The following is a 144179-nucleotide window of genomic DNA, read 5'->3' on the forward strand; positions in this document are numbered from 1 at the left end:
TTATCTGAAATGAAGACTGATTTCATTTTCTGATCAACACAGCCATATTTTTCTACAACTTGCCAGCTTTACCTGTGCATTTTGGTGAAATATTGCTCTAAACTTGAGTTAGTTATAAGTATATGCCGTGCTGTCCTTCTTTTATGGGACTATTGTAGTCACTCTTTCCTTTCACTGTGTCGGTTTGAAGGTGATTATTCCACCCCAGGTCTAGTACTTTGAATTTCTTCTTACTGAATTTCACTTTTTTTTTAAATTCCAAATTATTATTTCAGTTTGTCAAAACATTTTAAGTTCTAGTTTTGTCCTCACTCTTCTTGCATTGCCTCCACGTTTGGTATTGTCTGTAAATTTAATAACCCTGCTTATACCTTCTTCATCGGTGGCTTGACCTGGAACCAAGAGAAGCTGCTGCAGACACTTGGTTATTAATCTCTCCAGTCCAGCCCTGAGCCTCTAAATCTCAGTAGAGACACCGGCTGCAGCTTTTCAAGAACTTGCACAAAAGACACTGCACTTTTTAGAGGAAAGAAAATATTTCAGAAACCATAATGGCTGTCAAAAAATCCATTGGTGATATCGTAATTTTGGTTTACGAGGCAGGTTAAGTACAGTGCACTGCAAGAAATACGGATCCAGTGATGCTTTCTGGTAATTAGCGTATGTACATCCAGTGCAGCGTCTTCCCAGAGCAATTCCATCTTATTCCTTAGTGAGTGTTCTGGCACCACTTCTACCCTGAACTATTTTGAGTTAAAAATGTGAAAAAAACAGCCATCTGTGTGAGACTCGCGTACGTCAGGGCAGGACACAGTGGTTCCCACCGCCGGGCACCCTGTGCTCTCGTGGGGTAAATATTCGTACGCAGGGAGGAGCAGGAGAAACGGGATTTGGTAACAATTCTCCCCAAGGCTGACAGAGCATCCAGCCATTGTACCTTGGGGCAATGACTGGAGACGGCATCTGTGTGCCCCCTCCTCCGGGATAGATCTTCACTGAACTTCCCCTGTTGCTTATTGAACCCAGGTATATTTTGTGACGAGTCCCACAGGGCAGAAAGGGTTGGCGTATGCAGCATGTGAAGAAAAACTTCATTTTTATCCCCCCCCCCCCCCCGCCTTTGGATGTTGGTCTATGTGTGACCTCATGAGAACAGAGCAGCAAATGGGCATCGATCATTAAAGCAGAGGTTCCTAAGTGCCAACGCAAATACACGCGCTGCAATCAAATCAATAGCTCTGACGATCTATTCAAGGCAACCTAATGCCTCCTCCAGCCAAATAACGCTGCCCTCTTAATGGAGGAAATCCGTCCTCAGCGAGGGGAGCATTGGCATGGCCAGCAGCTCATTTAAAACCTGCAAAAAGAGCATGAAAGCAGTATGGATGGGGAAAAAGCCTCCTCATTGGAAAAAGTACTCTTTTGGTCAAGACCATATTTTGACCAATATTTTTACCATATTGGTCAAGATAAGTTCTTAGGTTTTTTTCGTATTAAAAGTGAGATAGGAGAGAACATTGGGCTATGACATGTGTACATGGGCCACGCTGGGGGTCTGCTGTGAGCTGTGGGACACCTTCGGTCTTCTCCAGCAGCTGCAGCAAAGGCTGCCTCGGCTCCGCAACCCCGCTGCTGCTGCCGGGCTTCCTGCCTTGTCCGTTTGCCAGCCGTTAGCTTCTGCCTTCCAAAAGGAAAATTCAAGGAGTAAACCAGACCTGAGCGGGATGCAAAGAAAGCAGCGATCATTGTGTCAGGGTACCTGTGTTTCTCAGAAAAAATGTTTCATTTGGCTTCTCAGCCCAGCAGAAACTGGATAAAAATGTTCTAAATTTGGCAAGTGAACACAAGGCATTCCGAATTTGCCAGGTTTTACCAGTAATCATAAAGCTGATATTAGCTTCTGAATAGCAGGGAAAAAAAAAAAAGTTTGTGTCCATTTGCATTTGACAGCTCAAAGTCTTGAAGCCTGATGTTGCTACAAATTAGTTGGACATAAATCAGAAGTAGCTCCTCTGAAGTCAGCAGAATTGCAAGCACCTGAAAACCGGCCGGGCAGCTGGGGGGAGCGGGGGCTCTGTGTGCCGTCAGGGCAGCACGGTCCTGCTGGGCCCCTGAGAACAACTCCCTGCCTCTCCAAAATGAACCGTGTAAGCAAGTAAGTGAATTAATGTTAGTTGTGACCTATATTTTAGAAGATAAGAGGATGTCGGTTGAACTCGCCGTGCCGTGCCGGCGGTTCCTGGCTGTGCTGCTGTTACAGTGGTTTTCTGCTTCGTGGGGAAGAAGCGAGACGTAAAGTGCAGTGCCTATCCTGAGGAAAAGGCTCAGAAACGTGGCCCTGGGTGGCAGCTGGAGATGCCAACGGCGGAGGGAATATCCTGCTCCTTCCCAGAGCTCTTTAAGAACCAGCAGTATGCATCTCCTTCTGCACTTTCCTGCTTCGGGTGAAGTCAGTGGCCCAGGACTTCAAAAGGGTCAGAGCTTCACTTGCAGTTTTCCTTCTCAGCCTTTGGATATACCAAACATTCAAATAGATGAACATGACTGGGATGATCATGACTGTGTGGTTAAGTTGAACATCACAGTCCAGAAGGGTCTTCTCAGGTAGGCCACCGTAATATTTCATTACATTTGTGCTTATATTTGGCATCCTCTTTCACCACATGGGTTTTTCTTTGGATTTACCCAGTACTTCCTGCAAAAACGGAAAGAAATTCATTACTTCAGCGCACCGATGCAAAATGCCGTCCCTGCAGCAGGGCGTCTGGGACCATGCCCCGGGTATCTGTTGCAGGCGGCATCCCACTGTGGCTAGCAGGCTGTTGTGTTTGTGAATTTGATTTTCAGGTGCGAGGCAGAGCACCAGGCCGTTTACACTGGCAGAGAGCGTGCCGGGAGGCAAGAGGGCACTTGCGGCGGCTGTAGCGATTCACAGAAACGTAAAGGCTCTGACCTAACTGGTGTCGACCTCTAACAGAACTAATGCTGAACGCTGCCGTGACTAGTGCCACAGGACACGGAGGTCAGTCCCGGCCGGCCGCGGTCACCCTGAGGTGTAGCCAGGTAGCCACTCGGGACGCAGAAATTCAGCCAACTGCACAGGTCGTTAGCTGTCTTTCTGATTTTGGTGTGCATTTGCTTATGAACTAATTTGATGATTCATGGTGGAATTTTCTGTTCTGCAACCCAAGAACATTCAGAATCTCAATTTGAATTTGAATTGGAAATCCCCACATGGGTTTCCTGAGTGGCTTTGCATCCAAATGAGTGTTTCGTTCCACTGCCAGGCATCATTGCGTCCTCCCATCCCGGTGGCAGGACTGTTTGTATCAATGGCACACCTAATTGCTGAGAAAAAAAACAACCAGCTTGTGGTTTGGATGGGGAAAAGCGTGTTCTGGGTTTTTCCTTCCTAACTCCGTAGCTGCTGAGATCTGGGTTAAATGGAGAAGCGGGCATGAAGTGCATGGCATCACGGACATCAGAAGGAATAAGAGGTTAAGACACAGTTAGTTCCTGGGCGTTTTGTCTTTGTCCCGCAGCTACAGCGTAATGAAATTAGCAGGGACTTCCATCAGTTCTGGGCTCCTGGCTGGGAGAAAATAACTCTTTCCAGGGCTTTCTTGAGAGCAGGGTGCTCTTGTCACCAAGATCATTCGTATGATGGAGAACATTCTTTTAATGTCTATCATTTTCCTTTCCACTCGCATTATTTCCTTACCTCACCACAGATGACAGAACAAGCACATTGTCAATCTGCTTGTCTCCCCAAAAGCAGTAATAATTTTTATTTTAATTTCAGTAATTAGAAGGAAATAGCTCCCCTTAGACTGTTGTAGTTCTGTAACCATAACATTGTGATGAATAACATAAAATCTTTGCCAACTTCTAGCCTACAGATGGGAAGGAAGAGGCGAGAGAGGCCAGCCTGAGAAAGCAGGGAGGGCTATAGGAAGAAAAAAGAAATACCCGAGTACAGGAGAGGGGGAGCTGGAGAGGAGCAGCCAGCCTCTGACCCGGGAGGATTCTGGTAGGGTCGCGCTGCTTAGCGATAGCTTGGGATGAACTCCACCCAGGATTTGTATTAACTGCGGGGGAAAATTAACAGACACCGTACATTGCAGGAAGAAAAGTAAGGTAAGGGACCCGAGAGAAATAAACGTGAATAGAAAATAGCAAAGCAAGACTCATTTTGGTAAAAGAAAATTCATTGTGCAGCAAAAAAAAAAAAAAAAAATCTGAAACAAATGCTGTGGCAGGGAAGATCCTGGGAAACTAATGCTGAGGAAGGTGAAGCGATAGTGGTTAGAAAATTAGGTATGGTTGTGCTTTATAACGGCTAACAGCTGACAATGCAACTTTTCTCTGCATAGCCTCTTGGCGCACTGTCACGGAGCAGACAGCGTGTGCCGGTGGGCACCTGCCCCCAGAGCAGCAGGACAAGGAGGAGGAGGAGTGGGTGAGGAGCAAGGGACCCTGGCTACGGGTCTGACTCTGCGGAGAATCCCCAGGACACACGGAAAGGAGAAAACACCTACAGCTTCCCGGCAGGAAAATGGAAGGGTCATCAGGGAAACACAACGGCAGCACGGCTTGCTAAAGAAAAACAACAGGTGGGAAAACATGATTAGGTTTGCATAAGCTATTATAAAACTCTATTAAAGTTATTACAGAAAAGAAATGTGTGGAAGAGCCAGAATAAGTAGGGTATTACAAACAGCCTGACAGTAATGAGGATGATGGACGTTAAACCGCATCTGTTTGGGTGACTGAAATAAGGTTTATAATAAGGGACCGAGCACTTGATGGGTGCCCGGGTGCTGGCACTGTGCCTTCGCCTTTCCCGGGGTATGCCCTGCTGCTGCCGGGCAGGGTCACCTCACACCGCAGAGTTAGGGGCTTTTTTTCCACTTTGCCTCATTAGCTGATTTTTTAAATCCTTTTCCATGACTGCTCATTAACAGGGAGCTGCTAAGTCTGTGTCTCCTGGCTAGCTGGCAGCTCAGACAACCAGGCAAGCTAAACCACACCAAAACCTAGTTATTGCTTATACCATGCAAGTTCTCCTTCAGTATTTCTGCAAGGTAATGTTACAAACCCCTCTTGAAATCAAATGTGTAAACTACATTATTCCAAGCTTCCTCAGTGCATGGCCTTTTCAAACACACAAGATACACATTCCCAGTCGAAGGGAACTTCCCACACATTGCTGGTGAGGGCTCAGAGCCCGGCCGGTGCCATGGCCAGCGGGATCGCCGTGACCTGCTTCTGGCCCTGCTGCTCAACTCAGGTCTGCCCTGACCTCAATTGCTTCGTCTCTCAACTAGATTGTCCCCTTCTTTTTCTTTTTTTTAATAATTTAAAAATTCCCAGTGGCCAAACATCCACCATACCCTAGATAAACTGTCCGGGTTTGGGGTTTTTTCTCCCGCTCTCCATTTGAAAACGTGTACTTGTCTGAATTTTTGGGGGCCAACCGTTTCACCTCGCCCCCAGCCCCGGGCAGGGGCTGTGCTTTGCGGCTCTCTGTGACGGGAAAGGGTCTTCTGCTGTTTTCCCGTTCTCTCACCTTCCCGTGGCCGCTCTCCAGCACCCCTCTCAGCCGCATCTTTTTTGAACGATGGACACAAGGACGGGACGCAACATCCCCTTTGCACTCCTGTAACGGCCAAGCGCGGAGATAATGAGACATTCCCGGTCCCGCTTTTGCCTGCACGCGTCCATCGCGTGAGACTTTCTGATCACAACAGAATTTCCCCGTACTCCTGCCCAAGCCCTCCTTAGCCCCGGGCTCCCGAGCGGCGAGCACGGCGTGCCTTCATCCCACCCGCCCTCACAGCCGGCTCCGTTTCACCGGTCTGCTCCTCGAACCACAACGTATTTTCCATAAACGCATATTTTCTGTAAACCTGAGCTGGTGAGCCGCTACAATCCCCTCCTTCGATGCCTCACAAATAGTTGCTGATGGGCTATTCGGTTATTTTGCCTGCGCTCATCGCCTGTGGCAAAGTCTGTAATTATGCTGTTTACTCTTCTCAACAGCTTGGTTGTCTTCTGTGCTTTTGAAACACGCCCACTATTTTCAGGGTGACGAAAAATGGCTGTCGGCGACTGAGAAATACTCAAATCCACCGATTTTAACGGTCCCCCGTGCTAGTCACCTCGAACCCGCGCGACCTCTGCGTGGAAAACGTGCCCGGCGGTACGGCTGCATCGCCAAAGCTTTTCCACAAAGAAACGAGGGAAAATTTTTCAGCCTTCCGCGCGCTATTTCGGGCAGTTGAGTTTGCGGAATTTTTTTCGCTCTTCCTAACGGGTGTTTTGAATCCCCTTGACTATCCCAGCCGACGACAGGTCGGTCGTCCTTTTTGTCACTCTTACCAATCCCCCCCCCCCCGCTCCCCCCCCCCAGCAACTGAGGGCCGCAGGGCCGCCGCCGCCGCGTGCTCTTCGCGGCGCTCAAGGCTTCTGAAATAAATAAATAAAAAAAAAATAAATAAAACGAAGCACGAAGGCGACGTCCCCCGGCCCCGCTCCCCTCACACCCAGGCTGGGCGGGAGCCGCAGCACGGCGCGGAGGGAGAAGCGCGGAGGCACACGGGGGTGAGGCGCGGCCCTGAGGGGAGCGGGGCGGAGCGCGGAGGGAAGGGCGGGCGGGCGGGCGGTGCCCTGCCCGGGGCCGCGCCGCCCCTGCCGCCGGCTCCGCGTGGGTGGCGGCCGCGCAGAGCGGTGCCTCCGCGCCCGCAGAGCGGCGGCGCCGGGCCGGGGCCGGGGCCGGGGCCGGGGCCGGGGCCGGGCTGTGCCGTACCGGGGCGGAGCGGAGCATGTCGGCGCTGCGGCGGAAGCTGGGGGACGAGTACCAGGTGGTGAGCACCTCGGCCAGCGGCGGGGGGCTGCCGCCCCCCCGGGCGGCCCCGCGGGGGAAGCGGCAGCGGTTCGTGGACAAGAACGGGCGGTGCAACGTGCAGCACGGGAACCTGGGCGGCGAGACCAGCCGGTACCTGTCGGACCTCTTCACCACCCTGGTGGACCTCAAGTGGCGCTGGAACCTCTTCATCTTCATCCTCACCTACACCGTGGCCTGGCTCTTCATGGCCTCCATGTGGTGGGTGATCGCCTACATGCGGGGCGACCTGAACAAGGCACACGACGACAGCTACACCCCCTGCGTGGCCAACGTCTACAACTTCCCCTCCGCCTTCCTCTTCTTCATCGAGACCGAGGCCACCATCGGCTACGGGTACCGCTACATCACGGACAAATGCCCCGAGGGCATCATCCTCTTCCTCTTCCAGTCCATCCTGGGCTCCATCGTGGACGCCTTCCTCATCGGCTGCATGTTCATCAAGATGTCCCAGCCCAAGAAGAGGGCCGAGACCCTGATGTTCAGCGAGCATGCCGCCATCTCCATGCGGGACGGCAAGCTCACCCTCATGTTCAGGGTGGGCAACCTCCGCAACAGCCACATGGTCTCCGCGCAGATCCGCTGCAAGCTCCTCAAAGTAAGTGCCGTCCCGCCACGCGTGCCCCGCTGCCGCCGGCCCCGCCGGGGTCGTCCCGCCGGCCCCCTCCGAGCACCCCTTCGGCAGGAGAGCTTCGCCAGCCCTCGCTCCTGCCGGGGGCTGCCCCCGTCTCCCTGCCACGCTCTTCGGGCTCAGCCGTCGGGCACCAGATTTACTCTCAGCCCTCTGAACTGCCAGCAGCCTTGTAGGATAATATTTATATTCAGCACTGGCTTTACGCGCGTAGTTATAGATTTCTACGAAACGCTAGGTTTCTCTGGCAAGTAAATACTTTGTAGCTTGAATTCCTTGGTGTGCATTTTAAAAGAAAGCTGCTTGCCCTTCTGGCATATTTCTGTGCTTTCGGGCAACAGTGAGTCCAGTCAGGCAGAACTTTATTTATACAGTGCGTGAACTTCATGGGAAGCGGAATGCCAGGGTTCGACATTTAAAAATTGTGCTAATGGCCCCGTGCGTCCAGGGAAAAATTGAGTGTTTATTTGAGACTTGCTACAGCGGCCGCATATACATCGGGGAGATGAAATAAATGTGGAGTGGGTGGAAGGGGACGGCTCGGGTGACGTTTGACGCATGCAGAGCATCCCGCATGTTTCTGCAGCTGGCAGGGGATGTGGGTGCTCTGCAGGGGCAGGCAGGGTCCTCCTGCCAGGGGGGGGACCCCCCCTTGGAGGGCTGCCCTGCTTTCTTCCCCGCTCCTCTGGCTGCCCCCCGTGGAGGGATGCTCATCCCTCGCCTGCCGCGCCCGGATCCGGCGAAGCAGAAACGCTTTTTGCTCGGAGGCTTCTGAAGTTGTCATGTTTTGGCCCAAATACGTGTTGCCGACGGGGATTTTGCAGGCAGGATCGTCGCTGCGTTTGGTGAGGGTTGCAGAACCCCCACTGCACCCTGAGCCGCGGGGGAGTGTGTGGCCAAAAGGAGGGGTGGTGCTCACACCCCACAAGCCGGGGGGGGGAAGAGGAATGTAAAGAATCTCCATAATTTCACTTGTCTCCTTCCTGCTGTGCCTGGATGATTTCTGTAGCTGGGTCCGACATCGGTGAAAACGCACTCGCTGCAGCTGACCTGGAGGCATCTATTCCTGTTCTTCTCTTTTTCAATAATCAGCTGGAATCTCAGTTACGCTTCTCCCTGACATGAGCTGTCGCTGATTGTTTCCTCCTGTCACAAGTTTAGATGGGTAAATTGAGTGACGTGCAATTAGCCTGGTAAGTAATCGTCCGGTCTTTAGAGGGCACCACGGTGACCCCTCCAACTGCCTTGTGTGACGAGGCCGTCCTGACTAGGGAGAGGTCGGACTGTCACGTTTAGCGTAGCTCTTTAATAGCTTTAAAGAATCAAAATGAGTCATTTCCATTAAAAATTTTGAAAATAGCCCTTTTTGTATCCAGAGGTGCCGCAGAGGGAATCTTAAAAGTTGGAGCTTAAAACTTAGTGTGGCTCCCAAAAATTTCCTGAACTTTAAATATGTGAAAGAGCAGCTTCATAGCCATCATTTCTTCTGGTTTTGTGACGGCAGAGCTGGAGTCAGAAGGGTGAAGGTTTTGCAGCTGTTTTAAAAATAGCAAGAAAGTGAGAGGAGCCCAGGGAACTCTGCCGTAGCAGCAGCTCAAACAAAGCAAGCTGTCCTTCCATCCTGGGGCATCGTTCATCTTCGGAAAAGGAAAAGGCCATCCGTGCGGCACGCCAGCAATGCGGGCACTGTCAGTGCCGGCCAGCGGCTGCGTCGTGGCCGTGGTGGCACGCTGTGCTGCGGGCATCCCGCCGGGCCCCAGCCCGCAGGACCTCTATACACGGGCAGCTATAAATGTGGATGGAGAGGGAGAAGAGTAATAAAGGGGTAAAATGTGGCTGTTCTGTGGTACAGTTATAGCTGGGTCTGCACATCACCCACCAAGTGGCTCTGCATGGTGCATCCTTTTGCTGCTGTGGGGCAGCAGTGCTTGGCCCGGCCTCCTGGACCAAAAAAAAAGAGGGGGGAAAAAAAAAAAAAAAAAGGATTGCAGCAGGGAGAGCAATCTCTCGTCTTGGGGGTGCTGCCATGCATGGACAGCCTTCCCGGCTTGCAGGAGTGCGAGTGTGTGGCGGGCGGGAACTGCTGCTTCAGTGTTTCTGCTTTGGTTTGCATATAACCTTTATTGCAGGTTTATTGCAAAATGGGGAGGGAAGAGTTAATTGTAGGGCTGCTCGCAGGTTTTCTGCTGAAATGCTTCTTTTTTGGTAAAAAGGTTATTCTGCTTGCAAAATCTATGTAAAATTGGAAACCCCAATACACTGTTTTTCATTTTTTAATTTTTTTTTTCCCCAGTAAGCTTAGACCATACTGGAGAAAAAAGCAAATACAAAACCTGAAAAGTGGCAAGTTAGTGCAAAGACTCATTCTTTGTAATATTCACTTTTTTAATGAATCTCTAGGATTGCAAAGAACTTGCATGAAACTTGGAAGCCCTGTACTTTCCTCCCTATGTTACATTGAGTCAAAAAGAGTCACTCAAGGTCATTTCTTCCTGCAAATGTATTGGCTCAGATAGCAAAATAGTCAATGGTACGAGTTCTCGCACCCTGCCTTGGGTTGAACACTGCCTGTAACTCAGGGGTAGTTGTAAAATAATATTTGGATTGCCTGTAACGTTTTAGCTCTCAATCTTTATCTCCATTCCCTCAGAGCAGAAGCAATCATACTTTGTGTATATGACTTCACAGCTGGATAATGTAACACCTGATTTTTACCGCAGCTGTAAAATAGGAGGTTTTTGTGATGGACGTGATAGATTCGCTGGGCATCCCGTGTGCTCCCGTGCGAGCGGTGGTAGGGTGACGGTGCCGTGGGAGTGGGAGTGGAAGCAGGGTCCTCCCTGGCCCTGCAGCAGCGGTACAGCTCATGGAACCCAGGCAGCAGCCCACCCATTTTTAACCTTTCTTCCCCATCGTTTTCCTTCCCCCATCTGTAGTTCATGCCTCTTTCTCTGGAGTTCTTGTCCTTTGCCGTGTCCCTCAAGTACCCCATTGTCTTTAACTCCCTTTTTTCCATCACTACTCCATCTGTTAAGATGTCCGTTATAGAGGAATTTTTTGCAAAATAATAGCTCACCCTGCTTCTTCATCCTCTCCTGTGCATTGGTAGGGGGGTTGGCTGGTTGGGTCAGACTAAGATTTTGAGGCAGGTACCACTGGGTGTTCCTTGGAAAGCATCCGTGGAGAAGTGCCACGTAAAGCCAAAACATTTCCGACAGTCGTGGTGGTAGCTGAAGACCTAAATAGAGCAGCCAGAGAGCAGACCTCGCAACGATTTTACAGCCAGACCTTGAGAGGACTTCCCCAAACCATTAGCGTTCATAATGAACCCTGGTGTGTGCCAACTCCTGATTGCATTTCATTGGCTCTGACCCGGGGCCACCCTTTTCCTCTGTCCCAAAGCCGAGCTGGGAGGATGGGTCTCAGTGTCCCCAGCGTGACAGTGTCACCCAGAAATGAGCCAGCCTTTGCCTCCCCTGTGGCTATAACAATATTGTAGGGGCGAGGGATGGCTGATGGATGCGGTTCCCTCCCTAGAGCTGCTCCTTGCCCTGCTTACGGGTCTTATTTGGTGTTTTGCTGGTGTTTTTTGCCTTTTTATTGAAAAGTAGACTTCTCTCTGAAGAAAGAACAAACAAAACCCCGCAGGCAGGATATTTATGCAGATGTGCTCTAGATGTTTCTTGGCTCTGATGGCTTTATCTGAAACTGCGTGGCGTATGCTGGGATGGAGTAGCAAAGGCAGGTGTGATAAATCTGAATTTTCACACACAAAAATTAAAGCACATCTCTTAGCCGGAACTTCAGGGCAGTGAAACACACAATTGTTTGTTTGGGATTAGATCTCCTTCAAATCCAGCCACCATTCAGGGAAAATTTTAAAAATAGAAACCAAATCCTAAGCGAGGCGCATAATCCGGTTTTGCTCTGTCTGCTGCCTTTTGCTTTTAGGCTCCCAACCGCTTCCGACCCCGGGGGGCTTGGCCGTAGCTGTACCCCTCGTGCCCTTGCTGGGGGCTGCACTGCACCCCGGGAGCACCCAGCATCCTCCCACCCACTCCCCTGTAGCTGCCAGTGCAGGGCTTTTTTATGGAAGGCACGGGACTGGGTTTCTCTGGGACCCACTGGTGTCACTCGTAGGGACCCTGATAGTCCAGAGGTGATGTCTGCTCTGGTCCCTGTCCAACGGGGCATCTTCCCCCCCCCACCGCTCTCAGTTACACATGTAGTGCAGCAGATCCAAATAACGAGGAGAATGGAAAGAAAGGATAAGTTAGAGGAAAGATTATGCTTCTTCCTGCAAGCATAATCGCGCTCCTGTTAAAAAAAAAAATCCCATTTCAAGTCAGTGGTATTGCTCAGTGTGGGAAGTTTTACATCAGCTCAAAATGTAGGGAATGATGGAAATGCATCTCAAGTAGTGATTTAACGTTGGCTTTTGGCTCTGTAGGCTGACTACAACAGTTTGTAAAACTTCTTTTTAAAATCTGAGTAGCAAATAATGGAAAATTCTGTAATAAGAAGTAATGACCAGGAAGGGCTATAATGTTCTGTTCCTGCCTATTCATAACACAGGGAGAAGAAATAGAAGCCAGAGAGGGAGCGTTTGGGCAGGGCTGTGCTGATTACAGTGCTCCTCACGGACTAGGGATGCAAAGCGTAGCTTCCAGCCGGGCACACGAGCCAGAGCGCTGAATTTGAGGTTTCAGCTCTAGGTGTGATTTTATGGACTTGTTCTGTAGCTGTTAAATTGTGGTTTATAGTGTCTTAGCAGGCAGCTCTAACTAAAGCGGTAACAGCATCCCCTTCGCCGGGCTTCTTTTGTCAAAAGGGCGGTGATGCAAAAACTTCCCTGGAGAACTGTGTGCTCAGCTGATGTGAGGCTGACATTAGCTGTTGTTAGTCAGCGTTGAGGCCTCCACTCTTATGGGAAAAGCTGGTAATTAATCTTATTGCTGCCACTTTCCGCAAGGAGTTCATGGACAGTCCCTTGTGGGAGGGACCCTGGAGCTGGCTGTGAGCCCTCACCTGTGGTCACTGTGTTGCCGCATGGATTTGGTGAGGTTCGGGGTATCTCAAGGGGAGATGTCCCCTTGTCTGAGCCCCCGGGCAGGGGACCCTGTCTGGGCACACTGATTGTACAAGGGCTGGCGTGCAAAGCTGGGTGGAGGGCGGGCTGGATGTGTGCCGGCTTCATCTTCTCCTCCTGGTGGGTGATGCTGCAGGTCGGTGGCAGAGCCATCGTTCGTGTCAGTGGCCGGCAGTTTTCCAGGGCTCCTATGTCAGTGAGCTGCAATTGCAGTAAGATGTGTGTTAGAAATAATTCATCCTTGCTCTGCACGGCCAGCGCTGGACTCCCACGCGTTTCATGGCCGTGTGGTTGGACCGGGGTTTGCCTCGTGTGATGGGTGCTGCAGAGTGCTGGCAGGGATGCAGGATGCTGTCGGGGTGCCTTGGTGATGGCTGCTCCAGCGGTGATCTCTCTCTCTCTCTGTCTCTCCCCTCACTGCCTGTCCAGTCCCGCCAGACCCCGGAGGGCGAGTTCCTCCCGCTCGATCAGCTGGAGCTGGACGTGGGCTTCAGCACGGGGGCCGACCAGCTTTTCCTCGTGTCCCCGCTCACCATCTGCCACGTGATAGATGCCAAGAGCCCCTTCTACGACCTCTCCCAGCGCAGCATGCAGACGGAGCAGTTTGAGATTGTCGTCATCCTGGAGGGCATCGTGGAAACAACGGGTGAGTAGAGAAAGCAAATGCTCCGTGAAAGCAGATGTCGCCCTGCAGGTCTTACCGTCCGCCTTCGAAAAACTGGTTGCTTCAGATTGCCCTTTAGTCCAACCACATGGTCACATTTTGCAAATGCTTCGAGATGGCCAAAGTCATATTTTCCCCCAAAGTGAAAATGTTTGAGGGATTTTTGGCAATGTGTCTGTTACCAAGGCGATGCACTTTGGTGCTCCCAGCAAGCGGCAGGAACCTCCCTCGCTGCGCGGGGATGCCGCGGCGGGGTCCGGCACGCTGTGATCCCCACGGCATTGCCCATCCGGCAGCGATGCTGCAGCTCCAGCCAGGGCTGGGGGGGGCAAATGCTCCCGCAGGCAGCGAGCGCCTCACTTCGCTTCCCAGTGGGGGAACGCTTATTGGGGATATTCAGAATTTCTTTCATCATTTTTTCGGTCCGTATGCTGGTGCCCGAGAGCCTCGGGCTGCAGTATTTTAGTTACTCAGCTGGGTACCCAGCGAGGCTCGGGGCAGCAGAGGTGAATCATCCGTGCTGTTCAAGAAACACTCCCTGATATTTCAAAAAAAGCTCCCTGGTATTTCAAGAAAAGCTCCCTGCTGTTAGCATAGTTGGCTCGTGTAAGGATTTCGGGGCTGACATGCAGACCAGAGAACTCCAGGTTGTTTTTTTTTACCCCTAGCAAAACTGTTTTCAAACAGAAATGATTGAAGAAAAGGAATTTTGTAAATAGCTCATTAGAATTTTAAAACAAAGTGGTGTGTTTGTATACTTCTGAGTTTATTTTTGTAAATATTTCAGACTTAGAAATTATGAACAGAACAAGAAAAAAGAAGAGGTATTTTCTCGCTCTATAAAGCCTAACTCATATAAGCTTGCAGATTTTGTGACCTAGTTTCGTAAGATGAGATGAATATTGGGTAAAATAGAGCTGAATGTGCTCTATCTTGATAAAACATGGAGGGATGAAAGGGTTTTAAAGTTAAAAAAATCTTTAAAAATGTGAGTAAATGGAGAGGAGAGTATAGAGCTGGAGGGCAGCTGGACTGGAGGAGAACCAATATCCGCGATGGCAAGAGCATGTAAATACAAAGATATATCAGTGATGGCGAGAGCATGTAAATACAAAAAGGCAGGTGCTGCAGGTGGGAGCGAGGAGGCAAAAAGCCTTGCTTCGTGGCACTGCCTTTGGCGCAAGCACTGGGGCTTTATTATAAGCTGCAGCACTCTCACTGATGGTTTCCAGCAGGTAGCTTTTGCTAAGCCTGGCTCAGGTAAGGAAGACAAGAACAGACGCGAGGGAAGGGGCAATCTCATCTAAAGGATGCCGTTTTTTTTCAGGAGAGGTGGACACTTAGTAGGTTTAAAACTTGCAGAAAGCCAGGACCCATCTCTCTATCCTGGTGCTCTCCCAGCAGATTCTTTATTGGAGTTTCCACCTCCCCTGTCATTCACCTTAAAGCCAAAACACTTTTGGCAAGCCAGAGGTCTTGCTCTGGGAACAGGCAGTAACCTATGTACAGAAACATGTGCAATTTGTGTTTATGAATGTACATTATATATCAAGAAAAATGGGGAACGTTTCATATGGGTTACGTACCTGAATACCTCTGCTAAGGTTAAAAATGGGTTTAATTCAGTGGTAGTTTTCTGAGAAGTTGAGTCTGATACTATGTAGTGTGACCGCTGGAGCTGGGCTGGCTGAAGGTCAGGAGACATCAACCTCAGCACTGATAGTACGCGTTACGCAAAACAGGTTTCTTCTCTTTGTGGAAAGAATATGTTGTAGAAATCTTTCATCTAAGCTATCTTGACTTATGGTTTGCATCTAACAGCCCACAGCCATCCCAGAACAGAAGCAATAATTTAAAGGGGATTATTAGAAATATTATAACGTAATTTGCAGTGTGCTTTGTTGGCTGTTTTGTAGATAAAGCTGATAAGAGACTCGGTCTCTGCTTTCTTCCTCCTCAGTGTAGGACAGTTACCTGCCCTCGCTGTAGTGTGTACATGATGTCAGAAGTGCAATACAAGTCTGAAATGTCTGCTGGCGTGGAAAGAACAGAAATAACTTCCAGTTGTTTGGAAACCAGGGTGCTATTTTTGGTTAGGTGTAAAAACGATGCTTGTTTTTTGGTTTTTTTTTTTTTTTTTGTCTCGGAAGATCAGCGAGTAGGTCATACATTTGAAGAGGTATTTCCAATTAATTTCGATTACGTGTGGCCAGAGGGAGAGCGGTGGTGGTGCCGGTGGGTCTCACAGGGGCTGAGCGAGCCCGATTGATCTGCGTGTGGTTCAGGAGAGTCCTGTGGATGATGAATATGTTGCCTGCGGGAAGTAGGTTGGAGGAAGATTAAATAAACTGTGGTTGATTTGCAAATGAGCCGAAGTTACAGCTGCGAGTGTTTGAAGTGGGGACTGATCTGAACCGAATGGGAGAGGTGTTTAGGGTTTCTTTTTGTGTCTGGTCCGGTCGAGCCCAGAAGGACCAGGCAGAGGTCAGAGCCAAGGCTGAGCGGAGGGGAAGGTTGAGTTATATATGGGATGACTGGTGCTGCCGGCATCAGCCCAGCTGATACTTCAGGCGTGCTCCTGCCTGCCTTTCAGCCCTTCCAGCTTCCCACTCGGTATGGAAGTCCCTTCTGATGGCTGCTGTCTTAAACCTCGGCTGTGTTGCCTTATATTTTGAGTTTCAAAGTAAAATCACAATGTTCTGGTAGTCCTACTGGGCGTGGTATTTAATTTAATTATGAGTGAAACCTGCGCAGGTAGGACAGAAGCCTCCAGAGAGCAAGTCTCTTCTTCAACCCTGTTCTTAGGATGGGTTTCTCTTGCATCCCAGGGGTAAAATAGATGTTTACTGCAGAGTGAAGAACTTTCTACCTTTCAGCCTAGAAAGCTGCCTTTGTAGTGGTTATCCGTTACCCTCCTATCAATTACTGCATGAAAAAAAAATCATCATCATAGTTTTATATCACTAATTAAAAAAAATTCTGAAATTGAATTGGATTTCAAAACTCAGAAGACTGTATTTCAATGCTAGAACGCAATGAAAATGGATTAATTTGATGCACTCTTGGCATTTGGTTTCTTTCCAAAGGCAAGAGGTCCAAAAGCCAAACCGAAGTCGGGTAGCGATGCGTGCCCCTTCCCGTGCTGATGTCGTGACGACTGTATCTCTGTGCTGCTGCAGATCAAGGCAGCGTTCTCCATTAGGGCATCTTCTGGGAAACCCCACCTGGGAACTCTTTTTTGAGTTTAAAATTGGCTCTGATGTTTTCCTATGAAAACAGTTAATTTCACTCAGATGTCTTCATTCCCAAGTGGGGAAATGTGTACTGAGCAGAGCAGCAGTTTCAGGAGAAACTTTCCCGCAGCGCGATATGCGCTGCTTGGCTTCTGTGCCGCGTCTCCTGACTTGACAACCAGTTCAGAGGATCTGGTAAAATAACGTGGCTTCTGCACGTAGTTATTAAGCAACCTTATAACAGAGCCTATTTTCTAAAGCTGCTGTCTTTTTTTCTTTTTTTGTAAAATTGACTTGAAGAGCATCAATACCACGGAGATAAATTGTTTTCTTACCCGCCCCAGAAATGGAGCGCAGAGGAATTGCATGGTTTGCTCCCCACTGCCAGGTCCGTACAGCGTACCGCAGCGGAGCAGCCCCTGCGTGAGTGTCCTACCTTGCCTCTTTGCTAATGGTATTTTGTAGCATATTTAACGGAGAAGGCTTTGATATTCATCAAAGTTCTTCAACTTGCAGAGTTTAAAGGGGGAGCTAGTGCTTTCAGCCTACACTCCTAGTTTGTTTTCCAAGTAAATTATTTTCTGTGTCTGCGTGAAAAGCGCTGTGAAACTGTGCTGAGATCTACAACATCCCTTGTAAAGAACCGAGTTACTCACGCGCATCTCCTGCGTCCTGTGGAGATCTGCTGGCCGCAACATCAAGAATTAGACAGCAGGTGAATAATAATAACTAACAAAAATATTTATTTCAGGGAATACTCTTAGCCCTTTTTTTCTTCTGTTTGTACTGACATGACAGAAGTGGCCTTTAGTCCGGAACTGAAGGAGGCAGAAATACCTGTGAAAAATAAATGCAGGCTTCTGGCTCAACATATAAATATAAGAGAGAATTAAAGTCACTGGAAGGATCAGTGGGGTGAATTCAGCGCTCTTTGACGTGTTTTGAAATGCTTCAACCTTGAACTATTCTATAAATCATGATTTCAAAATATATTTAGCAATGTTGTCGCATTTCTGCATTGACGTGTGATCGTATGGTGCCATAGGGAGGCATATCATGTCAGTTAGGTTACGCCAGGACAGTACAATTTAAGGGTAAGTCATCTGAAGGATCCCGTTTACTTTGCCATTTCCCATGTTACTCCTGTTCTAGCCCTCTGGTATTGCCGTCTGGTGCAGGCCAGGGTGCAAGAGTCTTACAAATTATAAAAAGTATTAGAAGGTATTGAGTATTTCTAATATAGCCCTTGTATTTATAATAAATAGGGATTTAGGAGTCCTAATAGCATTTGATTTGAGTCAGCTCTGTCTTTTCATAGGGACTTAGAGCCTCTTGGTTTTCTTTAGCAGATGCTTATGAAGACTTTTTTTTTCTTTGACTTTGTTTTCTCCTTTAATCAGTTGACTTGTGATATGCAATGTTACCAAGGGATTTAGAGAATTAGTAAATATATACAATAAATCTTGTTTTGACTGTCTGCAGGGAGAGTACAGATTTTTTGGAGAAGTCTAATGAGTTGTTGAAGCAGGATCTTCTTGCTTATAAATCCCACTTGGCTGATTAAAATCACCGTTTCCAATGCCTTATCTCATTAAATCATATAAAAATGATTTCTCATAGATGCCTCCCAACTTGATTAAGTTAATTTACTGCCTCGTCACTGAAATTTTAATTTCTGGAAATATAAACATTTCTTTATGCTTTCCTTGCCTTCCTTAATTACAGCTTTTAGGTTTTTTAGATAATACCACGTGGAAAGCGGGAGGCGGATCCAGCGCATCTCTAGATGGAAGGAAGCCGGGGTCTTCTGACCCTTCCTGGGAGGAGCAGCAGGGCTGAGCTCAGCAGAGCCTGGCTCCCCTTCCCAGAGCTGGGGTGTCCCTTTCCAGCCCTTTCTTTTAGGAAGCGGAAGCAAAATACCTCACCAGACAGATTTTTTTTTCTTAGATGGTCACGGGAGGGGCCATGGCCAGGGATGCTTTAGGTGAGCACAGGTAGCTCCTGACTCTCCTCTCTACCTCCTGCACGACCCACAGACTAAAACTCACGCGTGGGGAGTGCTCGGTCATCCCAAGCCAGACCCCAGGAGCTTTCCCTGGGAATGCTGGAGGATGCTCAGCGCTGGCTCTGGGGCTTGGTTTATTTCCATTTTTTGGAGAGTTAGTCAGCGACAGGAGAGTTCCACAGCTGAGATGTTCAAATGGCTTTTCAGAATCCGAAGATGGTTATGATTCATAAGGGTAATTGCTAATCATTTAGGATTATTTTTGATATATATATTCAACCCCTCCATTATTATGATAACATATAATTTTGAAGGACACTCAAAGTGTTTATTTTCAAAACCTATTGTCCTGATTTCACATTATTGTGATGGAGAATTTTAAGCTCTGTTGTCAGCAAACCTTCCCGGTGGTGTTCACGGGGAGAACAAGTTTTGACTCTTACGCTGGGGCTTAGCCTCTGCATGCATTTAGGAGTACATAGCCTCTTACAATTGCTGTAGTATCCTGCGACTTACTGATAAGCTGCTGAAATTGCTAAAAAAATGAGCAGTTAATAAGAACCTGAAACATACAGAAACCTGGCAGGAATGGTATATGCATCCCCTTTCAAAACTCATTAAATGTTATTTTGGAAACCTTTTAACATAATTTTCTGATTAAAGAAATCAAACAGCCTGCCAGGCCTTTTAATTAAATAAGTAGAGATGGAATCAAAGGCATATTCCACTAGTTTTACTTTTAAAAATATGAATAGCTTGAATTATGAAACTGCATCTCCACAGGAAGGTTTTTCTCAGAAACAGATACAGGGCAATGATTTCAAAACCAAAACAACTTGAGCAAACGAAGAACTGTAGTACAGATCTGAAAGCTAATGTGACTCAGATAATTTCTAGGGACATTTAAAAATATTTTTCCTATGCGTTATTCTCAAAGTGGCTTAGCTTTAAAGAAAACCCAATACAAATTTAGCAACTTTAAAGGTGGAGCATAAAAAATTATTCTGTTTTTATCTTACCATTCAGATTTGGGTTTTTTTGTGCAGATGTGGGCAAAGTGTTGTGGGCAGAGGGCAGAGGAGAGGGAAAATACTCTGGAGTTAATGGAAGAGCTAACCATAATCAAAACAATTGCATCACTTGATGCGGTCATATGCTATCATAAATTATACGCTGTTTATCCTCTCGCTCTTCTTCTCCACTGTCTTACACAAATTTTTGTGACCAGGTCTTGGTGTCCATAAGGTATCATCAATCTCATTGTATTGACAGGGCAGAAATTTGGATGGAGAGGTAGAGCGAGGAGCTCAAGGTCCAGAGCAGACTCTTGCACAGCATCCTGCATGCCGGCGTTGCTCCAGCATGGACGGGTCCTTGTTCCCTCTGGGTTTGCCTGTCTGGGTGAGGATGGCACGAACCCGTCAGTAGCTTGGGTTCGGTGGAGTATGGATCTGCACGTGTGTCGTGGACCTGTTCATCATGGTTTTTGGCAAGGGATGAGGGGAGTCCTCACCTTCTGCATTGGTGGGAGGGGACCGGGGTCTTGGGGAGCCCCAGCCAGCTTTCACCAGGGATAACTCGATGGCTAAATTTGCTTAGAAATCATCTCTTTGAACCACTTGTCTGCAGAATTTCATAGAATCACAAATGGTTGAGGTTGGAAGGGACCTCTGGAGGTCATCTGGTCCAACCCCATGGCTCAGGCAGGGCCACCTAGACCTGGTTGCCCAGGGCCATGTCCAGTCAGCTTTTGAATACCTCGAAGGAGGGAAACTCCACCACTGTTTTAGTACCGCGACATCAGTAAGGCGTGTTAGATGGGAAGGTGACAGGAAAAGAACAATTCAGCAGTTCTACATAACAAAAGTGCCTTTTTTTCTTTTTTTTCTGAGCATAACCTAAACATGATAAAATAGCCATTTAAAATGTTGTGGTCTTAGCAGCTCAGCAAATCTTTTTCCAGTGCTACCATTACACAAAATCTGTTAGTGAAAAAAACAATATTTGTTGGTCATGCAGGCAAACACGTTTGTCACTGTCAAAGCAAGGATGTGCTGAAGTTGGGACCTGCATCGCCCAGCTTCCCTCTGCCCCCCCTGCAGCTGCTGCTCAGGTGCAGCACAGCCAAAGGGCTCAGCTGGACCAAAAAAGGGAAAAAAACATTTTTTTAATGCTAATGAAAAGATGTAAGGTTCTGGGAAAATGCAGCAAAAGTGTATGGGTTTGTGTGCTAGTTCTAAGGAGGCACAACTGGGAGAGAACAGTTTTGGTAACTGCATCCCTTACATAACTTGCAGCCGTTGTATTTTGGATAATGCATCCCCCCTCCTGCGTAAGGCAGCAATTCCCCGAAGTACTGAATTTCACTGCATAAAGCCTGTGTGGCTCTTTCTCCTTTTTTTTTTTTTTTTTTCCTTAGATCTCTTTGGAGATATAGAAGAGAAAAACGGTAGTGGTTTTAATCTGGAGCTCTGCAGGAGCTTTCCTTTTACCATATATAATCTGAATAACTGGTGATTCATCAGAAGTCATGTCTTTGCAAAAAATACTTGTTCATGCTTAATCAAACAGAATACATTCTCCTTGAACGAGCCTTCTTGTGCTGATCTTGTGCTGTGTGTGCTAGCACAGGCGGACCTTGTACCATCAGTCTATACATCTAGTTCAATTTTTTCCATGAATAAGTATTGGAGGGCTAAGCACGAGCTAGTCATCTCTGGGGGAGTGACATGTGCAATCATCCAGAAAACTCGGGAGCACTAAAACTTGATCTCTGATATAAATCTGCTCCGTGCCTCCAGGAAAGTCAACGTATCTAAGAAGAAAAACTACGAATAGCTGGTTCCCCGCGAGCGTGCGAGCTACGTCCCTTCTGCCGCTGGAGCCATGGGGGTTTGGTTATGGGGGTGCCGGAGGGGCAGGATCTCCCCGGTGGGGCTGGAGGACAGTGTTAGCACACGTCGAGCCCTGGAAGATCGGAGCTGTTGCCCGAGCGCTGGTTGGAAACATGTGGGAGGTGAAGGGCTTGAATTTTTCAGGGAGCAAATGCAATGTGGCTGCACGGGGTGTTTGCTTTCTCATGCTGCAGTGCTGGGCAGGGAATACTTCACTCCTGTAAACCCACCAGCAGGCAGGGATGTGGAGATGCTGCTTGCTAAATATAGACCCGAATTGCTCCTCTCTGAGAAATTCATGAACGAATAAGAAAACTCTACAGTGCTCAAATTGTGCTGTTTCTAGCCTGGTTTTTTTCAGTTAAGCATAAAATGGAGGTCTTCATTTTATTCTTGTCCTCTTACCATCACTGCCTCTCCTACTGTGTTGTATAAATGATTTAGTGATTTTTGGTATTCCTGGATAGAAGAAAGCTTTGGCTACAATAGCCCTGGTATTGGAGTTGCAAGGATGCTGTTGTGGATCTGCGCTTAAAGACCTGTTTAACTCAGGTGCACGTATGGGTTATGCCAGGATCTGAATTTGAGCCCCCATCAATCTGAGGGACATTTTATTTGCCCAGATCTGGAAGTGGGGCACAGCATATCCTAAATAAGAAGGTTCCTCCAAAATAGTTTGAGCAAAGAATGAAAAAACTCATCTGAGGATGGCTAATTTGATCTTAATTCAGGAAACATTTTAATTGCTGATGCAATTGGAAGGACTGGTTTTGCCGTGTCCGTATTTTCTATAATGGCTCTTTCCATGGTAGCTCTGCTTGGGGTCGTCCCCAAATCTCCGTTCAGTACCAAGCAGTTTTGCCCTGAGACGAGCAGCTCCTTGTGGGCCGAGTGCGGGTGGTGGTCCCCAAGGAGGAGACAGCTGTCTCAGAAGTTTCTGTCATTTGCGTTAAATGACTTTATTATCCTTTAACCCTGCCCAAATGAAGCCTGCAAAAGTGACACTTGCTAATACTGATCTAATTTAAATCCAGTTGGGCCAAGTTGCCAGTTCCTGTTGCTGCATTTGCGCAGAACAAGCACATCTGAGCAGCGTCAGGAGCAGCAGCGGGAAATCCCTGTGCCCGAGGGTCCGTGCTGTTAACCCCCGAATGGGGCTGCCTGAGGGGTTGGGAGGACTGGGCCTCTTTGGTCCTGGACCCCCCCTGACATCCCAGGGGTGGTCAGTATAAAGGACGGAGGGGTTCATTTCTGAGTGGCAGTGCTGCAGCAGGGACCAGGCTGGGGCTTCCAGCAAGGCTGTCGCCTTCAGTGGGATTTAATGGGAAATAAATGGAAAATCTTCCATTTTCTATTGGTGGAGGAAATGTATTCCTACTTCCAAGAGCTGCACTTTTCAGCCATTTCCTCATATATTGCATCTTTCTCATTTTTTCCCTCTAGTTTGTTGATATTATTGTAAAATAAATTTTAAAAACTGTATTGTTGCAGGCAGTCCAGTGTTCTACTCAGCAGCCCCGTTCCTCTGGCTTAGAAGGAAACTAAGTCCATTTGACCTGATTTGCTCTGACAAACCCATTTTCGCCCTTGCTTGCAACCTTGCTATCTTCTAGCTGATGAAAATTGTTTGATTACTTTGTGCGGTGTTTTCCCGTGATTTGAAGTTAGCCTGGTAGGGTGTAATTACCTGTCCCTTGCCTGGCCTCTGGATCTGCGTGCTGCTGTGCTGCTCTGTGCAAATGAAGGGCGGTGGGTGTGTCGCGCACCGTCTGCTTCTGCGGCAGCAGAGGAGCGATGGGGTGGCAAATCAGCAAACAGATTTTATCATATCAAGGGGTGAAAAGCAAAGCTGGAAATACTGATAGTTCCTGGGAAAGGCTTGCAGCTGGTAGCCAGCTCAGTGAAGCCCTTCTAGCTTGACTTCAGTTTGTAAACCGGGATTAATTAGTATTGCATTGATGCAAAACAAGGGGTTAGAGCAGTTTGTACTTTGTCATGTTCCTTTCTTTCACATAATCAGAAGTGTTCTTATTTTCAGAGTTAAAAAAATCCCTTGCACCTTTTCATTACTTGGAAATTCTGGAGAGTCATTGCTGAGCATCAGCACCCTTCAGTCTTCAGATGGCTTTTCTTGCTATTAAATCTTGTTTGTTACAAACCCAAAGGTTTTTACTCTTTTGCCTGAGAATTCAGCTATGAAGACACGGCATGCTTGTTACCGAGCTCTCCCTAGCTAGACCTAGTAATGAAATCCTAAGCCATTCACATAAATAAGCACAAAACTGTTGTTATCCTACTGTACAGTGAGCTCTTAGAACTATCCTTAGGAGCAAGGGGCTGCCTCAGGAGTGGTCTGTAAAGTGACAGCAATCAGATGAACCATTTCTTACCTTTTCTGTTCAGATGCATTTTTTCCCTGTAGATCAAGGCTCGTGATTTGCTGTAATCTTTGCAAGTATAGCTACTGCAGCTTACAATTTAGATCCTTCTGTTTGTCATAGTATATACACACAAATTTTAAGTAAACTGTCCTAATTCAGAAGGGCATGGAGCAGGGGAGGCCATACCGTGTGTCAGTCCCCCAGCCCCTTGGCATACAGCTATACTATCGTATTATTAGTAGGATTTTCCTAAATTCTGCACTTGTACAATGATGAGGAATGATCTGCCCAGGGATATCATGGGAGGGTTTGTGTGTCTGCATTGCACGGAGTTTCCTTGGGGTTTTCTCAGCCAACGAGCACTTTTATCAATCAGGTAGCAGTTTTCTTCTAAGGGTGTTAGGGGTACATGATGGTGGGAAGGAGGAAGGAGGGAGCCTGACCTTCCAACATTTCCTACATTTATGTGATTTCTTGTGAGGTTCACTATGGATTGATGCCAGGAAGAGTGATAGTGCCAATTTCACTTTAATACTAATGAAAAACTTCAAAAATACCCTTTAGGAGGTTCCAGGATGCATCTGAAGCGTCAAAGATTTCCATGTGTTCCCAAGAAGAAAATAAGTGCTCATTCTCTCTCTGCTTTGGTTATTAACAAAGACTTTCCATTCCCTTTAACTTTTGCATAATCACTTATGTGGGCTTTTTAAACTTGTTTTTTAAATTTGTTAAAAATTTTAAACTTGTTAAAAATTTTATAGGTATTTTATTCTATATTGAAATTACTATGGTGACAATATTTCACAACCCCTCCCAATGCTGTTGATGACATGGAGGCACTAGGATGAGTTTCAACTCTTTTAAGAGAGTCTCTTGCTGCTTCTTTATGCTTATCAGGTCAATTTTGTTGCTTGATACTGGGCCAGATCGTAGGGTGATAATGTAGTATAATAAATATACTATTTAAGTATATATAAGTAACATATGTATAAGTATATAAGCATGGTAAATTCAATCCTTTAGAGGTGTAGAGGAGGTGGACACCTCTGGCTGATGTACAAAGCTGTGGTCCCAAGCATATAGTGTATTTAGTGTATTTGATGTTGGCAGGGTGCAAAGGGATGCCATGTCCTCGTGGCAGGCTTTTAGCTGCTGGCGTGAGTGTGTGTGTGTGTGTGTGTGTGCATGCATGTGTGCCATGGGAGCAAAGAGTACGTGGAGGTGGAGGAGCAGACCTGTACGGCCTCTCACCAAAAAGATGCTGCTTTTATTTATGTCAAGGATGTGAGTTGAAATCTGGAGTGCAGAGGAAACCTGTACTGTTAAAGATCTCCTGGTTAACCACCATGGTAGAAGGCTCTTGTGAAGATCTGTTTCTTTCATTAGGTACAGAAATGCATTTTCTTTCTTATTTTCCATTGCTGTAGCCAAGTCCCTGAAAACGCATCCTGTTTTAAGTTTTTTCTCATAGTGAAACCTTGATATTGAAACTATACTAACTCACAAAAGTGTCAGGAAAGAGAAAAAAGGAGGTTTTTTCCCCCACTGTTTCAAATGTTGCACACATGCCGGTCCTGTCCGCACATGCACCGTGCCACGGGTGGGTGATGTTTCTGTTTGCTAGGACAGGGACTGCCATTTATCTGGGAGCCCTTTGCACCCAGGCAAACTGGGCATTTCTCGTAACGGCACCGACAGTCAAAATCAGGCCATGCCTTTGAGGCAGGGAAGGAGTGCCGTGAAATACCTGAAGTTATTACTTTTTTCTGAAGGACCACCCAGCTATTCATATTTTCACTGTAGGTGGCATGTCTTAGTATGGTTGGGAAGGCATCAAATAAAGTCTTAAGACATCAGCAAAGGCTTTAAAATAACTCATTTGCACACCAGTGAGAATTTAGCTTCCAGGACTAAGTAGGAAAAAGATTTGTGGTACCAACAGAAGACAATTGTGTAGCAGATTGTTAAAAAAGACATGTCTCCAAGCGTATTGATAATGTACCTTGCATAAAGCATTCAATGATATATTCTGTATATGTATCTTAATTTCTGCTTTAGGTAGAGAGAGGTTATTTGATGGGAAAATACATGGTCAGTATCTAGAATTTGTTTCATTCTGGGGAAAAAAAAAGAAATAAGTAGCTGCATTTCACCCTTTTTAAACTCAGCCTAAGCTTCTCCCAACTTGGGCTCCTAAATGAAGTGCAGCAAAAAGGGGACGTGGGTTTTGCCCTGCAGGGCTGTGACCTTCCCAGTGGGAAGGATGGAGGGAAGAGTCCTCTGAGATGAGGGAGGAGGGGAGGGAGGGCCGGCAGGACCGTTTGAGAAGGCAAACAATTAAATTAAACCCATTAAACTTAGTTTAGATAAAGAATTGTCTGCTGACTCTGTTTCTTGTTGGGCTGCATTTTATTAATCATGGACTTGCTTGTCTTCATTGCTCCTGAGAACTCAGTCTGTATAGCCTGGCGTTTCCCTGGATTTGTAGCTGCTGGGGAGCTGCCCGGGAGGACAGTGGGGTTCGGGTCATCCTGAATCCTACGATGCCTTTGCTGGGACAGTCCTAGCGAGGAGGCTGGGGCATCCCCTGGGTGTGACCACAGACCAGATGGATGTCCCATTGCCCATTTGTCTCTGTCATCAGAGCTGAAATGAGTCCCTACAGCTGCCCTGTTAGAAAAAGAATGTGCTTCTCTTTGGGAAGGAAGACAGGACCTGCAAGCGAGAGATGAAATCTGCATCCTACACGTCCTGTATGGATGTTGGAATTCAATTTGGAAACTATTTCAGTGTTGGAAATCAAGGGCACAGGTCATGGGACTCACAGAATTAAAAATATGTCTTTGAGATACTTAGCTGGAAAAGAAAAAAATAATGAGCCAGCAAGCATTTCCTGATCACTGCGCCATTTCAGAAAACAAGTACTTTGTGTTTGTCACAAAATTTCTGTCTTCTAGGTTGAGATTGAGATTGCAATTATTTTTTTATATTTAACAGTCTTACTGAGTCAGTTGTAAAATTTCCAAAGCCCGGTTGGACAAGGAGGGAGGTTTCCTTCTAGTCCCCAGGACCCGCAAAAGCCAAGCCTTGTGGGGAAGGTTCGGCGTGAGCAGCATGCTGCAGCATCTGCCTGATGGGGAGTGCCGTTGTCCTGAACACAGTGTGTGTTTTTTCTGCTTTAATGCACAATGTTGTTCTTCACCATTAAGTACCTTCTCCAAGAAGAGAGCTTGGTTGTGTTTGTGGTTGGTATTTATACATCTGCTGGTTTGGTACCCCTTTAGAAGTATCCCAGAGCATCCATCTTCTGCTACGCATGGTTTTCAAACACCAAATACTGTCTTTTTAACTTAATACTGAATGGGCAGTAGTGTGCTAACTTCTCCCCCAGTTCTGTGTTGTCTGAGATACCAGCTCACACAGCGAGTCAAGCAAAGGAAACATTTTACCTTGTCACACTAATGTCCTCATTTTAAGAATCTGATGTTAATAAATATTTTCTGCATCCTGTGAACGCGAGCACCCATACCCTCTTTGTTTACATGTAAACTAATGCGTCCCACAGGAGAGGAAGAACAGCAAACCCTTCCTATTCTGAAAATACGCTTATGGCATGGAAATAGAGTTGCAGAGAAACACTGGCATGAATTTTCCTCATGCTGTGTGCAGGGCAGAGCATATGCATCCTATACTTGCACCAGTGGATGGCTTCCTGGGATGGAGAGCAGCGTTCGAGCGCATTTCCCCAGACGTGCATCCACTGAGGCAGGGGATGTGCAGCCGGGTTGGTTCCTCGGGGCGCGTCCACGGCTCCTTCTGCAATTCTTGCCCCGTGTCTCTTGCAGTGCCGAGGCTCCTCGAGCAGAAAGGCAGCCGGACACTGCTCGGAGCAGCGGGGGGAGGTTTTCCATGCGTGTTTTGCTCTTTTTAAAATCATCTTAAATGTTCCTGGGGTGGCGGGCACAATCTGTATCGCAATTTGCTGAGGTTTTTTCATCCTGAAATCTGCAGAAGGCTGGGGAGCAAGGGCAAATTTAGGTTGGGCTCAAAAAATGAACTTAACGTAAATGCGGTGATTAAAAGACAAATACGTGTTAGTCAAATTGTAGAATATTCATTTTTCTGCCTTTACGTGAAATAGAAATAATAAAAAACCTAAATCTAAGAAGGAAGTTTTATAGCAAATGACTAAATCATTGTTCATTGAAATAGGAAGTGCACTTTTCTGTTTTAATAGTGCACCTTTAGGCAACTGGTTTGAAACCATTTGCAATTTGTCCGCCCAGCTGGCACATTGGACTGGTCCTAACATTTTGCACTGTTTCCCAGTGCTTATTCTGTGCTTTTTGACTGCAAGCCAGTAAAAGCCTGTCAAAAAGCAGTCTGTTCTGGTTTGCTTTGCTTAGCCCAGATGTAGAGTAGGTGTGTAGTTGTCTTGTTCTTCACCCCATTGCAGAGCTGGGTCTGTCTGGGCAGGGTGATTGCTGCTGCTGGCACTTGGGGGAGTTTATTGCCGCTGATGCTCGGGGGCAGAGCAGGGACTCAGGGTGGTCCTGAATGCCCATCAAGGTTTAGGATGTGTGGTCAGATGGAGGCATATTACCATTTATAGTGGGGTCATATTTACAAGAGTGTGTTTATTAAAAAGAAGAGGAAAATGTAATTCAATGGGGTTAGGAGAACATAATAAAGTGGATGTTTGGGACGAGAAGCGAGGTCACTTTCTGCACGCTGCTGAATATTTTAATATAGCTGTGAATTATTTACTCATAGTTTTAGATACTCATTAAAAGTACTGTGTTTAGTGAACTTCATTATTAAACCTATTCTAATGTTTTGTGTCCCACATCACATACCTGTCATTTGATGCGTAACAGTTGCACTTACCTGGAGTTATGGTCTATTATTGCATTTTTTGTTTGTTTGCTTGCTTTGTGTGAAAAAAAAGACTCCAGAACAGATCTCCAAGTGTGTTTTCTGTTTGGAGAACAGCTCTCCAAAATCCCAAGCCCGCTTTTAGAGCCGCTATCCCACCTCTCCTGGGACGCAGGGTCTGTTACAGCCGTTAGCTTTAATGCCATAATTATCTCTGCCTGACCTGTGTGAGGATCAGGCTCAATCTCCCGTGCCCGTGTGTTTCCGATGGTTTGGTGTGGCTGTGGCAGCTGATGATGGGGCTCCTTGTCCCTGTGTAACCCCTCGTACTGGGCAGAGGCTGTTAGGTGCTGGTCCTCACATCCCGCCCATGGTTCTGCACCAGGACCCACGCAAAGTCTCCTTTCCTAAAGCAACGCCTTGTGGAAACGAGCCTGAACATTCCTTGTCCTCTTGGCTTTGGCATCTGAGTCCAAGTACATAAAAGAAGACGTATCCGCTTTCTTTTTTTAAAGCCATCAGCTTTGGCAGCAAGACAAAACCTGTCAGTGTCCTCATCGCAGCGAGTGGTGCACGTTTTTCTCTGTTTCTCTCCAAACCTTGGTGGGGAAAAAAAGGAAATATCTTCAGTTTCGGGGCATGCAGCTCACTCGATGTTTCGAAAAGGAAATCCCCAAGCCCAGTGCTTGTGAGATGGCTCACGGCAGCTGTGCGTCATGTCAGCCCTGGGGATGCTCAGGGTTTGGGTCAGAGCTCGAAGTGTCATTAAATGTGTTTTTTCCTTCAGACCTGGAAGAAGTGGTGAATTGGAGTAGGCGATGCAAGCTGCCACGTTCTGTGGCAAGGGTATTTGCAGTCCTACCTACGTGGAGGATTGTGCTTGACTGAAAGTAGAGCCCCTTGGTAATACTGAAAGCTTAGTAAGCATTACGTTCTTTACATTTATAAATACCCATGTGGCCTTTCCTTTTACAGTTTCATATGTGGTGTTCTTGATTTTTACATAGCTGGGTGTGGGGCAGAAATGCGTTTACTTTCGTTTTACAGCTTTTTCTTTTTTTTTTTCTTTTGTTTTACAGTTTAATATACGTTGTTCTTGATTTTTGCATAGCTGAGTGGGGGGCAGAAATGTTTTTTTCCTGCACTCCATCACACTTCTGTAATCAGGAGGGAGCAGGCTTTCCTTGGAAGGTCTGCTGAAAAAACACCTTTGTGTCAGTGGTTGATGTCTCTCTCCCAGGCTGAGATGGGGTCTCTGGTCCCCATGGTGCTGGGGGGGCTGGGGCTCCTCTGCTGTAAAAAGACTATTTTCTCTATTATATTGAAGTCTTAGCCATTAATTTTATGTAGCAACTTCTTTCCTCTCCTTAGTTAACATAGCGTAGCAACTGGCAATGCAGACTTTCCCTGGATGGTTACACTCATTAAATTATTAATGACATTGTCAGTATTTTTTGTCAGCAGCCAATTGATACCTCTTAAGTATTATTTATTTATCTATTGTTTAAATAATATTCAGCAGGGTACCTGCCTCGGGCAGATGTTCTGTGTGCTTAAAACCTGGAAGACATGCCCAGCTGTCTTCTCCATGGATACCTGTTACTTGTCCTGGATACATTTATGCTCACTATTCTTTATTTAGAGCACTGCACAATTGTGACTTTTTACTAAATATTTCAGCTCCCAGCCGCTCCCTCCCAGGTGGTTCCTCACACACTCCCTCACCTGAGGGATCATGAATTACAATCCAAGAAAAAAGCATGTTAAATACCCCAGAAACCTCTCCCATCAGCATTCTGCAAGCCAGAGACGAGGCCCCTTCTAATATCATTTCTGCATTCAGAGTGCTGAAGGACACTTGTTTTTTTCTAAAGAGCTTATCTAGGGTTTGCTTGCTCTGAATTAACGTGATTTACTGGGCTGTTGAGGTGGGCTGAGATGCGGCTGGGACATGTGCTGCTTGGGGAAGGCAGTGTTGGAGAGCCCACCTGGGCGGTCGTGTGCCAAGGGCTTTTTCTGCTTACAACTACAAATACTAGTTACGGCAAAGCTCTCCCCATCTGAAACCTGCGTGCTGGATTTGTCGTCGGTGTGGAGATTGCTTGTCAAGCCAAAACTCGTAATCGCCAAGCAAAAGGTGTGTTTAGATGAAATGTTAGAGCCACACTAAAAGAAGAAGCAGTGCCCCGGTTCTGTGGAAAATGGGAGTGTCCAGGCACGGGGGGATGCCGTGCCCCCAGCATCTCTCGCTGGTGCGCTAAATGGGGTTATTTTGAGTGACCGTAGTTTTCACGTTCTTCCCCAAAACTTCTCTGCGAAGGCTTGCTTGCATGGGGACCAGCACGGGGAGCCCTTGGAAGGCTGGCAGGTAGTGAAAGCAAACTGCAGCCATTCCCTGAGGTGGAAAACTGGTTGAACCCAAATATTGCATTTCCAAATGGCTGAAATGGCTTTCGCAGTGCAATTACGGTAATCCCTGAGCGGCAATGCTTGATGTACGTTTTTGAAAAAGACTTAATTGGCATGTAATCCCAACTTCTTCCTTGTGATTAACTTCTTTGTTTCTTTTGACTTTTGGAAGTTTTGAAACGTGAGGGACTCTTTGGTGAGCGTGCGGGGAACAGGCTGCACTGGCCTGAGCGAGGGGCTTTCTGTGCAGTGGCAAGCGGACCCTTATAGCTGAGCATCAGTTATATCCCAAAGCAAATCAAGCAAAGCAATCCTACCCGAGCAAATAACGCCAGCCTCCAACTCCTCCCAGCAATCCATAACTGGGTCACAAAACCTGGGGGTTCATCTACGAAGGAAGAACCTCAGCAAGGGTTCGTTCTTTCGCCCACAGATGGAGGGATAATTTGCAGCCTGCTGCTGCTGCTTTGTACTAGCTGTGGGGCTCGCACATAAAATAGTTGTACTTTCTGTTTAAAGACTTGTTATGTGTCTGCTTTTTTTTTGCTGAGCCAAGGTGAGATTTAAGCTAAAGAGGACAGCTGTTTTAGCTGCGTGTGTTAACAAAATCAAACCTTCACTAAGTGCTACTTTTAACTAACTAGATTATGATAAAATTGTTTGGCAGGAAGAAGGGGAAGAAGCCTGTCGTGGGTAAGATGCTGGGAAGTTTCAGGAGAGCACTGGGGAGAGTCATCCTAAATGTAATCAGGAGCTCCTGGATTTTACGGAGGGGAAAACCATGCTTGGGCTGAAAACAGCCCCGAAGCTTTTCCAGCACGGGGGGGACAGCATCCGCGGGCTGGGTTTGGGGGAGAGGAGAGCGGTTGGCAGGCACTGTGCTTGCGGGGCGCAGGCTGGGAGGCAGCTCAGGACAGGCTGTAACACCCTCCCTTGCGGGGGCTGTTCCTCCTGCCTCCCTTCCCTGCCCGTTTGTGGTGGCTTTGAGGTGGCTGGAGAGAGCAGCTAGAGAAGCAAGCGGTGAGGAGGACAGCCTGTGTGCCCCCCCCGGGATGGGGCATCCTGCCGGCTGGACCGCCAGCTGCATCCCTGCTTCCCTGTGGGCACAATGCTCCGGGGGCTGGTGGGACGGAGCCCAGCTCCAGCCTGCCTGCTGGCTCTCCAAATGCAGGGGCCATCCTACCTTATGGAGACATGGTTTGACTAAGTTATTTGAGACTGATCTGGTATTGGAAGCATCCAGTAAAGATTATTATCTTGGCTTGTTATACTGAATTAATCTTGAAGTCAAAAATAAACCCATTAGCGGCTTGCTTCAAACATTAATGCATTATTGTTAAATGGCAAACTATGGCTGCAGAAAAAGTTTATTAAAAAAAAAGTCAAAGAGAATCGTAGGATCATAGAATCCTAGAATGGTTTGGGTTGGAAGGGACCTTAAAGATCATCTAGTTCCAACCCCCCTGCCATGGGCAGGGACACCTTCCACTAGACCAGGTTGCTCAAAGTTGGCCTTGAAAGGAAGGTGAAAAACAGGCATCTGATATTGCGCCCACAATTCTCCATCCTTTTCTGTTCTGCTTGTACAAAATTTCCAGCTACACTAGAAATAAAGGAGGTACTGAGAAAACTTGCCTGTATAGGTATCTGCAGTGGCTGCAGAACTGAGCACTTTTGATCTGACCTGCTGCTGGCATCTCACCTGACAGTGAGTAAAAGAGTTCAGGTAGGCTGGATTCATGGAGGTGCAAAGAACTTTTTGATCCGTGCATGTCATCACAGCATCGGTAGAAGATGCTGGGGATCCTGGGAACAGCTGCCTCCTCCAGTTGCATTATTTATTACAGGTTCATTGTCTCTTTTTTCTTACTTATTAACTCTGTGTAGGTCTTCAACATATTACTTGTGCAGTAGATGAATAAATCATAAAACTCACTGCATAGCAAACTCAACCCTTCTGGTTTGAGTAAAGGTGTATAAACCCTGGCTATTTCAGACTGAACCTGGGTAAGTTGATGTGAAGGGTGGTAGGAGATGGTCACCAAGATCAAGGCGTTTGGTCAGGGTGTCCAGGTGCCTCCAGCAGCTGTGCTGGGGGGGCATGCTGCCACGGAGAGGGGGCAGCTGGGTGGGACCGAAAGCACCCACGGAGGAGGGCTGGCGGCGTGCCGGTCCCCACCGGTGTCAGACCTTCCCCCCGCCACGCGCCGTGGACCCGAGAGTGCCGGGGTACGGCATGGCCGTGGGGAAGGGAGTGCTGCACACCAGGCTGCCAGCCCTGACTTTCAGAGGATGGTCACGCCAAACGCCAAAAAGTACATTGTTTTTTTCCCCTTATTTCAGTAAATTCTCATTTTCTGAATCAAGGTTAGGAACTTCTATTCTTGTTGGGAGATCTGCGTCCTCACTGATTGCCTGCCTCCCTGATAGGGTCAGAAGTGTACTTTAGCTGTAATTCTCTGCTTCCAGTTATTTATAACTTTCCAGTCAATTAACTTCTAAGACTGGAATTTTTCATGCTTGGTCTTCGCTTGGAGGAAAATATATTTTGGCAAGTTGGTAGACAAAAAAATATTTGCATCTTGTGGATTATACATTCATGGTACACAGCTGCACGTTCCTGGCCGGTACAGACGGCTCTTTTGGTAGGCAAGGAGCAGAAATGCAGCAAAAGAGGTAGAATTAACATTGCTAAAAGAATTTTTTTTTCTTAATCTGACCTGATTTCAATCTCCTGTCATGTATGACTTGCTAAAGAGTTTCTAAATTGCCTGAGGATCCCTAAATACTGAAAGGCATTTCATATCATGAAGCACAATTTCCAATATATTTCTGTGGAAAGATGTTTAGGAGCTCACAGAATTCACCTCCGAAGTTCCAGAAAGTTTCAATTTTCTTGAAAAAAATTGTCTGATATCTAACAATTAATTTCTTAGTGAAAGTTAGGAAGAGCCTTGCTTGTTGTTTGATATTCAGTGTCCACAGTGTAGATGCTTTTTGATAGGATTTCTTGTTTTGGATTGCTTACGTAAAGAAAATATAACGTGGCACCTTTGTGTGCCCTGCTCAGGTGATGGTGCACATTGCTGCTGGCCAGTTATTTATTAAGGGGCTTTATGCAATATATTGATTTTTGAGAGATAAATATGCAATGTGCCAAGCCATTGCCAAGGTGATGCATGATTGTAGGGGCTTCGGAGGGGTCTTTGATCATCATACTGTAACTGCTGCTGCATTCAAAAATATCGATAAATACAGTAATCGGGTAACTGATGTGCTGTTAGATGCCTGATCTGATTTTTCCTGCTAAATACAGCCATTGGAAGAGTTATGACTTGCCTTTACTATTTCCTATCTGCTTGTTTGAGGTCCGTGGTGGTATCACAGGAGCAGCTTTCACTGGCAGTGCTATCCAGCAGCGGCTGCGGGGAGGAGGGAGCATCCCTGCTGCCTGCAACGCAGGCAGCCCCCATGTAGCTCCGGGATGGTTTATCACAAAGGTATTAAACTGCTCTTGTAGTTTATTAACAAAGGTCAGCATTTATTGGGGAGTTTGGGAATTCAGTTTGGATCTGATCATCATGGCTGAAATACTTCCTCACATGTATGGCTTATTTAATTGGCAGCTCCTGCACACTTTTTCCAGCGATGCTCTTTGTAGATGCCGTACCTTGGGGTGCCAATGGCATGTTCTTCTTCAGGCCCTGGCCTTCCTTGAGACCCAAAATGGGAATCATGGGAAGAACCGTGGGGATTATTTTCTACCTCGTGGCAGTGGGGAGGCAGTCTGGGTACAAACCCCAGCTGTCCACTGGAACGGACACTGCTCCAGCACAGTGATTTGGCACTAAAATATTGCAAAACAGAGAAAAAGTCAGCATTTGGGGTTTTCCCCCAACCAGTCCTTTACAGTATGTACTATTTTCATTTATTTCTTTTTATCAGCCCTCACAAATGTCATTGTCCAGAACTCCTCGGCCGGTCTGTACTGTGAAGCCTTGGGATTGATGTTACTGAGTTTTTCTTTGCAAGGAGTGCCTGGACTTAATGCTTAAACTGTCGCTAGCTGTGCTTGGACACATGATAACCAGACACGTCATTGGTATTTTGTGTGTCAGGTACTGCTACAGTCATGTAAGCACACAAAATTCATTGCCAAGGTCTTAGCATCCTCGTCACATAGCGGTTCCTTGAATCTTTGCCATTTGTGACAAAACCTGAGCACAAAGAATCCTTCTAGGAAAGAAATGAAATAAATCTCTAACAACAGAAAGAATTTTAACACAATGCGTTGGGCACATGCGTAAAGCAAATCCTGAAGCTGAATAAACAGCGGATGATTTCCAGCCAGGACTGCGTCCTGTCTGCCACAGCCTCACACAGATAACACGCTGAACCAGCTCTAATCCCACAATCAATAAATCTCCGGATAAATAGACTTCATAGACCATTTTACTGTCTGGTGGTGGAATTGCTTGTTTCTTTGGGGTTTTTTGTTCTGCCAGCACCGAATGTGCTTGCAAAATTTGTATATTGACAGAAAGTCAACTCCTTGACATAGGTAAAACAAAAAAAAAAAAAAAAAGAATTGAACATGATATGGACTAAATATCACTAGCAATTACAAGAATGCATGTGTTGGTGACAGGACATTAATCAGGAGGTGTGACGTGTGTACTAAAGATTTTTGCAGCCCTGTGTAAGCGCAGGGAACACCCACAGGGGTGCAGATCCGCAGGCCACTGCTGACCCCCCTGCGGCAGCACCCTCGGGGTCCCTGCATGCCCACTCTTGCAGAGCATGGCAATGTGGGGTCGTGCTCAATAAGGGAGGGGAAATACACCTCAAGGTACTGAGGGCTAACAGGGGATGCTGATTAACAGCTCTTTTTTTTTTTTTTTTTTTTTAATGTGCATCGTCTGCGGTCAGCTCTGCCCCTGCAGAGCCAGCAGGGCTTCTGCCGGCTTAAAATAAAAATAAAATTAATGACCTATGGTTGAGCTAAGCAAGCGATGTAAAAAGCCTACTTACCTATTAAAAAGGCAAAGGTTTAAAAAAGTAATCACCTCCTGAAGTCATTCACCCTAATGGGTTCCCCCAGCACAGGCACTGACTGAAACAGCTATTTTTGGCAACAGGGCGGTACTGTGAACTGCAGAAGGAGCGCTGGGTTGGAGGCGAGATACATACGCATGGGTAGCAGTCAGGGCTCTAAAGATACCTACAAAATGGTCAGAATGTCTGGGAGGGGCGAGCGCTGCCCTGCCCGGCTGCTCTCAGCCCCTGCCCAGAGCTGCGGCACGGCAGTGCTGGCGTGGGGGGAACTCATTTTTGGGGTAAGCCCGTGAGGAAGGGATGCTGTAGCTGCACTTGGCACTGCTGCTGTGGGAGGTAGTGTCTGCATCCTTTCCACAGGCAGAGAATGGATTTGACGGGATATTTGTGGGAGCGATGACTTTGAGATGCTGTGGGGTCCCGCGGCTGCTCAGCTGTGAGTCGGGCACCCCAGTCCCATCGGGAATCGCCACGTGTTTAGTTTGGGCAGGCCTAAGGAAAGAATACACAGAAATGCAGAAATAAATGTAGTAAAAATGAGGTGGCCTCTTGGAGCAACAATTTTTCTAGCAAGATTTCCTCTGCTCCTCGTTAGGATATTGATCTGTGTCTGCAGCAGGACAATTCAGGACAAAGCTGAGCACTCCCATCTCCTCCATAAATAACCGAGGACATGGCATGACTAATTGTTTGTGATTAAGGACATGTGTATGCCACCGTGTCCGACTAGGCTGTGTTGTGTTAAGGTCTTTCAATCTTTTTTCTGTCGATTGCTGCTAGCCATTTCACAGTTTTGCATTGCAGAGTGGCTTCTCCAGCAAACCCACGATGCTTTCCCTCCCTTCTGCGGTGTTTTTAATGTTGGGCGGATGCGGGTTTCTGGCTGACTTTGGCTTCTGGAGTGCTTTTGGGACCAAAGTAACTATGAGTTGGAACAACTTTAAAGTTAAAATTATGACCTCAGAGTATAGGAAGGTGCAAGGGTAATAAAGATGATGCCTGGATAGAGCTGTGAATCAATAATGTGCTTCTTTCGGCGCTGACTTTGGTTTCCTTTCCATGCGGAGAACTGCAAACCAGTGTTCCCAGCCCATCAACCGCATGGGCTCTTTCCGCTGGTCATCCCCTTTTCGCGTTCGCCCCTGGAGCTGTAATTTTAGTTCCCACATTAAAAGCTGTGTTTCCACCAAGTTCACAGCTGCGGTGATAAATGCTGTAACAGCACTGGAAGTGCAAGATCTCTAATTTAGGAATCATTACCCTAGATAAGAGGCAGTAAAGAGGCCAGAATTGGTCCAGAGGTAATCCAGCTGCACAGTGCATGTGCAGCCGTGGCGAGCCCGAGGGGCTCTGGCTCTGTACCCCCTTGTCACGCTTAACGTGCTTTGCAAATAAGTATTTGTGAGTTATTGAAGAAATACAGAACCACACCAAACTTGATAGAAATTTCAGTAATTACTGGAAAATAACAAGATTTGTTAGAAAAGGTTTGCGTAAAGTAAACTATTTTTTGTTATGTGTTTCATTATTCCTATGGCTAAAGGTATGACAGAGAAGGCTTTAGTTTCAAATACTCCAATTTTTTAGACGTGACTGACCAGCAGCAGAAGGGTGGACATCCCACCGAATTCTCCCCAGTTACTGCTGTGTTGTTAGGCAAAGAATATCCAAATAAGTGGTTGGCTTGAGGGTGCCCTGGGGCCATGGAGTAGTTAATCGTTAGTTAGCTGGTAGCTGGTGTCATCCTCTGAATTCCTGTCTCAGAGTTTTGCTGCCAGATTGGAGCTTGAACATGCCAATAAGTATTTTGCTGGTGAAGGAAGGAAATGCATAAGAAAAAGAGAGAAAAGAATTAGAAGAATATTTAAAACCAAAAGGAGTATGGAGGAATAATACATAACAAACTAAATAGCAAAAATATTTTTCTTAACATAAAAGAGCCCAATTTTGGTGCTTGAGGAGCACGCAGATTGCTGTGTTTCTAAAGTGTCTTGCTCTGGCGTTAAGATTTATTGTTCAAATCATATTATTACCATTATTCTTAATGGGAAATTGTGTTTCAAAGTGGTACTATTGATGTTTTCATTTGGATATGAATTCTCTTTTCTCTTGTGATAGGCTATTCCTCTATTTCACCTGTGAAAACACAACATTTTTCTTCACCTCCTGTCTGTCCAGGAGAACAACATAGAGAGACTTTGCTCAAGAAAAGCTGAAACCCCTCTGTTGCTTCATACAAACACCTTATCAGGGCAATATAGAAACAGCCTTTTGGCACCTGAGACACTAACGCTTTCTAAAAATTATTATCTGTGCCTTAAAATTTAAAGCCATAATATTCCAGGAGGATTTTCATGGCTGCTGATGTTTTCAGCTGGTGGGTCAGAGGATGGGCTGGTTCGGCAGAGCTCGGGGGTCCGGCCGGGACGGAGCGGGCAGCAGGTGACAGGGGTTGCTTTGCCGCCTCTATGTGTACTGGACCACTCCACACAGGTGAAGACCCTTTTTTTTTAATATTTTGGAAGCTGACAGGTGTGGGGATGTGAGATTTATTAGGATGTCCCGAAAGACGTGGGGCAGGGATAGGAAGGAGATTCTCTGCTGGCTTTTAATTTGCGGTGGTGTGCAAATTGCAGTCATTGCCCCCCAGGATTTCCCATTTAAATAGCTGTTGGCCACAGGGGTAAATACTTAAAATGAGCTTTTAATATCTAACTACAGCCAGAAGCTTGCATGTCCATCCCATGGCCTGCCTTATTGCCCTATCTTTTCCTTTTCCGATAAATTGTATAATGCATTGCATAGGAATTATGCTTGAGCAATCCATGTTCACCAACAAGTTGCTCTTTGAAATGTTTATGCTTTTCTGCCCTTAAAGAACTATTTGTGTTTACATGAGGTTCAGTAATGAAAAAACCCTTGTGGAAAGCTGAGCAGTGTTGGTTGGCTCCCTTATTTTATGTAACTGGCAAAGAGCCGGACCAGGATTGAGGCAGGGTCATGTCTTCTCAGTCATCTGTTAAGAGTTTCTGGAGACAGCTTAAGCACACTAACCTACGATATCAGTAAAACAGAAAAGCCGCTGTGAGCATCCTTTGAGGTTTTGGTTTTCCTGCCCTCGCTCCAATACTCACAGCGATACTGCAGCTGTAGCTCAGCAAGTTGTGATAAAGTGATGCTACACTGTGCCTGTGGGGTACCCAAGGGGTGGGAGTGGGCAGTTTTCTGAAACAGATTTCATCTGCCTTTCCCTTAATCTCCAAGTAGCTGAACCTTCTGTCTTGTTTAAATTATTAAATCCTTTCCGATATTTTCCATGTACACCTACTTTGCATGCTGTCATGACATGACCAAGCCAAGCGTATCTCACAGCTTTTGCTTCTCAGCCAGGTTCTGCAGCACAATTCAGGTTTTTTCTTCTTAGTTCCTTGTCTCCAGTTCGTCACCTTCCAGGTAATACAGAATTTGCTCCCAAGTATTTTGCATCTCAGAATAGTAATTTCAGCTCTTGGAGATGCTGATGTCTACAGGATACAAACTTCACTGGAAACGTATTGGGGTTATCTGTGTCCTCTGGGGCTACCTGGGTGTTCTCCTCTCGCGCTGGGGTGCCCGCGAGCCAGCTTACAGCCATCCGACCGGGTACCTGGTGCTTTGTGCCAAGGAGCAATGCTTCAGCATGGAGGAAAAGGGCATCGCTTCCAGCTCATACATGCCTCGGTGCCTGAAGAATATCTTTGGCACTATCTTATTACAAGTTGGTTGTATCCGAAGTTGTATGTACAAATGTACATACAATGTAAAACCTCAGGTGTTAATAGCAGTGGGGGGGCAATGCATTGCAGCACTGCGGTTTGCAGGGGGTCCGGGGCACTTGCTCCGTCTGCAGCAACCGAGGGTCTGCAGTCCAGGTACCGGATGGAAAGCAGACCCTAGAGCCTCTCTCTAAATATAGCTATCTTCCAAACTACCGTTCAGAGCCCTATTAATTATTCATTCTTTTTTGCCTTTTTATTTTGTAGCGCGACACTTCACATATATTAGCTGCAATCATCTAACGGGGCACAAACCGTAGTGCTAAGCATATTCACAGTGTTTCACTGGAGCTCCTTTCGTCTTCCTCATTATGCTACAGATGCTTTAAATTCACGCAGTACACAGTAATGGGGATGAAATTTCCCACAGTGGAACATTGCTGACTTAATGTTGCGTGATGAAATAGCACAGATTTATATTTAATATTTCTTTTCAAGCAGGCATCACAGTGCAAGCTTTCTCTGCTTGTGGCTGTTTCTCACAGTACTGCTCAGCAGCCAGACCTGGGCAGGTTTTGTAGGAAATTCATATAATGCTTTATACTAAGTACCTCATACATAACAAAAAATGGATTTTTTATTTTTTTTTTTTACCTGGAAGAGCTTAAGACTTTAACTCCTGCCCAACAAACATGCCTCAAGACGTTGCTTGATCCATGATGCCCGTGAAACCATCCTGTCTTTCCACTGTAAGTATGTTTGTGGGTATGTATTACCCATGCGAATGTGTCACTAACAGTAGTGTTAAGGTAAATAATATTCACTGGGTGCCATGGCTCAGGGGACCTCACTCCGAGGGGAGGAGAGGCTCCTGCAGAAGGCTGAGCTCACATTGTAATTAATTCATCAGCAAACCTCACTGGAATTAGAGCTCTGTTCTGAGAGAGGCTTCTAATTGAGAGTAAATGGCTCATTAGTGTTGAACAGATCAACCTGAGAACATCAGTAAACACAAACAAAATAATTAATGACTTTCAGGTAGTGTAATACCTTATTCCGGCTGCTGTGATTGCTCTTTGTGAACACGGAGGTGGGTCTGGCCCAGGTGCGCTATGGAAGAGCCGGTTTTGGGGGACTCTAGGTGTTCTACTGAAAAGATAACTTCCCTGGGGTTTGTGGAAGGTGCTGAGGTGATGCACACTCGGCGCTGCACAGCTCGGTTAGGATGGCCATCGCCGTCTGCTTGGGTGCCTGCAGTGCTGCATGGGCACCTTCCTCCCTGTTAGACTCAAACTAGGTAAATGGAAATAATAGGCACATGGGTTTTAGGGAAAAAATGTATAAAAGGAGCAGCAGTGGCTGCTATCCAGAAAGTTATAAAAAAATATAAATGTGAGATAGTTTGCTGGTGATAATGAAGGGAGAGGGGGTAGGAGACTGAGGTGGTGAAACCAGCCTAGTGGGATGACCCAGACCTTTGGGCTTTTCCAGTGCTACATGAAATGATGCTCATGCTTGTGTTCAGTGCTGTATGCTGTCCATGAAGGGCACGTACACGTCATGGTTTATGTGAGGGGCTGCAACAGAAAAGCAGCAGCAGCCCAGCAGCAGCAAACCCCATCTCTCTATTTGGTCTTAGGAATGTTGCATCTTCCAGAGAGAGAAGGATAATAGCTTGAAAATGCACAAAATGGTTTTTCATACCTCAGTGCACAGAGAAGTGAGTAACAGACACACACACAACCCCCCCCCCCCCCAAAAAAAAAAAAACCAGGAAGAAAAAGGACTATTAATTTTTTTGCAAATGGAAAGGAGAAGAAATATGCTCTGGAGAGTATCTGGTCACACCAGTGGACTGTTCCTGCTAGAAGCCAGGATTTTTGAGATGTAGCTGGACTTGCCTTAGAAATTGATTAAATTTAACAACTCTGCTTTGCATTTCTGCAAATTGTAACTGTTTTTTCAGATGCACATAGGAAGCCTGACATTGAGGATGAAAGTCCTTCAGGGGGAGAGAGAGAAAAAGAGCTGCAGATCCTAGCAACGGGCGCTGGCAGCCAGGAAAGGGCATCCTTGGATGCCTTCCAGAAGAAGGAGTCACCTTTGCTGACTATGAGTGGAAAAAGGAAGGTTTTTTTTCCCCAGGGGCAGCCCTGACCCCCCCAGCCTGCTGCCCTGCTGCAGCAGCCCTTGTGCCCTGCCTGGTGTGGGTCCCTGCTTCAGCTCAAACTGCTCAACCCCGGGCAGTGCCAACAGCCGTGCTCCAGCTTAGCTGTTAAACAAACCCCTTCGTCCTCAGCCAAGCAGTGGCTACACCTCTGCTTCAGCTTTCCTGCTAGACCACTCTGCAGTTTGGGCTCGGCTCTTTATTTTCCCTTAACTTTGACTTGCAGAGCAGGGTTTTCCCTCTCCAAGCTGCAGACAGGAGCTGTGTTGGCAGCGCTTGTGCCTACAGCCTGTTGTGGCATTGCTGGGCTTTTGGGCCATGAGGCTGGGCTTGCTTTAAAAAAAAAAAAAAGCAATAAATACACCATTTATCAGTGTAATTTAAAGCTAAATTATTATTGTTGTTGTTGTTATTATTATTAATTTGCAAGAAAATGAGCTGTTGTCCTGCCGGGAGGTGCAACGCCAGCTTTGCATGCCCAGAGACAACCGCACAAGAAAGGGGAAAGGACTGTTAAGCATCTGCAGCTGCACAGGGTCCTGTCTGCTTTGCCTGGTGCCAGCCCTGCACTAAACAACAGCGATTCAAATGGTACTTCAAGTTGTTCCCAGGCAAGCATCCAGATTATTACAAAGTTGAGTATATTAAGTGTAACATTACTACTTAAAACTATGGGAACTTTGAACAATGGCGTTTTTATTGAGCACTTTTCATATTTGAGAAGCTGGCATGTGGAGTTTGTGGGGAAAAACTCCAAATGACCGTGCCTTTATAATGGAAGGTGTGCATACAGGAGCTGGTAAACTCTCATTTTTTCTCCGCTTGATGTATTCCCCACCAAATAAAGTGGTCACTTCTCTGCGCCGTCTGCCGCACCGTGCTGCTTCATCCCGAGGGGGAATACCTAGGTCGGGGTGAGTGTTCGGGTGCAAGCCGCGCTGCCTGGCTGGGGACAGGCACCGACCATGGTGTCCCATGAGGTGGAACCTTGTCCTCTGCGGTGGAGACGCGTCCTCTGATGCACGGGACCTTGAAAAGCGGCAGCACTGGTGCCGTAACAGCCGGCACGCTGAGGGTGCTCGGAGGGGAGACGTTGCTGCGTGTCTGTACTGAGACAGCAGAGGGGAAACCCGAGGGGAGCACAGCTTTCGCAGTTTCCTTCTTTTGTATTCGATATTATACGTTCTACACGTTAACACAAGCGGGGAACCAAATCATGCCTGCAGTTAATGTGGCCACTGCATTTCACTGTGGATCATTTTCCCAGGGTTATTTTTAACACTACAACTATCTTTGGCTATATTCAGTCTGGATTAAGTCATGTATTTGACTCTTGGTGGGTTGAGGACCATGCCAGCCAGTGCCGGTGGGCTGAGGCAGAGGATACTCAGGGCGCCCAGGCAGCCCACGAGGCAGCAGGCGCTTTGGCTCTTGGCAAAATGCTTTTCGATTTTTTTTTTTTTTACAGTGCATTTGCAAGGAAAACCTGTGATGGAATATCTCAGTCATTGAGTCAGAATCCCCAGGGGAAAGATGCTATCTAATGCAAAACAGTCAGTCTGGGCCAAAGTCGAGGCTGCTGGAGCGGTTTTGGGTCTGGAGGGGGGACCGGCTACGCGCCCCTTTCTTGAGGCAGCGCAGGAGGGATGTGCTCGCTGCACCCAGTGACGACCAGCAGCCTGGGTAGTACTGCGGGCTGGCAAGAAGGATCCGGCCGTGCGCCGTCCTACTGCTGCCACTGGTGGTACTACAGCGAGGAGTGATGGTAAGAGGAATATGGATGCAGTCGTTGTCCTCAGGCTCTTCAAACTCCCCTCCTTCTTCCCCAAGCTTCCTTGTGTTCATTAAAGACCCCCTGAGATTGACTACAGGAAGGTTTGTCCTCAGGAATTACCAGGGACCGTGTCAGTCTGTGTATTTGTCCTGGGAAATAATACGCTTCTTTCCTCTGTTGGCTATAATTTGTGTTTTGAAAGTTGCTGTACATAACTCTCTTAATACAGGAAAAAAATACAGTAAGAAAGAGGAAGTGGTGAAAAATGGGAATAGGATCTGCAAATACTACTTGCTTCATTACCTGTCAGGACAGTGATTATTTGTTAAAATGTGTTTTTTCTATTAAACCTGGAAAGTTATGTATTCCTAACAATAATATAGCTGCAAAGTGGACTTTATAAACAAGTAAATTGATCTGCTAATGGCTATACCTCAGCCACTATAGCAGTCTACCTGCGTGGCAATGGATTGTTTGTCCTTGGAGGGATTCGGGGGGAATTGTGTCAAGGGCAAAATTATTCACAGTGTTTATTTGGAGAGAGGTTTTCTCCACTTCAGCCTCCGGCTTCCAAGCATAAACCCTAACATATAGGTAAACACGGATTTATCTTTTCCTGAAGTGAAATCTTGATTAGTCCTCCAAGTGCGGTGCCAGGTTGGAAGCAGCTGGCCTTGGGGATGTGTGTTGGGAAAGAAACGTCTTTCCTTCCCTCCTCCCGACACCTTTCGAACTAAGCATATCGCTAGAAAAATGTTCTTACTGTAACTCAGTCTGGGATTATAAAATCAACTTTTCTAGTCTGAGGCTAATGCCGCGTTTCCTGGCTTTGGCATTTAACCAAAAGGGCAGTTGCAGTTTTATATGTGCATGATGCCAGGCTAGCAAACAGCAATGTTTTTCTTGGTTCACTTTGCTTTAAGTTACTCTGATAAATGGTGTATTTATTGCATGTTTTTATTAATTTCTTTCTCATCTTGTTTTTTACGAAAATCACTGAATTTTGCCATAGAAGTGCTGTGTCCCTTTCCCTGGTACATAAAGGAGATAAGTGCTGGCCCCTGTGCCTTGCTCTTGTGCATGCAGGGAGCACAGGCACCGCTCAGCAGGCTGTGTAAGGGGGATGAGCTGTAAAGATCTCAGCAGCAGGTCCCTGACCTTCAGAAATGAAGTGGAGTGCCCATCTTCACTGGCTCCAGCACATGGAGGAAAAGAGAGGCTTCGGTTTTGTTGTAAGTCACCCTTTTTTGCCCAAGAATTCAGACCATTTACATCATCCTTTTTTTGTAATGTCTCTGTTGGAAATCTAACTCATTTCGGCGTAGTGTTTCTGCTGTTGCATTGAAAAGCAATGTCTGGGGGGCTAGTAAACGCCCCACAAAACTGCCCCTATCAAACGGGCTCTGATGAAAGGTTGCAGCAGCTAGAAATACTCAACAGTGCTGTGGAAACAGGAAAAAGACCAGGTGCCACAGTGCTGGCACGAGGGTGTGGGGCCCTGTTCGGACATGGAAGTAGCGTGTTTACAACTTGGCACAAAGAGTTGTGTCCATCAGTGGGTTAAAAATCTGCATTTCTCAACAGAAAAAACTACAACACCTTTAAATGACTTTTCTATAGCAAAGAACGGTAATTCACACAGTCCTGGTGGCGTTTGTGCCTCCTGCGTTGAATTTCTGCATGCAGCGGTGTCACGAAAGGGAGAAATTATGGTGGGGGGTGAAGGAGGAGTGTTTTGCTGTGGGGTGCTTCGCGGTGGTGGTGTTTTTTCAGAGTACTTGTTGGTGAGCTGAGTACTTTCTGGCAGCCTCTCCTCCTCTTCCTCCTTCTCCTCCTCCATCTCTCTTGCCCATCCATCTCCGTCTCTTGCCCTCCTCCTCCATCTCACCCTTGCCCACGCAGGTCTCTCCTGCAGCCATGGGCAAAGCCAACGCGTCGGCTTCCCGTGGCGGCGTGGCAGGTGCCCAGCCCCGAGGATTTGACCAGTTCCACAAGTATAGTTTGGGAAGTATTTAGCAAATCTTTGAACTGGGAAAACTATTTTGCTGTGAAATACTTGCTAGATGTTATCAAAGGCTTTCTCAATACTTTCTTGGATTTATTTTATTTTTCATATTTAACCTAAAGCTGAACAAGTGATGGAAACTGGTGAACGCTGCTCTTGAGTATGAACAGGTCTTTCGTGGTGAATGCGATCAAAAGAGCTCAAAGCACTTCTTGTTAACTCCTTCGGCCTCAGCCTATATGAAGGTGCGGAGGCACCTCTGCAGCCCAACAGGTCTTTTCCTGGAAGAAAAGCAGTACACTGACATTTAGGATTGGAAGTGAAAAAGAATGCCATACAAAATTCATGAGGAAATGTCAAAAATACTGACTCGCTTTTGAAATTTTCAGAAAGAAAAGTCACGATTTTCCCCAAATGTCAAAAAGGGCCCAGACTTACAGGATTTTAAACTAGCCTGGTGAGACTTAATATCAGTGCAATTCGCATGTAAGGAAGAGGGTTTGTATATAAAATTAGAAACTCCTCATAGCCATATGGTTATTTGTACAGTACAGCTTTGGGTTGTGGCTTATTTATTCTCCTGGGGTGCTCATGGAAATAACAAGTACGCTGCATGACATCACACTGCAATATATATAGTCACTAATTAACCTTCGCTGACTGCTGTAATAGTCTCACTCCTGTGCACGCCACAGGAAATTATTTTCTGCTGTATTATCTTCTTGATGCTTTGTATATCAACCATAATGGAAGATGGGGCTATATGAAGAAAACAGCATTCAATAACTCTGAGCCTTATCTGCCTTTCCTGCCTTTGCATCAGGAAATGTTGGTCCTATTTTATTTTGGGATTTTGATTTTTATTTTAATACGGGAGAGGTTTGATGACGCTGCAAATGAAGGAACAACTCTGAAGTGAGCTCTGAAGTGCACCTGGTGATATGAATGCACCTGTATAATCTGTAGAGATCAGTCAAATATATTACCAAGGGGAAAAAAACCAACAGAAAATTACTGAATGCATGAAGATGCTTTTTTAGAAGTTTGTCCAGAGGGAAGCCTAAGTTAGCAGAGTAAGAGCTTGGTAGGTTGGAGAGGTAATGCTAAGATGCTCTGCTCACTGCACAGGAAGGGGAGACCTTAGGTTGGGCAGGTTCATTTTTCACATCTCCAATTTGTGGGAAGACCCAACGTTTATTGGTTACAAGCGGTAAGGCTTCTTTCCATCTTCTTTACATGTACCATTGAGACGTGGACCCAGTACATTAATTCAGAGAGAAGAAAGCAGCTGCCAGGTGGTCCCTGTATCTTTTCAGCTCCTTCACCCCAAACACCAGCCAACTTCCACCACGGCTTCTCCAGGAGGACAGAGAAGTTGACAGGTCTCTGCTGAGGGAAAAGTCACCTTTCCGGAGGGTGGCACGAGGCCCGCGCACCTCCACAGTCCCACGGAAAGGGGTTATGGGTGGGTACTGCAGGGACCTCCACCCAGAGGGTGGGACGGCCGACGCAGGAGGGGATGGAGAAGGACAGACCAGGGCACCTCTGGGCAGGAATACTGAAGGCAAGCTGTCCCCTTTAGCTTCTTCTTTGTCTTAAAGCTGCTCATGTGTTGAGAGCTCTAGTCTGAGCCTGCCTCCAAACCACCCGGATAAGATACCTCTAACAAGAAATAACCTCTAGGACCAGTTGCATGTGGAAACGGGCTGCTCTTCGCTGGCTCCTGCAGGGACCTGGGCCAGCACCGTACCCTGTGGTGGCCTCCTGCTCGCTCGTTGGATTAATGCTCCCACCACTACGTCCTTAGGTAGAAGGGGTGGCGGGGTCCCCTCTTTGGAAGGAGGAGCCCAATGCTGAAGTCGCAGAGTATCTCTGCGTGGGTGAAGGGCAAATGGTGCCACCGCTCATCAGCTGGAGGGCTCAGACCACCATCGCCCACCCCAGCTCTTCACCTGGGGCTGCCGAAGCTGCACCGCAGGCATCAGAGACAAGAGAGCATGAATCTTTCTGTGCTCGGTCCGTTTTAAAATTGGTTTTGTTATTAAAGCATGGTGTGTGGCTTCATGTAGCCAGCATCCATGCGATGGTCGCTACGAAGCTTCGCACGCTTTCTTCTAAGGTGTAAGGGGGAAGTGAACTAGTCCCATGGTTTTTCCAAGAAAAGCATCTTTTGTTTTCCGTCTTCTCTGCCTTAAAGGTAACAATCAGTCAGTCACCAGGCCAGGGCTTAGAGGCTGTCCTTGGACAGGGACCAGCGTGGTGGTCTTCTGCTGAGCGAGCCCCATCTTCAAAGGCTGAAAACCCGAGGTAATGGGCAACTTATTTTACTGTTCTTTATGGCCAGGGACTGCTCAGACGGGAAGAACAAAACCCAGTTATGTCCCACCGGGTGCCTGGGGCTCAGTCATGGCTCTTAGGAAAATTAAAGCAATTGCATTCCTGTTAATTAATGCTAACAAACGTACTTAAAAAATATCGCCGTATCAACTTTATATTTTAGCAGCATTCCCAACTGGCCAGGCTGAGCAGCCTGCACAGCCGGTAACAGAGGCAAGCAGTGGTGTGCGCTGGTATTTGGGACTCACACCTAGGTAGAGCTTTTTGGACAGAAAGTACAAGTGAGAGCATTGTTTTGCCTCCTTGCTAATGGCTGAGACATGTAGCATCTGACTTAAACCAAAAAGTGAAATGTCCTGATCAAAGGGAGCACAGCAGATTTGTTTAAGCTTGTACCGAGCCTGTGGTGAAGCATGTACAACACGCCAGGGAGGGAGAGAAACCCGGAATGAATGTTCATTACCTCCCAAAATGTAAATAGATGTTGGGTTAGATGGATACGCTAATACATATTCCAGGAACTACCTGCAATACCATCAACAAATTACTGCATAAAGATGAGAAAATCGTGGTTTTAAAGGTGTTCTCCTTGCTAAAGTTCTTGATTATTTTGAAACCTCAGAGGCATTTCTGGACATATATACATGTACAATTTTCATGAAAACCTGAAACTGCTCTCAGGAAATGAAGCCTAATGAATGACTGTGTATTTGAAAAGATATACTGCCTGGTTTTCCACTCGTCTTCATGCAGCTGTGTTTATTTTCTGTGGGAGCTGCTGGGACTAAGAGCACTATTTAAAACTGCATATTTTGGGTGGGCACCTGGCTGGGTGTTGGCTTCTCCAGGCAAAGCATCCCATTTCTCCCAGCTTTTGCACGTATGCTCTTCTCGCATGTTGCTTCTGAAAAGCTGTCCAAATACTATTGCTCTCACGGCTTTGGTGTAATTTAAGTGTAATTCTTGACTTTAAAAAAAAGTACAGATAATTGATGCTGGCACTCGGGTCTCTTTAGCAACCTGTGAGGCCACTCTCCTCCCAAGGGGCATGCAGTGCTGTGCCAAAGGGCATAACTTGCTTTCTAAATATATATATATGGTAAATTTACATGTGGTGCAGCAAGGTGTGTCTGGTTTCCTGAAGAGACTTTTACAGCCCAGAGATTGTCAAGTCCAGCCTGATACTCATTTCCCCCAGCACTGACAAAATTGATGCATCTCTTCCCTAGGAAATTCTGTGCGCCTGACGTGTTTGCAAGAAATGTTTGTCAGCTAAAACCGAAGACTGTGCAGCAAATGCTATGTTTAGTTCAAGGGATCTTGAGTTAAGGACTGCGCATTAATTCTAAATACATGACAGAAGCTGTACCAGGCTGAGAGATGCTGGTGATGGAGCTGGGATCTATGAATGTTTCAAGTGCAAGACATGCACTCTTAGATGCAGGTGAAAGAGCTGTAGCTAGACTAGCTGGTTTAAACACAGCGTCAGAAGTTGTCTGTAGCAGAAAGGAACAGAAGAGTCCCTCAAAACAGAAGGCAGTGGTTTAGGGTTGTTAGGGTTGCTGGCATTAGGCAGTCCCCTTCTCCAGGTATTTGCTGTGGGTTTGCTGTAGGCAGCCCCTGTCCCAAAGCAGGAGGTCATTTGTCCCCCATCTCCCCTCTATTTGGGGGCCATCCCCTGGTTTCCAGCAGCTGAGGACCTCCGTCACACCTGGTTCTAGCCCTGAGATACCTCTGGGGTATGTCTGAGTGCTGGGGCAGTCGGTGATCGCCATAATTTTTAAATCCTAGTACACCAAGAGGAGACGGTAAATGAGATTTTCCATCTTTCACGGGAGGCTCGTGGTCTGTATAGGGTGTCTCACGTTGAATTTTCTGTGTGAAGCGGCCACAGGCCAGCTGGGGCTGCAGGTCAGGAGCAGAAGTCGCACCGGTACAGGAGCAGGTCTGTTTGAAGCAGATCTGGGGATGAATTGATTGCCTCTAAATGTTTAGTGTTGCAAAGATATTCAACAAATTAATACATATGTTAGACCAACAATGCTAAATAAGGAAAGTTTATTTCCAAACACAGCTCCGTGTTGTATTTCATCCTTCTATTGATATAGTTCATACCAAATGGCACATTATTTTCAGCTTGGAAATTGGCTGCCAGGTTTATGGTATATTTAAATAAGTCTCCCAGCCATCCCCTGAGAGCCTTTTCCCGTATCGTGGATGCAGGCAGGGAAGCTGGGAAGGAAGAGCCGGTGCTGCAGCGGGTCGCCTGCCGCTGCCGTGCTCCCTCCTCTTGCTGCAGGCAGCGGTCAGGAGACATCCATGTAAGTTGGAGCCCAAAAAAAAGCACTAACTATGTGGCCGTATTGTATAGCACCAGTGAACGGTACTTTTCAATATGAAGAGAAATAGTTTTTCCATCCCAGGAAGGCAGTCTCTAACGCGAAATACTTCTTCAGATATGTTTTAGGCCTGCCAAAGCCCTGAAGATTAAAGTGCTCTATTTTGGTGTTCAGCGGCATATGGCTGGGTGGGTGTTTGGAGAAGCATAGGGCTGCTGAAGAAATTGTGTATTCAAAGGCAAGGGTTGGGGTTTGGGTTTGTGTTTCTTGCCTTGTAATTAAAATGTTCTCATTCAAAGAGGATAATTTATTTTAACTGTCTTTTTTTTTTTTTTTCCTTTTCTAACTGACTGATTGGCAGACTTCTCTCAGGTTTCACTTTAGCCATATGTTCCTGAGACATCTTCTGACCACAAACAATTTTCTTCTGATTTAACAAAACAGTCCGTCCTTCCCATGTCTCTTCCCCAGCATCCCCAATGGACAGTTACATTGTGCTACGAATAAAAACACTGCATTTTTGGCTGCACTTTGGAGCCAAAACTCCATAAATTGCAGAACCCAGCTTTTTAATTCTGACTGAAGAACTGTAGTTGCAATTTGAAGGGAAATCCAGCAGAGAGACAGCTATACTGGGCTTTTCAGTAAGCTGTCGAGGAAAGGAGGTGATTCAGGCAGCTTCAAGGTTAAGGGAAATCACTTCTGATACTAAACAAGGGAAGAAAGTTATTCTGATATTAATTCAGGATAATTGAGAACTTAGTGCTTTTAAGATTAAAGCTTGCTATTGATGGAGCAGGCATGAAATAACAAAAGAAGAGTGGTAGTTTCATCCCTGTCCTCTGGCATGCCTGTGGTCGTGGCCGCAGCCGCAGCAGCCGGTGCTTGCCGCGAGTCTTCCCCCGCCACCCCATGGCACATCAGCCCTGAGCCTGGTGACGACGGGACTTTGCCATGTGGGACCCAGCGTGGTGCTGCTGCCACCACCGCCATGGGAGCTGGGGTCTGGGAGAAGTCCCAGAGAAGACTGCCTTTCCTTACGGCCAAAGAAAATGGTCATCACGGTGGGGAAGTTCCAGCATCGCATTATGTTGAAATGTGCGTTTTATGGTAAGTGTTAGTTTTTATTTTTAGAAATTATTTCTCCTATGACAGGAGTTATGCATAGACTAATTTAAGAAAAAAACGCTTTTACTTTACAATAATTTGGGGAGCCCAGAGCTGGAAAGAGTTACTGGATTATAGAAGATAGAGTCATATCATAGAGTATCATAGAATGGTTTGGGTTGGAAGGGACCTCAAAGATCCTCTAGTTCCAGCCCCCTTGCCATGGGCACGGACACCTTCCACTAGACCAGGTTGCTCAAAGCCCCATGCAACCTGGCCTTGAATACTGCCAGGGATGGGGCATCCACAACCTCTCTGGGAAACCTGTTCCAGTGCCTCACCACCCTCACAGTGAAGATTTTTTTTCTAATATCTAATCTAAATCTACCCTCTTTCAGTTTAAAACCGTTACCCCTTGTCCTTTCACTACACGCCCTTGTAAAAAGTCCCTCTCCAGCTTTCCTGTAGGCCCCCTTTAGGTACTGGAAGGCTGCTATAGGGTCTGCCCGGAGCCTTCTCTTCTCCAGGCTGAACAACCCCAACTCTGTCAGCCTGTCTTCATGGGAGAGGTGCTCCAGCCCTCTAATGATGTTTGTGTCCCTCCTCTGGACCCACTCCAGCAGGTCCATGTCTTTCCTGTGCTGAGGACCCCAGAGCTGAACGCCGTACTGCAGGTGGGGGTCTCATCAGAGTGAGTAGAGGGACAGAATCCCCTCCCTCGCCCTGCTGGTCATGCTGCTGGTGATGCAGCCCCAGATACGGTCGGCTTTCTGGGCTGCAAACACACATTGCCAGGTCATGTTGAGCACTCTCATCAACCAACACCCCCAAGTCCTTCTCCTCAAGGCTGCTCTCAATCCACTCATTGCCCAGCCTCTATTTGTGCTTGGGATTGTCCTGACCCATGTGCAGGACCTTGCACTTGGCCTTGTTGACCTTCATGAGGTTTGCACGGGCCCACCTCTCCAGCCTGTCAAGGTCCCTCTGGGTGGCATCCCTTCCCTCCAGCATGCCCAACACACCACACAGCTTGGTGTTGTCAGCAAACTTGCTGAGGTTGCACTCAATCTGACTGTCCATGTCACCGACAAAGATGTTAAACAGTGCCGGTCTCAATACCGACCCCTGAGGAACACCACTCGTCACTGGTCTCTACTGAGACATTGAGCCTTTGACTGCAACTCTGAGTGCGACCATCCAGCCAGTTCCTTATCCACTGAGTGGTCCACCCATCAAATCCATGTCTCTCCAATTTAGAGACAAGGATGTTGTGCAGGACAGCGTCAAATGCTCTGCAAAAGTCCAGGTAGATGACGTCTGTTGCTCTTCCCTTACCCACCAACACTGTAACTCCATCATAGAAGGCCACCAAATTTGTCAGGGATGATTTTCCCTTAGTGAAGCCATGTTGGCTGTCACCAGTCACCTCCTTATTTTCCAAGATGTCCCTTTGCCAGTTGCAACATGTCCGAAGCCATGCAGAATGTCAGTTGTTTATGCGGTGTGTGGTGCCTGGGCTGGGGCTGAGGAGGTGGACAAGGGCATCCCGACCTTCCCCAGCACTGCCACCGGCCGCTGTGTCCCCAAAGCGGGAGGGCTTTAGTGTACTTTGCTGCCAGCAGTGAACCTTCTGTCTGCTCCAAGGTTTTGAAAATATTATCAGCTATTAGCATGAGGAAAGTTATCATAGGACTGTGTTATCAGTAAAAATTACAGAATACTTGAGGCTGGAGGGGAGCTCTGGAGAGCATCTGCTGCACTTTGTCAGGGGATGGATGGGCATCTCTATTTTCTCTCAGAGTACCACTTTATGAGTATCGCCACCTCTGTGTATGTGCATCCTGTAAATACCCCCATCCAGTGAGAATGGGTGCGTTGCCTCTCCCCATTACCATCCTCCTTTCCTCCCTCTATCCCTTTCCTCCTGCCCCTTCCTCCCGCCTGTGCCCGATGCCGGCAGCGCTCCTGATGCATCCTAGCGGAGAGCGGCATGGAGCAGAGAATTAAATACTTCCATTTTGGCGGTGCGGCTGCTTATTCAATAACATCCCGGTAGGAGGGAAATGATGCAAAAATGGGAATGTGGCAGATGGCTCTGCAGAAAAAATCTGCTCAAAGAAAGGAGCTGAAGGGGCTGAAATCAGCCCTGACGCACTCCTGCACGTAGGTAGAAGGGAGCAGATCAGAGTCTTTCAGAATAATATGGGGGTTTGGGTGATAAGAAAAATACCAGGCCAGATTCTCAGATAGTATAAATTTCTGTCACTGCATTAAATGTGCATTAGACAGTTTTGTTCAGATAACTGAGATTCTGGCCCTGTTTTTTCAAAAGAATGGAAAATACTGCTGCAAATATCTATGGGCTGAGCGCAGAAGGGCAGCACTGAAGGCTGCAGTGCTTTTATTTTTTCCCCTTTTTTTGGGTAAGTGGCTAATACAAGAGAGGGGAGGTTAGCTCATCTGACAGTAGCCTGTTGCATTCCTTTACATGAGAACAGTATTAATATGTGCGGTGGTGCCTTGCTTTTACGTGCGGGTTTTATGACATTTTCGAAACCTGCTATAATACGTGCTAATGAAGGGTAGCTGTGGTCCTGGTAAGCATCAAGATGAGCTGTCTGCAAGATGTCAGAAAACTATGTGTGTATGAGTGATTAAAAATTGCCCTAAGAAGAGGACCGGCTGATAAGAAAAATACCTTGGCTGTCACCGCTATTTTTTAAGTGTCAAGATAGCTCCTGGGAGAACAGCACAGTCTGAATAAACCAGGAGGTATTTATAGTGCCGGAGCATAAACAACGTGTCTAAATTGAGTAGCAGAGCAGAAGCCTGGGTTTGCTATTCAGTGCGATGAGAAATTAAAATGTTTAGCATAAGACTGATGTCTGACTTGCATAAGTGCGTGCATTGCGTTCCCTGGCTTGCTCTGCTCCCTTGGTTCCCTTTTGCATACATGCTTAATTTGTTTAATCTCTGACCTCCTCTTGTTGGGGCAATTTCTAGATCTCAGGAATAAATGGTGATTAAGCATTAAGTGTTCTAGAAAGGCCTGCTGCAGGTTGAAATTACAAGAGAAACAATGCTCTCACTTGAGGAGTTGGCCACTGGACCCTGTCCCGTTGTATGTCAGACGCCCTGAATTACCCATCACCCGCAGTCTGTCACAGCTCTGTGTGTGTTGAGTGGGTGCCTGGGGACGCGTGTGGACCTCCACTCCGCCGTCTTCTGCACTGGTACCACAGGCTTGTGGGCAACGGCAGGCTCTCTGTGGTTTCTTCCCACTTTTTCTTTCTGCTATGAAAAAGGGATGCGGCTCTTGTGGAGCTGATCCATAGGGCCACTGCTTTGCTTTGTATCTCATCCCAGGACCTATTTGTGTCGTGATGTAAGAAACCAGAGATAAGCTTAAAGAACAACACGGGCAGTGTATCTGTTCACTCGTTACAGAAAGAACGAACTCAGATTATCCACAATTACCAAATCCGAACTATTTTCTTCTTCTCACCAGTGCCGTCATCTCCCTCTCACTTCTCTCCTCTGGCTCCGTGGCATTCCCACCGCTGGCTTCGGAGCGGGCTGTGGCCATGAAGGCGGCGGGCGATGTCCTTGCCTAGTGCTGGCAGGGTCAGGGTGGGCAGGTTGTGTTCCGTGCCTTTCCCTAATCCCGTGCGTCTGCTGAACTGCTCCTCAGTCACTGCCTGCATCCCGCAACATCCCCCAGCAGCCTCAGGCAGGGCTTGGAATTCACACACTTGTATTTTCATGAATTCACAGAGCACCTTTTTACAGTTGTTACCTTTAAGACTCTTTGTCTCTTGCATTTCAGGAAATGCCATATTTTTTTTCTCTTTAACAAAAAGGTTTTTTTATCAAAACATTACTTTAAAAGTAATCAGAAGCATTAAATGCATAGATGGCAAGGTGGCTGCCCATCTTCCTTCTACTAAAGAAAATCAGGCTCCAAAGATATCAGATTAAAGCAGACATTGACAGCAGACAGCGGCAGAGGCTGGCAACCACAAACTGACACAAAGTTTTATTGCACTTCAAACTATCATCAATTTAATAAAAAAATACCCCCTGAAATTATGATGGGAAAATGTTAATGCTAAAAATAGCTGTTCTTTCCAAATAGATGGGAAGTGTTAGAGTTTAGACACCACGCTTTCTGTCTGCTTAGAAACCCTTCCGTCAGGCTGTACATTTCTCAGCCGTGCACAGTACAGCTTGTCATTTTAACTTACATTAAAAAATAATCTGGCAATGAACGTTGAGAGGAAAAGCTTGAGAGCATCCTTCACTCCAAGTTTGGGTTCTGACCTCCCATTTCGGGCACCCATTTTCTGGCTTATCGCAGAACTCAGACAGCTAACGGCATTTCAGATACAGGCTGGTGCAGGGGCCAGATGTTAACATCAGGATATCACGCTGTTACTTAGCTAAATGTGACAAAACCAGCTTCTCTTCCCGTATTTTCTCTACAGTCCTGGAAGAGGAAAGATTGCTGTGGAAATCATGCAACTCCTTTTTTCTACAGCAGTGTATCTTCCCTTATTCCTGCAAGAGTGCAGGATAAGTGTGGTATATTTTTATATCAAGTCTCACATCAAGCTTTACTCTTGCCTTCATGGGCCTTAGATCACAGTTGTGAATGAGCTTAATTCTTAGTAATTGATTTAACATTGCTGGCTGATTAATTTTTAACACATATTTTTGAGGCTTTACAGATAAAGTGCAGGTTTAAGGGAGGTAAACACCCCCCAAAATGCACAGAGAAACATGTGAAGGGAAGAGCCACCTGGCTCCGCAGGTAGCATCTTGGACCCAGCTCAGGTCCAGGCATTTTAACATGCAGGGCCCTAGATCTTAATAAGAAAAAAGAAAAAAATCTGACAAAACCTCAGCATATTTGTGCATTTTTGCCAGTAACTTCTGCTGGAGGATTTCTCTTCGCTCCAGTCCTGGAGGGTGGGATGCCAAGATGCCCTTTTTGATGCCTTCGGGATGATGTGCTATTGAGTCGTAATGCCAAAATAATGAACTCTCTCCCCGACTGGTTAAGATTAACATTTCCATGTTAAGAAGGACACCTCCTGGCGACCCTGTGCCCAGCCCTTGGCCAGCAAATTGCAGCCCAGAAACACAAAAAGATTTAAGGTGAAATTTCTGGCATTACCTTGGAAGGAGAAAAGAGCCATATAACCTTTGTATGCCTAAATTGCTTCTAAAGGCTTGGGGCGGGGGGGGGGGGGGGCTGTTAAAAGCTTATTAGTGATCTATGATTTGTCAACTATCAGCCAACTTCTGTAATAAAATGTAAGAGGGCCCTATAAATAACAGCACGCCTGTGATTTTTTATCAAGGCAATATATTACGAGTTCTAGAAATTGCCTGAATGCAGCCAGCTCCATCTGGGTACTTTAGAAATTTAGAAATAATTTGAGGGTTATTATAGGATAGAATTAGTCAAAGCACTTATTTACAGATTTTTTTTGTCCTCCATCTGCCCCCTTATTAATTCAGGGAGGCAGCTCTCAGCTGTGCTGACAGTGAGTCACAGCAGTAGGATGCTTTGTATTTTCACCATTCTCTGGTCACTTCAGGAGGGACCGTGTACCTGGGTACTTTAGGACGCATCTAATTGTCTAAAGCCAGCATTAACCACAGTAATGACTGTAACTGAGCTCAGGCTTACAGAGCCCAGCATGGGGATGAAGGACAGGTTGTCCACATCCAGCTGTGTCTAGTAACTTCAGCGGGGTATGCAGTGCCCATCCCAACCCAAAGCCAGCGATGGGGATGTCATGGCCAACATACATGGGACAGGACTTTGGGCGATGCGAGATGATGCTGGATTTTGTGTGGGTTTGGTGGCAGCAGCCGTTGTCCTTCGGGATACCTTCATCTTCCTGGGGAACCGGCCTTGTACTGTAGGAGAGCTAGAAGCTATCAGGATCGTTAACTGAATTATTAGGATTTCAAATGCCGGGGGATTCTGACCCCAGCATCATCCCAGTGGCACCAAACCTCCTCTGTGTTATGTTCTTACCAAGCGAGCATGCTGGGAGCTCCAGTCCCGGTCAGCCGTGTCTAAGTGTTTGCACAACCCTGTTTCTTGTTGGTGTTTCCTGGAAATGGGGTACCGAGTCTAAACCTGCCCTAGCCAGAGACAGAGAAAAAAAAAAAAAAGCTTAAATAGTCTGCTGCTTGGCTGAGGCTGGGATAATTGGCATCCACTTTTTCAGCTCAGCTAGGGCTCTAAAACCAAGAGTTCTACCTCATTAGAAATAACAACTTGTAATTAATAACTCATGATGTGACAGATAGATGCATTTTTCTCCAGTGATAGCACTTGCTTCAGATAGAGCGAATGCTGAAAGGAGAAGGCATGATTATTAAAAAAAAAAAAAAAAAAAAAGGTACTTTCATATCAAACTTGAGGAGAGAAATATATCAGTTTAACCCATGCTCATCCTCCAGAGCTGCTCTGCTGTATATTATTCAAGGGAATTAATGGAAAATTTTCCTAGATAGGCATGGCTGGGATTTTCCTGTGTTACCAACTGTGGCATTATGTGCTGGCCTCTACAGAGGGATGGCAGATCACTGCGGTTGGGTGTAAATGACTGAATTTAATCAGTAGCAAAGTTTCTAATAATGTCTAATACTAAAGCTCTCTCTAACACCACTTCAGCCTCTGCCCATGAGGAGATGAGTCCCAAAACTTTGCCCTTGCATTCCTTTAGGCTCATTATTCATAATACTTTGAAAACAGAGTCAGCTCCTGGTTTCTGCAGAAGGAATGTAATTCCTGGAAACAGCGAGAGGTGATCTGGGTAGAGGTGATCCCAAATACGCAGGAGTGAGGTTTGTGAAATTACGGGGTATTCAGACAAGACAACATTGCTTGCCCCCTTAGGAGCAGTGCTTCTGGATGAAAATCTCTTCCCTTGGACCTAGTGAACAATGGTTTTGCAGCCTCTGTTTTTGAAATAATAGAGAGGGGTTTTATTGGACATTTGATTGGGGTTTTATGCTGGAATATGTGCGTAAGGGTACCTCTTTTTCAGGTGCGTTGTTGCGATTTGTATGCAGGCAGAGCTTTGCTAATGTGCATTGCAATCACCGGCCGTTAACAGCTCTGGAGAGTGCTTCGTGATGGAAGCGTGTGTTAGGAGTGATGAACAAAACGCATCGAAACCTTTTACTTTGACAAATGGATGGCTTTTTAATTATATGCACTGCATACAGCGTGTTTGCTTCCAAACGAGAGTTTAAAATTTATACTGCAAATGAATATTAATAATATAGACAACTTGGTAAAATTTTAACAGGCCCATTAACATGATGAAGGCATCAAAGGATCTGCTGGTGGCGTACCCTGCTGATGAATAACTTCTTAGGGGAAAAAAAAAAATCACAAAAACCCAAAAAGCCCTTCATACCAACAGGAGAGGAAAACTTATTAGCCTGATGTTAATGGCCTGATCCATTAGAGTCCGTTGGGCGCGAGCCCATGCCCACCGCAGCGTGCAGTCCCCTGGTAGGTGTCCATCAGCAGCCGGACCCTGTGCCTTGGCATGGCCCAGCACGGCTCCCAGCCTCCTGCTGCTTTATGCATCTTATTTTTTAAAGGTCCAGAAAGAAACTACATCTGCATTAAAATAAAAGACCTATATTTATCTGAGCATAAATTAATGGAAAATAATCCTGAGGTAGTTATCAAGAAGGGCTATCAGTGGCGGGTTGCACCCAGCTGCTCCTGCTTTTTCTAGGGGAAAACGTGGCAATACCTGCTGATTTTCTGTTTGGTGCTTTGCTGTCCAGGCAGCCTGTTGAAGATGCAGATCGTGGTGTAAGTAAGGGGAGAGCACCGTTGCCAGCTTTAACTCTCCCAAGGAGGGAGCATGGGCCATGTGTTAGGACACTTGCGAAGAGCTGATGCTTGTTCTGCGCAAGGACGTGGGTAATGGCTCCGGTCATCAAGTGCCTTATGCAACTCTGTTGTTATTGCTGGAATAATACAAAGGAGATGGTTACAGCCGGGGTGGTAGTGAGCTGGCTGCTCGAAGCGTGTAATAGCAGAAGGGCATTGCAGAGCTTATAGCTGCGAGTCTGAGGCTTTGCTGAGAAACAGAAAGGGAAGGAAGAGCCGGGAAATGCGGCAGAGCTGGAAGAAAACCTAAGAATTGATTTCTTGTCCAAGGGCTCATCAGAGCACGTTAGCACCTCTTAGCATCATGTGCTTAGCATGACAGGTATTCCCTATTATGACGAGTGTATTAGTTGCTGCTGTTCATCCTGAGAGACTATTAAACAATTTGCACCCTCGGGTTTGTTAGTGAATAAGACAAATTGATTTTAAAGAAAAATTATACACCTGCAAATATTTATCTCTCCAGTGAGCTTACAAAGGGTTGCATCAATGGAACAAAATGTGACGCTGATTTTCCTGAGATTCAGCTGATACATTTTTCGATAGGAAGCAAGTATAAAATTCCTCCTTTGAAAGCCTACAGGCAGCAGAAGGTTTGGGAGCTGGCAGCATGACAGATCAGGAGGTAGAAATAGCCCTGCAGCCCAGCGGCTGGCAGGGATGGGAGGTAGCTTAACCCGGCAGGTCCCATGCCCCGGCATTGCCCCGGGCGTGCAGCATCAGCTGTGGGAACTCTTGTGGATGCGGATGCAGATGGGGATGTGGATGCAGATGGGGATGCGGATGCAGGTGCCGGCTGGTCCTGTGCACTGGTCCCCTTCCCCGCGCCCTGGCAGCGTTGCTGACCCACGTATTCCCCCTGCGCCCCTTATTACACCCCCCACAGCATTTTGATAGCACACAATAAAGCTTAATTTTTTTTTTTTGTAGTGTTGCCAACACAAAGAAAAAGCCGTGCAAGGGATTTCCACCCAACAGTCAGCTCTTTGCAGAGCAGCGTTGCTGTGGCCGGGGTGGTCACCCCGGCAGTGTTCCCATGGGAGCCCTTTGGTGATGCCGGAGGTGCGGCTCACACCCCTCAGCAAAGCCTGCGGCGCAGCGAGGTCGACAGTTATCAACTTTTCTATACAGAGTGATTTGCATTTTAAGCAATTTGTTATCTAAAGCGTAGGTCACCGGAGTTAACCGGCCATCTGCTTCACAGGCACCATAGACCCAATTCCAAACACGGCTCTCACCATTTGCATGCGTTATTAGGCGCGTTCGTTTGCTAATGAGGTCTCCCTTGGAAGTCAGGTCTGAAGAAGCAGAGGGGGAAAGGTCTGGGCTTTCGCGGCGAAGGTACGGCTAATGAACGGCTGGAGACTAAAGGACACAGATGGAAGAAGTACTCATTCTAATTACCATTTTTCTAAAAATTGCATGGTTTTTTCTAAACCCATTAGGTATGTGATTACTTCCACTTCACTTTGTAAACAGAACTGAAACACATGGTGACTGGGTGGAAATACACCATAAAGTATAAACCAGTGTCCTGTCTGAGGCTGTGGGAAGAGGGTAGGATTGCTTGGTCTCCGGGTATGCTCCTGCAGGTGTCTGAGCTCAGGTGAGGTCCCATCACGGGCAGTGGGAGCAGCGTTATGTGCAAAAAAACCCGTGGGTTCATAATTTTCTCCTAAGAGATAAAACAGAAAACTGAGATTTATGTCTCGTGATATATTCAGACGTATTAGCAGTAGAAATCGCTATGCAAAACTAAAACTTTGATTCCATTAGCAGTAACAGAAAGAGTAATAAAATTTTATTTTTCTGGCTGTATGTCACCGGGCGCATATCCATCCCCCGCTCCCCCTCGCTACAGCCCTGCTGTTTTTCTTGTGCCTTCCAAAGTTTCCTTTAATTTTCTTCTGACTTAAAGGTGTTCTTGCCAGCTAAGCAGAGGATGTGTTTGCAGAGGTAGATTTAGCTTCCTGAAAACCAAATGTCATATTTCCAGTTTGCTATACTAGGATAAAATGGCAGGGTAATTCTATTTACAGATTGCTACAGATACCATTTTAAAAAAAATTATAAAAGAAGCAGCAGGATTTTTTTTCTAGAAGCCTGCAGCAATCCATGGTCATTGTTTCCCTCTGATTTCGAAGGTCAGATGGGTCACGAGGACGGCCAAGTCTGGGTGCTCGGGAGGAGGACTTTTACTCCGCGGTGGGAGGCGGTGAAGAAAGAGGAAGGGCAGTGTTGTGCTTCTTAGTCGTATTTCTTCTCCCCTGCTAATTTTTTGAAGCTTGGATCTCAGCCTGGCAGCAATGGATCTGTGAGCAGATTGCTGGTGAAGCCCTTGAAGAGGAGTAAATGTATTTCATAGGACATACCTACTGCTCGCTGGTGGGTTGGAATCCACTAACACGGGCTTGGTTTGTGCATACGATGCATAAAGCGTAGGGTCTGGGTTTGTATGCATTTGTCAGTATGATGAAAATACGGAATAACTTAGTAATACTTTAGCATCCTGACAAGTCCAACTTTACATTGCAATTAGCAGCTCTTGCTAATTTACTGCCAGGGGTATCAGTTAGCCCTGTGTTTCCCTATGTCACCAGCACCTTCAAAAGTGTCCATAATAATCGATGTGAATTATTCAGTTACACTCTTTCCTCTATTGTTGGCTCCTTTCACCTTGAGGATAACAATTTAATAGCTACTGTATGTAAATGGCAGGCATGCCAATGCCTTTTCTTTTATACATTTAAAAACATAAAATGTGTTTCATTGAAATGTGCAAAAACCCCCAAGCTTTATGCGCATCCGCAATTGTCCATAACTCGTGGAAGTTTTTCTCGTTGCAGGGATGACGTGCCAAGCCAGGACATCCTATACCGAGGACGAGGTGCTCTGGGGTCATCGGTTCTTCCCTGTTATCTCCTTGGAAGAGGGGTTCTTTAAAGTCGATTACTCCCAGTTCCACGCGACGTTTGAGGTCCCCACCCCACCGTACAGTGTGAAGGAGCAGGAGGAAATGCTGCTCATGTCCTCTCCCTTGATAGCACCCGCTGTGAGCAACAGCAAGGAAAGGAATAACTCGGTGGAGTGCCTGGATGGTCTTGACGAAGTTGGCACAAAACTACCTTCAAAACTGCAGAAAATAACTGGGAGGGAAGACTTCCCCAAAAAACTCCTCAGGATGAGTTCCACCACCTCGGAGAAGGCCTACAGCATGGGGGATTTACCCATGAAACTCCAGCGGATCAGCTCGGTCCCCGGGAACTCAGAGGAGAAACTGGTGTCTAAAACCACAAAGATGATGTCGGATCCCATCAGCCAGTCGGTGGCCGACCTGCCGCCCAAGCTGCAGAAGCTGTCAGGCGGCGGCAGGATGGAAGGGAACCTTCCACCCAAACTGCGAAAGATGAATTCGGACCGCTTTACATAACCCGACGGGACTTCTAGCTACCGTTTAGAGCTTGAACTGCTGCTGGCAAGGGCAGCGTGGGCAGGAGAGCATGCCCTCCACCAGCCGTATGTGTGCTAAACTCTGTGGTCCCCGGCGCGCCGGGAGGCAGGAGCATCCCCTTGGTAGCGGTGGCTGCGCTGTAAGTACGAACGACAGGACGATCGGCGAGCTGATGTTCATTGGCATGTAGTATCACAACACGCATGCAATAATAGTGTGCAATTTTTGCATATAGTTTTATGGCATGACTCCTACTATATTTATACTGTATATTCTGAAAAATAGGGAAAGGGGCGTTCCTTTCCCCTGTATTTCTTAAGAGTAAGTAGTAGGTAAAACATGCGAGTGGGTAACTTTCAGGGGTAAGTTATGATTTCATTTGAAAATGGGTTTGGGGTTCTTTTTTCTGATGTGGATCGTGATGTTTTGTTCAACAAAGTAGTTATGGTGCATGTCTGTTTTTCTTAAAAGAAGGTGTATTAGTTAATTCCTAACACCAAATCTGCTAGCCTTAAATTAACTGCTGGTTTCTATTTTGCTTTAACATTTTCTTGGGGTTTCTTTTCCTGCCTCTAGGCTACCAGAAAAAAAACTAAAATGTATTTCATAAGGCATTGTTTAGAGAAGAAACTTGTATGAATAAGCCTAGGCAAAACAATAAATGAATGAATAAAATTCACACTTTATATACGGTTAGTAAAAATTTTTAAAAATCTTGGTGATTTATAATATATGTGCAAGAAAACCATTTTAAATAAGCAGGACATGCTTGATTTCTCGTGTTGCTAGAGTAGCTAAACATGAAAATAGCTGAATGTCTCCATGAAGCCAAGCAGGCATTTATTCTGGACGAACTGCACTCCAAAGGCAGAATCGCAATTCCCCCTAACTCCACAGCGCCCGGATTTCGCTCCCTCTTGCTTTGACGGCCCAGTTGGGCCAGTTGCAATGCAGGTGATGGTTGCGGGAGCTGCGGTCTTGCAACCGGAGCTGTGCGGAGTCGCGGCAAGTCCCGAGCCCGGGCAGGCACACGGCTCCCCGGCTGCTGGCTGCTGGCGTCGCTCCTTACTGCTTTCTCTATGGTGAAAATAATGTTTAAACACGTTCTTTAACTGAAGTTGACCCTGTGGGTTTCAAAATGAGTAATACTTTGTATAAATGTTTGGTTTGATATCCTTCTGTGCTTGTCTTCGGGTTTCCTTTTCCATCTTGTTTTGCTCCGGCGGGGTCGAGCCGGGAGGGCTGGGTGTTGGGGGGTTGTCCCCTCTCCCATCATCATGGCTTGCGGTGCTGGAGCACCCCGAGCCACCCCAGACCCTCCCCAAAATGCTGAAGGTCGGCTGTCGCGTGCCCAGGGGCACCCGTGGTCTGTGGTCTGTGTTTGGGGGCCAGGTCACGATGGCTTCCCGGGGCTCCTTCTTGGAGGAGGGGGTCTGGGTGAGACGGAGCGATGTGTGGCACGAGCCGGGTACAAAAGCCACCGCCAAGAGCGGCCAGGAAAAGGGCTCTGCGTGACATCGTCTGTACGTAAAACCCTTGAGACCGCAGCCAGGTGGTCCCAGACACGGACATGCGTGTGACGTAGCTGCGGTCACGGACGGGCACTGCTGACTCGCGGGCTCGGGACCGTCCCGCATGAATGCTGACGCTCGCTACAGTAAGTCATAACAACAGGTCTGATGATCTTTGAGGAAAAAAAAATTGGTTTTGTTATAAATGTTGGCGTGGAGTAAGGACTCAGAAACTCAGCACTGCTGGAGGGTTGGCTCACACACCGCTGTGGCTCAGTGCTTTCCCTGGAAGTTGCAGCATAGGACCTGTCAGTTGTACACCCAAGGACTTTATACTAACTTCCAAAGTTTCTCTTCATGGTTTATCATGATTTTTGAGTGGCACTGCATGCTTTTTACACCTTTGTCTATACTTCAATTCTCTGCACGTTATTGTTGAAGGGAAGGGCGTGCATTGCTCCCTGTGTGCTGGTCCTGTGCTCTACATGCACAGTGAGCAGATTGCTGATGTGGCAAGGTAAAAACTGGACTCCTGTTCCCCTGTTTCCTAACACTTCCTCAGGTTGTCTTGTAAAATACCGCTGATTTTTGTACCACACATAACTCTTCTACCAGTCCTTGACTGACAGCAAAAATAGCCATGTACAATTGCCAGGTGTCAACAGTAAAAACCCCACCAAGTCCAAACCAGAGAGCCAAGAACGTTAATTGGCATGGTAAACACTCAGCTAGTGCCACAGCCGAGTGATGAGTCCTGCCAGCAAGCTTGAGCAGATTGGTCTGGTTTTGAAAGAAGGGTCTCCAGCAGCTTGACCTCTCCTCAAAAACTCCTTTCGTTATTTTGGGGTGGATGGGGGACCACTGCCTCCTTCCCGGGGTGCTGCTGGAGCATGACCCAGCCAACCCACTGCCCTGCTGTGACACTGCAGTTGGACTAAATGATCTTTGTAGGTCCCTTCCAAGTGAAAATATTCTATTCTATTCTATCCTATCCTATCCTATCCTATTCCCCTGTGCTGCCCCCAGTTTTGTGGCTCTGGTACAGAAGCGCCGGTGCAAGGTGGGGTCCCCTGGGGGTTGCCCATCTTTGCTGAGTTCTCCTGCCATCAGCTTGGGGGATGGCTTATAGTCCGGCTGACTTTTCTTTATGGAAAAGTAAATGTGACGTGTCCCCAGACCAAGAGCAATGGTGTTTCACCAGCCGTGCCCTGGGGCTACCAGCATCCTCCCTCCCGAAAACCGTGGGGAAGGTGCCTGGCTTCCCGTGCCTTGGCAAGGTGGCTGCTCAGCGGCTGCAAAGTCCTGCCTTCGGGAGAGCCAAGTGGTGTTTTTCTTTGGGAAACTGTGTACAAGATTGAATTAAGTAGGAGCAGTGTGGATGTGTTCTACAAATTGAACTTAAAATAGGTGACAGGGAGAAGTGCTGTAGCTGTAAAATATATTGGCAGTCTGAGTGGCTGCAGCTTACTCAGTGCCTGTGTAAAAATATCTGAAAGTATGTGAAACACTGGAGAAGTAGCCTCACTTTTATTAAATTAATGCCATAAAAAATATTAAGTTATGATTAACTGAAAAGTTTGATTTTTTAAATCAAAATATGCACCTGTCCTTGCTGGATGCAAGATTTCTGAGGCTTGTGGCTTGTCTTGCAATGCGTTATGTATGTTAAGGTGACAATGTATGTGTCTTTCATTAATAAGAGTGAAAGTACAAACATGGATGATAACTTTCTTTAGTTATTTATTTTAGGAAGTTACTTCTGATTAATATTTCATTTTTATTACTGTGGCCACTTTTTTTTTTTCCTAATTAACATTTAGCCCAGCCCTAATGCTTATGCTAAGAAAAAGTAACGGTTTGATTGCACAGCCGGTCTGTGTTCTCTACTGCTGAATTTATGCTTGAATTATATTGTAAATTGTACATATTCAAATTAGAATAAACTAAATGCATTTTCTGGCATGCAGTCTATAACTGTATAAATGTACAAGTTTATTTGAATTATACAAAATAACAAACTCTTGTATTCATTAATACTGCAAGCTCAGTTTTATCTAAAGCTATATTAAACTTTCAAAAATCGTTCGGTTTAAATGTGTTTGTCTTTTATCCCATCCACTTTTTATTACTTAAATAAATGACTATGGATTCAAGCTGTTGAAGGGCTCCTGATTTCACATTTAGTGTGTGCAAAAGGCCAATCTCTTGATTGCTATTACGAGCAGCAAAACTAAAACCTGAGTTTAGTTGAGCTGCATTTTCAGGGTCTTTGGAGGCGGTCTGGCTGAGGCCAGGCCCAGAAAATCCAAGTCAGGAGTCCGCAGGCTCCTTCCTGAAGGACAGCGAAGAGCAGAGCCTGAGGTACATGCTGAAAACCCGTAGACTCTGTAATTCAGGCAGTCCCGATATGCCAATGTCCTGCTGAATTTCTGAACTTTACATTAATTTATGAAATGCCATTTCCTCTGTAGCACAGAGACTGGGGAGGTCTCTTTCCCTTTGCGTAGAGAAGTAGGATTTTTTGTCATTATCTCCCCCATCCAGCCTCAGGAATTAAAGCTCCAGAAATCAATAGAGGCTATCAGGTCTCTCCCCATTAGTAGACCAGACCTTCCTCTTTGGTTTTTACTATAAATTGCCCCATTGGTGCCTGGGCATCACCACTCAGGGTGAGCAAAATACATTCTGTGCTAACAAAATAAAAATAATAAGAAAATTACAAAAGATATGTGATGATAGCTGACTTTTTAACTCCTTCCCCTGAAGAGGCTGCTGACTGAAGGTTACTGGAGCATAACTGTATTTTGTTTTTCCCCGTTAACCACTTGCCTTGCTCTGAGTCCTGACCTTATATTGCTGGTCCACCATACACTTTCCCTGTATGCTAATACAAATGTATTTTTTCCATACTTTTAGAAGGGATGAGATAGTAAAAGTTGGAGATTTCTTTGCTCCCGCACCTGGTTTCCATTCAGTTTTGTTCTCGGTGTTATTTCCACATCCCCCAGTCCAGCATAACTGGAGTCACCCAGGAATACCTGTATCAGCCAGTGGATATTCTGACTTGCAAGGAGCATCCCTGGGGAATGAGGAGCTGTCCTGCTGCTGCTGCCTATGTTAAAACCGCTGCAAACCGAGGTGTCGGTGCTGTGCTTGCTGTAATTGAATTACTGCGTGCGGCAGGACAGAGGCACGACAGCACGGGGCTGTATCAATCATCCCGCAGCATCAGGTGCAGAATACATTTGAATTTATTTCCTCAGCCGTGGTTGAAACAAAGTGAATTTGCAGGGCTTACTTGGAGGTATGAAAATGAAATTGCAGGTAGGTTTTAAATACCTACATAGGAAACATACCTGCCGGGGAAGAGGGGCAGCTCTGTGCCCTGGCAGCCCTGCAGCAGCCCTGGCCCCGCCGGCAGGTTGAGCTACAAACCCCAGCACGGGCAGGATTTATGGATCAGGTCACCTCTGAAGGCAGCTGCATCCATATATTTTTTTAAAAATATTAGATGGGGGTGACAGGCAGCTCCTGAGCGTGCTGCCACTTGTACCAGCCGCCCTGTGACCGAGCGGGAGCACATGGGGGGGGGCCGATAAGGGTGGTTCAGTATTCACGTGTGATACGTAGAATTACCGCTTCCATGGATTCGAGGTGATTTACAGTTATGCTTCTCACATTTCCACTTTACAAAAACAGAAAAAAAAAAAAAAGGGAAAGAGTGAGGAAGAGAAAGAGAAGGAGAGGGGCAGAAAGAAAGCAAAGTCATCCTTTTACAGCAGCCTAATTTTTGTATGGTTGTAAGTACTATTTAGCCTGAGTGCAATACTGGCTTTGTTAATCTGTTTACACCACTTCCAAGCGCTCTCTGATTGCTGCAGAAAGGCACTTGAATTATTATTCCCAAGATAAACATCTGTGCCTCATCCATCAGAGGCTGGAAGGCCCTCACTGCTGTGCTCAGCTGTGTGTGACCCCCCCAGTCCAGCCCAGCCCACCCCACCGCAGCTCGCTGGGCGATGCTGGTGCGCAGCACCGAGCTGCTCCTCGTAACCTCCGGAGCCCAGGTGAGCTGCTGCTTTCGAGCAGGTTTGGGGACAGAGTTGTCCCCAAAGCCACAGGGAGGGAAGGGGTGGTCTATCCCAACCGCCTCTGCCGTGGCAGCACCCGTGAGTTTTGCCGCTGGGGAATGCGGTCTGAGACCCGACGGGCGATGCGCTCGGTGAGCATCGCACCCGGTACGGCCCACCCGACCGACCGCGGCTCAGGGAGAGCGATGGGCTTCAGCTCGGGGACGGGCTGGGGACGGTCGGGCAGCTTGTCGCTCCCACCCGGCTGCCCTGCTTTGCGAGCAAGGCAGGGAAATGGGGTTCTCCCGTTTCACACCTATATATATTTGGACTACAGGCATTGGCTAGCTATACATCCACCGGCTGAGACTGTTTCATCCACCAGAGACCCACATCGGGAACAGACACATGCATCTCCCTTTTGGGGAAAGTCTGCCTTGACCCAAGCGTTGTCACCATGTAGAGTCCTCTCCCAAGCCCGCAGGTCTGTTCATAACACTCAGGGACGGTGGGCATCACCAAGGGATGAATGGAGATAACCCCAGTGCCATGGGCGTTTTCTCACTGTTAAGCCCAGCTTATGGTCATGACCGTTGGGCAGCTCGGTGAAACCACGGAGGCTGCCATCACTTTCCTCCCATCGGACGGGGGATGCTAATGAGACGCGACCAGAACACCACGCGTGACAACCAGTTAAGCAATTTGTCTTTGAAACTGCTTGCCGGCCCACGCAGGGAGGTCCGCTGGCACTCGGCGCAGCCCCACGCAGCAGCCCGCGCTTCGGTGCCTGTCTCTGTCCTCCCCAGTAACGGGCTTTGCCAAGCTGGTGGAGGTTTGACGAACGGCAGGAGCATGACGTGGATGAGCATGAGGATGAGATGCGCCGGCGACTGCAAACGCCGTGGGCTCAGCAGAGCTTCGTCTGTGTATCCAGGTACGGGAGGTAAGGCAATACACAGGTAAGCAAATATACAGTGTGCGCATAATAATTACATATACATTCCTAAGAAAATGTATAATCTGTGATGTCTCTGTACCCATAATACTAAAGGTAACAGCAGTCAAGATAGCTGTTTGCTAATTCAGATTTATTCCCCATTTCCACTCTCCAAACTTTTACATTTATTTCTGTCTAAAATGTTTGTAGGTTTAGATAAGCTTTTTGGGCACTGCCTTGGGAATCGGGTCTTTGGACTCATTCCACACCAACTGCGTGCGATGGAAAGCTCGTGACAGATGGACGAGCGTGCGAAAGAGAGAAAGCGAGGGAGAGCGCGGGCACGGCAGCATCGCTCGCTGTCGGAATAACCTGGGGAGACTTTTCTCTTGGCATCCTCCAGATATTCCCTGGGAAGGCTCCAGGCATCGTTTCCTTAAGCATTCTTGGAGCCTTCATCAGTAACAAAGAAAAGAAAAAAAAAAATCCAAATTAATGCGTGTCCCAACATAGGGACAAAATTAAGTTCTATGCTGGGATGATGCTCAGGATGAATATAAACATGACCTTACACCCCGCTCCAAGAAGGAACTATAGAAAATATTTTATACTAATTGACAAAATTGATAAGTCCACACGTTACAGCAAAATTAATTTAATTTTTTAAATAAATTAGCAAAGCTCCCCTTTGAGACGATAAAGTATTTTGTTCTTCTTTAATTAGTACATTGCAAATTTATGTTTTTCATTTCATGCAAGTTGGGGGAAACTCTCAACATACTTCCTCAAATATATTAATTGATAATTCCTTGTTCCTGTAGTCACAAAATTCTCCTTGCTAATTAAGAAAAAATGGCAACGCTTGTACATTGAGGCAGTTTGAAAGTAAATGTGGCATGCTAGAGAGTCAATGTAGGAATGTTTTTTCTGACTATCATTACAGTTTAACCATGCCTTTAGATGCCCGAACCACATTGCTTTAATAGAGCACTGTGTAAATGCCATGTTTGCTGCATGCGTGCTCTAAACTGGCTGCAGAAATCCCCTAGCCTGCCAATAGAGTCTCTCATCAGGGTGACTGCAAGTGAAGGCAATGCAATGCAATGCAATGCTTCTGCCATCTCCAGGGGACACAGAGGGTAAAAATGGCAGCAATGTGACGTAAAGCATCACAGCAGTGGTACCAGGTGCCAAAGGCATTGCAAGAGACGAGTTCAGACACCAAAAAATCTCATAAACACGTCTGTCTCTTCCATCTTTCTACGAAAGTTGTTCAGTCTTACAGTCCCAGTAATGAGATTATCAAATCCTAAAATACAAATGTGCATCTGAAGAGCGCATAAATATAATTTCCCATCGATGTTTATAAGAATATAGTCATTTATTCTGCTTCAGTCATTCCCTGTGCCATAAGTGAATGAAAAGCTTTAAGTGAAGATAACTGATTTCTCTTTAACTGACTTTTGATGGTATGCAAGGGGGGAGAGCCAGGCAGGCTGTGCACATGGAGCAGTGGTTAAACACTGCAAGTCAAGGTAGCCATGTTGTGCTGGCTCCCTGGAAAACCAAACTTATGTGGTTTTTCCCCCTTCGGAAAATCAAAAAGCAGCAGACTTCAGCTCACTCTCACTAAAGCTCAAGACAGTAACTTTTTTTTTAAATATTGGGCTGCAGCTGGACAGCACACCAACTGCCTTATGTGAGGAGCGAAAAACAGGCTGGTACTTTCAACTTGGAAGATTTGAAAATGGAGGTGAAAAAATGATGCACGATAGCTACAGGGTTAGCACCGGGTAAAGCTTTGGGAGCCCAGATGTTGGCCAGAACCCAAATGCCCTAAGCTTGCCAGGCTGTGGCCGGCTGGATCCCAGGATCCAGTGCCCGCGTGCTCAACGCTCCGCCCTGCGAGCGCATCTTCCCTGCGGATGCTTCCCGGGGCACCTTTACTCCATCAGCTGCACGCTTAGGCTTGGCCCGTGGGCATTCGAGGCTTTCCCACCAGCTCGGGGGAATTCGGGGCTCTCACGAGGGCCGCAGAAGCCCTTCGGGAATGACCCGCAGAGCGTACGTATACTCGGATCATACGGACTCCGAACGTGCACACAAGCGCGCGCGAAAAAAAACGCAGCGCGCAAAAATATCCGTTTCATACAATGACTAGTCTGAACGTGGTTTTTCTCATTTCTGAAGGAGCCGTTCAGTATATCCAGCGCTGCAATATCACAGATATAACTATCAATCACAAATACTTACGCCCTGGGAAGCAGTGCCACCTTTATCTCCGTGTACTGAATTTCCTCCTATTTTCGCTTACCCTGCTCAACACACAGCTCAAGCACCTTTTGCTTCTGGTTCAGCAGAAGTGCCCTAATACCAACACTTGTACTGCCTTAATCGCCAATGTTTAGTGATGCCGAGGGCTACAAACGCCAGCTGCGTTCTCCAAGGAAAGGTCCCTTCTTCTCCTCCTTCTCGGGGAGGGGACCCGTCCTCCTGCCCGCAGAGGAATGAGGATCTCACCTGACAGCTGGCAGCACTCAGCTTTGCTCTGCTGGGTTCATGGAAGGAATATCGCTTCGTAGGGGACACAAAATACAATTTAAAATACGTGCTAGGCTTTATTGATAAACGTTCAGAAAACTCAATGGCCCCTTTCTAATGCATTATTCAGAATTTAATATTAAAAAAGCAAGAAGCAACAGTTTCTTTGACAAGACCTATTCTTAATTGTTATATAATATTCCTAAACTATCTGTTATAAAATTAGGGTGTTGTGTGTCAGCTCCGCTGCAGGTCCTGCACGGTGCAAATATTTTATAAGCAGTCATTTACAATTCTGCACACACACAATATTCGAGTAGACCACGAGGCCTCTATACAGATACCTTAATACTGTTGCATAATTTATGTATTTTATATTATATTTTTCCTTGTGCATACATACTTAGTTTGCTTAGCCCCCAGGAAATCTATGCTAAGGAAATGGCACACTCTGTACGAAATGTCAGATATTGCTCCGATGCTTCAGTACCAAAGTTAATGGAGCAGAAAGACAACAGTGGAAGAATGTTTTTAAGTGCTTGTAGGTCTAGGTGTTGTGAAGGCAATTTATTGTCTTCTTAAATCTAGACATCAAAATCTTAACTTGTAAACAACTGGATGTGCAAAAAAAAATGCTGATTTAGCTGTCAGTCCCTGTCCTCTTTGCTCAGGCTGCCTCTTCGTTCCAGCCGTAAGTGAGTTGGAAGTGCTCGGACGCTTTCTGGTGCTCTCCAAGCATTGCACATCATTCTGCCTTGGGCTTAAAACCCCGGCATGGTAATAAGATTATGAGCCATTCGCTTCCTTCTGCAGAGGCGCTTCGGGAATGCCAGTGACTTGAGGCTCTACGATATTTGGGTACTGAGTGGTTAAAAAGAAAATTAGTTAAATGAGTCTGTAAATGAGCTTGTAGTCAAATAGATACATTTGAAATTTTTCTTAAAAAAGAAAAGAAGAAAGGAGAGTCCTGGGTAGATGGCAGGGAGCAGCCCCGGGGTGAAGGGGCTCCTGCCCTGCTCCTGCCTGCCGCTGCAGCTTTCTCCTCTGGCTTCAGCTCAAAATACTGCCCTGGTTCAGAAATGCCCTTTTTAAATACTGTGCAATCAGCTCGTTGATATCCCTTTGGGTTTTGGTTTTGGTTTTTGGATTTTTTTTTTTTTTTCCATAAAACTCCTTGCTGTAGGAATTAACAATTTCTTAAGAAGTGAAAAAAAGATATTTTTACATTTTCCTTGTTACCTCCCTTGACGGGCGGGCAGTCAGACATGCGGACAGGCTGGTGCGGCGGGTCAGTGTGTCCTGATGGTGGGGTTCAGTTTCCCGTCCTGTTTGTCATTGTGTTGCTGGTGAGCAATCCCAGGCAGGGCGCAGAGCACCAAATAGATTCTGTTTCATTAAGACGCTTTTTTACAGTGAAAGAAAAAATATTCGCACAGGGTCCCCAGGAGGGAAGGAGGCAAGCCGCGGTCGGGCGTTCTGCTCTGGCAGGACATGCCGGCATGGGCGTCTCCGGTGAAGCTCCTTACTTTTATATAAATAAGCAAATATTAACATAATTATTGCTGTGGTAAACAGTTCAGTTAGTCTGGGTAGGCCCACTGCTGTAGGAGTCAGGTTGCTGCTGCTTCCATAAATACCTAATCTTCATATTAAAATGGAAGGGATTTAAGAGATGAAAACTTGAATTACATTTCGAGCTCTCAGCTTCAGTGCCTTTTAAGTAGTTTGGAGCATACAGACTGCTTCTAAAGAGTCAAGAACTAGAAGTAACGTTGATAGGGTATTTTTAATGAGAGCTGAACTTCCTTTCCAAATTTTTAGGAGCTAGCATATTAAAAATAATTGGAAAAAATGCTTCAGGCTGGAGAAGGAGACAGCCGGCGTTTCCCCAGGCTCTGTCTCAAGGCAGGCTGCCCACCCCGTCCAGCCTAACGCCTCGTGACTAACACGCCAGGAGCTTTCCATTCGAGCCGTGAGGTTTCCACAGCTGGTCTGGGGTGGAACACGCACGTTACAAGCAGCATTCTGCAATGCCATTAGCCCACGCCGCCCTGCCGGGGGCTGCCGAGGTGTGGGGGGGTCCCGCAGCCTGGCCGCGGCCGTGCAAACCCCTGATGCTCCTGCAGAGCATCCTTTCTTTCATCTCATTCATTCTCCGCAAAATATTCCTCTAAAGCAGAGGAAAAGATTTTGTAACTTAATTTATCACCCTCCTTCCTGCTCTACACTTGCCTTTTTCTTTTTTCCCTCTTTTTAATAAGGTTGCAAGCGGCTGTATTACAGCTTAAACAAGCCAGTGCAGGCTGCAAAGGTCCCTTCTTCCCTATCCAATGAATTTTCCTCCTGAAGAATGCCTTGTATCAGGCTCTATGGTTTTGCAACATCTGGGTAAAATGTGAGTAAAGCTTTCAGTGACAGCCCCAGGCTCTGAGGAGGAGAAAAGCAGAATGTACCTGGACCGGGATCTGAACCGGCCCTGGGCTGCGACGGCCGCTCTCCTCCGTGAGTTTCTTGGGTCTCGTACAAAGAAATTCATACACGGGAACATCACGGGGATTTTCTTTGTCCCTGTTGTCACCAGTGGGTGACCAGTGCAAGTAAAATCCACCAGCTCTGTCACGCGGCTGGCCTCTCTGGGTGTGTGCCCTGCTTCACCCATGCATAGGTGAGTTATATATGTAAACACCTTTTTCCAGGTTGTTTTTTTTTTTCCCTCGGATGCATTCGCTACAGAGTGCAAAGTGCTGTTTAATAAGGCAGCCTGCTTACTGCTCCATCTTGTAAACTGGTTTTGTAGAAATGGACCATTTGTGGATTATCTGTTTCTATGGTGATAGATCGGAATAAATGTGTTGTGGTCCTGGCTGCCTTCAGCTGCCTGTTTTCTGCAAGGTCTATGTTATCAACAGTAAAAATACAGCATCTAATTCCCCGTAGAGTATCAGCTGAGACTTATGGACAAGATCACAGGCTTTAGCCCGTGAAAAATCACTGTAGCAAAACTGCATATGAAAGTTATAGGCTGTACCAGCGCAGTTAATAATAACCACCATCCTGATGCCAGGGACATAGGAATTACTATAAGGGAGGGAAAAAAAAAAAAAAAAAAAAAAAGATGTTTTTCAATTTTGGTCTTGTAGAGCCAGAAATATCCTATTGTCACAGGCAGATCAGAGACTGGAAAATCCACAGATGCCCTACATAGTAATAAAAAAGGAGGCCAATGCAGACATGAGTTGTAAAAGCTGTGACATTATTTTGGGGGGGAGTGAATAAAAAAAGGCATGTATTCTCTAAAATGTCCCCTTTCGTCCTCAGATCTGAAATCTGCCGTTTCCAAATTGGGCTCCCACATCAATATGCAAAGGCCAGCACTACCAGTGGGAGCTATTCATCCACCAGGAGCATTTCCGACACTGTCTGTGGAGTAGGTAGATTTTAAAATGGAAATACTATCAAATCCTTATACACCTGTAAACACCACTGGGAACTGAAGTTGCTCTTAATGTTATCTAAAATCCGGGAATGTGAGTTTTACTGGAGTAAAAACCGAATGATTATCCTCCTATCCTCTTATGATTCACATCACAACTGGCAGCCACAGTGGATATCATCATGCCTCTCCTAAATCTTTAGTATTTCAAATGCATATTTAGACACCTCTTTCTTGATAGGAGAAACCTCAGCATAGCACTCAGGAGGATTGCCCTTTGGATTGAGGTAGAATTGAAAGATTTAAATGTGCTACACTTCCAAATGCTGGCTTACCGCTCGCCTCACTTGTAGAAATAAGAAATAAATAATAGAAAAGTGAATTGCATGATTACTCAGTCCCTGAACTACTAAAGTCAGGGAGTGACTGGAAAACTACAGTTTTACGGAGCAGGAGAGTTCACCATTTTGGTGAGAAGTGTCCGTGCTTACCCGGAGTGAGGTACAAAGATGAACTCTATCAATTAAAGCCAAAAGCCAAAACAAAGCAGCAAACAAAGCCAGTGTGCTGAAGGAATATCTCCACTTCACATAGGGTATTTGTCATCAAAGTTACACTTGCCGAAGATCCCACAAACAGCAGATGTGAGGTGCCGATTCTTTGGGCTGTGTAACTTCTAGCCAGTCTTTAAAAGGTAAAATTTAATGTTTAACTGTTTCAGTGAAGCACTTTTTGCTTTGGAAAGTTTTGATGTTAATAACAATTGTAGATAAGCAACAAGCTGCTGTAATGAGAAATGTCCTATATCTATTTATATATATATATATAACAGCGTCATCATTTATGGAAGTACAATATAGACACAATTGCATGTATTTGCACACGCCTATATAACCTAGACTTGGGGTGGAAAAAATGTTTATTCTGACCAAGTAACAACCTTATTTCTTTTGATCAGACCTTTTTCTGCCTTACCCTTTCCTATGGCCTATTTGTGTCTCGATGTTTCGGTGGAAGAGCGTGAGTAACCCTCATCACCTGCAGGATGCTGGGATGAAGGCGCACCCGTGCCCGGGATGCTGCCGAGAACTGCCCGACGGCCGGAGCAGGGGACGTGCGTTAACACTGCTGCTTCCCTGCTTGCAACCGTCTTTGCAACAGCACACGGGGGATGCAAAGTCAAAAAAAACCCCGTCGGGGAGTGTTTGTCCCAGGTCCTGTCGCAGCTCCGGCTCTGCGGTGCCCAGGCAAAAAGCATTGCCAGGTATAGTATCAGCGGAGTAGAAAAATGCAAACCATTCCCGGTGGGGCGTAGGGGAAGCAGTTAGCCATTGGAACAACCTTCCTGAGAATTTGACCTCAGGTGTTTAAATTAAGGCTCATCTATTCTCAACAGCAGCAGGTCTAGGCTCAGCGCGGAGATGCTGGCAGCATTTTTGGCACGTGCTCAGCAGGAGGCACCTGATCACCGAGATCCTTTCCAGACTTCAAATCTATATGTCCACAGTTTTCAGTCCTATGTAGATATTTCCCACAAATATTTTGCTAAGATCTTTTAAAAGTTAACCTTATAACATATAAATGAAGGACTCAGGGCAGGAACGCAGGACATGTCTGGTAAAAGTGATCAATATGTAATAAACATTAATGAATCCTTATCTGACTTCTTAAAACCCTTGTCCAGTTTTCTTATATTCATCCTCACCTGTATGCCAGGGAAAGCAGTAGCAAGTATTTCACATTTGATGAAATATTACGTGTACTTCCCAGTTTTTTCTGCTCTCGATAAAAACTTCTGTCGGGTGCATTGCTATGCGCAGCCAGGCCAATTTGAAATGTTGTCGCTATTTGTAAAAGAGCTTTTCCCAGTATTTTGTGTTTTTATGTAGGTGGTTGTGATTAGAGCTGACATTAATTAGAAGAAATGCTAATATACCAGATGGATTTTTTAAAAGGCATAGTGGAGGAGCAATAAGCACAGTACATGTGCTTATGGAAAAGTAGGAGTACGATTTGTTAGCTATGTATGTAAGACCTACGCACTACAGCATTTAAGAGACTGGTATAATGTACTATATTAATAGTACAGAATTTTAGCACACAGCCCTTATTTATGGATGCGAATTTATCCTCGCGCAGCACTGGCACCCTGCCCTTGACATATCGCACGCTGCAGCGCGAAGCGCAGCAATTGGGCACAAGCCTTTGACTGGTGCAAAGCTGAAGGGAAAGGAGAGAAATTCAAATGTCAGACCTCGCGTCGGCTTCTAAGGCTTAATTTCAGCCTTTTTTTTTTTTTGTTGTTTGAGCTGCGTAACCGGGAAGGGGCTGCCGACTGCATCCCAACCCGCGCTAGCTGCAAGGCGCCGGCCGGCGCTGCATCGTCCCCCTCCCCAGCACCAACCCGGCCAACCGCGGGTACCCCACCGGGTCCGGGGACGTTGCCCAGCCGTGGGGTACGCAGCCCCCAGCCCAGCTTTCCGCGGCGCTCGGCGGGCACGCCGGGCTCCGGAGCTGGTCCTTCACCACCTGGAAGCCGGAGCTGCCTCCTGGCCTCGAGTCGCTGCCGAGCGGGGCAGCGTGCCTGGGGAAGGATGGAGCCAGCCCCTCCGGCGGTGCCATGGTAACCGCTCCCCTTTTTTATCCCCGGTGTTTTCCATTTTGCGTCTTGAAATTAATTATTCAGCGTAGAGCGGGAACAAAACGGAGATTACCCTCTCCGGTCCCGCAGGTATGCGGGAAGAAAGAGCTTCCCGGGGTTTCCAGGGGAGACCAGGGTGAGGGAATGGGTTTTCTGTAACCATTCTGCCAAAAGAGCGGTTGGGGCTGCACTCTGAGCATGCTAATCATCCCCATTTCCCTGTGAATCGAGAGATTTTTAGATCGACACCCGTTTAATTAAGGATTTGCTAGAGCTGTAAAAAAAATCATCATACTGTATTTGTTTTCTCGGCACGCCCAAGCATCTCTGAATCATGGCCAGGTTCATTTGGGGATTGGATTGCCGGGTCCCCGTAACGATGCTGCTGCAGCAAGAGCAGCATCGCTGCAGCGCGGCCGCTCTGACTCCCACCGCACCGTCTCGCTGGAGATTTTGTTCTTTTGCATCGTCGTCGTTAGAAATCCTCCCTCTCGCTGCCAGGCTGGCAGAGCACCAGCTTGACTTTTGGGATGCGCAAACGGCGTTAAGCATTGGTTTGGTGGGAGGCTTGGGGTGAGGAGGTTTGCTGGTTTTTCTTTATTCTTTCATTGTTGCATTCCTTAACCCATCCTTGAAAATGGCAGGTCAGCCTTTTTAAAAAGGCTTTAGGGGATGGCAACAGGAAAGCCACTTCAAATTTATTTACCCAAACAATTTGGGCCGTACAAAATACAGTATATATGATGTATATACTATATCTGTACTAAATGCTATATACTATATCTTTTGAAAAGTATCAAACGATGAAATTGTATAAAACATGGGCTTTATAAAAAGTATGTGCAGTCCTTAATAGACTTACTGGGGAGGACTGAAACAGAAATCATAATAACCATCCCCTGCAGCTCATCGACCAACCGAAGCTTCAACCAGCAGCTTCAACCGGCAGTGCCGAACCGCTGCCGGCAGCGAGGGGTCACACCGCGACAGAGATTGAAGAGGTGACAGCAGCCACAGAGCAGTCCTTGTCCCCAGGCAATTGCCAGAACACTCCTCAGGGGATGCGCAGTCCTGGCGGAGGGTGCGTGTGGTCTCTGGGCCATCGGCTCGGCAGCCGACTGAGTCCTCCATTGATTGTTTAATACTATTTTTTAAACGACTGGAAAACTTCAGCCGTGTTGCTGTTTTGTAAGTTTGGAACTTGTCTGATTTTTCAGTATTCATTTTGTGTTTCTACTGACATGTCTGCCAAAACTATTAGCAGAACCCTGAAACATCTTTTAACCAACATTCTTCTACCGAAATCTTCCCGGTTTTCCATCCACCGATAGGTTCAGAACGGATTTGATAAGCGTTTGAAAGTATTTCTGATAAATGGTTTACTTAAAAGCATTCTTTCTGGCTAAATATAGCATTTTTAAGTAATGGCTGCTTTAGCAAATATTCTGGATGTAAAATTATTCTGAGAGTAAAGGGAGCTTACTCAGCTGGGGAAGAAGCCTTGGGCAGCCCCTGGGGGGATGCAATCCTCCCCCCTCCCTCACTACCCCCAGAAGTCACGCTGTTGAGCCTTTGGAGTATTTAATGAAAAAAAGGTCACACCTCAGTTCTTTTACCACTAGACAACTGAATTACCACTGGGATTTTCTCTTTTTAGACTCCAGCCCCGTGAGCAGCTCTTGGAAGGGACCTGGCAATCGATGCACTGCACGGGAAAACACAGTGGGGAAGCAGAGCAAAGGGAAAATACACCCCGACGGCACTGGACAAACACTTAAGCCAGGACGACCTTGGCTTTCCGTGGGGAAATAATGTGCTAGTTATTTCATAGTTTAGTTTTATAATTAGTTGCACAACAAGAACTGGCTAAATTGAAATCTTTGCTCTCAGCTAGCGTAACGGAGCTGGTTTTGAGGCTACCGTCTTTGTGGCCTAGAACATTTTCCCTACTCTTAAATGCAACAGATAAAGCTGCCGTGCTGCCCCAAGAGCTCTGCTTTTCCCCCGAAGTGGTGAGAGGACCGGTGCAGGGATGATGCGTCAGCACAACTTTCTGCAGCTCTCCAATCCCCCAGCCCTCCTGGAGGACCAGAAACTGAGAGAACAAAACTTAGGTGAATCAGAAAAAAAAAAAAAACCAAACTCAAAGGTTGGTTGGACAGAGATTGGTCTAATTTATCATTGTGCAAACTCACCCTAGGAGCGAGGATGTTCTTGTATATTCGTCAATCATACACTGGACGTTTTAGGGAACCCTACTCTTACAAACCCTGGCTGTGAATCCTATAAAGAAACACATATTATACAATTAGGGAAAGCTTGCATAATTGCAATGCATGCATGAAAACAATGTTGATTGTTTTGTACAAAGTGTTTTTTAAAGATTTAAAATTAGCACACTTGAAGTACCCTGTGTTCATTCAAGACTGGTTTACTTTGGCATTATTAATCACCTTACTTTATTAATTAAAATAACAAAGAGCAACTATACAAATTTAAAGACCTCAAAGCCCTACATCTTAAAGGTGAGTTACATTTCCTTAGGAAGAACCACAGAAGTTTTGAAATACATTTATGTGTGGTTTTATTTTATCTGCACATAGTGGAGTGGGCATCTGTGCACATAACAATCTGTATTTATGGGTGCGTGCCTAAAAAGAGAGCAAAACCCCATTAATACTGCTACTTTAAAAAATATATATTCCATACCTCTACAATTATATTTAAGAAAAACCCTTTCTGGTAGGTTTTGCACTAAAACTGACCTTCTGGAAACAGTAAAAAGGATCTTTCAGAAAAGAGAAAAACCCAGGGCGGCGGACCTTCGCCCTGCTGCGGGATCTGCCGCGCCGGGTCCGGCCTCCCCAGCCACAGCGGCTTCTTGAATCCCCACTCCACACGCCGGGCTGAGGACGGTCTGGCAGAGCTGGGGAAATGCCCCGCAAGGCGGCGGCCACTGCTATTACTCCCTTTGAAATATCGTTCCCATTCTTTAGAGCAAGAAGTTAGCATGGGAATGAATTATATATAGCCTTTCTGAGGCTACATTCACACTGACTCAGCCAAAGAGCAGTCCTACGCATGGTACGGGAGTTTTCCTTGCCTATGGGGTAAAGGGGAAAAAATCATTAATTATCCTCCCAGGTTCAGAATAATCATTCTGACTGTTACGCTTTGCTATGTAAAATAAGGATGGAGATAGGAGCACTGAAAAAACGGTTTCTAAAGCTTTATTCATTATTCTAAATTTCAAATGTTAATTGGAAGAGCGTCATCCCTGGTTTCATTGGGACTGGACTGTATTTGGGTGTTGTGTCACTGCCCTCACCGGTTTCTGCTCCATCCTACAGATGTGCATGGAGTGACATGAAAACGCGGACAGGACCCCCCAGCCCAGTACAGCCCAAGCCACAGTCTGCTGGCCTGGCTTTGAGGACTCAGGGTTAGTAAAGGAATAGCTGAAATCTGCAAAAAAAATTGATCAATGGGCTTAAGTTGAGTGCGGAAGCCAAGGTTTTGGTGCTAGATTCATCCATCTTCAGCAGTGGGGGACGTGGTATATGCATTTGTTTGCTTTGGGTGATATTCAGCTCACTTAAGGCACAGGAAAATTCAGACACTAAGCAATTAAAAAAAAAACCAAAACAAAACAGGAAAAAAGAATTCTGTCTGAAGCTCACCAGGGGGGGTCAGTCACCAATGAAGACCATAATCTGTGAAATTCTCTTTTTGTTTAGAAGTCAGTGTATTTATAACAGGCAAATGCTCTATTCCAGAAAGATTATGTAATCATGAACAGCCAACAAAATGTTTTTTTAGACATCGCAATAATTCCTATGAGATTTTATGAAGAAGCAGCACCTCCACTTTTATATCATAAAATCGCGCCAAGAGCGATGTATCTGCTGCAGGTACGTCGCTATCAATTCAGGCTGAGAAAGGCAATAACCTAAAATGGGATTTCTAGTTACTATTCATGTTACGTGCCGCATCTCCCTTCATCGCTCTTCCCTTTTCATTCTGAAACAGCCGTGCTGTTTGGGGGTGTGTTAGCCTCTTTGCCGGGAGGGTACCTGTGCTTAAACCCCTCCGTGCCGCGGCCGCCCCGTTCCCAGCCCCGCTCCCGCTGCCGGAGCGTCCGTGGCACAGCCTGCAGCCTCCACCATCCACGGGTTTCTCCCAGTTCTCCAAACCGCAGCTGGTACCCGCTGGGCTCAGGGCTGAGCCAATATCTGCTCTAGGAACACAAAGGAACGCATCCTTCTTGCCTGGAGAGTAGCTGGGAATAACTCCGTCCCGGTTAGCCCGTGCTCCTATGGCTTTGCTGGAGGGTGGTGTAGCCTCAGGGGATCTTGGGCATCTCCCGGGGAGATGATGCGGGCACCAGGAGTCTGAATTTCACGGGTGGTTAGCTGCAGAAATCCTACTCCTTTCAGGAGTTAATAGCGAAAAGATTTCAGGTACTTACATTGAAATATCTCAGGCTTTGATTGTCTGCAGCGAAGCCGCTGGAATAACTAAACAGTGTCAAGTAGGAGCAGCTTTCAGTCCGAGCTGTAAACGTGGTGTTATTTCCCCTCGGCTTTGACTGTTAACCTGGAGGACATTTCATCGAACCGGCTACTTACCACCAAAGTTTGGTTGTTTTCTAGGCAGCCTCTTAGCCTTGATCGCAATTATTTCTACCTTTCAAATAAACAGAAGTAGAAGAATGCAAGCTTTTATTTTCTACATTGCAATAACAACTGAACCATCGCATGTGGGAGAAATTTGGGCTAGATGGAATAATCCTTCCAGACTTAATTAATGAGTCATTAAGACTTTTCTACCCTCATGTTGCATGCACACCCAGAGCGCTACTGCTCTGCTGTCACTGTCCCATGGCACGGTTATGGGGGCTCTGTGTTCATCTCCCAGTTCTACTTACACTCGATACCGAAAAGCCGGTCGAAGAAACTCTCTAAGACTTGTTTTGGAGTTTTAGAAAGCAGGCATTCTTTATCGCAGCGCTGGATGCACGGGGGATAGTTCCACCTAGCGTGCATACCACAGCTTTAGCACAAACAGGTTATATAGAATAACTAATTGCATATTAATCAGATTAGTATACATATACATAAAAATTATCGTAACTGATTGTCATAGTACTGCCTACATCCGATCATGCGCAACGAAGGATCCATTTGAGTCGAAGGGCTGCTTTTGCGACCACTGGCCCATTTGAAGTTCTTGCTGGCTGTCCTTGAAGTCTTTATTCTTGTCCTTGTTCTTTGATCTTGAAGCTTAACACAGTTTCAATCGCACGTGGTCAGTTTCAGCATTGTTCTCATCTAGTGCACAGGAACATCTAGTCCTAAGAGCAAAGAACTGCAAAACTTACAAGTACCTACCTCTGCTAGTTAACTGCTTGGCTATACTTTTGTCTATTGTTTCAATCATAGTGTTAGAATAAGATTTCTAATAAGTATTTACCAAATCTCACTTTTACAGTCACCTAGCAGCAAACCAGTTTCCACGGCTGGTACAAAATATTAAAACCATCAAAATATTTAGACATACCATACAGAATGTATGGAAATATGCTATCACACTCCTCCCGCGTGACTCCCAGCCATCTCATTTTATTCACCGGACTCACACGCACAGGGACAAGACCAAAAATGCGGTCCCAGCAAGAGGGGGATGGCAGGGCTCCTTTTCTCGGCGCGATCCCTATGCCCAGCGCTCACTTCTCGCCGCGGTCTGAATCGCTTAGCTGACCTCACATCAGAAAACAAAACTGGAGAAGGTTTAGAGTCACCCCACAGGTCCCAGCACCGCTGGGTAACACCGCAGAGGTAGTGCCGAGACGGACGGAGGGCTCGCGGGACCCCGGGGGGGCTGAGCCCCCCAACCCTGTGCTGACCCCCTTTGCTCAGCAGCGGAGTCCAGCCCTTCGGCAGGCAGACACGTTCAGCAAGCGCACGGCGTCGGGTCGGGGAAGAGCCACCTGAAGAAATGAATTCTTCCCTAAACCACCTCGCTACACCCTCCCGACATCACAGTATTTTTAATCACATTTTTTTATTTATTGGAAACGGACTCTCCTGCAAAATAATATTAATTGGAGTAATAATAAGCCTGTGTAAAGGGATTTGTTCACGCTTTGAATTATCAGCACAGCGCTGATAGCGGCTGAATTCGTGGAACTTGTAACGGCAATAACCTTACACTTAAGGATCTTTCCATTAGTCCCTGCTAAAATACTGGTAGTGAATTCAGTATATCACAGGGCAAGATATAGAAATGAAAATACAACTACTTGCACAAAGGAATGAAATGCTGGGAGGCACATGGAGATTAGCAAGCCTTTTTATATATATATATATATATATACACACACACACACACACACACATATATATATAAAAAAATCTATTTTTACATATATTAAAAAATACATCTTATATATATACTTACATATTTTTATATATATATGATGCAACACTGTGATCAAGAAGTATCTCCCAGTGTAAATCCAGGAGGTCAGCTGCATAAGCACATAGGATTTCAGCCTGAAATGGCTGGTTCTGCTGGAAGAGAAAGCTATATCAGTGAAATAACCGCCCCCCTCCCCAAAATACAGTGTTGCCCTGGCTCATGCAGGGCCAGGAGACATTCCTGCTGGGGCAGGGGGGATGCAGTGCCGGAGGCTGGGGACAGATGCTGGACAGGAGCTCACTGTCCCTCGGCAGGGCACAGGGACGGAGACTGACCCCCCCGAAGGTGAGGTGGGGGTCCTGGAAAGAGCCTGGAAACGGCCCTGGATGTCTCCACCAGCCAGACTGCGTCACTCCAGTATCAAATTAACCAGTGTCACCTTCCAGCTCTGCTGTACTTCATGGTGTCACTGGGCATCACCTCTCCACTGTTACAGTACCAGGTGGGGTTTTATTAATGCAAATATATTTTTAATATTTACCCCTGAGGTGTATCGGTACAGTTAATGTGTAAGAAGTTGCTGGAGGAGCCAGCGGCAGGTGGGTATGGCATCAGGTTCATCAGCTGGATGAACCAATGTACCAATGATTTCATAATTTACGCATTGGTTTTGAATTCCTGATGGAGCTGCCGGCATGAAAAGCAGCAGGATGCAGGAGGCTCGACGGAGGGGAGAGCTCCGGTGGCAATGCCGGGAACCCGCGGGGAAGCGTTGGTCATTTGGGGCACAATTTTCTCTTAAAACCCACAAGCTTAGAAACCAAATTCAGCCTGTTTGAAACTGTCTTCAACTTCCAACTTTTCCTTTTATAACTGAGGTCTGGGAGCAGGATTAAAACAATGTCTTCGTGAATCTGAATATCGTAATACTAAATAACACTAATAGTAAATTGCTCCTTTTTTCTTTTGCAAGCAGTACCCGAAGCGCCATGTCCTTCCCCATCACCCTCAGATTTCTGGACTGACACGGGGACACTGATTTTGGGGCCCAGAGTAATGAAAACAGCTCCCAGGCTACAGAAAACACAAAGTGCTTGTCCTGCCGCAGACCCCGTCCCCGAGCCCGGCTGCGTCCCGTGGGGCCGGGGGCTTCGCACACAGCCGAGCAGCCAAGCGGTTTGGGAAAAATGAGGATAATTTCGGGGAAGGAGAAGGAGGAGGTGGGAGAGGAGGTATGCCTCAGTCCGGGAGGGGATGTGAGACTTTCCCACAACCCCTGGTCTGGTCCTGGAGAGAAGAAAGCCCCATCGAGGCACTGCCAGGAGATGTGGATCATCCAAGGGAAGACGCTGATTGCTTTAAATAACTTACTAGACAAATGACAATGAAATCTCTCTGATCGTTACTTTTAAGGGAAAATCTTTGCTTTTTTGAAAGATCACACGACAGCTGCTCAGCAAGAAAGAGAAGAAACAGATGAGTTATGAAGGTCGATGTGACACATTCACCCATATGCCACTGCCGAAATGAAAACACCTTTTTTTAATTAGCTGGGAGAGCAAAGTGTCGCAGGTACGATTGGACAGGTCTGATTTCTCAGCCGTTCCCTGGCAATGCTTCGTCCCTCCAGCCCCTCGTAATTAACTCTGTCGTGGGGAGAGACACAAACTGCAGGAGGTGGCGGAGGGGAGGGAGAGGGAAGAGGCAGAAACAAAAATCCCCATTGCCTGGCATTAATTTGGGTTAGAAATAGCAGAAAACCTTTGCACCTCTTTTAGGAAGGAAAGGAGCTACCACTGCCCACGTGGGCTTTTGCCCACTGGTGATTTTTCATTTCCCCCCCCTCCAGCTTTAAGAGGCCTGAAGTTGCCCCAGGCACAGCAGCACTCTGAATTCCCGGCCACTTCTGTAAGTGTTGGCCAGGGAATACTCACCGCTTGCTTCTTCCCGTGGCTGATGCCTGCCTGCCTGCCTTAATTTTTTTAGTTACTTACCAGTATTTATTTAAAAAAAAGAATATTCTGAAAATTAAAGTCAAAGTCAAACTAAATACAAAACAAACAGAAAGTATGGTGGTATTCCTGAATATATTTCACTCCTAAAAATTCTCATTTGACTTTGTGAAGTATGACCGATTTGTCACATTCGACAGACAGAAGTAACTAAAAGAATAACTGGACAAATACAGGGGGAGATTTGAAAAAAAAAAAAAAAAAGAAAAGAGAAAAAAGGAAAAGAGTTTAGTTTCCCCAGGCTCCCTCTGCAGCCGTGGGAGATGGGGAGGGAAGAGCGCAACAGACACAGACCCAGGGCTCATAACTTAGTTTTCGATCATCTCAGTCGCCAGCTGGAGTAGTTTCTCCCTCTCTGTTGAGTAGCGAACCAAGGCAGAGTAGTCTCTCGGCACTGCATTTACCCTGCGCAAACACCCATTAACAAACATAATTATTTATCTAATATCCATTATGTTCAAAGACTAATAAGTTATCTGCCTGCCCTTGCAGTGAAATAACAGCACGCAGCCCTGTCCCACTAACGGGCTGGGAAACCGGTTACATCCAGGACCCAGTGGATTTCTCCCTGCCAATTAACCCGTGCCGGTGTTCGGAGAAGCGCGGTGCCGGCCAGGGCGCCGACCGATTTCCACGCTGCACCGACAGAAGGTGGAAAACCGTGTTCCAAACGGCGTTGATCCCATCTGTCCGTGGGAAACCGCGTGTCCGAGGTGCCGGGGGATGAGCGGCCCGGACACCGGTGGGACCAGCCACCTTCGGGGCTGACGGCGGTACTGGATTGCTGGCTGCAATTAGCTACTCGCTGACTTCAATTAGCATTCCTGGTCTCCGAAGAAGAAGAAAAAAAAGTCATAGTATACCTGCAGGGAACTATTAGATAAACTTCCCATCTAATATGCAAGAAAGCTACGTTATATATATAAATATATATATATAACCCTTGAGCTGACATAGATGATAATTTTTCTGGGTAAATCTGAAACGCAAATACCATAAATATAATGAGAAAACAATAAAAAATAATAAAATGGTTGTGAAAAATGTCTGAACGGCAGGCAGGTGGGCAAACACAATCTGCAGCATCCCCCGGCGTTTTGGGGGGCTCTGGGGGACACGTTGCACCTCAGAACGGCTCGGTCTCTGACATGTGCTGCAGCGTTTGGCTACAGCTCGCAATAACTGCAGAGCGGTTTTATACCCTGTCAACATAACGGAAAAGCTGTTTAACTGTCTGAAATGTGTATGTACACAAAGAATATGGAGAATGTGCATCACTTCCAATGTTGTGCTTTTTGGAGCCGCTTTCAAGTCTTTTTTTTTCTGAAGGATTTAATTGTGAACATTGTGTCTCCCATGGGAAGACAGTTCTGCTGGATGTCTAGAGAGGATCTCAGAGGACGGCTCACAAGCTTCAGGCACGTGGTGCGAGAGGCAGCTATCAAATACTTCTCTGCACAAAAGGCTTTTCCTCAGAACAATATTTCACCAGTTCTGTATATGTTTTACCTGATTAAAACTCCTGGGAGAACAAATCATTTTTAGTGTTGGGATCTGCAAAAGTCTCAGACTTAGTACTTGCATTGTAAAGGCTTCTTCTAAAAAAAAAAAAAAAAAAAAAAAAAAAATCTTAATTCAACCTATTTCTTTTTCTTTTAGTTAAAAACATTCACTGAAATATATTTTCAATAAAGCAGCATCTAGTGGCTTAATTGACTTTCCTTGCATATACAAAATTCCCACTGAAACAGGCAAAGGAAAACCAAGCGGCATCTCTCTGATACAGGAACAGTGTGCAGAACAGGGGTCTTTGCAAACTGTGATACAAAAAAATCACTTTCTATTTTCCGATTCAGAGAAACCTTGTGGTACTCCTTGACTATTTTTTAAATAATAGTGCTGAGTATGGCTCCTGCTGAGGACGCGTAGGGTAGTTTGGGCGTATACACAGAGACATGCAGAATAACACGTGCATGCACAGACACACGTGTGCAGGCACGGGTACCGTCCCCCCGGTACGTGACACTACCCGGCTGCGCGCAGGAGGGCGTTGGGAGCACCCCAGGGTTCAGCACCCCAAAATAAGGCACTTGTGGGAAACAGGGAGGGGTAGCAGGGGAGGGACGCGGTGTACTCTGCATCCCCCCCCAGGGTGTTTTTAGGCATCACATTTCCCCAGGTTTGCTCGCTTTTCCCAGAGGGTGACTACCTAAAGGAATAAAATTAACTTTTCCGTGTCGCTGCTGGAACATACCAGCAAAGGTCATGCAGCAAGGGCATTTCAAGTCCTGCAAGGCTGATTTCTTACTCCTCATCTGAAAGGTATATTTTAGCTGTTAATGCAAGACTGAACAAAAAAAAGACGTCTGCTAATCTTTTTTTTTTCAAATGCACAGTAATTTCAGAGCAGTGTCTGATAACAAAATGTTTCAGGAAAATGGCAGGAGTATCACAAACCCATTACAGTTCCTGCAATCCTTTGCTATCACTGTACATGAACAATTTTATTTCTCTGTCAGAGAAAGCCATTAATACCACCGGCAGCTGCCTAACACCCCTCAGTGAATTATCTCCCAAAAGCACGGGGCTAACACATATTCCCTGTGCCTTTTGTTAGCAGGAAAGCGATTAAATGAGAAAATGTTTGGCACAAGCGTAGAAATTAAAACAGCTGGTAAATACCCTGTTAAATTCGGTACCCAAGCCCAGCCATGGATGGTCCGTAGCCCGATGCTGAAGGAGGAGCGGTACAAAAGAGTTATGTTGAGGCAAAGCACAGGGGACATATATTCATTTAATATGACTCCAAACGCAACGCCAGGCTAGAAACCAGCCTGCGGCCAGCGGGACCGATCTGCCTTTGTTGTCTGTCCCAGTGGGATCATCACGTTGCCAGATTGCTCCCGCTCACCCATCAGGTTTGCAATAAAACGTAAAGGCAACTCGTTATAAAACTCTTGGCTCCAAGGGTTAATAGCGGGAAGGCTGCGGCCACCTTTTCTCACGTAGAATCGCACTGAGAAGGGCTGCAAGACACAGACCAGAAAGTGGTATTTTCTGGCTCCTAACAGCGTTTACACCCATGGGTGCCACCACGGCAGCTCCGGGGCCGTGCCCGGCCAGCAGCATTCCGGCAGAACAGCCGCTGACGGGAGGGAGCTCTGCGACACGGAGCTAAACCAAGCTGCGTAACGGCATTTTTGCAGGAAAAGAGAAACTTTCAGTCCTGTGAAAACCCTGTTTTGCAGTAGATGTGGGCCAGGCTGGCAGCGGCTGGGCACTTGCACTGCTTCCCGGGCTCTGCCAGCCTCCCCCCGAAAAGCACATCCCTCCTCATTTTAATGCTAAGTAATATGTTCTGCTCTGAGCAGTAGATCACCCAAACAATAGCTTTTTATTATCTGAAGTTACCTATAAAATCTCATACTTTCTCTGATTTCACTATATAGGAGGAAGATCAATGTAAAGATTTATTAAAAGCCAGTGTATGGCTTTTAATAACTGTGCATGTGTCTATGTATACAAACATATATGACGGCATTTATATCTACCTATACACAGCTACATAATTCCATACATTCAATGTGATATTATGTGTAGATATTTTATAATCATTTCATGATGTTCAGTGCCTGAGTAGGGTTTCTTGAGTCTAAGCCTGCATTTTCCCTGCTGGAGCCCCACCAGGAGGAGCAATACTTACGACAACGACTTCCAGAGCATCCTCTCCCCTCCAAAGGATGCTCAAGCTCGAGCTCCCGGCACGCACACTCCCAGCCGTACCTCTGCTTGGACACCCTGATTTACAGCCTGGGAGGCCCAGCATCATTCAACAGTGATTCAAGGACTAATCACTGGTTTTTTTATTATTATCTTTTTAATTTTTATCTGTGCATGAATGACTCCAAACCTTTCTTTACATGAGAACATCCAAAAGGTTTCCTCTAGAAACGTCTCTAGCGATGCAGCAACAGCCTGCAGCCATGACTCACACGCAGTAGGGTTTTCTTCACCAAATCGCAGCCACACGACAAGCAGAGGATCCACAGATCTCCCGGCCCAACACTGAGATGGAAACTTCTCCCAGCGGCAGAGCTGCCAACTTAAATACAGGAGGAAAAGGAGAAAGTATTTACTTGTGGCTCCTTTGTGGTTACCCTGCAACTAGATCCTCCCACAGCATTTCGCACGCTGTTGGTAGCTCTTCCAGATAAAGATGGGGAAGGGGAAGGGCAGATCAGCAGCTCTCAACACGTCTCGCTCCCGGGGCTCAGCAGAGAGCGTCAGCAGCCCCAATGAGGCGATGCCATGAAAGCGTGTGCCCGTGATCACTGCTTATGCACTCACACTATTGCTCTTTCTCATGCCCAATAGGTCTACACTTCAGTATCACGCTGCCAACAGGTTACTCTAAAGAATTACATAGAAATATTAATTTTGATTATTTTTTCATAATAAACCCCAGGACGTATTTCTATTATCTTTTTCCAACCCAGATTCACCACTGCTATTAAAGATATTCCTGGCTGAGTAACACAGATAACAACAGCCAGTGAATTACCCTGCTTCCTCAAAACACCCTAGTGTTTTGGTGATACAGCACAGCCCACCTTGCACCCGTACTAATAAGAATTTGAGACCGTCATGGTCAATATATGGAGTAGATGTTCACACTACCTAGGGCTGATGTTGCACAAATTGCTTGGAAAGCGGTCAATGGCAAGAGCAGACTAGCCATGGCAATTCAAGCATCCAGCCTGATGTTCGGGATTTAAAGAAACCAAAGCTCTTCCAAAAGCATTCAAGTATGAGAAGTCATTTTTAAAAGTAATTGTAACTATTCGCTATAATTAAATAAGTTCACATGTTCCCATCATCTTTGGTTTTCCTCGGCATCCTGGTAGCTTTGTTTTTATTTATTGTCTGCAGATACTCATTTCAAATTCCCATATGAATTTCTAAAAGCATTTAATTACATGCATTTTCCACCAGTAATTCACACGTATGAGCCAAATTCTTTAAGAATCCTTTTTGGCATTTAAATAATGATTTCAAATGTGACACAAAAGCAGCCTTTTGTTGTTGGTGGTGTTTCATCTTTTTTCAAAGGGATACGAGCTGCACGAAAAAAGGAACAACCTGGAACAAGGTGTTCGCTAACAATTTACTCAGCAAGACCCCAGGTGTGAAAGCACATCAGCGCAGGGGGGAGAGAAAAGATCTGCAGAGCTCGAAACCCCGATCATCCCTACCCTGCGACTCTATGTAGGTGCCTGAGACCTGTAAATCACGGCTGTCGCTAAGATAACAGCATTCAGTCTACGCTCCAGGGGGTCAGTTTGAAAAGTGACTCTGAATATACTGGCACGACAAGGTTTTATACTACAGAAAGCAGAGAAGGGGAAAAAAATCATGCTTTAAAATGGAAGGGCCAGAGCGTGGGCTCCTGGGCTGGTGCAGGGAGCCCTGGGTCACGGCCACGGATGGAGAGCGGGGCTCGGCCGCCCCGCCGGTACCTCAGGCAGGACCAGATGCTGAGCGCTGCCATGGCAACGGCGCCGAATCCATCCAGGAGGGATGCTATGGAGAGGAGCGCTCTTAAAATTATTCATTGCTTGCAAATGACTTTTTAAAAAAAAAGGTACAATAGTTTTTCCCCCTCTTTCCAGAAAGGGCTCTTCTCCATTAGCACAGGGCCGTCGCATCCCTCCCGGCACCCAGCACCCACCAGTGCCCCTGTGGACCCTGCCTGCTCTCAGGACTGCCCACCCACATCACAAAGAGCTGCATGGCAGAGCCCCGGCACAGTCCCAAATATCTCACCTTAGAGTGACACATCAGATGCCTGGGAGGGGGGGGGAGAAAACAAGAGAGAAAGATAGAGAATGTAAAATATCTGTGTCATTAATTTCAGCTCTGACTGTGAAACTAATTAGCAAGGTCGTGAATATCATCAGCTACTTGGGAAAGGAGCAATGCTACTAAACAGCATCAGCACTTACATACATATATATAAAAAAATTAAGATTATAGTTATATATAAAACATAAGAAATATATTCTGTTTACTAGCATAGTGATGCCAAGCATTTTTTTTTATATATATATATATATATATATAAAAACCCATATATATGTGTTTGTGTATGTGTGTATATCCACATAGCAGAAAGGGTGAAGGGGTTGTACTGAGCTGACTCCAGTAATTCAGCATCCAGAAGTTATAGAGGGAAAGCCATCCCAGGCGTGCAGGGATTACCCCTCATTCTGGGGTGGCGGAGCCCTTGCAGCCCTCCCCTCGAAAGCACGCCCAGCCTTTGCATTCCTGCAGTAAGGTTTCCTGTGTTTATTAGAGCAGAAATAATGAAAACCTAAAACCCGATTAAGTTTAATAAGCTTTTTTTCTTTCATGAGAGCTTGCGGACACATTAACTGCCAAATTATAGATTAATTCTGTTCATTGAGCTGCAAATGTTTTGGCAGAAATAAAATCCATCCTTCACAAGGAAGGGAGAATTCTTCTTCCAACAGGTAACTTAGTAATGATAATACAAAATTAATTTAGCTTAATGGTCTGGAACTGCCTCCTTTTAGGGGCTCTGCTGGACCTGCAGACCAAGTGCTTCTGGCACAGGATGGGTCCACCCGTGTGCAGATTGGGGTGCTCAGAAGGAAAGAAATTGTGCTTTCTATTCTTGCCGCTGTCTTTCCCTTATGTACTTGGGCTCCCAGCAGGTCCGGGGCAGAGGCAGGAGCAAGGAGGAGTTTGTGCTCTCAGACGGGAGCAAATCTGATCAACACGACTGCCTGAACTGCTGCGAAAAACGCTGCCGCTTCTTGTCCCTCAGCACCTCCTCGCCAGAGAGCCCGCAGGCGACGCGGCGGGCGGTTCGCTCCTGGCCGCATCCTGCAGCAGTTTGGAGACTTAGAGGCGGTTTAAGCATTTTACAGAAAGAACTTTGAGTGCAGAAACCGAGGACCCAATGCGGGAGGTGGCACAGTCCCCCCCCCCCGGCACCGTCCTGCTGCCTGGTTGGGTGCATGCAGAACATCCCTTGCAAAGGAGAAAAGCAGGAAAACATCTGTTCTGTGACTGCAGATGTGTCCTGTGTGAAAAGCCACCCATCACCCAGGAGGTGTGAGCAGAGCTGGGGTGGCTGCCATGGGCGTGGGGCATCCACAAAATTCCCGGGATGTGCAGCTCCACTGCCGCCGGCTGCCAGCACCCGCCAGGACCAGGCACGTGCTCCTCACATAGCCCTCTCCTGGGGAATTCGGTAGTTTGCTTTGCTTACCTAAACTGCACCTAAATTATTCATGTATTTATAGCATGTAAACTATAAATACTAGAAAAAGTTCTACCATTTAAGAAAGTCTTTCTATCTCGTATTCAACTAATTGATCATTCCATTTTATGCAGGTTTCCTTTATCCCCTATATAGATCAAGGTTGCTTCCTGCCTCCCCTATGTACATTTAGGATAATCGACTCCTCCAGGACATAATGTCTTTGTACTACAGCCATTATTTACCTTTTTCTTACTAGGTCTGTTCAACTCTCTGAACACGCCAAGAGCAGCATAGCTGCTGCGCTGGTGGGGAGGCCGTGGGAGCAGCCCAGCTTCCTCAAGCACTGACAGCGTCTCTTGCCCTATTAAAAACCAATATGGCAGTTGGAAAAAAATGATACACCAGGGCCTGCTGCTGCTGCTGCTATATTTAGATTCTCCTGCTGCTGTTTCTGTTGTGCCAGATTGAATTTATTTCTACTAAATAACCATTAAATTGATCTGTTTGGACAGAAGCGGCATTGCAGTATTTTAAATAAACCTTTATTGCATTTGTTCAACATATAAACGTTGTTTTGAAGGCAGCCATACCATCCAGCATCTGCAAGCAGCTAGTCATGTAAAAATGCAGAAACACAGACAATCTTTCCTGTAAAAATTATATTCCCACATCATTGCGGGAGCCCTCCCCTGCGCTGCCTGGAGTGGATCAGCTCTGGGGTCGGGCTTTCTTTTCTTTCCTTTTTCTCCCTAACAGGATTGTTGTTCTGACCATCTGCATCCTAAACTGCGTTTACAGGTAAAAAAATACATAATCTGCTTCCTTGGAGTGTGTTGCAGGCAAGCCAGGCTTCTCTGACACTGAGAGTGAGACAGACTGAAAGGGAGTTACTGCCAGTTTCCTCGTCACACACAGCACAGGCGATGCCACCAGGTAACAAGAAAAGTTAATAATATTTTTAAAACCACACATTGCTTTGTTACCTTATCGCACTGCAAACCTCACACAGTGCAGATGGCCCCTCTTCTTGCTGAACATCACCATTTGGAAAATGGACAAAGCTGGAGCCTGTTGTTTCGTAGATGAAATCTGAAGTCCTCACTTGGACAAAAATTCACACTGGCTTAAAGAAACTTGGGTGAGTGAAGGCCACCGTACCTCTGCTGGTAACAATTCTGGTTATATGCACTGAAATACATTATTTACTGAAACAAAAAGGGACATTGCATATACTGAAACTCATTGAATTGTAGCACTGTATCTAACCCAGATCAAAGAGTTTCAGATTAAAGTGAGAGACTGGCCTCCGTGTTATCTCACGTTAAATCCCAGGGAAGTGGACTACTGCTACTGCAGTGCCGTGTTCAGGGTAGAGCTGCATGAGCGAGACGGAGGCAGAATAAACGGGGAAAAGATTCAGGTGAGGAACTGAAGGAGAGAAGGGAAAACAGGGACAGCTGTGTGACGGCATCAGGGACGGGTCGTGCCAAACACCCCTTGCACTTCAAGACTAAAGTTAGGACGATGAATAAACAGGGTGCTGGCTGCACCCCAAACGTCACTTGGGAGCCAGCGCCGGAGCGGGAGATCAGGTCCCAGGGCTGCTTACTCCAAAGCACCATCCCAAAAAATGACTTTGGGACTTCTGAGGGACAAGGAAGCCCCGCGGCATGGCACTGCAGCATGGAGCAGCTAACACAAGCCACTGCCTGGGAAAAGGAGCGGCGAGCAGGCGAGGGAAGGTTATCACCCTACAGGGACCTGTGAGAAAGCGGGAGTGGAAATGTATTTGCAATTCAAGTAGTTGCATGTATACACAAAATGCTTTTTTTCCCCTCTAAGAAAGCCATAAAACACTGATCCGAGCACGCTCACGGCACCAGAGGGGTGACCTGCGTGGGCAGGCAGCTCCACGGCAAGGCAGGACCTCGGGCTTAAGCTGGGATCTCTTTGTGCCTCTTCGCTGGTGTTGGTGTATGGGTATATATATATATATATACACACACAGTCTCTCCCTTTCCTTCATCCAAGAATATATTTTGTCATTTACAAAAAGGGCTCTGAAGATTGCATTATTCATATTCTCCAAATACACAACAGCAAAGCACTATAATTTTCAACGAATCGTCTGATTTCCATTCAACACATGCCTTCAAATTTCCCCAGAGCACACCACGGCCCTTATATCCTGCCGCTTACTGTAAATTACAGTGACGATGGTGCGCTCTCACATACTTTTTCCATTTCTGATTGTGCTGTTTCCAACAGTCTGCTCCTATAAAGAGTCCTTCCTCCTGAAACAGCATAATCAAGAATTCAAAACACATAGGATTTTATTTTTTTGTTTTCCTCCTCCCAGATTTACTGATACAAAGGTTGAAAATAATGAAGCTACTCCTTAAGTATAGTATTTCCGTGGGAGTTTTCTCCTTTTTAGTTACATCTCTCTCTTGCATGAAAATCTTCCTGTTAAAGCAGCTTTAGGAGACTGCATTAGGACAGGGTGGGATACAGGGAGATGGACTGATCAACCCACGGTGGCTGTCCTCTCGGTAAAATTTGGTAGCAAACCAGAACACTAAGAGCCACAGCTTTCTGGTTACTGCAGGAAGAAGAAAACAAACTAGAGGCCAGATAGAATTACAGTCCATTTACTGCACCGGTCATATTTGATTTTTTGAGACATCTGAAGCATGTTTTACAGAACTCTTCTGTCACTGTTATTTCCCAGGGATTACACCAAAAAGAGACTAAAACCATTTCACAAGCAGAGGTCAGGGCTAACATTGCACGGGCTTAATTCACGTTTATTTACAATAAAATCTGGAGCCACAGGGAGGTCTACATTGACACAGGGGTTGTTGGGGTTTTTTTTTTGTTTTGTTTTTTTAAATTAATTAATTCCACTATGAAATATACCACTGGGAAACATGAGGGTGTCAAACACAAGAGCTCTTGCAGCGGTGCAGCAGCAGTGCTGCGCAGCTCGGAGAAGCCACCCCAACCTCAGCCAGTTCCCAACCAGTGGGACCAAAACTGCTGGAGTAGTGCATCCATTTCCCCTGTTGCTGGGGGCATTAAAGGCTGCCAACATTCAGACAGTTTTAAGGAAAGGCAAAAATCATGCTGTTTTTTACAGAAAACCTTTCATTTGTGTTTGCTGTAACTTTTTTTTTTTTTATAACTTTATGATAAAAACCAAAGACAATCCCCAAATCCCCCCAAAACGGCTGAGTTACTGTTATTCATTTATAATCATTCTTACCGTATAAATGGAAATTTTGATGACTGCCTTCCCTATAAGTATATGAGCTCTGTTTTAATGAGGACTCAAATTCTGGAAGCATGCCAGCAAAATGCTAAAGTTAGAAATTTTCTTTCCCAGTCCCCAAAATGCAGTGCAGGAGGGGGAGATGGCAGCGGGCAGGAGCAGGCGAGCCATGGTGGGGTTTGCCCATGGGCGGTGGGGTGGGAGGTGAAGCCTGTGCAGCCCCTTTCCTCGGTTCCCCACCTCCCCAAAATTCCTTACGACGTTTATGACCATGATCTCCTTAGAAATTTTGCCACAACTTGAAAGAACCTGAATCGAGCTGAGGAGCTGGGTGGGACTGCCTGTGCCAGGGCAAGTGCCACTCAGGCAGCAGGAGACAGAAAAAAAATGCTCTTTAAAAATTCATGCTGGTCAACTAGGAATGAAAGTGGTGGAAAAAAGTGGAGAGGTTGGCGCAGGCTTCTCCCAAAGAGGTTGTATGAGGTGGCTGGATGGTTCAGAGGAACAAGAATAGATGGTCTGACATGGAGAGCACGGCTGGATAGACCCGGTGGGCAGAAACCACGCGGGCACACGTCCTCGAGGGGCACGGACGCAGCTGAGGAAAGAGCTGAGAGCGCGGAGGGCAGAACCCAGGGCTGCTCTTAGCTTTGAACGGCTTTTTCATCATTCTCCATCCCATTCCCCCAAAACACCAGCCACCACCCGGAATCGCGGCCAGCCCTTTGGTCCTGCTGGGAAGATGGCATCGCCACGGAGACCGGCCGGTGCGGCGGCACAGCCGGACACCGCGATGCTCGGGGCAGCCAGCTCGGCGTGAGCCGACCGGTGCTGCTTCTGCAAGGAGAGGCAGATAGCAGACCAGACGATAGGCAAGGTCCGCTTAATTCACCCCCAGATTTTAACTGGATGCTTTGCCGGTTCACCTCTTAATCGAGCCGAGTGGTAAATGCCTCGTATTGCTTAACTGGATTATACCTTGTGCTAAACGCACGCGGGCGGGTGCGAAGCGGTGGAACACGATGACCAGGCGGCCGCAGAGCCGTCCACGTCCCCGGCAGCCCATCGCACACCAGTCCCGGCTCTGCTCCTCCAAATAACGGCAAGGCACGTCACGAGGGAGGAGGTTAAGGCTGGTTGCCAGGGAACGTGCCGGCCGCCGATGGGAATGAGATGGTGACTTCATTTTCTACATCAGTTAAGTGGTGGAAACTTGGTTTTGCTGTTTATTTACTCTGCGGGGCTCGGAAGGACATAAAGTCCGTTCCTCAGCGCTCGGGCTGGGTTGCAGTCCTGCATTACAAAGAAACATTTATACAGTTTTATGTACCAACATATAGCGACAAAGTGTTTCCTGGTAAGGATTCAGCAGCGTAACCTAATGAAACAGAATATGTGGTCCAGCTGCAATAGAAGCAATTTAGCCTAAATCACTGAATATACCAAGGCATTTCCAGTATTGATCAGAATAGGTACTAATCGCACCCAATGATGAGCACAGGAAGGAAGAAGCCATATTTCTGCTGAAAAGACTTTTTCTTTCCATTATCATTAGATACACGATTCAGATGTCTGCTTTCGTAAATCCATTCAGCATAAGAAGTGACCTCGCTGCCTTTACTGCCTTTCACTCTCTGGAAACTACTGAAGAGCTCCCTTTGCAGTCTGACCCCTCTGCATTTTCCCCTGGAGAGGTTCAGGCGTGGCTGTGGATATCCAGACAGAGCCAAGCCATACGTCCCAAATCCACACACAGTTGCCAACCCAGGGAAGTGGAAATTCACATGTAGATGCAAATTTTAACTTTGCATGGGGCATTGGTTTTACTCTAACAGCAAATGTAAAAGGATCAGGTGCTCTCAGGCAGGAGGAGACCACTCTGGGACATTCCTCTTTTCCCCTTTTGTTACGTGTTTGAAAACACTTTCAATACAAAGTGTGCATTTGTGAGCAATGGAAGTATTTCACAATTAGTGTCACTTAAAAAGTTTCACTGTGCTTAGAGTATGAGTTACTTCAGTGGAAATAAGGTGCTCTTTAAAAATTATAACTGAAGAAAAAGCATAGTGAGTTAACCAGTGGTTGTGCATTTAAAGACAGAAAATTCCACTTCACTATCAAAATACAGCCATGCGACACTGATAGGTCTTCTGAAATATGACCACTTAGGGCTGAAAAATTAAAATACTTGGGTCTTTAAGTTCCTTTTATTCTTCTCATACCTTAAAAGCAGCTGTTCATTGTGCTTTTATTGTAACAGAGGAAAAATTAATGTGAAGTTCCCACATGCAAACCTGTAGAGGTACAGGATGATATACCTTGCAGCAAGTTTCATACTGAAATTTGAGCATAAGCTTTAGAGTCTAGAAAGCCTGTATTTGTGGATTAGGGAAGGAAAACTCCTCAGTAAAGCCCAAAAATGTTTTCCTGGGTGAGTACCAGTGGGACATGAGTCCCCGGGGCTGTGCTGGCAGTGCTGCTGGGGGCAACTTCACACCTGGGGTAAACGTTTAGAAGCGTAACTGCAACGTTGCTTTAATGACATTTTGTGCCTGAGAAAGCACCCCCAGTAGCTCTCTGTTCCCGGTCCCTGGAGCTATTTTTCCTTCACTCCACGATCTATGACTGTGCTTAGGAGGCATCAGCGCTGAGTTGGACGGTTGCAGCTTCACTTAGTCCCTGACAGACCTCCAACACCAGACCCCTGGGAACCCATCCAAACTGTTTTGGCAAATAAAAGTATGACAAAACCATGCCTGAAATAAGCCTAAACTGCTATTTTACATTTTGTCACTCCAGCTTGCCACACCAGCACTGGGCTTTGCAGAAGAATGATACATCCAACTGACAAAAGAGCAGCTCCCCGCTAGCGCGCTCATTAGCTTTCTGTACGGCTGCAAACACAGCACTGGAATTTCTCAGGGAAAGCAAAATATTTTTGGCATTACCAGCAGCCACCAGAGCAAGCTTAGCCAGGGTCGGTGATTTGGGCGATGGGACGGGAATAGCCACGTGCGGACTTGCGCCACGGCCGCTGCGCAGAGGTACCTCGATAACCTCTGGTTTAGTCATGACGGCAGATGCTGAGGAAGGCTCCTCAGGGGTGACCTCGTGTCCTCAGCATCCCTGATTTCTGCACCATCTCCTGAGCCCCTTCCCTCCCTCCACCCCCCGTTTGAGCCGCCGGACCTCGGGCGCAGCGGGCAGCCGGCAGAACGGAATGCAGCGGCCAGAGAGTTTATGCTCTAAAATTGTAGTTTAACAAAGCTTCTCAAGGATTTGTTTCTTACCCACCAGAAGCACAGGCTTGACCTCGAGGGAGCCGTTACAAACCTGGCAGGCGCTCGATTGCCTTCACCGCTTTTCTGTGCGCTTCCATCAGGCATTTCCATGAGAGATTTCCCTCTGTTTAACAGCTTTTGACCCAGGGCAGGAGCGCAAGGTTCAAGCAGAGTAAGGAGGTAGTTGTGGTTTTTCTGTGAGTCATATTTGGAGTGTGGAGGAATAACTGGGAATTGATCCTGTTGGCTGGAATAGAACGTATTTGTTAAAAATACATATACTTTTTCTAGTTAAAAGGTTTCTCTCTACCATTTCCCCAGGACGTCTGAATTGCTTCAGTTCTCGGGGCAGAACAGGCATCGGGCTTGTCCCTGACCCCAGCATGGCCGAGCGTCACAGGGGAACTTGAGCACAATTCCTCAGTAAAAACAAATTTAAAGGAGTTTTATTGCTAAAAGTAGCTCTGTTACCTAGAAAGTTCAAGACTTCAGATTCTGTCATAGATATTTTATGAGCTGGAGTTTCCTACATGTGGCCTGTTACAGCCTGGTCCTTTGGGAACCCAAGTGAGCTTGCTGGGATATTTGTCATTGCTGGTGCCGTGGCTCACGTCTGCAATAAACATTTAAACCATGATGTGCATTTTGGATTTCCCACTACCAGCTACAGAGAACTCTGTTGTGAATTTTATTTCCCCTTATTTACAGGACACATTAATATATATTATGCCCTATTTTTATTTGTGGGATACAATAGAATCCAAAATTTCAGGGAGGGTCTATACATTCTGGTAGAAATAATACCTACTAAACCGGCCTATTAGAAGACTTGTTTAACTTTATTTTTTTCCTTTACCTATTTCCTTTTCTTTAAGGAGCCATGAGGAATAAAGCTGACTTAACAACTCATCTTTTTCCTTGTAAAAGTAAAGTAATAGGTCACTGAAGAACTCAACTCCACGAGATCCATCACTTCAGAGGATGATCTTAAATCTTCTGGTTTATTGGTCACTTGCATCTATTCTGCCTGCTCCAGTTGCACAAATTATATCTAATTGAAAGAATTTTATGAAGCTATTATATGGTAATGTCTGGAATATTAAAACGTGCTAATGTATATGAGGCCAAAGCCTATTTACTTGTCATTTCAAGCTCTATTAGAAGCATACAAACAAAATTTGTTTCCTTCAGGGAAGGCAACCTTAGTTTGCAAATTCTAACGGAGTCTGCAAGTGCCAAACAAAAATTGAGTGCTTCCTTTTGAAATGCATATTTCAAAATATAATTTAGAAAGGAAAGCTCTGACATCCATGAGAGATGCAGAGAGAAGGTCAGTCATGTCTGAAGCTGCCATTAAATTCTAGGTGTGAGAAACAGGTGAAATTACTTGGATAGGAGAGAGTGTCTCCACCATTGAGATAGATGCAAAACAAATCCCATGAACATCCTTGTTTTCTGTATGGAGTGCACACTTAGAAAAAGCTTTATTTTTAAAAAGAAAAAAAAAATCTTGCTTTTACTACCATGAGTTGACTGCTTTTTTATTGTTAGGCTATCATGCCAGAAGGGGAGAGACTAGTGTAGCTCTGGCTACAGCAGTCTCAGAAGTTTCTGTTGAAGTTCTGCTTGAAACAGAGGACAGAGAAAAATCTACAAGATGCACAGTCAACAGAGGACACTAATTAGAGTATAAAACTAACCACCTGCAACTCTCCCAGTATTTCCCTTGATCACCTTTGCAGTCAGACAGCACCATCTGACAGCTGGCGTACGACCTCTGAGCAACCAGAATTACACGCTCACAATTAAGGGCCCAGCTTGAAGTTAAGGTTGTTTGGGAATCTGCTCTAAGGTAGAGTTCATGCCATTTTGCATATACTAACATGCATTTAAATGTATTACAAATACAAGGAAGAGACCTTCCATTTGTGTAATCTTTATGGGAGTAACTTCAGGCCTTTTTTAAAAAATCTGAGCATATAAGGGAGATGGCAACTGAAGAGCAGCATCTTCCCCAAAATAGACTGGGACGTCAGAAGAAACAAATCTTTCATTCCCTGAAGATGTCAATGCACTGAAGTATTTAAGAGGAAGCAAAATACCCAAGTTTACAAAGCCAGAAGCACCTGCCCAGAGTCATTTCAGCCTGGAATTGCCAAAATTTGAAGGACATGCCAGATCATGAAAGTCCCGAGCAGGACTTTAATCCAGAGAGTGGTCTTTTGGAAGTTACTTTGAAAAACTCAGTCTCTTCATTTCATAGCAAACTGAAGACAGTTACACAAACTACATTATGTTATCCTTTAATTATATCATCACCACCATTATCCCTAGAGAAATTTTATGGGGCCTGTGAACAAAATCCCAGCACACGTAATAAAGTGCACAAAGCCCATTACAAAAACGTGAGGAACAAGGTATCCTCCAGAGAACAACAAAAAAAAAAAATCTGAAGAGGTGTTAATGTTTTCTGTGACAGCCAAGAAAACAATTGGCCAATAAGAAATTAGTTTATTATGGAAATGCTTTTGTGGTTTGTTTTTTTTAAGGGAAAAAAAACCCCAAACCATTCAGTACCATGTAGTAAAATGGAGTTCCCTAATAACCAACATGGTTAATACTGGATTCATTTGGACATTGATTTCTGGGTAGCCATGAGCTAATCAGCGTAGAAGCCAATTCTGGAGATTTCCACAGATACCGGACAGGGTAGGAGGGGACATCTGGGCAGCTTTCAACATCCATTTCAGAGGCGGAGGCTTCCCAGCCTGGGGCTGTCCAAACGGGGCGCGAGAGCCTCTGGACACCAAGAGCGTTCTTGGGAAGAGGTGTTATTTGGCCGATGCACTCCTATCGTGCTGTGACGAGCCAGTACGCTGATGGCACCATTATCCATGAATAAAACCTCCTCCTGTTATACAAATCCTCAGCCATTCGAGAAGGAAGAGGCTTTGATACAGAGGACTTGTTACTGAGCTGCTGAGCTAGAGCCATGGTGGAAATTAGACCAGCTCAAGCATGGCACTGCAGAAATCTCAGGCTGGTGGTGAGACTAATCCACTGGAGCTTGCCAGCAAATCAGAGAGAAAAACTAGCAGTATTAACCATTAGCAACTACTTTTACGTTAAAATACAAACCCAAAGTATATAAAGTTAAAAAACACTGGAATGTTCAAAACCAGACAGAAGCAATTACAGGCCATGCCTCAGCAGGTTTGCACCACAAAGTGCCGAGTCTCAAAGAGGTTACAAAGGAAAACAGGATTATAGTACTCATTAATAGACAACAAGATCAGGTTTTTGAAGTGAAATAGTCTGCAAGTATTTTGGCTTATAGCAAAAGATGATGTATCTAAAGGGGTGCCAGAAGGAAGCTACCAGAAGGATTTCTAAGCTTAGAAAAACTGGCTTTGTTGTGAAAGCCTCCCAGATTTCATCCAAGGCAAGGTAAAGAGCTCGCGGGAGGAGAAAGGCTCATCAGTTCTGCAGACTGAACAAGGCAATGCAATGGCTACGAGCTAGATAATGTCAGGACTAAAATACAGATGCAAGTTTGATAGCAAAGGTAATTTTCTCTTGGTAAATTACTCTGATAGACGCATACGTTTTCTAAGAGAAGAAATTTCACATCAAAAGTTAAAGTATATTCTCTATCAGCTCACTTAGAGAGAAATTACGGCTGTCAGGAGGGAACAAGTGAGGCGGCCAGAGCCGGGCAGAGATGCTGGCTGGACCGCGACTGCCTGCGGCTCCCGTGGGCTGGCACTCGCCGGGCGAGCGGAGCAGCGAGGTGGGTGGGTGGGTGGGTGCGAGAGGGGCCCTTCAGCCTCCCCACGACAGGCTTCGATGGTCACATCGTCAGCTCCCGTCCCTGGAGTAATAACAGTCATTTGAGAAATAGCTCAGACCAAGTACTTTCAGACTGCTGCATACGTGCCGTTCAGAGCCCTACAGGGTCGGGAAGGCTTTGGAGTTCCTTGGTTTGCTACTTTCTGAATTGGCTTTAGGCTTTTCTAGAATTTTTTAAAAAAGTACTCGGAAGCAATAGTTTCTTGGTTGTTTGTTTGTTTGTTTGTTTGTTTTTTTCCCTCATTTCTGATTGGAATATTTATTTTCCCCAGTTTACTTTCTTACTAATAAATACAGGGATTTTCACTTCACCTCCCCAAAAAGCATTTTGGGAAAGAGGGACATCCGGACAAGGCAGTTAGCAGGCATATAGGCTGGTATGGTCACTCAGGGGTGACAGGCATGTGGCAGTACACCCCCCCGTCCCCTCAGCAGGAAACGAAACTTCTCCGGGCAGGGAGAAGGGGAAGGAGACCCTGGAGGCTGCAGGTTGAAATTTGAGGTGGCCAATAGGGATTAAATGCCCACAGGTGAGGTTCGACAGGGGTATAAAGGGGGTCCTGCTGGAGGACACATGGGAGTCAGTCCTCCTCGGAGCAGTGGGTCTGCAGTCAAGTGACTCTTGGAGGGAGAGAGCCCTCAGCTTTTAGGTGAGTGATACACGTGTTTTAAGTCATCACTTTTAAATCTTAAGGATTCTTAAGTCGGCTGTGTAGTATTAATTCTCCTTACATCATTGAGCCTGTGGTTTTATAAAATGTTACCGGACTTCTAACTAGCTTTTACTGAAGAATAAATCTGAGTTTTAACACCTGTTGGATTTGGTTGTTGTGCATCTGTAACAAGGCAGCACCAACTCCTCACAGAGCTGAAACTGAAGGCAAATGGCTGCTTTATTTCTTAGCCCAGGAAAGATGAAGTGTTTCTGCTCCCGTGAGCTATTTTGGACAGGACCTGCTTCTTACTGAAGAACCCAGTGAGAACAAGGCACTTGTGTTACTCCAAATAAAGCAGACAACAAGGCATAACTTTAAGAAATTACTTTCTAGGGTGAATTTTATATAAATGCTTTAAATATTTATTTTAGACATTATTGTCAATAATGTAAAGTCTTCTGATAAGACCTTGCTTTCTGCAGAAGACAACATAGCATATAAAGACTTCTTAAAATTAGTCATTTGCAGCAGTAAAAATGTTGTATTTTTGTATTTTACTTTTCATCATGCTATTAAAGAGAGCAGGACTGTTTCTGTAAAACAGCTGCCCCCACAGTACCTGCTAATGTCATAGCTAGAACAGTGCATTAAATTATTTTTTGGGGGTATTTTGAAAGTATAGACTGTAAAAGCATTTATTAGAATTTCTGTTCACTTGCTAAAAGTATGCACTAAAAAAAGAATCTAAACCAAAATGTAGTCATCTCACCCTTTTGAATAACATCCTAGGAACTTAAACCCTTTAAAGACATGTATATTCATATGGCATCAGCTCACAAAGGAAGAATAAATGAGGTACTAGTCGAGTATTTTCCAAGGAGATACAATTGTTGTGTGGAATCATGGTTGCTGCTGTGCTGGGGATGGCAAGATCAGCCCGTCTGGATGGAGCCTCTCTGGTCCCCAGCCCTTGTGGATCTTCCCCTCCAGCCTCCCTTTGTAGAACTGGGGGCTGCTCAAGGCTGACCCAACAGCCAGGTTGGTTTAAACTCAGTTTCCCACAGAAAAAAAGGGTTTGGTATGCTCTCCCTTGGTGGTAGAAGTGCAGTCTATATGGAAATGAACACCAACACTTGCTGGGGATTGAGCAGGAAATCTGTAATTGATAGTACTCCAAACAACACAACATATAATAAACAGTGTAGAGGATTTAACCAAAGAAACATTGAATTGTTGTATTTGAAGAGGAGAAAACACTGACAGCAGGGAGATAAATCTGTCACTGACTGATACTCTTTTACATGTGTGTTTATCTTCCATTAAACTTTGATTATTTGACATGGCCACTATTGGTTGAAAAGTCATTTAAATACTTCCATTCTTTCATGCATATTAAAATGTTGATGAAATATATATAACCCACTGTAATTATTCTTCCCCTTCCCCCCCCCTCCATTAGGGTAAAGCATTCCCTTAATTCATAGATTTGAGATCTTTATAACCAATCATTCTCTATTCCTTATCTCCCCCCGCCTTTATATTTCAGAACATTTATTTAATGAAACACTTAAGAAATGACTGCAGAAAACCCCAGAATCTGTTTCTATAGAGACAGGTCTCAATTCAGTAAAAGGTTTGTAAAAAAAAGGAAAAAAGGACAAAGCATGAGGACAAGGGGCAGCATTCAATATGCTGCATAGTTGTAAACCACTGAGACTTGGGGCTTACAGATGAGTCTAGTTAGTGAATAACTGTTTGTAAAGAGACTGCATAACCTAATGGCCTTGCCATTGGACTCCCACTTCTCCGGGCAGAGCAGGGCACCGCATCCCACGTACACCCTCCTGCTGCTCCTCTTGTCCCGCAAGGCAGCAGGCAGCTCCCCCCGTGATCCAGAACCGGCTTCACCATTACAACAGCCAAGGGAGGGAGTAGGTTTAACTTAACTGGAGTGGCACTGACTGTGACAGCTAATGGAAATGCATTTACCCAAAAAAATAAAAACAACAAAACCACCCCAAAAAACCTTTACAACTGGCATTAAAGAGAAAAAAACACCCAGAGACAACCCCCACCTTTGGCACCCAAGCCCCACTGCAGTTAGCACAAATAATTTGAGTTAAAAACTGGCACAGAAGCTGAAGTATATAGGAACACACTTTGAACTTTGCCAGCTGTGTGAAAGCTCCATACTCCAGGAGGCACTTAAATTGTGCTATTTGGGAAAGATTTATTTGCCCTGTTTTTTTCAGCTCATGGGCTGAGGCTCATTAGATATTTGCAGGTAATTCACATTCCATTTCAAGACCATAAAGTATCCACCATAGGGAAAAGCAGTTATAGTTATACACCATGCATATTCTTCAGCCCTTTAAGAAAGGGGAGCAGTGATTTATCAAAGCATTGCTCCACATCTATAATTTCTTGTTACGGATGTGCTGTATTTTATATGCAGTACTTCAGTAATCCTGATTAAAGCATATTTCAAAAGCTTCAGGAAGTAGGGAAGGATTTTTTTTTCCATTGCCAAGTTTGTAGAAGGAAGAATTGTTTTATCACAATAATGATACAAAATATTTATACAAGTGATGAAGAGGCACAATGCATTTAGAACTGCAGTTGGTGTCATTGTGGCAGTGTTACACCCCCAAAACCTCATTACTTACTCTCGCTGTAATAGACAATAAAATGATGCAGTTTTGTACTTACTGCCCATCATGGATACTGCATTCACTAATTAGTTCATTCTAATCATCAGGACCTCTTATGTCATTTAATAAGCATTTCTATTTTTCCCTTTCAAATGAGGACCACCAGCTCCAAGTCCAGTGCTATCACCTGCAGTCTACAGACATTTTCAAGCTATTTTAAATCAGTCTTGAAAACAAAAGCAAAACCACACAGCGGACAGGGGGGAACACACGGGGTATCGCAAGCATTTTGGCCTTGTTTTGTTTAAATGAGCTTAGGGCATTTTGAAGGTTAGCATGGGCAGTGATGGCCAGAGGGGTTGAGGTCTCCAGCTGGAGGGACTGGGGCTTTCTGGCACTGGAGCAACGGGTGGATCATGGCAAGGTGCAACAGAGACCTCAAACACATGACTAACCATCAGCCCATGGTGGGACTGCAAGTTTTTACATCTCACTCCCCTCCAAAAATTGCACAATTCTCTCATGAGCAAATGGGCAGAACGTGGGCATCTGTGTAAGACTACATGTAAGAGAAAAGGTTTGGAGCTCCAAGATTGTCACCATCCCATGCACCGACTGCAGCACACTGCCTATTTAACCAGGAAAACGCACAGAACAGAATTCCCACCATCGGTGCACGGAGCAGAGACACGCCAGGTCCCAGCAATCGTGTCCGGTTGCCATAGAAACAACCTTGCTTAAAAAGGACAGTGTTTAATGTTCCATTAATGTGAAGTACTGCAGTGAATTGTGCTCATTTATAATGGGGCATATTTTGCAAGTGATGTAATTCCTGTATTGCATGGTGCACTTTACCAGATACCAGATTATCGTTTGGAAAGCTATTCATCATAGTACCTAGCACAAATGCCAGCTAGGGAGCCTGCCTGCAAGGACGTTTCTACAGCAGGGATTTCTGCTCCCTTGAGCCCATCACTGCACCAGACCAGAGCACTGTGGATTAAAACAAGGCAAGACTGGGAAACAGATGTAATAATAAATGGTCTAGTTTGCATAGTCAAAATATTTAGCAAAAGCAAAGTGCTCCTCAGCCTTCTGCAGCCGTGCAGCAGCTCCCAGGTCATGGCAGTGGGCAGCCCTTGGGGCAGGCAGAGGGTCTGGGGACCACCACCACCTCCTTTGGGGTGACAGGCAAGAAGAGACCACGTGCATGAAAACACACAGCACTGGGGCAGGAGAAAGAAAGAACAACTCCAAAAATACTGGAGTTATCAGCAATCATACCTCTTATTCAAGATACAGGCCGTGTATTGAAGTTACTCAGGCTTGCTAGTAAAGCAAAACATAAGAGATCCACGTGTAATGCTGTATGCCAGAGGTCTCGCACAGATAGCTCAGTGTATCTCCTTGGACCACTCCTATGTTCACACTTTGCATTTTCTGCTGGGCCATGTATGTAACAACGCAACATTCTGATCTTTTTTGTCAACAGGTAAGATTTGCTTAATGAATAATCATAAGCCTGGGAAATAGAGAAGAAAAATTATTACTAGTCAGCACCCGTGAAAATAAGAGTTAAAGTAGTAGCCAACACTGCTCTCAATTACAACCTCAACTGACATGTATGTTCTTCCCAAAAATATGAATACCTTTTTACTTATGACTGCCATGTAACATCAGCAGGCCCTTCCCAAGAGGAAGGTCCCAAGCCTGAAAGGAATACCTGGACATGTATAAGCCATGAAGTGAGCTCCTTGCATAGCTCCTGGAAGAACATCTCAACACTTGCCCGTTTCTTCCCCCCAGCATTGCAGAGGGCTCCCCAAGGGCTCCTCTAGGTCTCCAGCACCAGTTCAAGTGACACCAACCACACCATGTCATTCCGGGCAGCCTAACCACACTCTATTTACAGGTTACTTATGTGCTTTTGCTGAAAGCTGCTCCAACCCTGGAACATATTTCCACCCAAGTTTGGCCTTTGATAAAGTAAGTGAAAAACTAGACTAAAGTCAAATGCCGCAGCTTTTGTTCTCCTCTGTACATGAAGCCAGCTAAAGGTTTACACTCCATTTGCCCTCCCCAAATATTCACCCTCTCACTTTCCTACCGCTGTCTGGAGAGCTTCACCAGGAGCTCAAATACTGAGGCTGAACAACCTTAGTTTGTCTGTTTTTTATTTATTTATTTTAAGTCACTTATAGAATTTGGATTTCAAACAAATCTGCCAGGGCAATGGGTTTTGCATCTCCATTATAGAGGATGAAAAAACCTAATCTTCCTCCACATCTTCCCTTGGGCTTCATATGAATTTTATACCTCCTATTTCTCATATTATTGCCTTCTCTGTGACACTGACCATTTTGTATATCCTGCTCATTCATTTCAGGTGCCTTTTCTGTCATTTTTTCAACAGAAGCAGCATAGTCTACTTACTTTTCCCTGTAGAAATCACTCCATACTCTAGCAAATTGGAGAAAAAAATGAGAGCAATTATCACTCCTATAGTCTTTTAGACCCTGGGTAAGGGGAAGGGGGGGGTCAGAATAGCACTAAAAATATAGATACACTATCAATTGACCTATTAGGAAGAGAAAGAAGAAAGAAATACTCTATTGCTCTCTTGACTTACTGTTCTGCCTCCCTCCAGCAGGGAGCTCCTGGGGGCTGTGCAGGACCCCCCCGCCCCGTTCAGTCTGTGTCAAACCAGCACAGCTTCCAGGGGTACTGGAAGTATCACCCTCTTTCCTACTGGCCTGATCTGGAGCCTGGGAGCAGCCACAGCAAGTGCAGAATACCCCAGGGTCTGAATGCAGCCAACAAACCCTCACATCTCCCCACTGAGATTTTTATTAAAATGCTTCTGCATATTGTCTGTAGAAAGAAAAAAAAAAAAAGGACAAAATGTAAATAAAGGTGAAATTGTTTTCTCTCTATGTGGAAGTGTAACACAGCTTTGGGATCTGTCGCTATGCATTTTACAGCCTGAACACGGTTGGCTTTGCCCACCAGTTTGTCTCACCGTGCTGGGACATCACTTTGGTGAGGAACGGGCACAGCTCCCAGTGCAGACAGCCCCAGCATGCCATTTCCAATGGGACAAGCAGAGCTATTGTGGGGTGGGGTTTTTTGGTTTTTTTGTTTGTTTGTTTGTTGTTTTTTTTAAACTTACTTAAGAAATAACAGGGCTGCAGCAGCACCCTGTTGCTTCCCCACTGCCCGTTCCCTTCCATTGGGCAAAGGGAGACGAGATGCCCTCATTACGCAGATGCATTTCCAGATGCTTCTCCCTCTGTCTGCAATTCCCAGGGTGTTGTTGCAAGGTCCCAGGGACGCATGGGCACAGGTGAGATGGCTACATGCTTTGCCTCGAAAAATAAATCGATGTAGGTGGAAAGCAAGCTCTGGTAGGCTTAGCTGGAGTTACCTGCTAATGTCAAACTGCACCTGCCACAGCACCGTGTTTTATAGCTGAATTTCTGAGGACCACAGGATGGGGAGCAATTTCTGAATACATTTTATTATTTACATAATTATTGTAATTATTATATTTTCAAAACTAAAATACGTAACCCTTACTCTTCAATTATAATATTTGTTTTCCTTTAGAGGTACAGCTCCTGACCTACATGCTAACTTACACCAATCTGAAGATGTCTGAGAATTGCTGTTTTATTTTCCTGGGAGCTTTGTTTTGCATAAGGCTGTTTTCTGCATCAGATTCAGGATCAGCAGCGGGTAGTCAAAATCCCTCCTATGAGAACATAAACACTTCATAATCCTGAAGAAGCAAATGCTCAGAAGGTAAAAACAGGTGAAATATGAATGCAGCAGTCACTAAATAATAATTTACAGGGTGGATGTATAGATCCTGGAATTTTGCATGGCCTGTGGGAGAGGGCTCAGGTGCATTGAGGAATACTTGAAAATAACCTTTAAAGTCTGCAATGAGATTCGGAGCTGGTTTTCAAACAGCCACACGACTGCTTTGGCTTTGCATATTCTGTTAGCAAAATACTACAACTATATCTTACCTCCTTTTAATATGCTAAGATTCACTATCTGTACCAAGTTTCAGGATTCCCAAACACATTCAACACAATCATTTGGTTAAGTTTTGCAATAAGAAAATAAAGTTGCTGATGATATGTTCTCAAAAAAAAAAGCGCACCTTATTCTTACACTCAAAAGCAAATAACTCAAACCTACGGGATGATTCTCAAACACTAAGTACAATCCCACCGCAAAGAAAGGAGCAGAAATTCAAACCTGGGCCAGGCTCAGCTTTCCAGCCGGTCCCTCGAGTACGCAGGGCTGAGCCACGACAAGCCCACGGGTGCCGTTTTGGGGACTGTTTGGCCCCACGGGGCTTTCTGCAGCTGGAGTCAGATGCAAATCCTGAAGAGCAGGGACCCAATAAAGCCGATGCACCCAAACCAGTTCAGGAACAGAGCACTAAATAACCTCAAGAATCTCAGAACACAATTGTCCTTCAGAATGATGCTGGAATAGCTTCCAGCAACATCTGTCCAGACCCAGCAGTGCTGTCAGACAGCGATACTGCACCCTTGCTCTATATTCCCTATTACTCCCCCATTTGCAAATGTGTCCTTAAAGCAGGCGGGTGGCCCTGATTTCACCAGCTCTGGCAGCATCCACTGCCGGCTCAGTGGCTGCGTGGGAGCTCCAGACCCCCCAGCAGCCCCTCGGCTCTATCTGACACACACAGCAACCTTTAATTAACAGGCTTTCATTAGCAAAGTCGCACACCGTGAAGCAGGTGAGGGGAAAAAAAAAAAAAAAAGAAAAAGGAAAGAAAAGGGATGTTCACCCGCAGGGGTCTGGCTGCCAGGAGTCAGCCTGCTTGCGCCGATGTTCCCTGGCTCAGGGGCAGAAAGCGTTCGCGCTCAGCAGTCCCCAGGCTCCCTGTGCATCACAAGTGTAAATGCCTGCCAAGAGCAAAGCAGGAGTGCTACAGCATCGCATGTCATACTGGGTTGGGCTCCGCTCACACCCATCTTCGTTATTTGCAGTATTCTTTCAATATAGAAAAGAGTAGTACAATGTAAATAATTCAGTAAACTTTCAAGAGTCAGAAAATAAATTTAAAAGGGGAACACACACAAGTTTAAGTACTCTCTCCAGTCAGCTCAAAGACCAAGGGAAGATTTTTAGTAGATGATCTTCTTCCCTACAGGGAGGATTCAGATGTTTGTATTTTCTGGGAAAAAAAAATCCTTTTATTTGGTAATTCTTAATAACTCGTTTCTGTAAAAGTTACATCAGTGTTGGCAACTGAAAATAGAAAAACATCAAAAAGCTATTCTTACAGCGCAGAGATGAGTCATTTCTTCTTCAGAGAGCAACCACCCAGCAGTATTCTTGGGCTGGGGAAGAGATATTTTGGTCCCCTGGTGCAATTAGAGACATCCGAAAGGGGCCAGCTCTCCCAAACAAGTCCCCTAATCACCAGGCTTTGTCAGGCAAAATGTCAAGTTTGGCATTAGGACTATTGTTGGGAGATGGGAATAGCTCTTTCCAGCACGGGAGAAAGATCCGAGGCGAAACCTTGACGTTAACCAGCAGCTCAGCGGGCACGGGGGCTGCAGCCCCCACCACGGCAGCTGCTCTTCTGCAGCATCGGACCTGCTGGGCATCCCCAGTCCCTGAATTATTTCTTGCCTTCAAACTCACCTAGCTTAGAAATGGTTGTTTCCCAACACAAAGTAACATCACAGCAGGTTGCACTTCACTCCAGCTGAAATCCATGGGGGAGAAGTGGCAAATGCGCAGACTCCCCACCTAGACTGGCTTTGGACAAGGTGGCACTCAGTAACAGATAAGAAAAAAAATGAATTCGCATTTACAAAAACACCTTAGTAACACTGTCAGTATTGGGGATGCACAGAGATTAAGGGGAACAGAATTCATGAGGTTCCCATGGGTTAAAGCCTTCAGAGCAGAGTTCACCATTTCTGTAGGCAGAACTTCAGTTTAACTAACATTTTTGCATTTGAAAGGCAGAAAAGCAAGACACTGAATATGTTTATATTTCCTTTAAACCATCTGAAGCCTTGAACTCTTATGGAAAAATGATAGAATTGTCTTTTTTTGTGGGAAGCAGGGTTTTTTTAATTCAACCTACAATGCTAGGTGTAATTCCATGTTATACACTATATTACTTTACTATGACCAAGTATTATCCTATTCAAAATGCAACATAACAGCAAGCACTTTGAAGCAGCAGAGCTTCAGCAGTGCAGGAGGTATTCTGCTAAGGGAAAACTGCTGTGGAGTTTGCAAGCTGGTAACCTCCTGTGGCTATTTCTCAGTTAAAAGTATTGGTCCAAATAAAATTTATTTCTTTGTTGCTGGCTGGGTGTTTTGCTGCTGCTGTTTTTAGGAGGAGAGAAAAAACAAACCAACTTTTTCTGTAATCTTGTATAGAGATTAAAAAAGTTCATCTCTGCTACCCCTTGATGGAGAGCTCCAGAGGTTGTCACTAGATGGACTTGACTCCCAACACCCTGGGGAAACACTGTAGTTTGTAAAAAGTTATAAAAATCCCCCTTAAATCTTAGCTCAAAAATTTGCCAAACGAGTACCACAGTGGTACAGAGGGAACACAAGGTGCAATAGATTTTACAAAAAAAACATCCTGAGAGCAGCAATAATGCCTTTAACAACTCCTACTTTAAAAGTGAAGATTAACTGAGGTTTTTGAAGTTGCTTTTCTTGGCTTTTTATTTTGCTATAAAAAAAAGTTTCCTGAAGAGGGAAGAGAGTGGGAAAAGGCAGAGTTACAGAAACCTCCATTCTTGTTTGGGACGACTGAAACACCCCTTTGCAGAAGCCTGTGCCCAAACCTAGGGCTGCAGGTGTACGCATGTATGTCAGTTTGCTCATGCACATGCATATGCAGACAGCAGTCCACAAAAAGGCTCTCATGGAATATTAAACTTTTATAAAAGTGTACTGAAAACTGCCTAGAAACAGACTTAACGTTTATTCCAAAAACATCAACTTGCTGAAATCTATTGTAACATCAACATTTTCTCTGTGTTCATACATTTCCAGAGCTAGACAACATTTCCTAACAAGGGGGAGAAGACCAGGCTGTGTTACCATAAGCACACAGGAGAGGTCGAACATGTTCCCTACGAGACTTTTCCAGCTCACCCGTGCGGAACCCGGGCAGCATCCCCGGGGTCGGGGGACCGGAGGGTGACCGAACGCCCGAGGCACCTGGAGCCAGCATGGTGCAGGAGCCTGGTTCTGGCTCCCCATGCTCACCGCTTCCTTTACCAGCATTAAATTAACTCCAAAACGAGTGGCTTTGGAGAGCGGAGACTCCATCCGCAGCACAGGGGCTGTGACCTGGCTGTGCACCAGAGCAATTGAGCAATCAATTTATGATTTTATTAACTTGGGGAGAGAGAAGTACGCAAATAATCTCTCTCATTATACATTTCATAACGGTTTTCCCAGTACACACCTAACGTAAACTAACCAGAGATTATTTGAGGTCGAGTTAAAACAATAAAAAGATTTTTGGAAATATGAACGCTAGACAGCATTATTCAAAGTCTTCACAATGTTTCTCCAGTGGGAACACAGACTGTGGAAATAATAGCATAATTAACAAAGATGATAAAGTATGCTACTAGGAGGTTGAACCTGCCTTTAAATGGTTTAGAATAGTCTATTTTGGAGATCTACTGTTCAGGTTTTTTTGAAAATGCAAAGTGTCTTCTTTCCAGCTGGGACAACACTTCCCAGCTCTGGATGCTACTGTCCATAGCATCACCTCTTAGGATTTTAAATTCTCACACAAATTAAAGCTGAGCACGGACCGGGGGCCTTCCATTGACACGTACGCTGCTGGCTACCTTCCCACCGTGAGAGCGCCTGCCAGCATTTGTGCCAACGAAGGGAGAGATGCCACCATTGCCGCAGGCAGCGCGGCGTGAATTTTCACTTCCCAGGCTTTCAGCAGCGACGCCGCGCCACGAGCGCAGCTTCTCCCGCAGCAGAGGCCACGGTGGGCAGGTGCCTTGTCACCCCACCGCCCCAACCCTGCTCCTCTCTCGCACCTTGCAGGGAGATAATCACAACCCCCGACACGTGGAGACCTGAGCTGACATTCAGCAAATGAACCGCCACCATGGCGGGGGCCATGGGAAGTCGCCGCACCTCTTCTAGCCACAGGGAAATAACGGCTTCACTTGCAGGTTTTATTGCAAATAAATATATATATATTTTTAAATCCTGCCATTTTTTTCCTTAGTGTTTATATAGAGAGATTTACAGAAGCGTCACCTTAAGGTTATCTCTATTTCTAAAGCAGCTGTATTTTTAAAGCAATTTTTTAAAGGGAATGAAATAAAATGTGGCAAACCCATGCAACAGTGTGCCTGTTGCTCATGAGAAGGGCTGTTAAAAGATGTTAGGCAATACTCTACAGTGTTTTACTTATAAAGTTCCTTAGTTCAAGGTGCTAGTTTTCCTTCTGTGGTTCTCCCTCCCTTTGATTTATTCATAAAAGCAGCAGCTCCATCTTTTGCTAGGCTGTTTGCTGAGGAAAGGGGAGCTGCCCAAGAAGTCATGTTTGCTGTAATCATCTGCCTTTATTTTCTTGCCTACCTTTTCCAGCCTGTTCCCTGAATAACTCATTGGATGCATCTGCAACTCATTAATAGGAAGAGCCCTCGGTAACACCTCATGTGTCACTGCTCACAGCACAGTCTCCAGAGACTCTCTCTAATTGGTACAAGAAAGTTCTTCCTTCTCCTGAGCATAATCCCTCAAACTATAGAATCATTAGGATAAGGTGTTAAAAAACAAACCAGGAAGCAGAAAAACACTCAGCAGTCATTAAATGAAAATACCTTAATTAAGCAAAGAAGGAGACTATTATTAGAAAGTCATTTCTTATTTATAAGCAGCATAAAATTTTAATAAGGATAAAGTCAGCAGTTGCCTAAAACTAAACCAATTAGGTCAAACAAGACCAAACCACACAGTGCAAGAAGTACATCTTCAGCATCTCCTAAACACCAAGAGCCTTTAAAGTCAGCTTGAAATCAGGGAGAGGTAAAGCTGCAGAGAGCCTCAGAAGTGGTGACACGTCCATCCCGGTAAGGGTTGGGGTCTATCCGCTGCGAGAGCTGCTGATTTCAGGTATATCATCCTGCAACCATTCAGGGGGTGGCCCAATTTTGAGCTAAATGGTGTTTCCCTCGCACATCCTCCTCTCCTCCAGCCAGCTCCTGCAAAGGGAGGGCTCGCCTTGCTTGCCCCGGCCCCCTGCTCTGCAGCAGGGAACGGGCATCAGCTGGAGGCTGCTCACAGGTCCTCAACAAGCACAATCTCCACACCCAGGGAGAGCTTCTTTCAGCTGGAAAGAGCACCCCAAATCAGCCATTTAGCCTTTTCCTCCTGTATACTGAACTATCACAGAACATAAAAAGAGAACTTGGCTTTTTGTGGTGCATGGGGGTTGCATTTGTGAAGGGCAGTCTGACTTTTCAGGTCCTGATCTGACACAGCAAAAGTGCACTGAAGCCAAAATCCTGGCGAAGGGAGTCCCAAGCTCAGCTGTACGTGACAAAATGAAAGACAGCTCTGGGAGCATCTCCCACTGCCGGGGCGGCAGGTACGACCTCTTGCTTTGCCAACCAGGGTAAGCTCATCCAGCAGCTCCTGCTCCATGCCCACTCCCCAAACGGAGCTCCCAAACCAGCAGCCTTCTACTACATTCCCTAAACCAAGACCCAGACTGGTGCCTCCACCTTCCTCCCCTGCCCACACGCGGGTACGAAGCACATACACATCCCATGCGAGGCACATAGAGTTGTCATCAACCACCTCCACAATTTGTGTGCTGCAAGAAGCAAAGTACCCCAGGTTCTGAATTTCAGCTGTTTCAGGCTCAGCCCTGGCTCTATTTTACCAAAACCAAGCCTATCACCAGCTTCCTAAAGCAAGTGCTTTGTGTCTAGCCCATACAATATTATCGTGAAGCTACAGCATTTTTCAAGATCTCCATGTCCCACACATCATGTTGGTGCACCGCATCTGCCTCTCACCACAAACATCCTCCCATTTGGCACCTGTTCGGTTCTTCATCTCTAAATTGCTGCTGCTGGTTTTAGTTTGTTTGCTCAGACTCTTCCCTGCCCCACCTCCTCCTCACTTAGAAAGATCCAGAGTCTATTCTGTATTTCAGTAGTACATTCTTGTACTTCAAAGCTTTTCCCTAACACTTGGAGGCTTTAGACATCTAAGCATGATTCAGTGGTATCCAAGTGTCAGAGCTCTTATGATGAGCAACTTCTGCAGATAGGTTTTGTAAGGAAAGAGCTATTACCACAGTTTATGTTAAAGACCTTAATAATTATATATATATATATATATTTAGGAATTTATGTCTAGGAGAAGATGGCTCTTAGAAAAGAATAAAAGGAGGAAGAAGGAGGGTTGGGACCATCGGGAATAGCATAAATAAAAGACAGGACTGAGGTCAATCAGACAAGCTTAACCACAAGCACCAGCAGCCATGGAGAAGCCCAAGTCATTGAGCCACTGAGCTTTGGTTCAGGGTTAAGTGAGGACAGAGACAAATGAGTTGAAACCCAGACCTGAAGTCAATAACTGCACATGCTGATTTACACCAAAGAAGATTTTTATTGTTTCATGCAAGAAAGATAATTACCTGCTTGACCACAAAATTACATGCTATTAGGAATAATTTTGTTCATTTAATAATTAGAAGATTAACCAAAGCTCTCTATATAGTGGTAGTAAGAGTTCATCTTGCACATTATGTGGGATATAGTTCATTAGCTGCAACTAACTGGTCTTAATCTAAAGGATAATAGCCCTTTACATCCAGCAAAAATTACAATTTCCTTTATAAGGTCTATTAGCTTCAGCCGAAAACTACTAGCCTATTACATTCATTTTGTAGATGGCAAACTGATTATAAACAGAGTAAATAATAGCAGACTGCATCGAGTTTCTCAGTATTTTAACCAAGTCCTTCTGAAGACACATGCCAAGTTGTTTCGAGCTTCCCATGTTCGCTGCTTTTGTACCCAGCTCTTTATGCTCAGCACAAAATAAAAGCGGTGCAGAGCTCAGATGCCGCCTTTGACCACGCGTGGAAAATATAGCACCAAGGTGGGGGCAGAAGGGGAGGAAACGGGGAATTGAAAACATTGCCTTAGTACATGCTGAAGTGCACTGCATTTGCTCCAGTTGCAGTGTATCTCATTTACATCGGGTTTTTAGCAGCACGGAGTAGTCCGGGGCTCCAAGGTTCCCCGCTGCTGCTGCACACCCACGGCTCCGGAGCTGGGAGAAGCCCCAGCGCTGCACACCGATTGCAGCTGAAATCCGGGGATGCGCATACAGGACAACATCGTACATCCTCCCGTTTCACCTTCCAGATAAGGATCTGTGTCTGCAGAAGCAGACAAATCTACCACAGGGGAAGAGAGACTGGTGATAGGTTTCCTGAAATCTTTCTCAAAAGTACAAAACTATTCAGCCGGAAATGAAACCGAATCCAAATTAAAGAAGGTTAACAAAGAAAAACACCTCGCAGCTTAGCACAGATCACAGGAAGGTTTTTCACCAAGTTTAAAATAAAGAAATGAAACACCTTGCATTAGCGCAACTTTTCCAAGAGTCAAACTATACTACCTTTTGAAGAATTATTTCAGGTTTGTTGAGGATTATTTTTTTTTTTTTTAAATAATTAAAGCAGATGCAGGCAAGAAGTTTCCAAAGACATGAAGATGGGGTGATCAATGCCTACCTGCCCATTTGCAACCTGTATTTAAGAAGCCTGCTTCAACACCCAGCTGCATTTCTTCAGCAGTCCATCCCCACCGTGATGGTTTCGTGGCCCGAGAGCAGCCGTAGTGCCTCGCCGTGTCCTGTCACAGGGGAGGGCAGGGGAAGATGGGCCAGACCCATCCCCAGGTGCATGGCGAGGGGAAGCAGGAAAACCTGGGCACGGGAGACTGCTTAGATATTAGGGAAAATAAACCTCTCGCCAAGGCGGTGGCCAAAAGCCGGGACAGAGGGTGCAACCTCTCCTTCCTCGGAGAGGGGAGAAGGCAGTGAGCAGCCTGGTCCTGCTGGCCTGGCCTCGAGAGAGAGTTCTCATCAGGGGTCCTGCCCAAGATGGGAGATTCTAAGGGGTTTCGTTTGGTTGTTTTTGTTTTGTTTTTATTCAGGCAGTTAATGAGCTGATTTTTACTTTAGCAAAGTCAGCCACCTGCACAGGACCAAAATAAGCTCCCGAGATCTGCAGCTCCCTCTCAGACCCATGCATGTCAAAACATCATAAACCAATGTTTTTCACATGAATACATACATAATAAACCAGAAAATCCATTAGTATAAGAGGCATTTCATCCTTGTTTAAGTGACTAGACATCAATCCATGTATCATCCTGTTTACTGAAAAGGGAGACTTATGGGCACAGCTAATTTCAGGTGTAGGTTACAGAGGCAGCTCCCACAATCAGCCCCAGAGCTCACTGGGAGTCCTCAGTCCCCATGTGCTCTCGCTAGCGGTGGAGCTCGCCACAAAAGGGTTTCACTGCAATTAACCCCAAGACTTGCTTTAATCCCTCCTGGTACTAACGAGCTATCCTGTTTGCTCCAGCACTGCTCCCATTTGTACAGGAGATGTTCACCAGGAATTGTCATCCTCTGAAGCCAAGGGCTATTCTAACAAACAGACTCTAATTACTTAGCTGAAGAACTACATGCTAATTAACACGGGCTCTTCCTGCTTTTTTTCGCGGCTAATCTGATTACTAATGTTCTGCAGCAACAGTTGTGTACATGTGCTGCGTGCCTTTGTTAACAGCTTGCAATATGCCATAGTTCAGTACAAAATCCAGGAGCCAAGCTGGTGCTCCGAGCCTTTGTAAGCAACATTCGTTGTCCAGAGTTAGTCACTGAGGAAGACAAGGGGAAAATTCTCATTACAGAAGCTGGTGATGGGGGATTCGAACATGAAGAGCATATCCTTATTCCTCACGTCTCCTTACAACGTTGGTACCTAGAGAACAGGGCAAAGCAGCTCTGCCCTCGCTCACCCCGGAGCAGCCTGCTCTCCTGGGGCACAAAGCAGCAGCTCGGGCAAGCGAGAGGGTCTGCGAGGCAAGACCCCAGGACCCTCACACCAAACGGTTACTAGAAGCACAGAAAAATAACTTCACCATGAAAACATGCAATCCAGCTTACGTTTATTTCCATAACTAGTATGAAGAGCACTGAACCTGAGAAAAGGGAGAATATACGTAGGCTCGCATTTAAAAATAGACATTTTAAAGTAGCTTGCAGACCATTTTAAGATCCAAGAGATGTCCAAGTATAGTTTACCCAATGTTGCTAACAAACCTCAACACTGGCTAAATTAATGATCTGCCCATTTTGTTACTGTGAGTAGCCTAGACCACAGAAATAAGTTACATTGATAAACATAAAAGGACATGGATCGCTTAATACTGGGATAGTTAATTATTTTAAACTTAGTTCAACTATATTAAATACTTGAACTATTTTAATTATTTTCTCAACAGTCATGTTAACCAAACCCACAAACCTAGAAGACTCCTATAATATCTAGGCCTCTGGTCTACAGGCATGACTGTCTTCTTTTAAAGCCCTGTTAGCATGTATGTTCAAATAGTGCAGAAAGTGGAATAAATCAGCCATGAATTATGGGGAATACACTTGTAGTCATTCATTTTAGAAGTGGAAGTTTATCCAAAGCTAAAGTCTCTGTTCCTGTAAGTGCATCTTAAGATCAAGGGACCAAATATTGCTACAGAAATACAAGGAAAAAAAAAAAAAAAATCACTCCATAATTCCCATTTTAGTACTCAGAAAAATCCTTATATGTATATATCGATATCTCAGAAGTAGCCTGCCTTAACAAGAAAGGGTTACAGTCCTTCTGGGTAAAGTAATTACAGTCCAAGTAGATTCTGGACTTTTAGAAATAACAAATGATGAAGCACACAGGATGGAAACCTTGTGGTTTTCCATAGAGATAAAGGAGGATGGTTCTTCTATTTGTTTTTTTTAGGCCTGTAAACTGTCCAAAGCACTTTTATTCAGACTCCCAGGGTATATTCAACTGTATCTGCATTGCCTAGAAATTAAGCCTACAATCAATCCCCTCCTCCCCTCTTTCTCACCTCTCCCAATTAAATTACACTGACTGCATTCATTTTAGATTAAATCAAGGTGACCAAGACAGTAAGCTTCACCAAAGCAGGAAAAACACTTATATAAAATAATCAGAGGTCCTCAAGAGATCTTGAATATTGCCTCCAGAGAGATACTTACAGACTAAGATATTCTAGGCAGCTAATGAGTCTATACAAGGGACTTCAAATCAAAACAACTGCAGAAAGAGAGATGACAACATCCAGGTCTGCATGCAAATATAGCTTTATCTGCAATGCAGATAGCTATTTAGCATCAGAAGGAGATTGAAATGTACTTCAACAGATTGAGTCTCCTCTAGCCTAAACAGTGTTTTCATTTTTTACATGAAGCTGGTAATTATGTTTTCCACTTGTACCTGGAAAATTCAGCAAATATTCTAGACAAGCTATTTTTGATTGGAATGATTCCATATACTACAAAATAATGAGATTTTTTCAATTTTTTTTTAGGTGCTGTATGTGTGAAGATTAAGCAGTCCTTCAATACAGGCTGGGGAAGTTACACGGACAGACATGTTTATCTAGTACCAGAGGTTGGAACCGCTCAAGGCTTTGGAAACGTACCCTTCACATGCACGCTCCTGATCCAGGCAACAGGAGATAAGCCAGCCAAAGCTGCCACAGGGTTTCTACGGATGCATTCACGTGAACATTTTAAGTCCAGTCGGGAGGTGACGAAACTAAACCAGTAGCCCACGGGGCAGGGAGGGCACCAGGATAACCTCCCCTCCGGCAGCTGCTCTACCCCACAGGTCTCCAGCTGCGGCTCCCAAAAACCGCAGCACACCCTCAACCGAGTCACCTGCTGCGAGCAGGCAGGCTTGGGGTTCAAAGCCGAATTTCTGCCATCTGGAGCAGTTACGCAGCTCTTACAGATTTCCTTAATGTCACAAAGCCTATTTAAGAAAGCAGCGCTGCTTGTAAGCCTGCTCAAATACCTCGGTGGTAATTCGGTCCTTTGTAAAATGACAAGGGACCTGGCGCACCGCAGGCAGCCCCTCAAGCTGCAGAAGCGGAGCAGCACCCACAGCTGTGCTGCTCCTGCTTTTAAGCCTCCTTGGCTTAAAACTAAGAGTTTCTAGGGAGACCAAAGTGTTGAACATACTTTGGAAGAAAAGGAGGCTAAGTACATTTAAGCTCTTGCAAGACTGGTGTAACTTGAGGTATCTGGGTATTTCATAACCAGATACTTAAACACGTTAAGAAAAAACATTTGTGATCTTTCCTTTTATTTTTTAAATAAAAAAACAAAGAAAAAACACCCAAAACCTACACCCTCACAAAGCTGAGAATTCAATTTTATGTTCCCTGACACAAGCAGGTTAATTATATTGGCAGCTCCTTCCACTTTCTCAGGCTTTCCTCCCACCATCGCTTTGCTCAGGCGCGTAGCAAATACTGACCTCAAGGCAGTGCGAATGCTCCAGCATGTGACACAGGCAGGACACCGATTTCCAGCCCTACCTCCTATCCAGAGGACTAGAGCTAAGGGATGTCACCATAACTCAAGAAGTTATTTGCTCTCCTCTTGCACCTCCACCAGGACCCTCAGAAACCAGCCATCCACATTGCTCAGACCTCATGCCCCAGCTTGTCTCCCCATCCGACCTGCCAGCTCCTCCGCAATGGCAGAGCATCATTAGCTGAGTTCACTCAGTTTGCAGCACAGCTCCAATTATGGTCATGACAACACAAATTACTAAAAAAAAATACATTTATCAGGGTCGTGAAGTAGGCCTGCAAACTCAGCTCTAAAGCTTTGACAAGTTACACGTAAAGCTACACTGCAAGTCTCTCTTAGCTGTAACACAACTTTGCACGTGGGGTTCAGTTTCCTGAGCACTTCCAACTATCAGTGAGACGCACAGCATTTTTTCCAGTAACAGAAAGCCATTAAAAGGATTTAATCTCAAACATCGGACAAGCTACAAAATCCACAGAAGCAGCGCTTTGGATCCAGAAGGGAATTGCATGCACGTGGCACTCTGTCTCCACGAGGGTCACCTTCTTGCACGGATCTAAGCTCACAGCACCTTCATTACCGCCCAGGCAAACACAGACCTTTGAGGAGCACAAACCCTTACCCGGCTGCGCTTCTCTTCAGCCCTAAGGAGAGTGCTGTCCCTCCGCTCACCAGGGCCGGCGAGTCCCCCAGGGCTGGTCTAGCTGCCTGGGGGCTACCACCAGCTCCAAGGCCACGTCAAGCAGAACCGACCACGCGTCCCCTTCCCAAATCCCCATTGCCTCCTCCCCACGTCCCACAGGCACCACACACCTACCTGTTCCCCATGTCAGCAGCAAGAACGGTGCCTGAATGAAGCCCAGCTGTCCCAGACTGCCCCTTCCAGGGCAGCTCCTACCCCTGGGCCTGTTTTTGAACAGGGGCAAGTGCTCCTAATTAGCAGTTGAGCTAATTAGCTAATTAGCAGTAACCCTTTCATGGCCTTCCAGGAGCTGGCAGCAGGCAGCTGGCACTGGGGGGTCTGCTCTTGCTGCAGGCTTTGTCGGATGCCTGCAGCGCTGCGCGGGTTAACGCTGCAGCTCTGACATCTCCTCCCCAGGCAGTTTTCACCCTGTCCAGCCACGCGTTTTCTTTGCAGGGTTCTCCTTCTCTACCCAAAATAGCCAGGATGCACTGTTTTAACCCAGAGGGCAGGCGTGCGGGGAGCTTGGCACCTGCAGGTTTCCTCCAGACAGACGGAAAATGGACTGAGCTGATCTGGAAGCGGTGAAAAGGGAAATATTTCAGAGTGTTACTGGCTGACCCCGGCGAGCTGGTGCGGCAGGACCAGACCCGGGTGCGGTGAGTGCGGGTGTCCCGCAGCAGCATGAAGTGAGCAGAGCCCCGCGGCTCCGGCTCCAGGAGCTGATGGCTGTAGCTGTGGTGGTCCCTGATGGGCGGACTGGGATGGTGCCATCCTCTCTGTGCTATGCCTGAGAATACCGTGAGCACGAAAAAATGAAAACCAGAAAAATGGGCCGTGGTGGGAGATTTCCTTGAAGCCTTATGTTTTCGCCAGGTGAAATCAGGCAGCGTCTTTCAAGGTTGAAAGGTCATCGCAGCACCGGTTCCCGCTCGCGGTGACTCAGGAGAGGCTGGGTACAAGGTCTGCACGGGCAACACGGAACATCGTCTGCATTCAGTGTTTTCTAGAACAAATTATCCCTGTGTGAACCGATCGCTGCAAGTCAGACTCCGGGAATCCGTGGCCTGATTTATGATGCCATTCCTACATTTTTATAGCTAGGAGAAATCCTGAAATACATCTTCTGTCATGGGAAGCCAATTTATGAATTACAGACAACTTTGAATTTAGATAGCCAAGTGTTTCGTAGTCTTTCCTGACTTCCTTCTCCTGATGGGCCATAACTTAATTATACTACATAAAATATTTTTGAGTGAATTAACTGTTAAGTTATCATACCTCTCTCTTCAGTTCTTTAGTTTTGATACACAAATTAAACAACCTTCCCTAGCAATCCTGGGCAGCATTTTTGAGCTGACATCGTATTAATTAAGTACATTCATGTTTTCCAAGTACAGTCCCTGTACTCCAGGGAAAACAGACTGAGACAGGACTGGAAGGAGAAAATGCAAGACCTAAGAAGTGCTAAGCCACGAAAGTATGAAATATCTAAATATCATTAGGTATTTATAACTTTTTTGCTCATTCTCTATGCATGAGAATAAGAGGGTTTTACCTTTATAGAGGTTTTTCTGCATACGGATGAATCAAGCAAAAATGAATAACAGTCCTGTTTCCCAAAGGAAACCCAGCACCGGAGTGGAAAAAAGTACTTGCACATAGAGAGTGCCTTTCTGTGTTGGTCTCGCATGACATGTTCTTTCATTCATAATGCAGAATTATTCATAGCTCTAAATATAACCTTGTTTCATTCGTTATGCTCGAGCTGCCAGCTAAAAACCCCAAAGCGCAGCCCCCGAAGCCGAGCGGTTGCTGAACGGGAGCCACCGCGTCCATCACCTCCTCCGGGAGCGGGGACGCACCGGGTCCATCAGCCCAGCCCTGGGGACGGGGGTCCCCGGTTGCAGTTGCTTGGCGTGTGCCGTGGAGGGTCGCACCGGACCGCCTCTGCTCCGAAACAGCAGGTAGGACGGAGACCAAGCAACGACTCCTGGCTAGGGCGCAGGTATCGCACTCAAACCTCTTCCACACCGGAGGTATAACTACAGGATTTAGTGCCACGTTTTGCAGCGGTGGAGCGTACGGAAATGTTCTGGCAGGCGGGGGCAAAGGGATGCCTGCCAAAGCACCGCAGAGCTGGGGGGCAGCTCCGGCTTCCCCGCGGGAGACCCCCGCTCCCCTCCGCTCCGCCGCTAAGGTCTGGAGCTTGTTTATTCCCATGCTGGGTGCTGGTTCTTCCAGCCAGAAGTGTAATGTATCACCTCCTTTAAGGTCATTTGGGGAATAGCTATATGATTAAACCAACGACGCACGGGTTCCCTGTTTGCAGATGCTAGAAGGAACGTTTTTAAGCTCGTGCGAGGACAGCGGTGCGCCGCGTGGCATTGCCGCGGCTCTTGCTGAGGCTGGTGTCACCGCGGGACCTTCGGGGCAGGGGACAGTCAGTCCCACGGCAGCGCAGAGAGGTGGGGACGGCTGGGCACCCCCGGCTCTGCCAGCACCCGTGGACAGCATCCGCCCTGATTTCCAGTGCCACCCACCCATAGTGGAAGCCAACTTTAATTAGGCTTTCTCTGCACCAAAACGGGGAGGAAAAGAACATAAAAGAACGCTTCGGCTGATTAAAGCTACTAATATAGCAAATTCTGCGAGTATGGAGAAATCTAGGCGTTGCAGTGGCTGAGCAATGAACCCGAAGGATGCTGGCACAGCTCTGAGGTGTGCTTTGCCAAGGGGGCCCCCCGCAGTAACGGTGCACAGTTAAATTTTCCTTTTCTAGCAGCGTCTCTGAGGATCCGTGACACAGATGCCGGAGATGAATCTCCCTAGGGCAATAATGACATCAAGGAGGTGTGTGAAACACACGTGAGGCTCCAGCACTGAACGCTAAAGAGGCTGGAAACAAAAACCAGCCAGAGTTTGGGAAGCCTCGGTGAAATTTTTAATTTACATCTGCGACATGAAAGTATTTGTTCTCCAGACAACAGTAAGATAAGTAGATAATAGTATAATTTAAAATAGATTTTATGGCTTCTGTTGGCAGAGCAATAGGAAAAATAGGCCTCTTAAAGCATTTAATCATAATGGTAATAAAGAAGGAAAGCAGCAAGCATCCCCAGAAGAGATCAATGCTCGATTTCCCCAGTATTTGCAAGATTCACTCTGGGCTGTGCCAACCTGTGTTACAACAGCTCAAAAAGCAGCAGTGTAAACATGGTGTTACCAAACAAAACAGAGCACAGGCAAGGTTTCTGGTACATAATTAATGGGTATAGTTTGCAAATGTGTGTGTAAGTTAGATAAAGTGGTAAAACCAGCATATTTAAACAAGAGATTTGCAGCTGTTTTCCTGAGGAACCATCTACTGATAATAGGGATAAATATTAAACAACATGAACAGTAATAGCATTGCCTTTACCGATGACATACCCAAACCCAAAGAAGGCCACCAATATTTTGAAAGTCTTTATAGGTAGAATTTTCAGTGTCCCATGAGGAGTTTTAGCTTTCTGCCCACACCTGCCAGAGCCCTGTGCTACATGCACTGAGCTCCCCCACGGCACAGTGCACATGCAATTGCCTTCAGAGCTTCTTCCAGGTGTTTGCATGTTTCGTATTATTTATAGTTAAAGATATTAAGAGTATTACACCCTTATGGGGGTGTATGGAAATATGGAAACAAAACTCTGATTTCGGTGAACAAGTGCTCATCATTTCTATATTTCCCCCACATTTCTTCTCTGCTAAACAACAACAAAAAATGATAAAAAGATGGGGGTTTTGATAGCTGAACACCTGACCGTTGTCAACTCACCTTTTTGCAATAAAGCAAGCAGTAGAGGGGATAGTGCAATAGGGTATATAATGTATACAAAATACTGCTATTCTGCAATATAGGCAGGGGGTTCAAATTTCAAGACTTCTGTATTTTTTATTATAGCCACCTATTTTCGCTGAGGGGGAAAAAATATTCATGTATAATTGTTTGGCAAAATAACTGTGCGCGCAATTCTTCATTGTGATCTATGCAAACCATTTATGCACTTTTACTTAAATTTATATTAAATATGCCTTAATTAAAAAAAATGAGGTGCTCTGCCAAGAAAGCAGGACAATCAAAGTGCTGGCTGCAGAGGTACCTGCAAAGACAGAGACAGCGGCTGCCCTCGGCACGGTCTTTACCACGGCACAGCCACCAGACGCGAGAGGACAAGGGTCTGGCTTCTTCTGGGAGGAGGCGAGATGAGCCCCTCAGCATCACCTCCTCAGGGAGCACTCACCTTGTTAAGTTCAAAGCTGTATTGCGAGCATGTTAATCCAGAGCATCACTTTCCAATATTACTGGCTGTGTCACCACAAATGGATTATTTTCTGCACTGGAAATGTAATCTGGGACATTCTGGAGTTTTGTTTGATTCTTCTTGTTGTTTTTTGTTTGGTTGGGGTTTTTTTGAGTGGACTTCAATGGCTGCATATTTGTATAGCACTGCCATCACTTGCCCACCCAGGCAGCTCTGCGTGGGAAGGGATGCATGCACAGCTACTCTTAGGAGCTTTTGAACATAGCAAACCGGTGCAATAGCCAGCACAAGAAACTCCAGCTGTCTCGCTAGGAAACAAGTCCAAAACCAACAACACTTTCAAAAAAAAAAAAAAAAAAAGAAAAAAAAATCACAAAGTAGACGGCCAAAAAGTGTTCCTTGCAGCTGTGATTTGGGATCAGAAGAGTGCTGCTAGATCCTTTTTGCTCTGCAGGCTCCCAGGGCCAGGCTGGCAACGCGGGATGTTCAATCCCGTGCATGACTCCGCTGGAGCTCAGCTTGGGTTTGTGTGCAGCAAAGCAGAAAGGGCTTGAACTCATTGTCTTCGTGGCCAGATAATGACATTCTTACCTGTTCTTTATTTTTTAGGAACTGAAGGACACACTGCAAATCACTAGTCACTGTGTAATGGAAGTCTGCGTTTAAAAATGCATTTTATCCCCTTTAAATCCAGCACGTTTGCTCCCTCTGAATTCAGCTGGTACAAACAGGGTTGGCTAACCAGTGCTCTGCTGTTTTTTTGTTTAGCAGATACTATTCTTTCATCTTTTGAGTTGTAGTTTTACTATACAGATATTTTTACACTGGTGTGAGGTAATTAATATTTTAAAATATTTCTGCTTTGAAACACCTAACAAGATTGATTTTTGAAAGACTCATTTTTACGATTAAAGTGTCAAGAAGATAGCAATCACATTTCACCCTGATAATGCCTTGTTCGTATTTATTGCAAACCTTGGTATTAACCAGGTGATAAATGAGTACACTCATTTTTTTCCTTTGGAATATATAAAGGAAATGTTTTGGTAATTACCTATTATAAGAGAAGACCCCCTTGAGTTACTGTTTAAATGATCTGAGGGACTTTGCATCATTCCCTCCTTAATTAAACTCTCGACACATGCCATATATCACTTCTCCACTACCCTTAAACCTTTCCAAGGCTTGCTAGTCTGGAATGCACCACTCCGACAGGTCGCAGCTCCCTGCTGTAGAAGAGGGACATCCCACGCGGAGCATCACCGTGCCAGGAGCTGCTGGGTACGTCACAGCCTCGTAATACTTCACCGGTTTTGCTTCCCATAAATGGGAATTTCAGGGTACTGCTTCACCGGGGAGGCTGTGTAAGGCGATGCCTTCAGCCCTCAGCATCAAGTCCATGTGCCGCCACACTAATGAAATGACTCCCCTAATTTCAGAGGCCGAGGGGTGCCCTGGTTTTGCAAAGAGAATGAACCCCTGGCATACCAGCTCCTTGGGCTTCCCTCCTTGAAAAAAGAGGAAGGCAGGCAGTTCCTGTGGACCTTTCACATTTTTTCTACTCTGCCTCTTTAAAAGTTTCTTTAAATTTCTAGAAACTGAGGAAAGAACATAATTAAAATTGAAGAGAAATTGTTTCAGGTACTGTTCTCACTCCCAAGCAGGATTTAGTGGCCAGTCCCACCAAAATCTCTGGATGATGGCTGCCAGAGACAGCCATACCAGTTACCAGGAGCTACCAGATTCCAAGAGGTAGTAATTCCCATATCCCACAGAATGCAATGCTGCCATGATAATCCTAGAATCACAGAATCATAGAGTAGTTTGGGTTGGAAGGCACCTTTAAAGGCCATCTAGTCCAACCCCCCGCTGCAGAGAGCAGGGACATCTTCAACCAGATCAGGTTGTTTCATCATCTTCTGCTATTTACATACCCCTCTACATGGGTATATTAAGGGATATATGCATATATATAATATATATATAATAATTTATATGCATATAGAAGGACTACTTATATTTTTTGTTTGCATTTTCTATGCATGATGCTAGTGGAGTTAGTGGTAATAGTTCAGTAGAAAATAGAATGCCCACCAAGCTAAGCTGCTGAAGAAAGAAAAAATAAATCTCAAAATCCAATTACTTTTAAAATCAGAACATGTTTTAGTAAAATAAAAAGTGGTTTAGGACCATTAAAATCAGATATTTAGTGAAAATATCTATGGATTTAATTTAACTTTAATTTGTAGAACAAGATACACTCCAAAATCAGAAAATTCCTAATCAAGCAAACAAACCATTTAGTGTTTCATTTCACTGGAAAAATTAGATATTTAGTTTTTAGACGGGCCCTGAATGCTTCATCAGATCAGGTGATATAAATTCTTTTGGAGCAACTCCACTTTTAATGATTCTGCTATGAGGTTTGCTGGCTCCAGCATGCAAGACGATAATTCCTCCACAGCACAAAACCGTAGGAGAATAACTTCTCAACCATAGGAAATCCTTACAGTTTCCTTCACCTCACTGCATGACTGAATGAAAAACAATTTCCTTACGCTAAGGAAGCCCAGGGTATCTGAAAGAGGCGCGTGTGTCCATCCTGTGCTGGGGGCAATGCTTTCCTGCTGGGGTTCCCCCCGCCAAGCGGGCTCTGCATTCCCGTCAGCCCGGTCAGGGCATCAGTGGCGAGGTTAACCTGGATAAAGCTGCCGTCGGATAATCTGCTTTGTGGTTCATTCCTGCTGAGAGCTTGCAAGGTTACAGGAGAAAAAGAAACTGTATAATTTGTTTCATGAGCAAATATGTCCCATTCTATAATTGCATTTGCGATGGTAGGTATGATACCGCAGGTTACATGTAACGTGGTAGGTGCCATCATCTGGGATTTGCATCCTTCTAAGTTTGATGGGAACACCTGCCTTTTTGAACGTGTTGTGTGTTTTCCTTTAAGCCAATACCCATAAAATAACATCCTGTTCTCAGATCCAACCCAAATCCTTTAATGACGCTGTAGGAATTCACACAACTGAACTTACCTCTGAGGCCCCAGCACCTGTGAAGTGGCTGCACGTCATCTGCAAGTGGGTCAGGTGCATGTTTCCAGTTCTCATCCAGTGGTTTTTAGGTGCTGCATCTAGCAAATCCATTGCTAAAATAAGTGGTGGAAAATCCAGCCATATACATTTAAACGTAGCCCTCCCAAAGCCTATATAAAATGAATATACATACCTTAAAGACTAGAGCATCTTCTTTAGCCTAATTGTAGACACAACAGTAAAAAATCTAATCAAAAGATCTGGCCTTGATTAATTTTGATTAGCAGCAGAGTCATATAAAGCACATAAAATACATTTATCTTTGATTGGGGGAATACATGTTTTCAACAACATACTCTGCAAATCGGTGAAATATATTAATAAGCAGGATCATCTCTTACAAACGCATTAGCATTTTCATGAGATGTTGTTAACGTCAAAGCCAGAGAGCCAATGCCGTAGCTAAAATGTCAACTGGCCGCACTGATAAACCCAGCATAGTAATTAGTTTTGAGAGCAATTGAAAACCTGATTTTTCTAGGGAAAAAAGATACAGGCTGTTCTTCTTTAACCAAAACACCCTGGCCCTGAAATGCTGCCAAGCCAGAAAGATCAGTTTCTAGGCAGTGGCAGCAAGACACACAGGTTTGGGCTGTGCCTTCGAAATGTGAAAACATTACCAATTAGCATTCCAAATTATTTTAACAAGGCGATTCATAAAATTTCTCTAAGGGAAAGCAATAATCAATCAAATCCCAATCAAAGAGAGATTGCTCTGCTGCATAACAGAATTTTTTTATATTTAGATTGAATATCTTTGTACTAAATATATTGTACTAAATATAATATTGGACTAAAGTGCTTTTTCATTGGAAAGAGATCAAGAAGCAGAGGACGGGTAGAGCCTGAAGACGATGACAGGGATGGCTTGGCACACACAGCGATAGCAAGATGTCACTGCAAAATACTACCAACCCACCTTCCAGCCATTGTGCGTGAGGATAAAACAGTAGTTATTTATCTAACGTCATCACACGTTAGCCAGCCTTTCCCTCCCCTGCTCCCACCCCCCATATGCTGACCAACAAGCATATCCGTTATTAAGCGTGGTGCCTGATGAGACAGCAGCGCTGTGGGGGTTGGGTGCACGCCGCGTTCCTCTCCCACCCCCTTCATTCGATTCCCTGTATTTTCAGTGAGAAACCCTTCGGCTTTGGGTACCGTCATTTTGCTGGAGCATGACATCGCTCACAGTGCGCTGCGCTACCCACCCTCAGCCACCCCAGCTTCGTGGATTTCCTCGCACCGCGCGTGGTTATCACAATCAATTATCTAGCAAATAATACAGCTATTAACAATTTATACTGTTGAGTTAACCAGCAACAGCTATCTGTTGTAATTATTTGTTGAACACTTATTTAATATGTCAATTCAATGTGCAATCTGGTGTCAAAATTTTTTTCCCAAGCCGATTCATGGCTAGGGCATTCATTTATGTTGTCAAACAGCCAGCAATTTCTTGTCTAACTTGCTTCATGCTCAACTCTGCTAGGTAATACTGAGCTGTTACAAAACCTGGAGAGAAGTACAGAGTAGGTAAAGTTTGTTCTCTCCCCTCCGTGGTACAGCAGAGATTGCTTCTTAAAATGTCAAGCTCAGAAAAATCACCTCTTTTTTTAAAAAATTATTTTAAACTGATTTTTAACATTGATTTATTCTATTAATGCTGGGTTTTTTTTCATTCAGTCTCTTACAATTTTTAAAAACCACCTCTCTATCACATTGAACTTGAGGTTCTCCTGACCTCTGAATTTCAGTGGTACGTCCTCACTCTTCTCCTCTCTGCTTTGCAACATGTTGTACTTGACTAAGTTTGCGTCGAAAAAAGTGCCCGGTGTTAGAGCAGTGTGACTTCTAGGGAATGACGCACTGATACCTTGGCACAGGGAAATTACGGGCAAAAAATATCCTAAAACCTATTTATATATTCTTACTCTTTAGAAACTCAATTATATCTTACTCATGAAGCTTTTATCGCCTTTCAGAAAACTTGCAGTTTTCTTTGTTAGGAATTGCTGTACTTTGGGAGCGGTATTATCATTTTGGGATGTGCCTTTGGGGTTTCAGCCTGTCTTCACACCTCCGGGAGAGTCTGGGCTTCACAGGGCATCCAGCCAGCCTGCACTTCAGCTGTACGTGAGGTCATCGGAGTCTTTCTTTCCTTGTGTCATATATATCTTTGGTTGTGGGGTTATCACATATTTGTATATATTATATTTATATTTATTACTGTTCTATTTCAGCTTCCTTTGTTATAAACAAAGGTTGTACTGCCTTGAACACATCCCGCAATGCTTTCTCTCTCTGAATTACAGGTTTGGAGGCTAATGCAATTAGTGGCCTCCTGTAATTAATAGGAGACTACTTTAAGATTTCAAAGTCACTTTAATCACTACAGAGATGTTTTACATTTTTGCTTTGTTCCCGGCTCTCGGCTGTTCTATGTAGCCGATTCAGACAAACACCCACTTTGTTGAGTATCAAGCCACATCAATGTACTTGTTCGTTAAGGTTGTTCTCGTTTTGATCTGTCCTACACTGACACAAGATGAATATTCATTCTGAGCTACCTAAAATAGCAGCGCAGGTGCTGATAGGGTACGAACAGCAGTCTTCAAAGTGGAGGTCACAAACCGTGCTAGATCTGTCACGGAGTAAGATAAGCATTAAAAGGGGAGCAATATAACTATATCTAAGGCATTGTGATTTTTTTTTTTTTTTAAATAAATTGGAGAGGCAGGTGAACTTCTGGTTAGTTTTTATGTGTACCAATCTCCTGGAAAGAAATCTATTTCATCAAGGTACAAATCAAAAATTGATGTTCGCTCTCCTACCTTTCAGGCATTTTCAGCAATTTATATTTCTTCTTAGAGAGAATATTATTCATGAGATGTGGTTTTCTGCTGGAGCTCATCCTCAAACACGATCTTTCCGATGGGTCATGCTGCTCCGCCATAAATTAAAGGGAAGAAAACTGGTTTGTGATTTGTATTGGTGGCAGCTGACATTTATCCTTCCTCACTGTTCCTATGTTATATAGAGGCTGGGTACCCAAATGGGGCACAGGGCAGAACACTGGCATTTAAAGGGGTTTATTTTAGCGCAGTAGTGGCCACTTTTTAGTGCATGTTCACTAAAAACCAAAGACATGATAGAAGGCTGCTGGGCACGGACTAAGTAAGTACCAGTGAAGCAATTGGTATGGAAACGAAGACAAGACCTTGCCAGAGGATGGCTTAGGTCCATCACACAAAGACATAATACTCACAAGCACAGATTTAGGAGTTTTATACAGCAGGTTGCTATCCAAGCCAGACCTTCACTAAATATAATACTTGAATATTTATCTATTACTCCCTGTGGAGTAATTCGTATGATTTCTCACAATATTCTACTAAACACATCATCTCTGCACTAGTCCAACAGTGAAGTGGATTCTCTTCTGAAACAGGAGTGACATAATTATCTAAGCCCAGAAAATTATGGTCACAAAGTTAGCTAAGCACCAGCTGCTAGGCAATTATTGACACTAAAAAAAGCTACATGAAAAAAAAAAAAAACCACAAAATAAATCTGAAGAGATTTATGAAAAAAGGAAATCCAAAATAATATAAATGAGTCAATATCGTAAAGACACTCAGTTAGATGGATCTTTAATACCGGCCACTGCAGGAAGGAGACCAGACGTGTATGGCAAGAGGAGATCATCCTTCCCTTGTCAGTGGGGCTCCCTAAGGACGGGCCCAGCTACCGACGATTTATAATTATAGCCTCCTATTACAGCCGCCTGCTTCTGACGAAGATTTAGCGTAATGACTCTACAGTCAATATCTTCAAGCTAATTATTGGCTAGGTCTGACCAACAAATTAAGCCAATGTATTGTGCTTTGCTAAGCTATTAGCAATATCCATGATCTCACACTTTATCCTGCGAAGACCCCATCAGTTCGCAATAGCAGTCACTCAGAAGACACGGTTAGAGAGCTCGTTACATCTTACCCGCCTCATAGGGCAGCACGTGCAGCACGAGGCATTGCACGTTGTAGGTACATCATCCTTCGTGTGGTCCGTGCCTTATTTACTGCCTGTCATCACAAGCTAGGAAGAGAATCCTTTATTATCCTGTGGTCTTTCCTACTAACTCATCACTGAGAACTTGAATGCTCCCAAGCATTAATGAGTTTATCTCCACTGTGAGCTGAGTTATCATCAATTTTACGGACAGCAAAACAGAGGAGCTCGCAAGGGGCCACACGGCAATATTTGCCCAAGGACAAGCAGAACTTCAGGTTAGAGCTCCCTGGGAAACCTCATTTTGTGCAGCACCACAGAAATGCGTGCACTTCTATCAGTCACGCCGTGCCTCGTACTCCTTTCACATTGGGAAACGTTTGGTGGCTACCTGCAGCGAAACACAGAAAATAAAATTAAACTTGCCTAGAAATTGTAATTCAATTATTTTTATTTCAGGTTTTGATACTTTAATAAATATGGGTAAACTCATACATATAATCTCAGAAACTATGTGCTGCAATTCACGGCTCAGAGGACATTTTCATTAAACTGCAGATCTCCCTCTGCGGTTACCTGTTCCTGCTCTCAGAACATGTTGCCCTGCACTGAAACACGAGGGGTTGGGCTCCGGTCTCGGCGAGGGCGAGGGACTTGCGATGCCAAAGCATCGCCTTTGGGACGATCCCCCAACCCCTGGTTTTAACCAGACGTTTGCCGTGCCAACGCATTACGTCCTTGGTATGATCTGTAGCCACTGAAGCAGAACAGCCGATTTTACCAGTGCTTTACCCAACGTTCAAAGTTTACACGTCGATGAGAAATAAGCAGCTTGAAAAGCTTCAACGTTGGTTTTAAATTAGTTTTATACTTGGCTTCCCACTTAACTTGAATCTAAGTTTCTTTCTCCCCACTTTTCCAAAAACGAGCGTTACATCGCTTTTATTCTGACAGCTCATTTTCTTCATGAGGTACCTCGTGCAAGAACTGCTCATTTTACCTGTAATGGTGCGCTCGCAGCACACGAGCCCCGGCTGCCCGGGCGCTCCCCCCGCTCCGGCATCCCTCCCCGCAGCCCCCGCGCTGTCCCCAGCAGCGTCACGTTTGCTGCTGAAATGAGCCTCCCCATGAAGCACGAGCATTATTTTTGACAAAGCTGAGGCGTCTCCGAAGAAGACACCGCTTTGACTGTTATTTCCCCTAATTACAGTTATTTGATCTTGACATGGCAGAGCATTTAAGGCAGAAGGAGGAAAAGCAAAGCACAAGATGTTCTGGGGCTGATTGCCCTCTGCCTGCTCCTGAGCCTGGAAATCTGCTTCCACCCTCTTGCTCTTCCCTGTCCCAAGGTTTTTGCTCTGAGAAAAAACATATTTTCCACATGGCTGTGAGCATGTGGAAGCTATCAATTATGATTTTCCTTCAAAATCGTATTTTAGTGAGGGGGCTGCAATGTTCACTTACAAAAGCCAAGCTGTTGGTGTTGGTTTCATTTGAATGAGACTTAACAGGGTCAGGCGAGAAGGAACCCATCTGCTCTTTTCCAGAGTGAAGGCAGACCAGTAAAGTCTTCAATGGCATTTTACAAACGAAGCACTAGACTTATATCCAGCCTGTTCTCGTTTTGCCACATAGGTTATTTTCAGGTAAGACCCAAGAGTGCATGGGCCCAGCTATTATCTCATGAAACCCAGAATTCTTCTGTGTAATAAACATTCCGGTTAGCGTACAAACCTTCGGCTGTAATTAAATCCTTTGGGTGGCTGGAGAGGAGCAGAGTGCAGCAGAAATCTGGCAGGAACCCCCATCTCTGAAAATCCACTGTCACTATTACAGGGGTGCTTGCCTGAAGGGAAAGGGAAAAAAAAAAAAGCCGCTTTCTTGATGTGCTTGTTATTACTTATTTTCCCACCATGATGAAAGAGCATCTGACCGTAAGTCATAAACCCAGCTATTTATAGGCCTGTAATTAAACATCACTGAAAGTGTGAAGACACAAAAGCAGTGCCATCTGCCATGCATTTGTGGCACCATAAATATAGATGAAGTGCTGCCGCCCCTTTTGTCCTCCCAGAAAACTTATTATTAAAACTTCCTTTCTGCAGCGACCGAAGCACAGCTCCTGGACCCTGCGGTGTTCACCCCAGCAGAAAGGCGGGCTGCCCGTGCCTGTTATAAACTCAGCCCAAAGCCCGTTCAGAGCCTTTAATGATGCTTTAATGGCATGGGGTGTCACAGCGGTTGGCCAGGAGTGCTCCGCCGGCAGGTACCTTCGGTGAACGCATCGACACAGGCCCCAACGGGGAGTTTGCGGTGAGGGTCCGAAAGCTCCAGCGTCCTCCCACCAGCCCCCTGTGAAATCGCCGCTCTAGTTAGTAACTGGAAAAAGAAGTCTATATATAGCACATTTGAAATGTTATTTTAATCGCAGGCAGATGAAATTCATCAATATTCCTCGCTATAGAAAAGCTATATTTGGCAAACTACAGCGCTGCAAAACCGACTTGAATCCCAGCATTTGGGGTTTTGGTGAGGAGCGCTGGGCGGCAGGTCTGGGCTGAGCTGCTGGCTCTGCTTCCCTCCCCGTCCCCAGGCAGAGGGATGGCCGTGAGTCCTTGGGCCCAACAGGAGAGGACTCTGACAAGCCACGGTCCGTTGGCTTGTCCCAGCTTCCACGTCCCAAAGCACTGCAAATGTCTTAATGTCTTTGGGAAGCTGACTCCTGCCATTTTTCCACCAAGAATTGCTCTGCATTGCAGCGGGATGGGGATGTACCCTTGGGTAGGCAAGTTTGGATGGAGTTGTACAATTAACTGGGCAACTGCTCTCCGGGGTTTTTTTTTTCTTACTCCAGATCAACACTAATTAAAAGTAGTTTTCAATGAACAGAGCAACCTTAGTATAAACTCCAGGACAAGACTAGCTGTCTAAAGGGAAGCCTGGTGTTTCTGGGGTGAAAGGGCTGGTGTGCGCAGGGGACCGTGCCGTCCCTCCAGCACCGTGTCCTGCGGGTCCCTGGGGAAGGGTGACCGGGAGCCGGAGCAGCCCCTCTGCCAGGCTGAGAGCCGTGAGGCAAAGATGCTATTCACCGTCAAAGTGCTTTGCAAAAGTCACTTGGAAGGTCATGAAGGATTAGGGAAAGTGAAGCCGTGGCTGAGGTTCACTGCTCTCCTGCGGCTATTCCCACACCGGGACTCGGACATGCTCCTGTGGGGAAGAAATGGCCTCAAAGACATAAAATCTCCTCTCTTTGCCCTGCTGCGAGGGCTGCCCGGCTTACACCCAGCCGGCACCGCTCCTGCCAGGGCTATGGGGAGCGTCCTGGGCTTCACGTTGAATTCCCCAGCCCCTGTCCCCTCGGCACCGCTGCCGTGCCCCCGTCCTCGGGGCTGCCTGCCGCACATCTGCTGCCACCCCAGCTACGGACCACGCACGGAGCGGGGCGCTGCTTGTACACGGATAACAACGACGAAAATAGCCCGAAAGGAAGCATGTGATGCTCTGCAAATAATTTGAGAGCTGCTCTTGAGCGGTTTAGATATGGCTTAATTACAAGTGAGTTACCAGAAAATGCAGAAGATGCAAGAGGGCAACTCCAGCTTCTGCAGAGCCTGGTGCAATTCCCATCAAAATTAATGAAAAAAAAAATCCGTCATTAACATGGGCTAAGTCAAGTACTCCAGAAGCAAACCATATCCTTAGAAACAAGGCACTTCAAGTGGAAAATCTGTAGTGCAGGATGATTTTTTTTGCCCACCCTGCTTTCCCTTTGACCTAGCAATGTGGTGCTCTGGGGATGGGGAGACAGACTCAGCTGTTCTTGCTGTACTGAGTTCCATTTTTGCTGACTGATGATGAAGCACTCCAGACTGAAGAGAATGAGTACCTTCAAATTTTAAATGGAAATTTAAAATTAGAAGTTAGCCCTAAAAGAACAGTATTACCTGGGGTAAGGTAAGGGTTGGAATGTGACTTCTACCCCTTAGACCGGTTCTGGTGAGAACAGAGGTCCTTGTTTTGGCCAAATCTAGCTGGAGCCAATGAAAACTGAAGGCAAAATCTGGTCCTCAGAGAACAAAAACTTTTCTTGCTTTTCATAAAATATGACCCTGTAAAATGAATAACACATTTTTACAGTATGTGAAACGCCTCTGGACTAGAGGAAAGAGCATGCCATTTTTAAGTTGTTCCACCAGAACAAATTTAATTTTCAGCTATGACTGTTAATAATATTTATTGGGCCAAGGCGGTCTCGAAGACATTTCCAACCCCTGGAGCTGGCACAGTAACTCCCAGGTCTGGTCCCCGCTCCGTCCTGCAGCTCTGGGGCTCCGGCTGCGTGACCTGCCGGCAGGAGAAGCCCACTCCTCCGGTACCGCAACCTGCCTGCACCAGCCCTGTCCAGAGATCGGCACCTGCGCCGGACCCTCTGGAAGGGGTGCACGAACCGGGGGGGGGGGGGGGGGGTTCCCCCAAGAAACAGGCCATTTTCTTACTCCCCGTCCCCTTTACCCAGTAACCTGAAGGCCAGGAGAGATCACCCGACACTGGCCAGGCGCTGAGGGAAAGCCGTCCTCCGCGTGAAGGACCTGGCCCCTTATCTCTGCGCCACTTTGTGCCGACCACCAAACGCCAGCTGATACGGCAGGCGGAGAGATAATAGGAGAGCCTGTAACTGCGGACGGTGCCGTGCTCTGTAGGCACAAGGGGTTGCACAGATAACTTTAGCGTGGCATTTCTTAATCTACTCTGGTTTATTCTGGACCCTTAATATCCTTCCCTTTGTATTTATCTATATGTCTATATACAAAAATATGTGCCCCCCAAAAACTGGGGGTGGCGGGAGGGCTTCAGACCAGATTTTACTACCGACTGCAGCATAACACAGGGTGACTTAATATTTGCTATTTATCGCATGTGTTCTGAGTCATTTTTACGTTGGGTTGGGTACATGGGTGCTTGCAGCCATGCCAGCCTTGTGAGGGGCCAGAAGTCACCGTGCAAGGACGTGCTGCTGAACGCCAGCCAGGGGAAAGCTCTGAAACGATGTTCTCTTGGCATGCCTTTTTAATCCTAATTCATGTCCTTTACATAGTTATCTTTTCCAACCATTTTCTAAAACCTTTCCTAAACGCGTTAAGTTCTGTAATTTTACAGGCTGCTGAAATTGCTTACATTCAGAGCAAATCCGTAAATTATCGTCTTGTGAGCCCGGCTGTGTTATTACAGGTTAATCCTGTGCTTGGTGACTAACAAAGATAGTGGCAGGCAACCCCAGGGCTCTGTGCTAACAGCAATATTGTCCCCTTAATCTCTCTCAACCAACAATGCACAGATTTGCCTGCTAATTATTTAAATACTAGATGGAGATAACCAGGCAAGCAATTCAGTTTCTAGTACCAGGTGAGCTAAGAGGCTGAGCCTGCAGCATCCCCAGTAGTCGTCCCCATTTTGCTCCTCTCCTCGCTGCTGTGAAGGCACGGTCTCGCTATTTGCTTTTGCAAATACCTGTGATCAGCCCGTACCTTTGCTTTGGGACGAGCAGATGTATCAAAGGGAATTTTGAGGTTTCGGTTCTCTCCGTTCCCAAGCTCCGGAGCTCTTTGGCAGGAGAGACTTTGCCGTGCCGACGTCGGTGCCCGTCGCCCACCCGAGCACGCCGAGGCCGGCGTGCCTTGCCCACGGTCACGTCCCCGAGCGACAGCCCGCAGCGGCGCAGCCAACAGCCCGGCGCACCGCAGGCTGCAGGCGAGATTGAACCTTTCAAGGCAGCAACACAAAAAGTGTTTTACAAACCAGTGCAAGCACCGACACCGAAAATTTGCGTAAACGATAGCGAAGGTCAATTCAAACCCCACGCAGTGCCGTTCGGTGAACATTCTGCAAAACGCATGCTGGCTCGTCGCAGGGCGCTGCTAACGAATGCACAGGCTGCACCTGCCGGAGCTCGACTGCAGGTTGCTTGCGCGCAGTGTTTAATTAAAACACGGCAGAAAACGATGTTTGAGGAAAGTTAGGTCAGGTTTCTGCTCTCCGTTGATTTCAATCAGATTTCCTACTCTCAGGCGTCGGGCAGACCAATATCCCAGTCCACCCGAGCCTGCACTGCGTGGCCCCTGGCTAGCGGGGCAAAGCATCCAGCTGCCGGCTGGAGCAGAGAAAATAAAGCTCGTAGCCGAAAGCTGCCAGGGGCCGGTCCTTCCTCCCCGGGAAAAAACCCGGGACCTGCGGGAGACGCCGGGCCGGGAGCGCAGGGGCTGGGGCCGCAGTGCCGCTGTGTGCGCACCGGGCAGAACTGCAGAGCAGCATCCTCCGGAAAATTCCCAGCGGGAAACCGGTATCAACGCAACACTGTTTCCAAATTGCTCGCCGGGAATAAGCGTGAGGGGTAAAAACGAAAGCCCTAAAGCACAATATTGCCGTCTCGGAGCGGCTCCTGTGCTAGAGTGGCTACACTTAAGTGGTTTCAAAACTTGAGCCTTTTTGAAAAAGTTTCCAGGCGTTATCAAGAGCTCTAATGACTCACCGGGGGAAGAACAGTGTTTTGTAAACACCCCGTAGGTCGTCGCGGTCAGACAGAGCTTATGAACAGTCAGACTTTGCTTTGTTTCTTCCTACACATACTTTTCATATGTTGGAAAAGTTTTTGATGGCACCTTAAAACTACGTAGGAATTAACTTACTTTTCTAATACCAGCCACTGAGTTGCATCTTGTTCCGTGAGTAATAAATGTAAACAAACACCCCACTTCAACCAAACCTCAAAACCAGAAGGAAAGACCTTTCTGACCCATAATGGTGGAGGCACGCTCTTGTCCTGATGGAGGAAAGGAGCTTTACTACCGATGCTTCAAGGAGAGAGAGGGTCACCCCGGCCAGCAGCCTAGCCAGGCTCTTTTCCCTCTGTGCCGCAGTGGCACAGCCCTGCGATGGAAAACCCCATGGAGGTTACGTTTGCAGGGTTATGGCCTAAATAGTCCTAAGCATATCTATTTGACCTCTATGCAATTGCTGCTCTGGGGAGCCCTGAACAGGATCATCCCCACAATTTGCCACTTTGTTTTCCAGATAAAGTTTAAAGCTCCAAAACATCATAGCCTTCAAATCCTATGCTAAAAGAGAGGGGGGTGGGAAACAAATCAAAACAAATGAAAAAAACAGGGCCCAAAATTTCTTGAAAAATTAGCTCTACAGATAGGACAGTCCTCTAAGGTCTAAATTATAAATTCAAGAATATGGAAGATTTCCACACAAAATAAATAAATAAATAAATAAAAATCCCTTCCCAAGCCCAGGGTTTATCGTTGTGATTAGAGCTCCCCTTAGTGGGTTGCAATGGGGGGACACCCTGGAATGCCTCCCCCCATCAGCAGGTGAAGGACAGACAGACAGACTCCCCTCGGAGGGTCTCCCGACCCGCAGGCAGAGGCACGGTGATGGGCAGCAGCCCTTGCCTGCACGCCGGCTGCCCTCGCACATGGCCGAGGTGAGCGGGGTGGGCCTGCGGTGGTCTCCGCACCGGTGGGCACCGAGGACAGAGCTGCTCGAAGAGCCCCCCGAGGGAGCGCGGGGGTCCCCACCCTGGCCGAACCCGTTTTCCTCCCCAGAATGAAGGCCAGCAGATGTGCCAGCACTCGGCCGGGCTGGCGGGGCTCTGACGGCACCCCGGGGCTGTGCAACGGCCAGCGAGCATTTCGGAAAGCCCACCTTCCAGGGGCTGCAGCAGGGGCTTGGGGCTATCACCGGCCCCAGGGGCACCGGACCCACTGCAAAGGAGATTTCACAGCACCTACCCCCTTCCCAGAAAGCTAACCACACTGTCCAGCTCCAGGCGGGAACTGCCTGTGCAACTCGTCCCAAGCAAACCCATACGCATTCCTGCTGCGAGACACAAGATTCAGAAAACAGAAGTCTTAAAGTCTATATTGCAGACAAGCATTGAAAAAAATCTCTTTGGGTGGCAGCAGGACTGCCAGGAGATGCTCACCAGGCCAAGAGCAGGGCTGGATCCACAGTAACGCAGCTTTGCAAACATGCAGAAGAAAGCTCACATCCACACACAGCATCATTCAAGCATGTGGCATAAGGAACATGCCTTTGGGGATCAAGTTGCTGGGTATTACAAGTGCAATTGCCCAACTCTGGATGAATAATGCAGGATTTTTCAATGAACCCTCAAATGGGGTAAGGAACTCATTCAGACTCTGCTTGTGCTTCTTCTGCTCATTTGAACAAATTAGTAAGTTTCCTAGCAGTAACAACCCCCCAAACACTATTCTTTCTATAAAACAGGTGCAGAAAGGAAAGAAGTACAGGCAGCAGAAACAAGACGCTGACTCAGCGTCAGCCTTTGGTGCATGGGATAGCGTAAGAGCAGCTGGAGTTTTGTGTTTCCTTGTGTGTTCACCGAGGTATCATGTAACACTGTGTATAGCTATATGCCTCCTCCTCAGAATCCCCAAATGTGCTCAGGGCTGCTGACAGCACGGACAAAGCCCATACAAGAGGCTTGGCTGCATTTTTAGCCAAGAGAAGCTGGCTCCTGGGAGGCTCGCGGTGATGAAGACCTTTGGCCATGCCGTGTTTGGTGGGCTCGGCCGCCCCCGGCGCCCCATCTGCTCCCTCCGTACCATTTCCACTCACAGATCCAACGCCGGGCTGCGCTGCAGCTTATCTGCATTTAACACAAGACCCTATTGATTTAAAACCCTTTGTACTTTCTAATAGGCAGCCTCCTGTGGGCCCTCGTTCCGGGGCTTGCTTTATCCTACAGCTCCTGGGAATCAGTTTTCACA

General features: G+C 46.0%; 1 protein-coding gene and 1 long non-coding RNA gene across 3 annotated transcripts; both read left to right on the top strand.

Annotated features, from left to right (window-relative positions):
* Positions 1 to 6677: 6677 nt before the first annotated feature.
* Positions 6678 to 66604, top strand: KCNJ3 (potassium inwardly rectifying channel subfamily J member 3). Of its 2 annotated transcripts, XM_030018492.2 has the most exons (4): positions 6678 to 6775; positions 6812 to 7502; positions 13054 to 13270; positions 62407 to 66604. In XM_030018492.2, exons 2-4 carry the CDS (start codon positions 6825 to 6827, stop codon positions 62988 to 62990), a joined length of 1479 nt encoding a protein of 492 aa, XP_029874352.1. In that variant the 5' UTR covers positions 6678 to 6775; positions 6812 to 6824; the 3' UTR covers positions 62991 to 66604. The 2 variants fall into 2 exon arrangements, with proteins under 2 accessions (XP_029874352.1, XP_029874351.1); XM_030018491.2 differs by having other exon boundaries at positions 6701 to 7502.
* Positions 66605 to 78042: 11438 nt separating this feature from the next.
* Positions 78043 to 80543, top strand: LOC115343028. The gene is made up of 2 exons (XR_003923980.2): positions 78043 to 78126; positions 79802 to 80543. It is a non-coding gene; the product is annotated as an uncharacterized LOC115343028 (long non-coding RNA).
* The last annotated feature ends 63636 nt before the right edge of the window (positions 80544 to 144179 follow it).

Source organism: Aquila chrysaetos, chromosome 6 (assembly GCF_900496995.4).
Source record: "Aquila chrysaetos chrysaetos chromosome 6, bAquChr1.4, whole genome shotgun sequence".
NCBI lineage: Eukaryota > Metazoa > Chordata > Aves > Accipitriformes > Accipitridae > Aquila > Aquila chrysaetos.

Bases quoted from the DNA above. Each gene is read 5' to 3' on its own strand.
- KCNJ3 (XM_030018492.2), top strand. From the start codon at position 6,825: ATGTCGGCGCTGCGGCGGAAGCTGGGGGACGAGTACCAGGTGGTGAGC. The intron at 7,503-13,053 runs GTAAGTGCCGTC...CTGCCTGTCCAG, and splicing joins TCCGCTGCAAGCTCCTCAAA to TCCCGCCAGACCCCGGAGGG. The intron at 13,271-62,406 runs GTGAGTAGAGAA...TTCTCGTTGCAG, and splicing joins GGGCATCGTGGAAACAACGG to GGATGACGTGCCAAGCCAGG.